This window comes from Oryctolagus cuniculus, chromosome 7, assembly GCF_964237555.1.
Source record: "Oryctolagus cuniculus chromosome 7, mOryCun1.1, whole genome shotgun sequence".
In the NCBI taxonomy this organism is placed as follows: Eukaryota; Metazoa; Chordata; class Mammalia; order Lagomorpha; family Leporidae; genus Oryctolagus; species Oryctolagus cuniculus.
Window position 1 is genome coordinate 146,322,285 of NC_091438.1, and position 142,942 is coordinate 146,465,226.

Below are 142,942 nucleotides of genomic sequence, written 5' to 3' on the forward strand. Positions count from 1 at the left end.
CTGGCGCCCCTCCCTCAGTGCATTGGAAAGTTGAGGAGGGAAGTGGGGACTAGGAAGGGCAGTGGGGGAGGGGACAGCGACGTGTAGGGGGGTCGTGTGGACCCGCCAAGGCATGCAGAGGCCAGTTCCCAGGCATCTGCACCGGTCCCAGCAAAGGAGCCGGAAGCCCGCGTGAGACGACAGTGGGGCGGGGCCCAAGTGGGCTCCTAAGACATCTCAGCACTAAAGTGACAGCTAGGGCGCTGGCCCCCAGCCTGAGGCCCGAGCGTCACTTAATGGAGCCCCTGGGGACAAGGCCTTAAGAAGTGTCCTTGCCATTGCCCTTGACCTCTGCCTGCTTCCCCCACCGCCCACAAGCTACCTGTGAAGCCCGGCTCCTGCCTCAGTTTCCCCAGCAATCCTCTGGACGCACCTGGGGCCATGGGCAGCCTCTCAGACCACAGGGTCCCCGCCTGGAGCACAGCGCTGCCACACGCGCCTGCCCGCGGCCTGAAGACACCCAGGGCCCGAGGCCGCCCGCGCCCCGCGCGCCACCCACGCCACACCATCCGTAAAGGAGACGGAGGCAGGGGACACCGCGGAAGAGAAAGTCGGCAGGGAGATGACCCGGAAGCACGCGGGAAGCATTTCCCACACCCCTGGAAGTACGCCGGAAGCACTGCACCCCAGCAGGCCGCCAGCGGTACTGCACCCCAGCAGGCCGCCAGCGGTACTGCACCCCCAGCAGGCCGCCGGCGGTAATGCACCCCAGCAGGCTGCCAGCGGTACTGCACCCCAGCAGGCCGCCGGTGGTACTGCACCCCCAGCAGGCCGCAAGCGGTGCCGCCCACCCCCCAGCGCAGCCCCTCGGTAGAGGGGGGTGTGTGTGCAGGGCTTAGACTGCAGACCCACACTTGCTGTGAACACAGTAACGCTTTCGGGGAATGATCGTTTTTTCTAACCAAATACATCCTGTATGTACTTTATCAATCACTACAGTTCACAATGCGGCCAAGACTGGTCGAGGATGAAGCCCCTGGACAGGTGGGGTTAGAGATTTGTGCCGTCATATATATTTATATGCGTAACCTGCTATGTGTTTGCTTGAGGGACAGAGCGAGGGAGCAGCAGACAAGGAGTCGCCTGTCCAGGTCCAGAGTTCACTCCGGCCAAAATCAGGAGCCAGGAGCCTCCTCCCAGTCTCCCACGTGGGTGCAGGAGCCCAAGCACTGGGCCATCCTCCACTGCTTTCCCAGGCTTGTAAGGAGGGAGCTGGATCAGAAATGGAGCAGCTGGGACTTGAACCGGCATCCTTATGGGATGCCAGCACTACAGGTGGTGGCTTAATCCACTGTGCTACCACACTGGTCTCCGACTCATCTTTCATTAGCCTCAACCTCACCTCCTCCAGGAGGCCTCCCCTGATCCCCCACCCCACCTGTGCTGGGGTTCAGGCCTCATCTTCCTCTTCAGCATAACAATGACAGTGCGCTCCAGGCACTGTGCTAAATGTGTGCTATTTTTAACTCAGCCCCTGGAGGCCTGCATTCTCCTTGTTCCCATTTTACAGATGGGAACACAGAGGAGCAAGGACAGAATCACACCCCAACCCTGACCAAAGCAGGTTGAGCTCAAGTTTCTCGCCAGCACAGGAGTTTGAACCTGACCTCAGAATTCAGTTGACTTTAGGGGGAAAAGCTGCTCATTCCCGCACTGCTGGGCTCGGGTCGCGGTCGCCCGATGCACACAGGCGTGGAGGCCGAGACAAAGACGCTTCCATGTGAGCCCGCCTCCCTTGCTGAGCTGGGCCTCCAGGACCTCCCAGAGCTGCACCCCAAGGACCCACACCACGTCCCTGGGCAGTCCTGCCCCACTGGAGGCCTCCTTGGAAGAGGAGGTGCGGCCGGGTGGGCTCCACAGTCCAGGGTGGCAGAGTCCCACCTGCCTCCGCCGGCTTCTATTTCTATTTCCGTGAAAACAGCCCCGACCCAAATCGCCGACGCCTGAAATTAGAAAAATCCGAGGTCCCCGTTATCATAAAACGGTGTTAGCGCGCGGGGCCCTCCCGGGGCGGCCTTGGTTTTCATTAGCGGGGCTGGCAGGGCGCTGAGCTCTGAAAGGAGCTTTGATTGCGGCGCTGGTGGACCGGGTCCAGGGCCGCGCGCGGGGTTTGTTTTGTTTGGGTTTTTTTTCTTTTTTTCTTCGTATAAAATGGGCCGGGCCCTTCTCTCCCTTTATATCTCCCCGAGCTGAGCCCACAGCCTCCTGACTTCTAAAGTCAACAGCCGGGGCGGCGGGAGCCCGCCTGCCCTCCACCAAGGTTTGATTGAAACCCTCGGTTTCCGTGGGGTCCGCGCCAGACCCAACAAGGAGGGCGGCCAGGCAGGGGCTGGCGTGCCCGGCCACTCCCTGCTCGACCTGCCGCCTCCCTGCCCGGAGACTCCTCCCAAAAGCCCTTTCCTGGCCTCCCACCCTCCTCCAGCCTGACCTGGCTAAGCACCCACAGCGGTGCTGCGTGTTTGAGACCAGGTCCAGAGTCCGACGGTCCGGTCATGTGGTAGTGGAAGGTAGGGCGCTAGAAGGAGGCACCAGCCAGAGTAGTCAGGAAGGGCTTCCCGGAGGTGAGTGCAGACCCGGCTTCCATGGGGGCCGCGCAGTCTCTGGAGTCTGACAACAGCGGGCCGTTCGCTGCGTGATCTCCAGGGGCGCAAGGGGGCTGAACAGCAGAGTACGGCCAGGCCCACAGAGGCGCCTCCTCCTGGTGGGGGGCAGCTCTCAGTGGGGCTTGCACTGGAGTTGCCCCCAGGCCACATGCCCAGAGGGGACGTGACCTCCCCCAGGACACACCTGCTGTCTGTCGAGGTGTGGGGGCGTCTGTGAGCTCTGGGGGCCAACACGCACCTGCTGTGCACTGAAGGCTCTGGGCCCCCTGCAGGGACTGCAAGGATCAGCCACTCACCTTTCCCTGGCAGAGTTCCGCCCCCACCCTGCCCCGCTGCCATGACCCCGGGGAGCAGGAGGCGGCAGGAACCCATGGTGGCGGGCTGGCCCCAGGACCCAGCACTGCCGCCACGTGGGATGCCTGCATCCCCTACGAGCGCCCATCTGAGTCCCCACCGCTCTGCTTTGGTCCACTCCCTGCCCAGGTACATGGGCCCCTGCTGGAGAACAGGATGGAGTGCCCGGCTCCGGGCTGCTGCCTGGCCCAGCGCTGGCTAAGGTGGGCATTTGGGGAGTGAGCCAGTAGGTGGGCGATCTCTCTCTCCCTCTCTCCCTCTCTCTCTCTCTGTTTCTTTCTCTGTCTCTGTACATGTGTCTCCTGTCTGCCTTTCAAATAAATAAATCTTAAAGAATAAAAATAAAAAGTGTGCACACTGGGGAGTGGAAGACAAGCCCCATGAAGCCGCCGGGCCCCACACTGATGAAGATCTCAGGGAAGGTGAGACCCGGGTGTGCCCACTTCGCACCTCACACCTCTGCCCTGCAGGAGGCAAGCAAAGCCCCCCGCCCCCGGCCGGCTGCGCCTCCCCCCCCCCCATGATCCAATCCCCGGGAGCCGTGAGTGTTTGGAAAATGGGTTTTTGCACATGTAAGGAGGCTGCGGATCTCAGGACAAGGAGACAACCTGGGCTTAGCCCGGCAGGCCCCGAATCCCGTGACCTTGTCGGAGACACACGGAGGACCCTGGGAGGGGATGTGGAGGGGACACACGGAGGGGAGGAATCCCAGCGCTGACCCCGGGACATTTCTGGCTACCGGGCCCCAGCCAGCCCCAGGCCCTGACCGGAAGCCCCCTAGCAACCACTCTGCCAAGCTCCCCTCAGCGAGCGGGGTCTCCTGGGACCCACCAGGCCACTGAGCACGAAGCCGCCGCGCACTGGAGACGCCGCCGTGGGCTTTGACGCTGGGGGGCGGGGGTGGGGGAGCCTACAAGCAGGTCACGTGAGACGCGACCCGCCTTACTGCACCGACACCTCGAACCCTGGAGATCTCCTCCAACTGCAGGGGAGGGGGGACTGGGGTCGGCCTCGCTGGGGCACAGGGAAACCGCGCAACCTCGCTGTCCGCCCAGGAGCCCACCGCGGGCGGCAGCATCCGGTCCCAGCTGGGAGTGCGTCCCCTGGCTGAGGATACTCCGTCCGGCTACCTGGAGAGGTGGCGGCCCGGCCTGCCGTGGGGCCAAGCCCAGCCTGCGGAAGAGGAGAGAGGGGTGGGTGCCAGGGCTGTGCGGTGGGGCCGGGGCTGCAGTGGGCGGAACGACTCCGAATGCCTCTCCTCCCTCCAGAGACCCCGCCCCCACCCCCGTCAGGAACAGGTGTGGGGAAGAGCAGAGGAGGGGGCCTGACTGGGCTCTGCCCACGCTGGCCCTCCGGGTGGGAGGCCAAGGCTCACAGGGCCTCCATGAAACAGGAGCCCCTCAGGAGAAAGAACCTTCTAGAAGCAACAGTGGCCCACCCTCCACTCAGGGACCTGTTCTCACTTTCTGACGATCAGCTCAGTATGTGTGTGACATTTATTACATGCACACGCATGCACACACACACACACACAGAATTGCACTAATATTTTACATAGCATTTTTCTTTAAAATCTTCCCTCTTTCCAGCATCCTCAGCAAATGGTGCAGAGATAACCAGATGTCCCCACGCGAAGGAGTGACGTTGCAGCCCTGCCGCGCTTCATATGCAAAAATCATGCAAAAAGGACCAAAGACCTAAGCATAAAAGCCATAAAAAGTGTAGAAGAAAACACAGCGGTAACTCTTCACGACCTTGGGTTTGGCAATGATTTCTAGATATGATGTGAGCACAAGCAGCGAAAGGGAAAATAGATAAATCGGATTTCATTGCATTAAGATCAGTGCCCCCACGGACATCACAGGGAGAGGGAGACACCAGTGGGAGGAACCTCGGGACAGATAGGGTCTGGTATCTGCAATATAAAGGACTCCCACAGATCTACAATAAAATGTAAAATAACCCAATTTTAAATGAGCAAAAGACTGAAGCATTTTTCCAAAGAAGATACGCAAAGGGCCAAAAAGCAGCAACATCAAGCAGTCACGGGGAAACTCGAATCAAAACCAGGATGAGATACCACTCCCTAGTCACCAAAATGGCTGCAATCAGCAGTAAAGGAAGAGGCAGCCTGTGGGGTAGCAGGCAAGGCCACTGCCCGCAGCCACAGCATCCCTCGTGGGCGCTGGTTCAAGTCCTGGCTGCTCCGCGCCTGATCAGGCTCCCTGCTAATGCACCTGGGAAAGCAGCGGAAGCAGACGCTGGGGCCCCTGCACCTGCGTGGGAGACCCTGAAGAAGCTCCTGGCTCCCGGCTTTGGCCTGGCCCAGCCTTGACTCTTTAGGACACTTGCAGAGTGAACCAGCGGATGGAAGACCTCTCTCTCTGTCTCTCCCTCTCTCTCTGTTAACTCTTTGAAATAAATCTTTTTTAAAAAGAAAATTAAAGCCCAACGCACCAAAATTTGTGAGGTGCAGGTAGACACGGTTTGGAGGGGACTGTGCTATGTTGAATATGCAATATCAAACAGAAGGCAGTTTTTTTTTTTTTTTTTTTTTTTTTACAATTTATTTATTTGAAAGAGCTACAGAGAGAGGGAGAGACAGACAGAGAAAGATTGTCTATCCGCTGGTTCACTCCCCAGGTGGCTGCAACAGCTGGGACTGAACCAGGCCAAATCAGGAGCTGGGAGCCTCCTCCAGCTCTCACACGTGAGTGCAGGGGCCCAAGCACATTAGCAGAGAGCTGGATTGGAAGTGGAGCAGCCAGGACTTGAACCAGTGCCCACATGGGGTGCCGGCACTGCAGGTGGTGACTTTACCAGCCCCAAACGGAAGGCAGTTTTACTATCAGTCGTCTAAGCTTCTTCCTTAGGAAACTGAAACACAAAGAACAAAGAAAGCAGAAGAGAAGAAGCAGTGAGAATTAGAGCAGAAATCAGTGAAATTGAAAGCAGGAAATTATTACAGAAGAACCAACACTATCAAAAGCAGGTCCTAGCCAACCTAGAAAGGCGAGGAAAGAAGACACAAGTTACTAACACCAGTGGTGAAACAGGGGCCGTTCCTACGGAGCACGTGGACCTTAAAAGGACAATAAAGGAGGGGCCGGTGCTGTGCGCAGCATGTTAACGCCCTGGCCTGCAGTGCCAGCATCCCAAATGGACGCCGGTTCGAGACCCGGCTGCTCCACTTCCGATCCAGCTCTCGGCTATGGCCTGGAAAAGCAGCAGAGGATGGCCCTAGTCCTTGGGCCCCTGCACCCACGTGGGAGACCCAGAAGAAGCTCCTGGCTCCTGGCTTCAGATCGGTGCAGCTCCGGCTGTTGCGGCCAATTGGGGAGTGAACCAGCAGACGGAAGACCTCTCTCTCTCTCTCTCTCTCTCTCTCTGCCTCTCCTCTCTCTGTGTAACTCTGACTTTCAAATAAATAAATAAATATTTGTTTTAAAAAAAAGGATAATAAAGGAATACTGTGAACAACTCTATACTTAGGGATTTGATAACTTAAATAAAATGGGCCAATTCCTCGAAAGACACAATCTACCAAAATCATCAAAGAAACAAATGAACTGGCTACGCCTGTACTTCATACCTTTCCAAACCAGAAGCCCCGATGGATCCCTGGTGAATTCTACCAAAGATTAATGGAAGAAATTATAGCCGTTCTGTCCAATCCCTTTCAGAGGCTGGAAGCAGAAGAAATACTTCCTAACTCATCCTGGAAAGCCAACATTATGTTAATACCAAAGCCAGACAAAAACATTGCAAGAAAGGAAAGCTTGGGGCCGGCGCTGTGGTGTAGAGGGTAAAGCTGCTGCCTGCAGTGCTGGCATCCCATATGGGCACTGGTTTGAGTCTTGGCTGCTCCACTTCCCATCCAGCTCTTGGCTAACTCACCTGGGAAAGCATCAGAGGATGGTTCAAGTCCTTGGGCCCCTGCACCCATGTGGGAGATCCAGAAGAAGCTCCTGGCTCCTGGCCCAGCTCTGGGAGTGAACCAGTGGATGAAAGACCTCTCTCCCTCTCTCTCCCTCTGCCTCTCTATAACTCCAACTTTCAAATAAATAAATAAATCTTAAAAAAAAAGGAAAGCTACAGACCAATATCTCTCATGAGCATACATGTGAAAATACTCAACAAAATATTAGTATAATGAATCCAACAACTTATAGAAGGAATGCAAGGCTGATTCAACAGCTGTGGGGATTTTTGTTTTTGTTTTGTTAAAGTCACCTTTTTTCCCCTCAAATTTATTTTCATTTTATTTGAAAGGCAGAGAGCGAGCGAGCGACAGATCTTCTATCCCCAAATGCCCACGACAGCCACGGCGGAACCAGGCCGAAGTCAGGAGCTGGAACTCAGTTAGGGTCTCCCATGTGGGTGGCAGGGATCTAAGCAGCTGAGCCGTGCCCTGCTGCCTCCCAGGGTGGCCGTTAGCAGGCAGCTGGAATTGGAAGTGGACCTGGGACTCCACCCAGGCACCCTGGTATAGAATGCAGGCACCCCACGCTGTGTCCTAGCTGCTGAGCCGGAAGCCCACGCCAGGGCTCAACATTTGAATATCAATTCATGCGACTCATCGGGTCAATAGAAGAAAAAGCAAAATCACACAATCAGACCAGTAGGTGAAGAAAAGACATTTGACAAAATCTAATACCCTTCAGCATAAAAATTCTCGGTGAACTGAGGCCACAGGGGCCGTCCTCAGCTGGAGACAGAACATTCGCACTGAGGACACTGGCTCACTCCCCAAATGTCCACACTGGCTCTTTCCCTCTAAGATCGGGACTAAGCCAAGGATGTCTCCTCCGACGGCTCCTCTCACATCACACTGGAGGGCCCTGCGGATGCGACAAAACGAGAAAAGACTGGGAAGTAAGAAATGAAACTGCCTCTGTGTACAGAAGACACGCTACCCATGCAGAACACCTAGTGGGTCAGCACCACAGCTTCTGGAATGGACCCCCAACCACAGCAGGTGTGTAGTTGTGTAGGATACAAGGTCAGTACACAACAGTCATGGCTTCCCTATATCCAGCAACGAACACACGGAATTTCTTTTTAATGTTTGCATTTATTATTTATTTATTTATTTATTTATTTATAGTTGAGAGAGAGATCTTCTATTCATTGGTTTACTTCCCAAACTCCTGCAATGGCTGGGACTAGGCCAGCTGCAGTCAGGAGCCTGGAACTTCATCCGAGTCTCCCACGTGGTGGCAGAGACCCAAGACTTGAGCCACGATCTGCTACTTCCCAGGGTGGGCGTGAGCAGGACGCTGGGTAGGGGGTGGAGGCGGGACGCAGTCCCAGGCACTCGGAGAGCAGATGCGGGCATCCCAAGCAGCTGCTCCACCTGCTTTGCCACAATGCCCGATCCAACATGTGGAGCTTGGTGGTTTTTTTATTTTTTTATTTTTATTTTTTTTATTTTTAAGGCAGAGTTACAGAGAGGCAGAGAGAGAGAAAGAGGTCTTCCATCCGCTGGTTCACTTTCCAAATGGCCACAATGGCCAGAGTAGGACCGATCCGAAGCCAGGAGCCAGGAGCTTCTTCTGGGTCTCCCACGTGGGTGCAGGGGCCGAAGGACTTGGGCCATCTTCTACTGATTTCTCAGGCCATAGCAGAGAGCTGGATCGGAAGTGGAGAAGCTGGGACTTGAACCAGCGCCTATATGAGATGCCGGCTCTGCAGGCAGCTGCTTTACCTACTATACCACTGTGTCATCCCCTGAGCCCTAAGTTTTCAAGTGTGAACCCACAATTGCTCTTTTAAAATTCTTTGAAAATCTTTTTAAAATTATTGATTGAAACCTGCAACATTAGTGCCGCGGGTGCGGAGACAGCCTCCAAGGAGGATGAACCCTGGAAGCACTGTGGTTGGTGGAGGAAGGGTCCCTGTACTGTGGGACCCTTTTACATGGGGGTCCCAGGAGGCACCTGTGGAGACAGACCCTAACCCTAACCCTAACCCTAACAGCAGGTGGGCCAGTGGCTGCAAGGGTGTGGAGAAGAGGGAGGGGTGGGGGATGACAGCTCAAAGATGCGGGTATCTGGGCAGCAAAGAGGGTGTTCTGGAATTAGTGGCAAGGGTTGTGTGGCTTCGTGAACACACGAGAAGCCGACGAGCTCACACACTGAAGGGTATTTATTTATTTATTTATTTTCGACAGGCAGAGTGGACAGTGAGAGAGAGAGAGACCAAGAGAAAGGTCTTCCTTTGCCATTGGTTCACCCCCCAATGGCCGCCGTGACTGGCGTGCTGCGGCCAGCGCACCGCGCTGATCCGATGGCAGGAGCCAGGTGCTTCTCCTGGTCTCCCATACGGGCGTAGGACACAAGGACCTGGGCCATCCTCCACTGCACTCCCGGGCCACAGCACAGGGCTGGCCTGGAAGAGGAGCAACCGGGACAGAATCCAGCGCCCTGACCGGGACTAGAACCCAGTGTGCCGGCGCCGCAAGGTGGAGGATTAGCCTAGTGAACCACGGCGCCGGCCGGGCTTTTATTTTTTTTAAAAAAATATTTATTTATGGCTGGCGCTGTTTCTCACTTGGCTAATCCTCCACCTGCAGCGCTGGCATCCTATATGGGCGCCGGTTCTAGTTCTGGTTGCCTCTCTTCCTGTCCAGCTCTCTGCTGTGGAATACTGTGAGGGAGTGCAGTGGAGGATGGCCCAAGTGCTTGGGCCCTGCACCCACATGGGAGACCAGGAGGAAGCTCCTGGCTTCAGCCTGGCACAGCCCTTGGTGTTGCAGCCATTTGGGGAGTGAACCAGCAGATGGGAGATCTCTCTCTCTCTCTCTCTCTCTCTCTCTCTCTCTCCTTCTCTCTGTCACTCTGCCTTTCAAATAAATAAATAAATCTTTAAAAAAAAATCACAATTAAGAACAAGACCAGGGTCGTCCCCAGACAGAGGCAAGCCCCTGGCAAAGCCCGTGTGAAACTGGGGAGGGGGTGCTGGGCCCTGTCCCAGCCTCACTGGAGGTTTCACAAGCACCTCAGCCCGGGGACCCAACGTGTGTGACCGTGCAGCATGGAGCAGGACTCGTGGAAGTGCCACGGCGCTCAAAGCCCACGGAAGGGCCCCCCAAAGCCATTTCCTCCGCACCGTGGAAGGCAGGGGGAAACCTAGGCTGCGGAGCGAGGAGCCGAGAGAGAAAGGGGGAAAAGGAACCGGAGGTGAAGTGGTGCTCCACACCCTCGCAGTGAGACGGGCCAGGGTGTGGGAGGGCGAGATGCCAAGTGCAGGGGAGAGGCGGAGATACAAGGAGCCTGCGCCACAGTGGACGGCAATGCGCAAGTGCTTGCATCCACACACACACGCACACACACGCACACACATGCACACATGTGCCACACGTGCACATGCACAGGGCCACACATGTAGACATGCATACGTGCTGCATACACTACACACATGCACATGCACATATACCACACACGTGCACGTGCACACATGCCACACATGCACACGCAGGCCCAGACAACTACACACAAAAGCCCCCGCACACTAGCACACATGCCCAGGTGTGTAGAAAAGGCACTGTTCTGAGCACTAAGGGTGGGGAGGAACCACGTAACCCACAGGTGAAAACCCCCAAGGCCCCCCAGAAGAGTCCTTTTGTGAGGACCCAGCATGGTCAGGGCCGCGGCAGCAGGGCACGGGCGGGTCCCCCGCCCCGGCTCACCTGCAGGGGGCACCCGGCCCTCACTTCCTGGTCCCCACAGGGCCTAGGACTTGGGCCTGGCACAAAACGGGGTTCACTCTCCCTTGCTCCCTCTCTCCCTCTCTCCCTCTCTCTTTCTCTCCTTCTCTTCCTCTCTCCCTTTCTCCCTCTCTCCCTCTCTCCCTCGCTCGCCATCTCAGCCTCACACACACACATGCTCACCAGCATTCACACTCACGCACACGGCACCCCTGAGCGCAGGGCAGGGGAGGTGCAGCTGTGGTCCCCAGAAGGGACGGGCATGATCTAGGAAGATCCTCACGCAGCCCACGCTGACCACTCCGGAAGCACGGGGGCCCCATCTCCCCACAGGCTTGCGGCCCAGTCTGCTGGACTGGTAGTCCCTGCCTCTCATCTGTGCCCCAGCCACCCCCCCGAAGCCACTGCTGGCCCTCACGCATCACGGAGCTCCCCCAGCACGGCAGCCCCCCCCCCGCCGGGAGAAGCCCCCAGCTGAGCGTCTTCGGGCTTTGCTGCCCGAACTTCAACCAAGCCTGATTTCTTTCTTTCTTTCTTTCTTTCTTTCTTTCTTTCTTTCTTAAGATTTATTTATTTATTTATTTATTTGAAAGGCAGAGTTACAGACAGAGAAGGAGAGACTGAAAGAGAGAGAGAGGTCTTCTACCTGCTGGTTCACTCCCCAAATGGCCTCAATGGCTGGGGCTAGGGCTGGGCCAAAGCCAGAATCCAGGAGCTCCATCTGGGTCTCCCACGTGGGTGCAGGGACCCAAGCACTTGGGCCATCATCTGCTGCCTCCCCAGACGCATTAGCAGGGAGCTGGATTGGAAGAGGAGCAGCCAGGACTTGAACCAATGCCCATATGGGATGCCGGCGCTGCAGGTGGCAGCTTTACCCATTGTGCCACAATGCGGCCTCCCAGGCTGGTTTCTTTCAGGTCCTCTATGTGACAACTGAGAAATAGCTGCCACGTTCTGATCCAGCCATGGCAAGGGGTTTGTTCTGGAGTGAGGTGGTACCGCGAGGTCTGGAGTGGGGAGGGCACGTTGGCCATTTCCGGCCTCCTGAGCCCCTGTCCAAACAGCGGGCCCTGCAGGAGCACGGCTTTGTGAGCAGCAGGTCCGGCCGGAAGGGAGCAGTGGCCAGGAGGAGCGGCCACAGGAGCCCATGCCCACGCAGGGTCACAGGACACTGTCCACTGTCTGGGGGACGGGCCTGTGGGGACGGACTGCAGGCATCCATGGCCCCAGGTCTGCCCCTGGCCCGGGCTCCCCTCTCCCTTCTCCTTCCCCCCTCCCCAGGGTAGGTAAGCTGCGGGCTCGTGGAGCCCCTGCCGGCAGCCACCAGCACCACCACAACCCCTGCCACCCCGCCCAGGCCCACTCTGATGGCCACAGCCAGGGGAAGGGAGCCAGCGGCAGTGCCCCCTTTCCCTGAGGGAGCCAAAGGCAAACTGTGCTCCCCAGCCCTCACCCAGCCTCCCCCCTTCCCACCCACCCCAGCTCTGCGTCTGAAGCCCAGGAGGAGGAGGAGGGGGAGATGGGGGCCTGTGCTCTCCTGAGCCCTTGTCACCGCCCCGTGACGCCACTTCTGCCTTTGGGGATGGAAAGGTCGGCCACTTGTCACCACTGGGGCTGAGGTTGAGCCGGGCCCTGGATTTCCACCTGTCCCCGCCGCCCTGAGACTCCCACCCTGGGGGGCGCATCAGGATGCTCGGACCCCACCCAGACCTGCTGCAGGCTCCCCCCTGCCCTGGGCCTGAACGGGACTCCTGGGCCCCCTGGCCCCCAGCCCCTCGCCAGGTGGGACTCACTTCCTCAGGCATGAGCCCAAGAACCAGTGGAGGGGGATGGGGTTCTGCAGATCTGTGCAGCACTGAGCAAGCAACGCAGCCTTTCTGAGCCTGAGAGAAGGGTGGGCCGTGTAAGCCGCCTCTTGGGACACCTGCATCCCATGTCAGAGTGCCTGGGATCGAGTCCCGCCTCCACTTTGGATAGAGCTTCCTGCTAACGCGCCTTAGAGGCAGCAGACGCTGGCCCAAGTGCTTGGGTCCCTGCCATCCACACAGGAGACACACATGGAGTTCCTGGATTCTGTCTCTGGCCTGGCTCAGCCCCAAATTTCAAAGGTAGAAGGGAGATCTCTCTCTATTTCTCTCCTCTTTCTGTGTGTTACTCTGTCTTTCCAATAAATTAAAATAAATAAATAGATTCATTTTAAAAATATTTATTTTATTTACTGGAAAGGCAGAGTTACAGAGAGAGACAGAGAGAGAGACAGGTCCTCCACCCAGTGGTTCACTCCCCAGATGGCCACAACAGCTGGGGTTGGGCTGGGCTGAAGCCAGGAGCCAGGAGCTTCTTCCAGGTCTCCCACTTGGCTGCAGGGGCCCAAGGACTTGGGTCATTTTCTGCTGCTTTCCCAGGCACATTAGCAGGGAGCTGGATTGGAAGTGGAGCAGCTGGAACTCGAACTGGCCCCCATATGGGATGCCAGCACTGCAGGCAGTGGCTTGACCTCCTACGCCACAACACTGGCCCCTAAATAAGTAAATTTTAAAGTGAGGCTAACCCTGGCGTTTAATTGTAGAGGCCGTGAAGGAAACATGAGCTAATTCAGCAGCAGCCAGCACAGTCTCAGTCTTGGGCCGCCGTTGCCCTGGGGGCAGTGAGCCCGCTGTTGGCCGCCACCTTGCCTGCCTCCAGGCTAGGATCTCTGCTTACCTCATTGGCCGACTACCCTTGTCACTCAGGGTTGCACAGCCCACACACTGCACAAAGTGGTGGTGCTGGAACGCAGGCCAGGGCTTGTCCTCCAGCAGCAGCCCAGCCACCCTGAGAACGCAGTGGCCGGTGTGTGGCTCCCAGTACCTCCCTGCCAGGGCCCCGCCTCCCCACCCGTGGAGGCCCACCCAGTCTTGGGCGTCTCCCTGTCACCATTGTCACTGCTGGGGTTGGCAGGCAGCGCCCAGGGAGGACAGGAAGTGGCTTCAGGGGGGTGGAAGAGAAAGGGTCTCATAGATGGGGCCTTTGAACTTGGCGTGTGATGTGTTGGTCCTGGAGCACTAGGGCAGCCTTAGGGCTGTGGGGCAGTTAGGGACAAGGCCCCGTCTCCCAGCGGTGAAATGCACCTGCACTCTACGGCCTCTGGCATCTCTCTCTATTTACCTCTCACCTGTCTAGCTATCACCTATCTCCACCTGCCTATCTCTGCATCTCTCTCGCTATCATCTATAGCGAGATGAGACTCCTACCCTACATATAGGGTATATCCTCATCATTGATCGCCCATCTATCTCCATTTCTATGGCTATCTGTCAGCTATCTGTTATCTACTCTGTATCTCTCTATCAATCATCCGTCACCTGTCTGTAACCTGATGGGTGAGACAGATGTGGCCAAGCAGTGACCATGCCCCTGTGCAGGGTGGGGTGTGATTTCGGCTCAGCGGCTGTGGCACCTTTGTGGTGTGTTTGAAGCTGTTCATATCTCAGGCGAGCACACCACGTCTGGGGAGAGAGGCCCCCTCGGGGGGTCAGCCAGGAGGGACGCTCCTGGGCAGGTCCCCAGCTCCTGTGTGTGTGTGCAGGGCCAGGTCTCCCCAGGGTGACACAGGAGAGCCACTCAGAACCCAGTGCCGGCTCCGTCTCCGTCTCCGACCCAGCCCAGGGAAGCCCAGGTCCCCGTCTGTCTGGCAGCCTCGGGGAAAACTAGAGGGAGAACGGCACAGAGGGGAGTTCCCGGCAGCAGCTGGCGGCGGGCGCCTGAGAGCTGCGCCTTGAATGTGACCATGACCGTGACCGTGGCCGTGGCCGTGGCCGTGGAGCTGTGAAGAGACGCAGGCTGCAGATCCACGGCTTCCAGAAGGGGCTGTGGGCAGCGCCCAGAGTTCCCCGCGAGACGGAATCAAACGGTCAGTCCACACCACTGCAAAATGTCTAACAGTGTCAGGCAGTGTCTTCCGGGGTACCTGATTGCTGTGTCTCTAGAGAAAGATCTGGAAGGAAGGCGGCCCCTGGACTGCTGTGGCACTTGCCGCCGGAGACACCGCCCTTTCCACAGCGAATCATCGGCGTGGACTGGAGCCTGCGTGACCTACGGTGACTGCGCCCCAGGTGCTGTGGCGACGCGGACCCTCAGCCAGCCTCTCCCGAGGCTCCCCCGCGCCTGCTCACTCCTTCAGCCCACACACGACTCAGTCCCCGCGGGGGTGGCAGCTTTCCTGGTGGGCAGAGCCGGGTCAGCTCCTGCTCAAGGCAGCGCTGGCATTTAACCCCTGGGGTCCCTCCTGCTGGTGGCCCCTCCACAGCTGTCTCCGTGGTTCCCCCCCGGCCTAGAGCTGCTGAGGCCCAGAGGCTAACGTGTGCTCTTCTCTCCTTGGAGCTAAGGAGGCTGCCACCTGTCACAGAGCCACAGCACACACACGCACAACAGCAGGCCTGGAGCTCGGCCCGAGGCCCAGAGGCAGGAAGGGCCTGGAGCCCGGATGGGGCCAGGGCCGGAGACCTGGCAGGGGGAGGGGGACAATGAGGCCGTCCTATGCCCCTTGGAGCTGCTGGCCCTGGCCTCCCCACGTGGGGAGACCGACTCCTGCAAACCTGCCTGCTTCCCCACCCCAGTCCCCGGGTATGGAGAGGTGGAGCCCACCTGGGGACCCTGCTGTGGGCGGGACCAGGTGACCCTGAGCTCACTCCGTTCCCAGCATCACCCGGCTCTGGACAGAGCTGTCACACTGCCTTAGAGCCACACCTGACAGTTCTGAGAGCAAGTGCCTGGCCTAGTGGCACAGCAGGTTAGGACACCACCTATGACACCGGCATCCCATATGAGTGCTGACTCGTGTCCCAGTTCCCACTCCAATCCAGCTCCCTGCTAATGTGCCTGGGGAAGCAGTGCAAGACGGTCCAAGTGCTTGGGCCCCTGCACCCACGTGGGAGACCCCAAAGTAGCTCCTGGCTTCACCTGGCCCAGGCTCAGCTATTGCAGCCATCTGGGGAGTGAACCAGCAGATGGAAGACCTCTCTCTGTCTCTTTCTCTCTCTCTCTCTCTCTCTCTCTCTCTCTTCCTATCTTATCTCTGTCTCTTCCTATCTCTCTGTAACTCTACCTTTCAAATAAATAAATATTTTTTAAAAATATTCTGAAGATAAGGAGTGGCTCAACACCTAGGCGGCGGCGGAGGGGTGGGCACTGGTGTGTGTGTTGGCAGGATAAGACCTGGGGCGTGAAATTGTGGGTTTTTTATTTTCTTCTTTGTACTTTCCCACCATTTCCAGATTTTTGTACAGTGAACGCATGTCATTGTTATAATTAGACAAAAGAAAAAAATCCTGTACTTTTTCTTTGCTCTCGGAGACAGCGAGCACCCGTCACAGGAAGTCGTTTAGCAGTGAGTGCAAAATGTGCAAAAGTTGTTAAACCAAGAAGAGGAAGTGGGAGAGGGAGAGAAGGGGACAAGCAGTACTTTCCGGGGGCTCCCGTGTGGCAAGTGGGGGGCCAGGAATGCTGCTGCCACTATCTCGAGTCCCCACCCCTGCCCTGGGCCCTGGGTGAAGGAACCCACTGTACCAATGGGGACGTCGAAGCACAGAGAGGGAGAGGGACCTCCCGAGTACCCTGGGCCGGAGCATGGCCAGGCTGAGACGCAAGCCTTCCCGCAGCCCAGCCCCTGCCCTGGCCAGGAGGCAGAAAGTGCACCTGCAAAACCAGTTTCACGTGCACACGCACAGGGGAGGAGAGGCGCTGGTTCCCCCCCCCCCACCGAGGCACGGGGTCCCCCAGGCGCCACGCAGGCGTGGGAACCCGCAGTGGAAGAGGCCTTGGTTGTCGCCCGTTTTCTTGATGATGGGGGTCATCTGCAAGTTCCGGGGACCCCGCTTGCCCGAGGTAGACAGAGTGACGCCGACTTGAGCTCTCATGGCGCTGGAAACTGTTACCACCCCTGCAGAAGGCATGACCACGAATGGGCTGCAGCCTCGGATGCAGGACTTCCATTCCCACTCCAGAAACATGAGGGAGGCGCCACGCGCAGCCACGTCCACGCCAGGGTCAACCACAGCGGCTGAGGGTTTCCAAGGCAGCAGTGTGAAGGGAGCAGTGGCACACAGCGGTGTGTGTGTCCTGTCTGACTTGGTGACCACAGGACCCGACGGAAGCCACCAGGCACAACTTGCGAGGAGAGGGCACGGAAGCATTGCACCTCCTGCCTCGGTCTCTTTCTCACACACCCCCCCCCCCCCCCCCGCTCCAAGAAGTCCGTCACCGCTCATGCAGAAACTCACACCATGCGTGGGAAGACCCGCGGGGAGGGCAGCAGCGGCCTCGGCCCAGCCCCGCAGGGACCCTGAGCAGAAGCAGCGGGCACCAGGGAGTGCATGCTTTGATGCCAGAACCAAGCCCAGCCAAATTCCTCGATGCTGCAGGAGTCAGGGGCTGCCTTCAGCGGGGGCCAGTGACGGCACAGGTCAGGAGGGGCCTTCTGGCTGGAGCTGGTCCCGTGGGCGTGCCTTGCCAGTCTGAGCACTGGGTTCATCCAGACTCTTGTGGATTTCAATTTGAAATGCTTGTTTTTGCTTTAAAATGTTTCCAAGTTGGGGCCGGCACTGTGGCCTGGGGGGGGGGGGGGTAAAGCTGCCACCTGCGGTGCTAGCATCCCATATGGACGACGGTTCGAATCCTGGCTGCTCTACTTCCAATCCAGCTCTCTGCTGTGGCCTGGGAAAGCAGTGGGAGATGGTCCAAGTGCTTGGGCCCCTGCACCCACCTGGGAGACCCAGAAGAAGCTCCTGGCTCCTGGCTTCGGATCAGCGCAGCTCTAGCAGTTGTGACCATCTGGGGAGTGAACCAGTGGATGGAAGACCTCTCTCTCTCTTTCTCTGTCTCTCTGCCTCTCTGTAACTCTGCCTTTGAAATAAATAAATAAATAAAGCTTTAAAAATGTTTTCAAGCTATGTTTTCATTGTCACTGTCTAAAATCCAGACTCTGGGGACGGTGTTGTGGCACAATGGGTTAAGCTGCTGCCTGCGATGCCAGCATCTGTACAACACCTGGTTCAAGTCCCCGTGGCTCCACCTCCGATCCAGCTCTCTGCTATGGCCTGGAAAGCAGTGAAGATGCCCCAAGTGCTTGGGCCTCTGTACCCATGTGCAGATCCAGGCTCTGGTGTCAGCCCGGCCCAGACCTGGTCTTCCATCCACTGGTTCACTCCCCAAATGGCCACAAAAGCTGGAGCTGGGCCGATCCTAAACCAGGAGCCAGGAGCTTCTTCCGGGTCTCCCACACAGGTGCAGGGGCCCAAGTGTTTGGGCCATCTTCTACTGCTTTCCTAGTGGAGAGCTGGATCGGAAGATGAGCAGCCAGGGCTGGAACTGGAGCCCATATGGGATGATGACGCTGCAGGAGGAGGATTAACCTACTGGTCCACAGCACCAGGCTCTAAATAAACCTTCTTATTTATTATTTTTTTCTGACAGGCAGAGTGGACAGTGAGAGAGAGAGACAGAGAGAAGGTCTTCCTTTTGCCGTTGGTTCACCCTCCAATGGCCGCTACCGCCGGCGCGCTGTGGCCGGCGCACCGCGCTGATCCGATGGCAGGAGCCAGGTGCTTCTCCTGGTCTCCCATGGGGTGCAGGGCCCAAGCACTTGGGCCATCCTCCACTGCACTCCCTGGCCACAGCAGAGAGCTGGCCTGGAAGAGGGGCAACCGGGACAGAATCTGGCGCCCTGACTGGGACTAGAACCCGGTGTGCCGGCGCCGCAGGAGGAGGATTAGCCTAGTGAGCCGTGGCGCTGGCTAAATAAACCTTTTTAAAATAAAAAAGAACATGTCAACACTTGTGGACAACCCGTGGTCGGCCAAACGGGCTGAACCAGGAAGGCGCCCACCGTGACTTCCAGCCCTGCGAAACACACAGGTGGAAGGCGGGGCGGAAAGACGAACCGTTTGCATCGGGAGGCAGGAACCCTGGGTCACTCCGAAATACTGAAGTATGTCTGGGCTGGCAGGTTAAGCCACTGCCTGTGACTCCAGCGTCCCATATGGGCTCCAGTCCAAGGTCCTGCTGCTCCACTTCCCATCCAGCTTCCTGCTAATGCACCTGGGAAAGCCGCAGAGGATGGCCCGAGTACAAGACCCAGATGGAGTTCCAGCCTCCTGGCTTCAGCCTCACCCAGCCCCCGCCTTTGGGGCTATGTGTGCAGTGAAGCAGCACATGGAAGATCTCTCTGTGTCTCTTTCTCTCTAGGTAACTCTGCCTCTCAAATAAAATAAATATTTTTTAAAAAATTAAAATAGAAGAACTGACATGCTGAAGTCTATCAGAATGCCTGGCACTGCCTTGGTCGAGAGCACGAGGAGCCGACCGCGGCGGAAGCCGCTGCGCGCGCTGCGTGAGCTGGCGGGAACAGCTTTCCTACACCGCAGTGTGGCCGCCCGGAGGGCTGCTGCCCGTGTCCCGGCCGTTCCAGTGCGGTTCCTCCAGCAGGCGGCTGGAGCTTGGGGCCTGGTGGGCAGGTGGATGGCGGCCGCAGGGGGCGGGCACACAGCTGGATCCCTGCGCCATGAAGCTGAATAAGTGCGGGGGGAGGCTGCAGGGTCCTCCCGGGACATCGCCCCCAAGTGCCCCGCACAGGTGCAGGCTCCCGGGACAGCGCAGAGAATTCCCGAACCCGCTTTCCTGAGCAGGCGCGGCGTTCGGGGTCACCTGAAGGCACGGAGCCCGCTGGCGGCCCCTCCTGCCTGCCGCCCCCTTGCTCAGAAACCTTCCGTGGCTCCCGCCTGCCGGTGACGTCACAGCACAGCCGAGGCTGTGGGTCAGGTGCCAAGGCGCGAAGCCTGTGTCGGAGACCCCCCCCCCCGCACCGAGCCCCTGCCCCGGGCGCCTCCCCGCGGCCCCCCGCCCGCGCCCCGCCACAGCCGGCGCCACGAGCCCCCTCGCCCGCGATCTTCACTCGGCGAAGGCCTTTCTCAGCTTCAAAGCCCTGACAGAAACCACAAAGGAAATGTTTCGCAGATCCGTGCCGTACAAAAATACAACACTCTGGTATGACTAAAACGTACAAGCAGAAGCAGAAGACAAACAACCGGGAAAACGCGGGCGGCTGACACCGCGAGCAGATGGCTGGAGCCTGACCCGGCCAAGGCTCCCAGCGACCGGGAAAGGAGACAAAGCTGCCCGGGGCTGGGGACCAGGGGCCGGACAGCGTGGCCGAGGGGCAGCTGGGAGGGGAGAGGAGTCATTTCTGGAAGGGACCGGGGTGCACACAGGAGGAGGGGCCACGCAGGGACCAGCCCAGCAGCTGTCTGCTAGGTGAGGGACAGAAGGTGGCCTTGGCTTAGGCACTGGGGTGTGTGAAGTGATGGGATATAGGGGCCGTGGTATAGCAGGCAAAGCTACCACCTTGCGGCGTTGGCATCCCAAGCAGGCACCGGTTCGAGCCCCGGCTGCTCCACTTCCAATCCAGCTCTCTGCTATGGCCTGGGAAAGCAGTAGAAGATGGTCCAAGTGCTTGTGCCCCTGCACCTGCGTGGAAGACCAGGAGGAAGCTCCTGGCTCCTGGCTGTTGTGGCCATTTGGGAAGTAAACCAGCAGATAGAAGATTCTCTCTCTCTCTCTTTCTCGCTCCCTCACTCCCTTCCTCTCTCTGTAACTCTGTCTTTCAAATACGTAAGTCTTTAACAAGAATTTAAGCCCTGGGCTAAGCACTGCTCCCATCATCCCTGGGGGCTTTCATTGCTGGGACAAGGGTGCTGGGACTTGTCCACCTGGTCATCCCTGATTTCTAATAAGCATCTGGGGGCTGGCGTTGTGGCACAGTGGGTTAACGCCCTGGCTTGAGGCGCCAGCATCCCATATGGGTGCCGGTTCTAGTCCCAGCTGCTCCTCTTCCGGTCCAGCTCTCTGCTGTGGCCTGGGAAAGCAGTAGAAGATGGCCCAAGTGCTTGGGCCCCTGCACCCACGTGGGAGACCTGGAAGAAGCTCCTGGCTCCTGGCTTCAGATTGGCACAGCTCCGGACGTTGCCGCCATCTGGGGAGTGAACCAGCGGACAGAAGACCTCTCTCTCTGTCTCTCTCTCTCTCTCTCTGTAACTCTTTCAAATAAATAAAATAAACCTTTCAAAAAGATCTGACAGAGCACACTGGTTTAGAATATCTAGCTGAAAGGTAACTTCAGAACATGGCAGAAACTTCCGTTAATGACACAAATTCTATTGCTGATCAAATCGACCCTGCACACCAGCATGTTGTATGCCACTTCGTTTACATTTATTTCCATTTCCAGATCCCAAATAAATAAGTCATGGGCAAGCCCAGGGTTCTCGGAGGCCTGTGGAAGTACACGGGCAGTCCCAGCAGCACTCAGCAGAACGAGGTGAAACTGGTCTTCAACAAGGGTTTCCGTGAAGGAAGGGAGCGGACGGAGCCCAGCCCTCCTCCTGCGCCTTCCCTGGCTGGGAAACCTTGGCTCTTCCAGGTCCTTGGCCCAGGTTGCAGGTCACAGGGCTGCACAGCCACCTCAGAGCCCAGGATGGGGCCCCGCCGGCTCCCCCCCACAGGCCCTGGAAGTCCCTCCCACCCAAGGAGGACCCTCTTCCCGTGGAAGTGCACTTGGTGTGTAGGAGTGGAACACTGGGACTCTGCTCACACCGCCCCCCTCAGTTCCTGCACCTCCCACCAGCAATGTCCACTGAGCTCCGAGGCCCGGCCTTGCTCCAGCCCGCCCCCCACAGGCCGGTGCTGGGATCCAACCAGACGCCAAGGTCAGGTCTGGAGCCCGATGACCTCAAATCACCCAGCTACTCCCTGCTTGAGTTCCCTATAGCTTTCCAAATGGGGCCATGGAATCCTGCCTTGGAGAGGACTGGGCACACCAAGCCCTCAGCACGCTGGGGGGCAAGGACTCGGGGTGTCGAATGAAGATGGCTCGGTATTCAAGGGAGGACATTGGAGAAAGGGTGCACAGTTGAAGCTGGAGGTCAGAAATGTGTCCCTGGCTTTCTGTTCTCCATCCAGAACGCGGGCCAGGGCCAGCCCTTCCCGATGGCGCCCACCGCTCTGAGTCTGCAGGTGGGGCAGGCAGGGCCCCTGGGGCCCGCAGCGCCTCCCCCTACAGACCAGGCCACCAAGCTGCTCTGGGCACCAGGCACCTCTGCAGGGGCTGCCCGGCCCTGTCTCCAGGTGGCACCTGCTGGCTGTCAGGGGAGCTGCCTGTGTTTGTGCTGTCTGCCTGGCGGCTCCAGGGAGCAAGGGCACCAGCACCCGCTGAGGGAGGGTGTGGAGGGTGCCAGGAGACTCCAGGGACCAACCGCAGCTGAAGCCCCCGCCCTGCTCGTCCCAACTGCCAGCCAGAGGCGTGGGTTCCTCCAGCTGCGCGGTGGCAGGAGGCCGAGCCAAGAGCGTGCACAGTGCGCGCCCCATCAGGTCCGAGACAGCTGCACCCCGCAGCCACTGACCTCAAAGCAGGGTGCCCTCCCCCCGCCCTAGGGTGCGAGTGGGGCCCCTGCCCTGGCCCCCCGCAGAGCCTCGGAGGTGTCAAGCAGCGGCTGTGCCCGGGAACGTCCGTTCGACACAGGAAGGAGGGAAGGAGGCCGGAGGTACCTTCACAACGCGGCAGTCCTGACAGATCTGATAAAGAGGAAGGAAGCCGGCGACACCGCGAATCGGAGCTGACAGCTCCGCAAACCGACCGCTTCTGCAGCTGGCCCAGCCTCGTGTGCAGAAGCGGCGCCCAGGGCGGGGAACCTGCGCCCCCTGCTGGCCATGTCAGGACGGCGCCCATCTGGCGACTTGAAAATGAGCTGCTTTAGGGACAGGGGGTGGCTAACGCCTGCTGCAGCAGCAGGTGGTAAAGACAACCTCGTGTGTGTGTGTGTGTGTGTGTGTGTGTGTGTGTGTGTGTGTAGAGCTCGTCTGTACCTCGGGACTCTACCTTCTGCTTGTTGCAGGACACCTGCCCCAGAGAACAAACAACACTTTGGCTCCAGCGGGACCTCTGCTTAGCTGGCTGCCAGTTCCCGGCTTGGGATCTGGGCAAGGTGACCCCAACAGGAAAGGCAGATGCCCTTCCAGACCAAGAGCACCATTTCCCTGTTTCTGCGCTCCCTCATTTGGGTTTTCATTTGCCAGCCAGCTGACCGTGAGTTTCTTAGGCTGAGTGGACTTCAGTTCTCTCCTTAAGATCGGGGTAATGACCTCACTCTCACAGGCTCGTTAGAATAAATGAGTGAATGTGTGCAATGTGCTTAGCACAGTGACCAGTGCATTGCAAGCAGGCAAGTGTAGGCGCCGGCATCGTGGCGCGGTAGCTTAAACCACCACCTTGGATGCTGGCATCCCGCCAAGGAGCCCTGGTTGGAGTCCTGGTTTCTCCACTTCTGTTCCAGCTCCCTGATAATGCAGCGAAGGTTGCCCCAGATACTTGGGTCCCTGCCGCTCAGATGAAGTCCTGGGCTCCTGGCTTCAGCTTGACCTGGCCCCAGTCATTGCAACCATTTGGGGAGTGAATCAACGTGTGGAAGATCTTTCTCTGTCTCTCCCTCTGTCACTCTGCCTTTCAAATAAATAAAATAAATCTTAAAAAAGAGATAAGTACATCTGTTTTATTTAAAAGTATAAATTCCAGGGGCCAGCGCTGTGGCCTAACAGATAGAGCCACCATTGCCTGCAGTGCCAGCATCCCAAATGGGTGCCGGTTCAAGTCCTGGCTGCTCCACTTCTGATCCAGCTCTCTGCTATGGCCTGGGAAGGCAGTGGAAGATGGCCCAAGTCCATGGGCCCTTGCACCCATGTGGGAGGCCTGGAAGAAGCTCCTGGCTCCTGGCTCCTGGCTCCTGGCTTTGGATCGGCCCAGCTCCTGCCGTTGTGTGGCCATTTGAAGAGTGAACCAGCAGAAGATTCTCTCTCTTGCCTCTCTGTAACTCTGCCCTTCAAATCAATCAATCTTTCTTTAAAAAAAATAAAAAGTATGAATTCTAGGGGGTGGGCCTTTGGCTCAGCAGTTCAGCTGACACTGGGGACATCCCGTGCCAGAGTGACTGTTTCTGAGTCCCGGCTCCTCTGCTTCAGATGCAGTTTCCCCAGTACTGGGGTCCCTGCCGTCCACACGGGACACCTGGACTTTTCCTGGCTCCTGCCCAGCCCTGGCTGTTTTGAACACATGGGAACTGATCCAGTAGATGGAAGATCTCTCTTTCTCTGCCTTTCAAAGTAAATGAAAACACAGAAATAAAATGAGATTTATTTATTTGAAAGGTAGAAATAGAGAGAGATCGCTCTTCCATCCATTGGTTTACTCCACAATTGGCCACAACGGCCAGAACTGGGCCGATCTGAAGCCAGGAGCTTCATCTGGGTCTCCCACATGGATGCAGGGGCCCAAGGACTTAGGCCATCTTCCACTGCTCTCCCAGGCCATAGCAGAGAGCTGGATCAGAAGTGGAGCAGCCTGGACTGGAATCAGCGCCCATAAGGGATGCCGACACTGCAGGCAGAGAGGCTCAGCCCACTACACCACAGCATCGGCCCTAGAAATAAAAATGTTTAAAAACTTCAGCTCCAATGTGAGTTGCAGGCTTGTCTGCAGTTGCTGCAAGTGATTCCCTGCTCTGGGGATTTCTTTACTTTGCACGATTGGTTTCTAGTTGAATCTCACTGTGGCCAGAGAACAAGCTGAGGCTTGCTTTACAGGCCAGCGTCCAGCTGGCTTCAGAGTTCCTAGAGAGCTTGAAAAGAAAGTCAGACGTGGCACCCCACGGAAGCCAGCGAGGTGGGGCGCTGACCTGGGTTATGCCACCCTACTCCTTGTGGTATTGGGTCTGGCTTGTCCTCTGAGCTCCCAAGCAAGCTGTCAGAAACCTCCAATTCCAAGGTCAAGTTGCCTTTTTCATCTTTAGTTCGGTTGACTTTTGCTTTATATATTTAAAGTCCTGTTATTGGTCGCCTGGGGATTTACTGTTGCTGCACCTTCCTTGTCAGAGGGCATGGTCAATGCTCCCTGCTAAGAGCCTTCTCCGAGCGCCTTTTCTGCTGTGTCCTTGCTGCAGCCTTGTGGTTCGACCTTCCCACGTCCTTGTATTTAAACTGTGTCTCCTGTAGATGGCACATGGTGTGTTTTCATGTTTTCAAAGCCAGGAGGACACTCTGGTTGGACTGTTCAGCACATCTACATCAATCACTAGTAATGCTGGGTTTATAGGTAACCGTTCGCTGCTTTCCTCACTTTTCACCCATTTTAGAGGGAAAAAAATGGACTTTTAATAGATTTGTAGAATTGAACGCCCATCTGCACTTTTGGATGCCTGCTGAGTTGAATTTTAACTCACAAGGAAAGAAAAACCCACACCACCAACTACCAATCAACAGCCAGTTCATTGATTATTCAAGACTTCAGCAATGCAAATTGCCCCAGATGCGTCATAAAGCTCCGCCTTCCAGAATGTACAGCTCAGTGGCATCAAGGACATTCACGAAGCTGTGAAACCATCGCTACTGTCTAGTTCCAGAAGTCTCTATCACCCTAAAGAGAAAGCCACCCCAGTGCGTAGTCCCCCGCCCCGCCCCGGCTGCTTTCCTAACTCTGGCAACCACCCACCCACAGCCCCCACCGACTGCCCACTCTGGACACCTGCTGCTCTGGGTGGCTTCTTTCACTGAGCAGGTTCCCACACGTGAGAGTCTGCCCCTGCTCTGCACAGCTCGGAGAGTAGCTCGGAGTAGCTCCACTACTCACCCCAGAGGGAGCGCAGCGTTCGTCCCTGCGGACATCTGGGTTGTTTCCATCTGAGGGGCTGTCAGGAATAAGGCAGCTACGAGCACCCATGCACATGATGTATGAACGTGTTCTCAACTCTGTAAAAACCCAGGAGTGCAGGTGCTGGGCTGTACGGTAGCTCTGTTGCCAAACTGGATTCCAGAGCACGGCCCCCTGCTAACACTGCCGTGAGCACCGAGAGGTCTGGCTGCTCTGTCCTCGTCTCTTCTTGATGACACCACCTGTGGGTGAAGTGCTACCTCACTGCACTGTCCTCGTGACCAGTCATGTTGAATTCTCTGTGTGTTTATTGCCCCCGAGTACCTTCTTGGGAAAAATGTCGACTAAAGACTCTTTGCCCTTTTATCTTTTTTTATAAGTTGTCACAGGGCCAGTGTTGTGGCAGATGGGTTGGGCTGCTGCCTGCAATGCCAGTATCCCATATGGGTAACTGTTGGGAGTCCCTGCTGCTCCACTTCTGATCCAGCTCCCTACTACTGTGCCTGGGAAGGAAATAAAGATGTCCCAGGAGCTTGGGCCCCTGCATACATGTTGGAGGCTCCGAAGCAGTTCCTGGCTGTTGGCTTTGGCCTGTATCTCTGTCTTTCCAATGCTACCTTTCAAATCAATAAACCAAACTTTTTAAAAAGTTGTCTTTTTATTGGGTTGTAGGCACTTATTTAATCTGCATACTGGACTCTGATCTACAGCCCATTCATTTTCAGACCAATCCCCTCATCCCTCCCAAACCCTTGCACCTGCTGCCCATCACTTCCCACATCGACTTCCAGCACCAGGCAACCACTTAGATGCTCGCTGCATGCTTTGGGCAGGCCCCTTCCTCCGGCTGCCCGCCCCCCCCTCCCCCAAGTTCTAAAGCTTGTAGATGTTATTCTGCCTCTCAGAAGCCCTAGGGTTACTTTTCAGTGTGCCACATAGCTGAAGTTCAGCAAATGCCCTGGGTGAAAATCGGCTGTGTCTTCAGGGTGTCTTAGGTTTCCAGTGTGCAGAGCCCTCGCCAGTCTGCAGCTCCAGGCCCAGACCCAGCAACTGGCTGGAGAAAACAGCCAGGCCTTCATTTCCCTCCAGGTTTGCACCTTTGAAATCCCGATGCATTTAGTCCCTATTTCTTACACAGCATTCTGTTTAAAATATGATTTTAGGTGCCAGTGCTATGGCACAGTGGGTTAAAGCCCTGAAGTGCTGGCATCCCATACGGGCACCAGTTCTAGTCCTGGCTGCTCCACTTCCGCTCCAGCTCTCTGCTTTGGCCTGGGAGAGCAGTGGAAGATGGCCCAAATCCTTGGGCCCCTGCACCTACATGGGAGACCTGGAAGAAGCTCCTGGCTTCAGATCGGCGCAGCTCCAGCCATTGTGGCCATCTGGGGAGTGAACCAGTGGATGGAAGACCTCTCTGTCTCTACCTCTCTCTTTCAAATAAATAAAAAATAAGTCTTTAAAAAAATAAATTGTTTTAGCACTTTGAATCCTTTTGTTTTCCTGGTCGTTGCTGCAGGGGTGTTTTGTTCTGCGACCCACTGTGTTCTACCCATCAATCAGCGTGAAGTCTCCGTATCTTCTCAGGCAAGTTCCCTGGACATATGCTGATGACTTATGGGCATAACTACTGCATGTGCGTTTTGGAAAGCTGTTTATCTTGTTCCCTAAAGCCCTGCAGAGACTTTGTTGGAAGATATATGTTGAATTTCTAATCATTTGAGACAGAACTGAAAATCTTATGTGCTCGGGTTCTCCAACCATGAACATGGTATACTTCTCCACTGAAGAGATTTCTGTGAGGTTTCTCAACAGCATTTTGTAGTTTTCTCCATAAAGAAAACACACATTCTTTAGGAGATCTGGCCCTATCTTTCTCTTTTAGAGATTTGACCATATAATTTATCTTTTAAAGCACTTTTAGAGTTTTAGAATAGAAAATAATTCACAAATTTCTGAGAGCTCAAAAAGGTGTACGCTGACAGTTTCCCACCTATTTCCCTCAATTTTCCTCCAGAAGTGACCAGTGTTCCCAATTTGCCTATGGCTTTTAACGGGGTTAACACGAGTGTGCAGTAATTGATTTTTGTTCCTCAACCTTGCAGCTCTACATCCAGCCAAATTCCATTATGCCTAATGATTTGTAGGTTACTTGAATTTTATTCACACTTACACACACACACACACACACACACACACACACACACCTGCAGAGAGAAGTCTTCCAGTCACATCTCTTCCACTTCTTTTTATCGTCATGGCTAGGATGTCTCTCAGAGCAGCTGTGGAGGGGGCAAGCCCATCTCACCCGCCCTCCAGGACACAGCGATGGCACTGCTGTAGGTTCTTGGTAGAAATCTTTCTCGGTTTTTGTTAAGTCTGTTCTTAAAGTTAACCTCTGGTCCTATTTTGCTAAGAATGAGCATCGTGAGAGTTTTTATCAAATTATTTTCTGTCCCTGTTAAGGCGATCACATGATTTTCCCTTTGGTCTGTGAAATGTGCTGACTCATTCACTCACAGGAAAAAAAAAAACAGTCTCAAATAAGACACTTTTAGCTCAAGTTGTTATTTATTTTCTTAAGGGGGAAACAGAATCCTTTATGATAATGAAAATATACTTTATTTTTTAATACAATAGCTGCCAGCAATATACTGGTGTTGATGTTCCAAAGACAGAAGAGGGAAAACAACAGCATTTGACAGTAAGCTTTCCTCTGCCTATTTGAGAAATTCTAAAGAAAATATTCCAATTCTGTTCAACATTAGAGGTTGGGGAGTGAAAATTTTTTTCCATGATAAAAATAAAAGTTGGTGGCTCCAACCTTGCTCATTTGTAGAGAATGGCACTTGAATGCTTTCCCCTCTCTGAAGTAAATACTGATTATAAATAACCAGTGTAAGAAATTGGTGAATTAATAAACTGGATGAAATGCGTATCAAAATGCTTATGAAAAAATAACTTGTATTTCCTCGCATTTTTACTTTGTAAATATTTTCTAAAGGAACTTCTTTAATGCACAGAAATGAAAGCTATCTACAACTCTGGAGAGACTGAAACCTTCCCAGAAGTAAAAATGCCTATGCTCTACAGCTAATGCACTTATTGTAAGGATAAACGTCGTGAATCTCTTAATCGTATACAGACTGCTCAAGGCTTTAAAGACAATTTGTGAAAGCTAAAGTTAACAAGAAATAAAATCTTAAAATTGTATTTGAATATTTAGCTGCATCTACATTTAAAAAAAGAAGTTCTATCAACTGGAAGAATACAGAGTGTCCCAACTGCTATACAAAGACAATTCAGAATCCCCTAAAAACAGTGAGCCCCTCCACGTAGACCCTGCCTCCCCGCTGAGGCCTAACCGGGCAGGGGTCAGTCCTGGGCACCTGGTTAGTTGCAGACATCAAATCCAGGCCAGTTCCAATTTGTCAGCCCACACCTTACAAGAATTGCCATGGAAACTTTTACATCCCAAACCTCTTAAGATTCTAGGTTATGATCTTTCTAGAAACACATCAGTCTTTTTAGTAGCTTTGTCCATTTGCCAATCACTCATTTGACTAACTTCCTAGATAAAGCCTTAAAGAGAAAAATAAATCTGTCTTCACCAAAATCTTAAGATTTGGCGTCCTTGGACACTCGCAGAGAGGCAGCCACACGTGACCACTGGATACACAAAAACCAAGGGTCCGAGGCAGGACCGCCGCACCCGGCTCAGGCTCTCCCGGGGGAACAAGGCACCACCGGCCACCGCCCACCGACACCACCAACGGCCCTTCTTTCAGCTGTTTCTCATACCCGAGACTCTGAGGCAGCATCTGGCAGTGCCGGGGGCCCTGTGTGCGGGCCACGGCCACGGAAGGTCTCGTGGACAACAGCACAGTGGTCCTTCCGGGACCCAGGCCGAGCCTCGGCCACGGCTCCCTGCACTGGAGCTGGAGCTCGGGATTCGCACTGAGAAAGGGAAGGGTGCTCCCCAGCCGGCCCGCCCGCCCGCCGCGGCCCTTCCTCGCGGTCTGTGGGCGCTCAGTTACTGCCGGCTCACCGCAGGCTGGGCTCCGCAGCCCCGGCTTCCAGAACCAGCACCGGCGCGGCCTCTTAAAGCAGTGAACTTACATTTCCAAACGAAAACCCGGTGAGGAAATAGCACTTCTTCCACAAGTTGGATACAAAAATGACCCAAGGCCTACCTACAGCAGTCGCGACCACAGTCTTAGGAGTAGTCTATCTTGGAAAAAAATTAATAAATACATAGTATATAGTAACTTTTATTTTCACCAAGTTCAATTTCCCTGTTAGAGCACAAATAATTCATGGCTTAGGACTTCAGTTTTAAAAAACAAAACATGCTGACCATGATTCCCCCACGTGGCTGCAGACAAATCTAACTCAAGGAAGTGCTGATTGAGATTCAGCCAGGCTGCAGAAAACACACACCGTGACGACTCCAATTTAGCCCAAAAGGGCGGCCAGCCCTCCATGCACAACCTGACGGGGACGGGACGGGACAGGACGGGACACGCGATCACCTGTGTTGAGCTTGCTGGTGCGGGGCAGAGATTACACATTTTCTCACTACAGACATTACATACACTTTAGAAACCAAATTCACTTGAGATTTTGCCAAACCCACATTACGCTCTTTGGTTAATTTCTCTAAGTGTTAATTAAGTTTTACATGGCTAATCGTTGTGCTGCCATAGCTAAACCGACTGAGCGGCAGTTTATGTAGTGTTGTTCCAAAGATCTAGCAACGAAAGGGTCTGGGTGCTTCCCTAAGCAGCAGCTTTTAACAGCAGAGAGCGAGCACGGATGTTCTGAGCGGGCAGAAGAGGCAGCGCGTACACAGCGGCTCGGGGCTCCGCGGCTCCTCCGCAAGGACAAAGCCGGGAGGTCTGGAAGTCCCACCCTGCTCCCCAGACTCTGAGCCTCTCCGCTCCAGGCAGAAGGCAGGGAAGCCCACCAAGCCGGGCAGCACGGTCTGCAGGCACTCTCCCTGACGGCCATTTCTCCTGGTGCGCCTGCAGGAGAGGCCATTTCTGATACAATAGCGACCCTTTCATATGCTCTTACTAAATATCACAGAATTCCCCCAAACACATCTCCATTCCTGGTACCACGCATTCATCACGCACCAGCTGGGGCCGCGATGTTTCATGGTTCAGGGAACCTGCATTGCAGAAGTCCTGCCAGCTCCACCCGGTGAGTGGCCCTGGCGGCGAGGGCTCCCTGCCCGAGACAGTGTGCGGCCGGCGGAGTGTCTCCAAGTCGGGGGTGAGGGGTGGGGCTTCCGAATAATACTGCTCAGGAGTGTATGCTTTAGGTAACTACTACACCTTGCCTAGCCTGGATCCTAATTTTGAATAACGGCAATGTTCATGCAAAACACAACGTCTACTTGACAGAAGAGGAGCAGTCTGTTAGGAGAAGCGTGTTCTTAGGGGGAGATCTGAAGGCATCTCTTGCGTAAGTGCTGTCTCACTTGGTAAGTCTCTTGGCGACGTCACTATATGCTATTTCCACCTCCTTGTCGCTGGGACAGGTGTTGGTGAACTCGTCCCTGCTGTACGCGTTGGTCAGGTATCTCCAGATGCCGGTCATTCCTTTGGGGATGTCAAAGTTGCGATATTTTTTGGCCACCACCTGAAAAGCCAAGAGATCTGAAGTTAACAGGTTTACCGTCCGGGTCTTGTAGACCCGACACCTCTCTGATTATTAGCTCAAATGATCAAGCTGTGACTCTTTGACACTGCTCTGTTTGGAAAGAAGTCGGTTTTAAATAACGACCCAGACTGAAGCTACATACCAGAAACTCAGAAGTGCGCTAGGCCCTGCAAAAGCCTGCCCGGGACCTCCAGAGAGAAGTGAAGTGAAATGACTGGATAAACGCATTTTACAATGCGCACACTGTTTCAGACCTCTGTTTTCCTTTTCTTAGATTGTTACTGCTCAACTATTGCTCATTTCTGTTCTAGTTAGCAAAGTGCCTGGCCCATGACCTCACATAATAAAGGCTGACCCTGACCAGAAAGAGACGGCCCACAGGGCAGAATTTGACGATGGAGTCACAGTAGCAAACTCCAATTCAAAGTTATCTACTGCAGTTTTAAATTTTTATGCAGTCAGAGAAAAAATTCTTCTTCTTTGTTTTGCCTCAACTTTTCCATTTAACTAACCCTAGCATTTTCCAACTATTGCCTAGACAGGCTTAGTAGCATTAAGCTGGCCTAGTCTGGAGGTTCCTGGTGAGTTCAGAGGAAGCAGATGCAACCCCCACAACTCCTGCACACCCACCTTGACAATGTGCAGCTTGGGCAGCAGGTTGCAGTCGGCCAAGGTCATTTCATTGCCATCAAGAAATTTACGTGTGGAGAACTTGATGTCTTCCATGCTGTTCTCGTCAATTTCATCGGGGAGCGGGGAGTTCAGGTACTCATCCAGCTTCTGCAGAGTTTTCAGGAGACCCCTCTCCAGCGCTGGGGAAAGAGAACAGCGTGGGTGCTGTAAGAAGGCGGGCGAGGGCACCTCACAGCAAAGGCACCGCTCGTTCAGTCGCTGCTCCCCAAATGCCGGCCCTACGCCAGGCACTCAGAGCTGAGACCCCCAAGGTTCCAGCTCTCCTAGAGCCTGCGCACACGGCAAAAGAGATGAGACAAATATACAAATAAGCACGAAGACTTCAGAGAGTGGGGAGAGCTTGTTTATAACTAAACGCCCCGGGAGCAGGAATTGAGCCTCGTGGTTAGGATGTCTGTGTCGAGAGGGCGGATGTTCGGTGCTTAGACGTCCACACCCCATCACAGTGCTTGGTGTGAGTCCAGCTCTGCCTCCAATACAGCTCCCTGCTAACATACACCCTGGAAGGCAGCAGGTGACGGCTCAAGTAGTTGGGTTCCTGCCTCCCACATGGGCTACCCAGATGGAGCTCCTGGCTCCTGGCTTTGCATGTGACTGGCCTGGCCCAGCCCTGGTCACTGCAGGCATTTGGAGAGTGAACCAGTAGATGAAGATGTGTCTGGCTCTGTATCTTTCTGCCTTTCAAATAAAACAATAATTTCTTTTAAAAGATGTATTTATCTGAAAGTCAGAGTCACAGAGACAGAGAAATAGAGACAGGGTTGGCGGCCCTTAGCACAGAGGGACTGGGGATGCTATTCCACCTGCTGTTTCATTCCCCAAATAACTGCGACCACTGGGGCTGGGCCAGGCCAAAGCCAGGAGCCTGGAGCCCATCTGGGATTCCCACATGGGTGATCCAAGTTCTTGGGCCATGTTGGGCTGCTTTCCCAGGCTTATTAGCAGAGAACCGGATTGGACGTAGAACATCCAGGACTCGAACCAGTGCCCATATGGGAGTTGTAGGTGGTGGCTTAACTTGCTATGCCAACACTGGCTCCAACAACAAATTTTTTTAAAAATTATACGTGTTTCTCACATGGGAGCACCTAGGTTTGATTCCAAGCTCTGGTTTCTGACTCCAGCGTCCTGATAAACAGACCCTGGGAAGCAGTGGTGAAGGCTCGGATGACTGGGTCCCTCCCACCCACATGGGAGACCTGCATTGCATCCCCAGCTCCTGGCTTTGGCTCTGGCCCTGGCCCAGCCCGGCTGATGCAGGCACCTGCAGGTGAACCAACAGATGAGAACTCTGTGGTCAACCTCTCAGACAAAGTAACTAAATGCCTCACACACAAACACGCCATCGGCCCAAGAAAGCCGATATCTAATCTGCAAAACGGGAAAGGCACACCTATTCATTCGAACCTAGGGAGGGAAATCTTGCAGACAGAGATCATCGCCTTCAACTTTCAGTCCTGCTGCCCAGCAATGTTAGGTTTATCATAGCACATGTGTTAAGAAGCACCAGCACTATGTGTGGGCAATGCACAGACAGGTGCAGACAATGCAAGCAGAAGCTGAGGTTCTTAGCACACACAGGAAGCCAGGACCTCTTAGAAACCCAGAGGTCAGATGACACAGTGCAATCTACAATACTCCAGTCAAACAGATGAAGATGCTACGACTGTCACAATTCAGGGAGAAGTGGGACAGAGCCACCCACTATGTCTCTGGGAAGTCAGGGTTGGCGGCCCTTAGCACAGAGGGCTGGGGATGCTATCAGAAAGGAAGAGGGAATAGCAGAGATCTTCGCTGATCTCTTTTCAAACGTGAGCTCCAACCCCCCTCAGAATGCATGAACTCACTCTGGCCATTACAGTACTTGGTCATGAGGTGGCACCCGGTCACACAGATCTATAAAGCTACAAGGCTGAGCAAAGCTAGGTCCTAAAGGAAAGAGGTGAAGCTGCACACGGCATGTGTGAGATATTCCACCAACAATATCATTGTGTCCGAACCCAACACATCATCTTCCAAATGGCTCCCGCCTACTCATGCCCCGGCCCCTTCATCGCAGGCCAGGCATTGGACGGCATGGCAGGTAAAGCCACCGCCTGCAGCGCCAGCATCCCATATGGACGCCGGGTGGAGTCTCGTCTGCTCCACTCCCGATCCTGCTCCCTGATAATGTGCCTGGCAAAGCAGAAGATGGCCCAAAAGCTTGGGCTCCTTGCACCCATGTAGGAGACCTGGAAGAAGCTCCTGGCTCCTGGCTTCAGGTCGGCTCAGCACCAGCCATGATGGCCATTTGGGGAGTTAATCAACGGATGGAAGATCTCTCTCTCTCTGTAACTGCCATTCAAATAAATACAATAAATCTATTTTTTTAAAAAAAAGGAAAGAAAAGGAGATCTGGATATCTTAGAATTAGACTTATTGTAAATAACTATAAACCAAATGGTGAGTTTCAGAGGCTCACAGAAAAGACAGCAAAAAAAAGTTGACTGCAGATATACATGTGAATTTGAGGCTGCAAATAAAAATATCACATCTTGAAGCAAAGATAAAGAATTTTTTAAAGAATTATTTTATTTATTTGAAAGGCAGAGTGACAAAAAAGGGAGAGACACCGAGAAAAGGATATCTTCCGTCTGCTGGTTCACGCACCCAAATGGCCAGGGCTAAGCCAGGAGCCTGGAACTCCATCCAGGTCTCGACCTACGTGGGTGGCAGGGACCAAGCACTTGGGCCATCTTCACTGCCCTCCTAGAAAGGGAGGTGCTAGACCAGAAGTGGAGCGGCCAGGACTCGAACCGGCACCCTTATTGGATGCTGGCACTGTAGGCCACGGCTTAACCCTCTGTGCCATGGTGACTGCCCCCGACTCTTGTTTTTAAGGTAAAATATTAACTTGCTTTCCTGCTTACACCATGTCTTCTTTGAAGGCAGAGTCTGTGCCTTGTGCTTCTACCGTATCCCTTAATCCTCACCAAACTGACCTAAGCACATACTAGACACCTGACCAACACTTGCCCTAACTCAACACCTTGAGAATAAAAATTTGACGTGATAAAATGTCACCCCAGTCACAGCCAGGATTAAGCCATTTCTTAGAGAAGAGATAAACAGTTCAGGGTGCTAGAACCCAGTAAAATAAAGCTAAGGAAGAACACTGCCATTGGAGCTGGGAGAGCGCAGGTATTAGTGCCATGTACAAACAAGAAACAACAGGCATAACCTCTGATTGATGACATGCGAGCTAGTAACAGTGCGTACCGTTAACGTATAAGCTTTACTCTCCCGCCAACAAAAGTCGGCAATGGGAGAAGCAGCTGGGGGAGCAAGGGGTTCAGGACGTGACAAAAGGCTGGTCGTGGAGGCACCTCAAAAAGGAGACAGTGGAATCGCAAGTTTTTTTTTTTAAGGGAAAGAGTGTATTGGGGGAAACCCGACAGACTGGAGGGAAGGGGCAAAAAAAGAAAAGAGGGAGGAGAGCGAAAGAGAGAGAGAGAGAGAGAGAGATTTCTTTAACAAGCAACTTGAAGGCTCAGTATGCTTCCCACAGAAGATAGTGGATACAAAATAAATACGTATTGGAATCCAAGGACTGTCCTCTGCTCAGGCCACAGCGAGCAGAAGCAAGGTCTACAGGGATGCCAGCCGCCTCCACTGAACGCTGTCATGTTTCACAGGCGCTTCAGTGGTACTGCAAGTTTGCAAGTTTATGATCTTGGACTTACTTTGAATGCTTTTTCCTGAAGTGCTTCTCAAATGTTTAATATGAAAATAAAATATCCAAGTTTATAAGGTTTATAATATACAATGCTTATATTTCTAGATGCAAGGCATCCATGAAAATTAAGAGGCTAGCACCACATTGCAATTCTGTTCTTTGTAATTCTGAACTTCACAAAGCACTTACAACAAAGTTAAATTGCTATATCTAATTGAAACGTGATTTTTCAGTCACGTGAGAACGTCAGAACAGCGGGCTGGCGTAGCAGGCTAAGCCACCGCCTGTGATGCTGGCATCTCATGTGGGCATTGCTTCATGACCTAGCTGCTCCATTTCCAATCCAGCTCCCTGCTAATACACCCAGGAAATCAGCAGAGGATGGCCCAAGCCTTTGGGTCCCTGCACCCGTGTGGGAGATCCATAGGAAGCTGCTGGCTCCCAGCTTCAGCCTGGCCCAGCACAGTCATTGCGGCCATTTGGGGAGTGAACCAACAGACGGAAGATCTCTCTCTCTCTCTCTAACTCTGCTTTTCAAAGAAATAAATAAAGCTTTAAAAAGGAAATATTAATGAAAACAATTATGTCGATACAATTTTTAGGTATCAACATAAGAAACAAATAAGCAAAAACAGGTAGCAAGAGGTATTAAACAGCACCATTCAATAAACACAATAAAATGTTAAAGACTAATGAATTTCAAAGGAATGTGTGAAGCCAAGGACAATGTCACTATTAACCACTAGTCGGCAGTAGTAGGCCATCAAAAACAAGCTGTCTTGTAATTATTAAGGAGTACAGCTATTCTCCAATACCCCTAGGGTAGTAACACTGATATCTCTAACAAGCTATTTCAAAAGCTCTCAAAAAAAATATAAGTACAATAGAGGCCATATAATCAGGTAAAACCATATTACAGTAAGTTCTTGTCAGTGAAAATACACCAAAATTTTAAAAATTAACAAACTCCATGGTCAGAAGTGTGGGGAAATATTTTGATGTTAGTGGGAATACAAACTAGTGTGCCGTCTTAAAGAACAATCTGGCTAGACAGAGTAGAATTCAAAATTCAGAAACCTTTTGAGCTATCTGGAATCTAACTCAGTTGGCAGCACTGTTGGTTAACGTGAAAAATTGGACACAATCTGATGTCTACCAGCAGGGCAACGGTTAAATAAAAACCCATATTACAGAATGCTAAGTAGCATTTAAAATCAGATCATTATTTTGACATGGAAGAATTTCTGTCACATAAGTGAAAAACATGCCTTCATGGTGTGATATACACATAAATACACACACAAGCTGTTAACAAAGGCACACAGAACAGAAGTGCAGACCACACTGTTGGGGAGAAGTCATGTAATGTCAGCTTAAGGAGGAACACTGAGATTTCTGTTACATTTATTTTTCTTTTAAGATTTATTTGAAAGGCAGAGTTACACACACACACACACACAGAGAGAGAGAGAGAGAGAGAAAGAGGGGGGTGGAGAGAAGGAGAGATAGAGAGGGAGGTCTTTCATCCACTGGTTTACTCTCTAAAAGGCCCCACTGGCCCAGGATGGACCAGGCCAGAGCCAGGAGCCAGGAGCTTCCTCCAGGTCTCTGATGTGTATGTAGGGGCCCAAGGACTTGGGCCATCTTCCATTGCTTTCCCAGGTTCATAAAAAGGGAGTTGGATCAGAAGCGGAACAGCCAGGACTCAAACCAGTGCTCAAATGGGATGCTGGCACTGCAGTGTTTAACCCACTGTGCCACAGCACCGACCCCCTACATTTATTTATATACTCAACTTCTTCAGTAAGTACACATTACTCTATTAATTGCATGATTTCAATAAATAAAATTCAACACAGAAAATATCAAAGGTAACATAGGTGTCTGTGTTGTTGAAAAACAATACAAATTAGAATGAAGATTATTTTAAAACACTGAACCTTTACATGTTTTCTTTTTTTAAGATTTATTCATTTGAAAGGCAGAGTTACAGAGAAGCAGAGGCAGAGGCACAGAGAGAGAAAGAGAGAGAGAGAGAGAGAGAGGTCTTTCATCTGCTGGTTCACTCTCCAATTGGCTGCAACGGAGCTGCACCGATCTGAAGCCTGGAGCCAGGAGCCAGGAGCTTCTTCTGGGTCTCCCACATGGGTGCAGGGGCCCAAGGACTTGGGCCATCTTCTACTGCTCTCCCAGGCCATAGTAGAGAGCTGGATGGTAAGTGGAGCAGCTGGGTCTCAAACTGGTGCCCACATGGGATGCCGGTGCTGCAGGTGGCAGCTTTACCTGCTATGCCACAGCGCCGGCCCCTATATGGGTTTTAATAAAGGGTAACATTGCACAAATTATGTGTAAAGGTCAGATTACACATCCGCAGAAAGTGTGGTTAAATACACAAGGCAGCTCATCATCCTTCCTCTGACTCCCAACACTTTCTAAGAGAAAGCCAGAGAGCAGGGGGACAATGAGAGAGACAGACAGAGAAAGGGGGTGGGGATGGGAAGAGCATCTTGAATAAAAAGGAACAAATCATAACTTCTGGATTCCCTGCCTCCATTTAAACAGGAATGTGAACATTATGAAATATGCCTCAGGACGTATTACGGCAGATTTCAACACCATAAATAACACTATGCTAGTTCAGTCTGGGAGCTTTAGTAAGTTATGCAAATTAATGTGTGAGACAGGTCATACCAAAGCCATCCCCATAAAAGGAATTACCTATTGCTTTCTCTTCTAAGGTTTAAAAGGTTACACGGGGCCAGCGTTAAGGTCTAGCAGGCCAAGCCTCCACCTGCAGCATCAGCATCCCATATGGATGCCAGTTCGAGACCTGGCTGCTCCACTTCCAACCCAGCTAATGCACCTGAGAAAGCAGCAGAGGATGGCAAAAGTGCTTGGACCCCTGCACCCACCTGGGAGACCTGGAAGAAACTCTGAGCTTCTGGCTTCAGCTTAGCCCAGCCCCAGCCATTGTAGCCATTTGGAGAGTAAACCAGAGGATGGAATATCTGTGTGTGTATCTCTCCTCCTAACTCTCTTTCAAATAAATAAAAATCTTAAAAAAAAGATACAAACTTTCACCCCCAATCAACCTAGACATGTTAACAAGCAAAAAAAAAAAAAAAAAAAAAAAACCTCCCCCCCTTTCCATTGTTTCCCCTTATTGTAGTCTTTTTTTTTTTTTTTTTTTTTTTTTTTTTTTTTGACAGGCAGAGTGGACAGTGAGAGAGAGAGACAGAGAGAAAGGTCTTCCTTTTGCCGTTGGTTCACCCTCCAATGGCCACCGCGGTCGGCGCGCTGCGGCCGGCGCACCGCACTGATCCGATGGCAGGAGCCAGGAGCCAGGTGCTTTTCCTGGTCTCCCATGGGGTGCAGGGCCCAAGCACCTGGGCCATCCTCCACTGCACTCCCTGGCCACAGCAGAGGGCTGGCCTGGAAGAGGAGCAACCGGGACAGAATCCGGCGCCCCGACCGGGACTAGAACCCGGTGTGCCGGCGCCGCTAGGCGGAGGATTAGCCTAGTGAGCCGCGGCGCCGGCCTTATTGTAGTCTTTAAACCTCATTTGTTCATCCTGTGCCCCAGTCTAAGCACTGGCCCTTCACTGGCCCAAAACCAGCCTCTAGGCATCTAACTCCTTACTTGGACTCTGATCCTAAAAGGATCTTAAAACTATGCAGATATACTGGATTTGGTAAAACACTTAACAGACTGGCAAAACTCAGCAAAGATCCCTTGGTTCCGATTACCAGGTAAAATGACAGACCCGCCTGTGCGTAAACTGCCACGCTGCGTAGGAGCTCTCATTCCCTAGGTGCGCTGAGGGCCCTGATCCCACCCCGCCGGTGCCGGTGGGAGACCCGCAACAGGCACAGCAGAGGAGCCCCAGGACTCCGGAGCCACCTGGAATCATGTTTCCTAAAGTCTAGCACCAGCGACAGGGCCCGCGGAGGGCCGTTGCTTGGCAACTGGAAGTCTTATTTACCAATAGGTAATTGAATAGAAAGCCTCCCAAGTTATGCACCATGTGATCCGTGGTGCTGTTTGTTCTTACTGCTGAGGACAGTAAGCGTAGGTGGCCACTTAAGACAGTAACAAATTGATAGGAAAATAAAATACAAAGTTATACTTAAGTGAGTCATTTTCTCCCTTTTTTTCTACCCACCCCCCTACCCCTGGCCCCCAAAGCAAAAGCAAACACATTCTCTTTCCCACTAAGTATCAGAAGAAATTCAACCACCCTCCAGCTCCCAAAACCCGCACGGAGAAATAAAAGCGTTTTAACGTTAAGTAAGAGAGGTCGAAGACTCGTGCAGCAAGGGCACAGGGTATAAAAGGCTGCAACAGAAAAGACACCATCTGTGGCTACAAGGGGCTCCAGCACAACCCCCTACTCAGTGCACACACTGCTGAGACGGAAACATCTGCCGGGAAAGGCCAATCACCACAGAAGATTGCTTCCGAACCCCGGCAGCTCCGGAGCACGTGAGTAGCAGACACAAGCCAGGCCCCGGCTCTAACATTTCCCTTTCCCCTTTCACTGCAGAAAAACATTTCATGCAGTGAATATTATTCCAGAAACCAAGAGCAAAAGATGTTGAGCTTTAATGCTCAATTAAAAACTGCTACAATTTAGTAATAAAAAAACAGCCCAAATAGCCTGGAAATCTGCCTACGGAAGGGAATAGTGAGTGCTTGACATTTTTTTTTAAGGTACTTATTGCTGCTTACCCAGCACTGACATTTCTTCCGTTTGGTTTTTATGGTCATTCACTGACATGAACCTCTACCCAAAAGAGCCCCACCCAATCTACCAAACTGTCTAAACCCATGATGAATTCAAGTATTTTAGCAGCCAGCTTTTTCGGTTATTATTGTTACTTTTCGATTACTGAATGGTATAGTTAAGGTTCATTGAACGGGGCCTCTTTGGAAGAGACTTTCTTTCAAAGTGAAATAACATTAGTGTCCCTTTGTAAAAACAAACAAAAACACCTGCAGCCATACTACCTAAGCAATCCATTCCATGCAATGTGACTTGAACCTAAAATTCTAGTTTTATGACCCAGACAAATTTGGAAGGCTGGTCAGTCTAGTTACCCTCTGAAAGCAACTCCAAAAAACTTGCCCTTTAAGGGTAATTAGTACCAACACCCAAAATCAACAACAGGAAAACACCCCACCCAGCTGATGTTAGGCTACTGGTATCTAACAGTAAACAAAAGATTCAGCAAGAGTTTAAATTAGGTAGATCAATCTGTCCCAAACCACCGGAACCCCACAATCCATTGTGTGATGTACCATCCTTGCATAGATTCCTTCGTTGGACTTCTCAAAAGAATATGAAACACTGCCATTCAAAAAACATTTTATTACACACAGACACATCAGGCACTTATACTATTGGCTAGACACACAGGAAAAATAGCAATTTTAGGACTTCCTCCAGTTTATTATCAAATCAACTCTGAAAGAGTTTTTAGCGCCAAGGCTCCAAATTACTGATGCCTGGCCTCAGTTCTTCATAATCACTGTCACAATTGTTCATGGCTGCTCAGTTCCCTTCTCCCCTCTCCCGCCCTTCCTCCCACAGTGGTTATTCGATTTTTTATTTATTTTCTTACCTTCATTGGCCTCTGGCCTTGAATTCTTGATATATGCAGAGAATTTGGCAAAGATGTCCATTCCAGCAGTGTTCGATTCTGGGTGTTTTGGAGAAAGCTTTAAGTACCTAAATAGAAAAGGTGGGAATGCATTATGGATCCTTCAAAGGTGCCTAAGTTCTTTTCATCAACAGACCAGTGTGCTGGCAGTTCCTCACCACCATGTAGCAGTTTTCACTCTAAGAGCTACCGTCATCACTTGTTCCCCACGCTGTTTTTCAAGAGTGTTCTCCTGTTTTTCAAGAGTGTTCTCCTCTAAGAGTTACCGTCATCACTTGTTCCCCACTCTGTTTTTCAAGTGTGTTCTCCTTAAGAAACAAAGTCAGCAGGCCTCTTGCTCACCCATTCACAGCTTTGGGAGCAGAAGGGAAGCCGCGCTCCACCTCCACCTGAGAAATCAGAGGCTGGAGGAAGAGCCACGTGCTCAGAGATGTGTGCCAGGCCAGCGGGCATCTTGGATGGACTTCTCTCAAGTACCACTATCCAAGACAACTTTCTGCGACGAGGGAAATGTTCTGTAACTTCATGGGAGCCATTAGGGGCGTGAGGCTTACGGGTTTAAACTAATCACAATGAAATGAAACGAAATCCTTCCTTCCTGGTACTGGTCACACTCGAGTGCTCAGGAGTCACTAGACAGCATAGCTCTAAAGCCCTCTCAGTAGTGACACCAGGGCTGGCACCACGGCGCTGCACGTTAAGCTGCGCCTGCAGTGCCAGCATCCCATATGGGCACCAGTTCAAGTTCTGGCTGCTCCACTTCTGATCCAGCTCCCTGCTAATGGCCTAGGAAAAGCAGCAGAAGAGGGCCCTAGTGCTTGGACCCCTTTACCCACATGGGAGACTCAGAAGAAGTACCCGGCTTCCTAGCCCTGGCCATCGTGGCCAATGGGGAGTGAACCAACTGAAAGATCTCTCTCTCTCTCTAGCTCTGCCTTCGAAATCAATCAATCAATCTGGGGCCGGCTCTGTTGGGCAGTGGGTTAAAGCCCTGGCCTTAAGTGCCGGCATCCCATATGGGCACCAGTTCGAGTCCCAGCTGCTCCTCTTCCGATCCAGCTCTCTGCTGTGGCCTGGGAAGGCAGCAGAAGATGGCCCAAGTCTTTGGGCCCCTACACCCACGTGGGAGACCCGGAAGAAGCTCCAGGCGCCTGGCTTCCGATTGGCTCAGCTCCGGCTGTTGCAGCCATCTGGAGAGTGAACCAGCGGATGGAAGACCTCTCTTTCTCTCTGTCTCTACCTCTCTCTGTAACTCTTTCAAATAAATAAAATAAATCTTTAAAAAAAAAAGTTTGAAAAAGGGACTTGGGAAAACTAAGACTGGAGAAAATGTTGTGTGAAACAAGTTACTTTAATTTATATGTTTGAAGATAGTATCTTCTCAGTTTAATGTTGGGGCCAGCGCCGTGGCGCACTAGGTTAATCCCCCACCTGCGGCGCCAGCATCCCATATGGGCACAGGTTCTAGTCCTGGTTGCTCCTCTTCTAGTCCAGCTCTCTGCTGTGGCCTGGGAAGGCAGTGGAGGATGGCCCAAGTGCTTGGGCCCTGCACCTGCATGAGAGACCAGGAAGAAGCACCTGGCTCTTGGCTTCAGATCGGCACAGCACTGACGGTGGTGGCATTTGGGGAGTGAATCAACAGAAGAAAGACCCTTCTCTCTCTCTCACTGTCTACAACTCTACCTGTCAAATAAATAAATCTTTAAAAAAAAGTGAAGGTGAGAAATTTAGTTCAGTTGCAAGCCGTGTTTCAGTTTAGTTTTCATATTCACGTTCTTTCTGTTTGCTATTTCAAACTAAGGCAGAGAAATATGGTCTAAAAATTGAGCACAGTACCATACTGGGAAGGATATAAAATATCTATGCTCAAGCTATCCCTCTCTTTGTTTCTATTTTATTATGTGAGAAGCAAAGAGACAGAGAAAGAGAACTCCCATATACTGGTTCATTCCCCAAATGCCCAAAATGGCCTGGGTGGGCCCCAGCCTAGAGCCAGGAACTCAATCCAAGTTTCCTCCATGGGTGGTGGGAACCCAGTCACTTGAGCCATCACCTCTGTCTCCCAAGGTCCACAGCAGCAGGAGGACAGAGCCATAGGGCCAGGTACTAAACCCTGGTACTGCAATATGGGAGTGGTCGTTCTAACCACTAGGCCGAATATGCCTCCCCTACCCATATTACTTCTTAATAGGTCTAGCTAGGTTCCAAATATATCTCAGTTTCTATCTTAGAGAGTTTTTTTACAAGCACAATTATTTGCTTGGAGACTTTCTCAATGAGCAATTATAGAACATTTCACCTGAATTTACAGACATAAGATGTTTTCCCTCCTAATTACACAAGACTTTTCTCTCCCTCTCTCTTTTCATCTTTCCTCCTGCCTGGGCTGACGGTTAGTCTCAGGCCCAACACCCTGGATTCTCTTGGTCATCAAAACAAGCAGCCTCCACCATCAAAGTTTCCACGCCTATCATCCAGGCCTTTCACCGACTCCGCCCACACCACACAGAAGACAGTGCAGGGACCAGCAGTGCTCTCTCCCTCGCATCTGCTTTCCTCCAGCCAACTCTCCACAATTCTTCCTCTCCCCACCGGTATTTAGGTGTCCTGACACTCTCCTAGGATGTAACCTCAGAATTCTCAAAATAACTTAACAGGAGGAAAGGCCTGAATTACAGATCGTTTATGCATTCGTTATTCATGCATACGTCCACTTATAAGCGTTGAGAACGACGTGTCAGGCAGTGTACTGTGGTGTAATGATGGACACATGCAGGCGCGCTTACGAGTCCCAACTACAGATCCACCGAGATGAACTAAGAGTGACAGGACTAGCAGCCAGGACATCCTCACTCGTGCGAAAGCAGAAGCTGTTAAAGTTCTCTATAAGGCAAAACTCAGACTTCTTGTCCCTAAGTTTAGAGTTCTTTTTTTTTTTTCCTGCTTTGTTTTCAATTACAGATCAGATTCTCTCTAAAAGTTAAACCCCAAACACCAGTATGTCTAAACTCAGTTGTCAATTTTTTGTACTCTGCCCAAACATTAGCTTTTCATTCATCCATCGTTAACTTTAGCAGTTTGATCGAGCATATTCAAGTAGTGTGAACATTCATCTTAACAATTAAGAAAAGTAAGGCATGTAACTCTTACAAGTCTATGTGGTAACGACAGAACAGATGTTAGCAGCCAGAGTGCCGGGTTTTCAGATCAGTTCTTTCTTCCGTATTGCATCGCAGACTTAACAGTAGACCAGCCACGAACACGTCTATCCTTTCAGGAAAGCTGGCGGGCACTGTCTTTTCTATGTTACTATAAGAAAGAAGGCTGGCTATACAGAACAGTAGATTACCCTCATGGGGTGGCTGCGTGGCATAGCTTGGGACACCCTCACCCCACATCAAAGCACCTGGCCTCGAGTGTCAGTCCTGCTCACGAGTCCAGCTCCTGCTAACACCTGCACCCTGGGAGGCAGCAAGTGCTTGGGTCCCTGACACCTTTGTGGGAGCCCTGGATTGAGCTCAGGGCTCCGGGTGCTGGCCTGGCCCAACCCCAGCTGCTGTGGGAAGTTAGGGAATCAAGCAGTGGATGAGATCTCTCTCTCTCTCTTTATTTAAAAGGCAGAGAGAAAGAGAAACTAAAAATAAATAATCCTCGAACTTTTCACTGCATTTCTTTTAAAGACTTAACATTTTGTGTAAAATTCTCCAAATTTATCTGGCTTCCTTCCCGTTCTATCCTTTTATCACTAAGTGAGCCAAGTATTTAGGCTTGCTTCAGTTAAAAATCAAAGTAGTTCCTTCACTCAAGCAGGAATTAAAACATACTTTCCCCAGAGAGAAAAAGAGTGTTCACTTTAAAACCCCCAGTCACACACGCCAGCAAGTATCTTGCTTTAAGCTTTCCATTAAACTTTTCTCTGAAATTTTAAGCAACTGGAGTATACAATTGCCTGTATTGATATTTGTCACGATTAAATCAGGAAGTGTTCACATAACAACACTCTGTTCTCACTATCACCGAGGGCCAGAAACACAGAAGTGCCAGCTTCCAGCCTGCCGGCTCTCCTCACTCTTCTGCCTTCCCTCCTCGCGCTATCTGGGAACAAGAACGCTCACAAGCAGCAGCAGCAAGCATCAGACTGTCCTGGGGAAAATCAGTGAGGCGGCGTGCTGTCTCAGGCCGTGCTGGACACTGCAAGAGAAAGGCTGCAGGCGCCGCTCCCGGGACAGCTCCTCTTCCCACTGGTCCTGGAGAAGCAACTCCACAGGACGAGAGCTTATGCTGAGTGACCAGTGTCTCTGGGATGGCTCGCAGAGCCCACCAAGGGAAAGGCACTCCCATCCAAACACAGTTTCAACACAGAGGAAGACAAAAGCTGATCAGAAATCAGACCTCACCTAGGTGCTTCTTTTTTTTAAGGATTCTGGGTCTGACCACCCACCTTCAGTCTCCCTTGCTCATCAGCCAAGGAAACCCTCTCTGGTTTCTCTGCTACCCTCCCTCCAAACTCGAGATGGCTCAGTAATTTTGTATTCACTAAAGCATAACCCCAACGAAAGACTTAAATTTTGCCTCTTTTACAAAAACCAAACTCCATGAAGTGAGATGGAGAGAACAGAAGAAACACAGGCTATTGTGGTCATAGCCGTCTGGTTTCCGGCATCCCAGCCCTGTCATCCTTTACTGTGAAACCTTGGACAAGTCATTAGGATTTGCCATCTTCAGTTTCTTCACATAATTTTGAGGATCAACTGAGAAAATCCGCAAAGCACAGAGCATGGCACATAATTGGCATTTGAGTGTTATGAGCAGATGCACCTGTAGCATCAAAGCAATCCCTTTATATATAAAGTGAAATTTCAAAACGTTATTTAGAAATTCTTCAAAATATCTACTACAGGGGCTGGCACTGTGGCACAGTGGGTTAAACCTCTGTGTGGAATGCCAGCATCCCATATTGGAGCACTCCTGCAAATCCTGGCTGTGTTTCTCCTCCAGCTCCCTGATAATCCTCCAGAGAAAGCAGTGGTGCTTGGGCCCCTACTACCCATCTGAGGCCCAGATGAAGCTCCTCACTGCTGGCTTCAGCCTGGCCCAGCCCTGGCGATGGCGGTCATTTGGGGAGTGAACCAGCGGATGGAAGACCTGTCTCTCCCTCTCTGATGCTCTGCCTTTCAAATAGAACCTTAAAAAACAAACAAAATATAAGCTACAACACAAAAACAAGAAACATATCCCTAGAAGGAATTTAGCACACTGTGAACACTGAAAACCGAAAGATTTCCAAGTGTTGAAACTAGAAGAAAATCACATCTCTGCTTACAGGATCTCTGTGAATATACCCAACCAAAATGGAAGTGATGTGTCCACATAAAAACAAACTGAAAATGTTTACTTTTGAGGCCAATTCAAAGTTGTGATGCTTTACAGAGCAGAATATTTTCTTGTTAGCTATTTCTCAAAATAAAAATGTATTCCTTCTAGCAAAATAACCAGATGGAATATGACATACTTAATTTTATCACTGTTGTTGACAAAGGCTGGACAATATGAGTAAACGTCCACCTAATTCAAGTGCTAGATGAGTGAATGCTACCAGCACAAGGCCTTTGAAAATTTATACATATTTGCAATGATTCATACAGCATGCATTTCAAACAATGCTTTAAAACAAAGCAGTTTCCTGCACAGAAAATGAGTGAGTCACTCCAACACTTCTCTCTAATAAACACCAACGCAGTGAGTGACACCTACATGAGCGGAAGACCTGCTCTCAATTAATACCTGAGGACAAGCTGGCAGACAGGAGAAGCTGATAGCCCTTTCGAATAAAAGGGATTAGTAGGTTCTTTCAAAAGCGAATTGCACTTAGCTGAATGCATGCTCATAATAGTCACTGGTGTGTATACAGCTTTAATTCTTATTTTACAAAAATCTCAGGTATTTTTTTTAATTTTGTATCTTCTTTTTTTAAAGATTTTTGTATTTATTAATTATTTGAAATAATTACAAAGAGGTAGAACAGAGAAAGAGAGCGAGATCTTCCATTAGCTGGTTCACTCCCTAAATGCTGCAATGGCCGGAGCTGAGCTGATCCGAAGCCAGGAGCCAGGAGCTTCTTTCAGGTCTCCTCCATGGGTGCAGGAGCCCAAGCACTTGGGCCACCCTCTGCTATGTTCTCAGGAGCATTAGCAGGGAGCTGGATCTGAAGTGGAGCAGCCAGGACTCAAACCGGCACCAATATGGGACGCGGGCACTGCAGGCCAGGGCTTTAAACTGCTGTGCCACAGCACCAGCCCCAAAATCCCAGTTTTGATTTATTGGCATTCTAATTCTATCATGGCCTGGAGGAAAGACTAAGACATAGTTTTATTAAAGTTGGTCTGGAGGTGCTTTCCTGGATATGGAAGGCAAGCGAGGGCTCCTGGGAGAGAGAGACGTTGGAGGCTCTCAGGACAGCAAGGACGGTAGAGGACGGGCTGTCAGAATTAGCATACAGAGAGATTAAGAGAGTGAAATTTTAGGCTCTGCACAAGACTGCTAACAGAGGGCAACTGTGTTCACGGCAGATGATGGCCTGCTGCAGGCAGGGGCATTGTTGCTCACGCAGCAGCCTTCCTGCCTGCACTCCCAGCGCTGCATGCTGTGCTCCAGCGCTTTCTCGGGAACCCCACAACAAACACCGTCTCTTCCAAATGCGTCTTCTGTGTGCATCTGCCAGATGGTACTTGAGGAAGGCTCAGCTCAAGTGCAGGATCTTCACTACAGCCTTTCCCAATTCCTCTCACCTTCCCACCCCACTAACACCGTGGAGCCAGCCACACCCCACCTGCTCACTGTGGGAAGCAACTGCGCCTTAGCTGTCGTGCTTTGTGGCCCTGTAACTGCATCTGAATGAGTGGACAAACACCAATCTATATGACCCAATAATCCCATTCCTGACAAGTTTATCTGGACATAGGAGGTGAAAGTCAAGTTAGCAAGAAGGGCTCGAGCCAGAGGAAAAGAAACCAATCAGATTTCAGGATAATGAGGTGGAAAAGCCTAAAATAAATCAAGAATGCCTTGAACCTATGCCAAGGTCATAGCATGATGCAAACCCATGTGTTCACAATTTAGGTAACTTCATTATAGCATATGTAGGACCTGGAGGTCAGGAACATCAAGAATTAAGAATAAAAACTCAGTCCCAGAAATAGAGAGAGAAAACAATCGAGTCCCTTGCATTGCAGCTTCAGAAAGTTACCTTAAAAATGGACTGAGGGGCTGGCATTGTAGCAGGTTAAGCCACCGCCTGCAGCACCAGCATCCCGTATGGGCACTGGTTCCAGTCCTGACTGCTCGACTTCTGATCCAGCTCCCTGCTAATGCACCTGGGAAAGCAGTGGAGGAGGGCCCAAGTGCTTGGGCCCTGCACCCATGTGGGAGACCCAGATGAAACTCCTGGATCCCTGGCTTTGGCTTGGCCCAACCCCGGCCATTGCAGTCATTTGCGGAGTGCACTAGCAGATGGAAGACCTCTCTCTACCTCTCGCTCTCTCTCTGTAACTCTACCTTTCAAATAAATCAAACAAATCATAAAAAAATAGACTCAGATCAAATCTCATCGCAGCTCACACCAAATTCAGATGGGGTTCATTTGGAACCTGTCTTTCCCTACACCTTCTCCGACCTACATGTCTCTTATTTTGAGGCCTAAAACCCACAAAAAGAGTTTGCTGACATATCTCACATGTCCCAAACTTGCTTTCATCTCCTACAATACAGCTTAGGCAGACTTCCACGTTTCTTCATATGGCTTATCGGGCCAGCCAGAAGCCAATTCTGACATCTATGTAGCATTCATTTTTAAGTAACTTAGAAGAGAGAGTTCTACTAATTCCAAACTAATTCTGTGAAAATTTAACTTAAGTATAATCAGGACAAATGTCTCTAGACAACGGGTCAATATCTCCATGCATATTTTCTTTGATACTCACTTAGGAGGACATAAGACTTCTTCAAGAAATTCCTCAATCTTATTTACATCCGTTTTGACTTCACTGTTGAAAGTTATAAACGGTGGGTGGGTCCCGGGAGCCAAGTTTTGCAGGTCTGCAGGTTTCCTGTTAGGCAAAATAGTAGTCAAAATGAGATCATCTGTTACTCTAGGAAGGCAATAATATGTGAAATTGAGTGGTTCTAAATTTCAAAGTATATAAAAACGAGCAAGAAATAGCATTTTTCCCACTGAGTGTAACAGCCAACAGTGGGACTCTAGAAAGTAGGCAACCTCCAAAGATACAAACCGCCTGTGCCCAACACCTGCCCCCGACGGGGGGCTTTTCAGTCAAAATGTGATTTGATTTTCAAGGCTGTATTTTTCAGTGGGCAGTCTCTAGATGAACAAGGCAGAGTCACACACAGAATGACAACAACACAGGAAATCTAAGTGAGGTCTCCCAGCTCCACATCGCTTCAAATAGTGAGGTAAACCTGTAACAGCAGTTACTTTTTTTTTTTTTTTAATATTTATTTATTGGGGTCGGTGCTGTGGCTTAATGTATAAAGCCGCCTCCTGCAGTGCAGACATCCCATGGGGGCACTGGTTCGAGTCATGCTGCTCTACTTCCAATCCAGCTCTCTGCTATGGCCTGGGAAAGCAGTAGAAGATGGCCCACCCAGATCCTTGGGCCCCTGTACCCACGTGGGAGACCCACAAGAGGCTCCTGGCTCCAGACTTCAGATCAGCCCAGTTCTGGCCTTTGAGGCCATCTGGGGAGTGAACCAGCAGATGCAAGATCTCTCTCTGTTTCTCTCTCTCTCTCTCTGCCTCTTTGTAACTACCTTTCAATAAATAGAAGTTTATTTATCTGAAAGGCAGAGTTACACACACACAGAAAGAGAAAGAGATAGCGAGAAAGAGAGGGAGGGAGACTGATTATCTTCCACCTGCTGGTTTCACTTCCCAAATGGGCCAATGGCCAGGGCTGGGCAAGGCCGAAGCCAGGAAGGAGCCAGGAGCTTTGTTCAGGTCTCCCATGTGGATGCAGGGGCCCAGGCACTTGGGCCATCCTCTGTTGCTTTTCTCAGGCCATCAGTGGGGAGCTGGATCAGAACTGGAGCAACCAGAACACAAAGCAGCGCCCATATGGAATGCTGGCGTCACAGGACGCCACAGCACCAGCCCCCAGCAGCAGTTACTTTAATTTTTTTTTTTTTTTAATTTTTGACAGGCAGAGTGGACAGTGAGAGAGAGAGAGACAGAGAGAAAGGTCTTCCTTTTTGCCGTTGGTTCACCCTCCAATGGCCACTGCGGCTGGCGCATCGCGTTGATCCGAAGCCAGGAGCCAGGTGCTTCTCCTAGTCTCCCATGCAGGTGCAGGGCCCAAGTACTTGGGCCATCCTCCACTGCACTCCCGGGCCACAGTAGAGAGCTGGCCTGGAAGAGGGGCAACTGGGACAGAATCCGGCGCCCCGACCGGGACTAGAACCCGGTGTGCCTGCGTCGCAAGGCGGAGGATTAGCCTAGTGAGCCGCGGCGCCAGCCAAGCAGCAGTTACTTTTTAAAGTCCTCAGCTCCTCATCAGAACTAATCCTTTTTCTCTTCTCTGCACTGGTTTCTTCCGGCCATTTCTTTTTGTTCATCATCCAGACCATGTCTTCTATGGTCCCAGAAGGGTCCAGAGTGTCCAAGACTATTGTCATTGTTAGTCATCAAGCACTCCACATATAATTTATTTTCTCCTCAATTCAGGAAGACCTTGAACAAAACCAAGCATCTAGATACCTGAACAGTTCAGGGCTCATACAAGAGGCCTTCAAAAACTTCATGGAAAACTCTTATTATGAGAAACATATCCATGGATTTCAAAAAATTTTGTGCCAAAAACAACTTTTAATCCTGCTTTAACAAACTTTTGGAATTCTTCTTATGTTTTCAAATATTAACATTTTAAAAGTAAAAAGTTAAACCAAAAAAAAAAAAACCCTGCAGAAATATAAGAAAAAAATACCTCATCAAAGCAAGGAGTGCTGATAAATTTCTGTAAAATACCCAAAAGAACACACAATACACATCCATCTCCCATGGCGCAATGGCAGTGAGCAGGGAGATGCACTTGGATCTGGTCACGTGCAATTCACAACCACTGGAAGACAATTTTCTCATTCCCTTGTCATAAACACATCCATCAACATCTCTGTCGGAAATAACATAAACCCGTCTTCTCACAAATAATTGTTTTCACGAATAGGATAGAGCTGCATAAGTGGGAAAGGAGAACTCCATGCTTTAAAATAACCCAAGGCGAGGGCAAAACAAGTCACTTTGATTACTTCTATGATCAATTATGACCACTTTTAAGCTCTCTGAACGGAGTTAGCAAGGTAGAGAAGAGCCAAAGACAATAAAAGGACAAGACTGAAGTTCCAAACTGAATGACTCTGGCATTCACCACCTATCTAAGTAAATCACACGCTCTGGGAGTGCCTGTAAAGATCACTTAATTAACGCATGTTTACGAAAGTAAACTAACAGAACCATTGAAATGAAAATTATTGTTTTCAGTATTATATACTAAAGCTTATGCTAAAGATAAGATCCATAGCTTTATTAACTTTATTTAATTAACTTTATTTAATATAGCTGATGGTTCAAAGCTGGTTATCTGAAAATTTGATTTAGATATATATGTATATTTCCAACCAACGGAAGTGAAACCAGGCAAACGCTGACAAATTTCCATTATTAACAGTGATCAGTCTGTTTCTCCTGAAAGGATATATGGTATTAAAAGCAACAAAGGTGAGCTGTGCACTGTCGCACGGAGGGTTAAGCTGCCAGTAGGGACAGCCATGTCCCTTAGCAAAGTGCTGGTTCAAGGCCTGGCCCCTATGCTTCCAATAGCAGCTTCCTGCTCAAGTGATCCTTGGGAGGCGGCAGGTGACGGCTCGAGCAAATACCACGTGAGTCCCTGCCAGCCACACAGCAGACCCAGAAGTTCCTGGTTCCAGGACTCGGCCTGGCCCAGCCCTGGCTGTTGTGGACATTTGGGGAGTGACCCAGGGAGCTGATGGAAGATCTGCCTATTCTCTGCCTTTCAGATAAATAAATAAATCTTTGGGGGAAAAAAGGGGGATGAAACTATTTTCCAGGGTTAACTGCCGAGATGAAAAGCAGCCATCCCTTGCCCTTGTTCCAAGTGAATGCGTCTGAGAGACTTAACTACCTCTGCACAGAGCAGTGGACTGAGAGAGACAGGCAAGTTGAAAGCCGTGAAGCGGCCGACTCACAAGCTCTGTACGCACAACTCTGCACCGTGCAGGCCTCACCTGGCACGCGGAGGGCTCTGGTGTGGTTTTTTGGTTTTGTTTCACCCTCACAGGCTCTCACAGATCCTTCACAGAAACTAAGCACTGCAATCAGAGAGCAGTGAAACAACGGACAAAGGCTGCGAACCGCAGGGCATCTCTGGTTTATTTCATAAAAGATCTTCAGTAAATACTCAAGTAATACTCCAGAGTCATTCAAATGCTTCCCGTAAGTGATATCTAGAAAAACCAAGGGGCGCAGGACTGTGCCTGGAATCAGGGCACAGATACATCTTTCAGTGTTTCGAGTATTTATTTTTACTTTTAGCAGTCTTTTAGATTAAATATATTACCCTGTTCTCTTCCATTTTGTTTCTAGATGAGAAAAATGAAATAAAGAAAAATAAAAACAAGAAACAAGAGCCCAAAAGGAGAAACCTCTTAAGAACTAAAACATAAGCAACATTAAGCGGCTTAATTGCAATTAAAATTTAATTCAGTACACTTGTAACAACTGGAGGAGGGTGGACCGGGGCTCTACTCCAGCCCGCCTGGCAGTAACTGAGCCTAGCCAAGCTCCAGCATACTGGAGCCGGTTCTTGAAAATGATCTCTGTAGCAAGCTGACTCCCTGATTGGGGGCGGGGCGGGGGGGGGGGGTTGGAATACCATGGTTGGAGAACTTTTAAGTTGAGCTCCTTTTTGAAGATGACGATTTTTCTTTTCTTTTTTAAAGATATTTATTTATTTACAAGGCAGAATTACAGAAAAGGAGAAGAGAGAGAGAGAGAGAGAGAGAGAGAGAGAGAGAGAGAGAGAACCACCATCTGCTGGTTATCTCCAAATAGCCACAATGGCCAGGGCTGGGCCAGGCCAAAGCCAGAAGGCCGGAGCTTCTTCCAGGTCTACCACATGGGTGGGAGGGGCCCAAACACTTGGGCCATCTTCTGCTGCTTTCCCAGGCCACTAGCAGGGAACTGGATAGGAAGTGGAGCAGCCAGGACTCGATCGAATCAGCGGCTTTTCAAAATGTGAAATTCATTCACAGACATCAAGGTGTCCCAGACACGCCCACAAAAGTAAATACCGCAGAATCCTTTCTTTGTTTCAGAACACTCACTCCTGCTTATTATTCTTCACTGGATTTGCTGTGTTCTGGCTTGACTAACACTAAAGTCACTAACTGAATGAAGTAATAAGCACAGACTCACAAGACCCCTAGTCACTAAGCATTCGCCTTGTCTATCAGTCCCAGCTCAACAAGTTAAAGGATTCAACAGATGTCGATTAAATGTGCTATACTGCTAGTCTTTTGGCTACTTTAACATCAGTTTGTGGAGCAATATTTGAAACACAGAATTGTACCCAGGAAACGATTTCAAATGCAGCTATGATTATTAACATATTTTAATAACCCAGAAGTTTCTAAATTATATATCCGGGTCAGCATCTCAGTATGCCTTTGTGTGTGTCTGCCTCAGGCTCTCTCTCTCTCACTGCTCTGTTCCCCTGGCCTGCCGGGCTTACCCAGGGCACTGAACCGCAGGGGTGGCGAACAGGTAACTTCACGGCCGCCAGTCTCTAACTCAGAACTCATGGGCATAATGAAGACAGTGAATCTTCACAGAGAGACCCGATCACTGCCAGGAGCCTGTCGGTCAGAAAGGCTCCAGGTAACAGCAGTGTGAAAACGATGAATTTTATTCAGTAACAATTTAGAAAACAGCAAAGGCATCCTGCATGGCGTCTGGACCCAAGCAACACTGAACAAATGTTAATATGTTTCTTCCCTCCTTTTGTCTGAACTGAAGTATGAAGTCAGTCACCCCAAGGAGATGAGGCAGGCTGCCCAAGACCCCAGTGACGTGTGTGACAGCACTGTGTCCACACAGAGCCAGGTCGCCCTCCTGACACTACTAAGCCACAAGATGCTCCCCACTTGATGGCACGCGTGAACATCTGCCTCCATTTTAATATTTCCACTTACCACGCTGTGTTCAAATGGCAGTTGATGTAAATCTGAAGTCTTTCTGAAGCCCAGGCACTTTATTTTTTTAATCTAAAAGTGTTTTAATGTAATTGCAGCTCGAACAAAAGACTGCAGTTCGGAAGTAACTCCCACTAGAGCATTAAGGCTACACTGGCAGGCAATGATGGCGAAGTGTTCCGGGCCTCACAAAGGGCACAGGAATGCCACCAGCACAGTCATTAACACCACTGAGACGCAAAGAAAACACGGGACACAGATGCCAGCACCAGGCACGGCCTGTTCTCATGGGCGGAATGCCACGTGACGATCATTTTTCTAGCACGCAGAGTGGGCTTCAACGGCCCTAGGGGAGCTCCACGCTCTCCATGGTTTGCTCCGAGATCAGTACTTCCCACTGAGGAACCAGGCAATTAGCCAGAAAAGACAGAAAGGGAGCACCACAGGCATCTTATCCCCAACAGATGGCTAAAATGAGTCACAACTTAATGTTTTAAATTTAAGAATATATTTGAAAGGAACATTTCACTATAGGATTCTTTATTCTTCCAAGAAGACTTTATTCTATACTTTTTTTTTTTTTTTTTATCAATGTCTACTCTCTTTGGGTACCTTTGCTTTGTAATTCTGTTCAAGACTACGTGTGTACACCCATACAAAAGATGCGGGAAAGGGCGGCGCTGTGGCATAGCTGGTTAAGCTGCCACCTGCAATGCTGGCATCCCACATGGGCACCGATTCAGATCCTGGCTACTCCACTTCTGATCCAGCTCTCTACTAAAGCACCTGGGAAACCAGCGGGGGATGGCCTAAGCGCTTGGGCCCTTGCTACCCACGTGGGAGACCCGGATGAAGCTCTAGGCTCCTAGCTTCGGCCTGGCCCAGTCCTGGCCGTTGTGGCCATTTGGGGTCTGAACCAGCAGGTGGAAGATCAATCAGTTGGTATCTCCCCCGACCCCACCTGCTCCCCACATACACCAGTAAGTCTGGCTTTCAAATAAATCAATAAATTAAAAAAAAAAAAAAAAAGATGGAAACATAAAGACCAAAACTAAAAGCAATTTTCTGAGACTAGATGCTGGAGGTGGAAAGGACTTATCATCACGTCCCATTTTTTAGATGAACTGGAGACCTAAGAATTTCTAAAGAAAACTAAAAAATATAGGCTTCAATTTTAAGTGCCCTTTAATGCCCAGTTTACACAAAGCTCAGAAAATTAACATGTATCGTCTTTGATACTGTCGATTATGAGGCACTGAATGCCGATTTCCATGTGTCACCTTCCATATATGGAATATACGCCTTACGGGAATAACGCCTTAAAAGCCTGTAAATGGAAAGACGACTTGGAAGCAGCCACCATGGGCTCTTCCTTTTCTGAACCAGATCCTCAGTAACTGGGAGGGTCCACGATCACAACCCAGCACTGTACTGCTCAGCGCAGGCCTTCTCAAAGCAAGCAGTCGACTCACTCGCTCCACACCAAAAATGGAAGAGGAGAAACTCATGTATTTTAGGACACAGCAAGGGTGTGTGCCTGGTGGCGTGGTCTATTTTTAGGAGTTATGTTGGGAAACTCCCTTTGTACATGCATGTAGGAAAAAAAAAAACAGTAATATGAGTAACTGCATAACTTGGGTCATTCTTATACAGCTCTGTCCATTAGGAACCAACATATTCCCAAGAATCTGCAGTTTGAATTCTTGCTATCCCCACAGGCATATATATATATATGGGTCTAGAAGACTTTATGACTTATGTTTGACAAATGAATTTTAAGTATGTCCACTTCCAAATATGCACTGGGAATGAGCACAGAACCAATTCTGAGGGCCGTCCAGAGGTCCTGGAGTGCACCACCCAGAAATGAGCAGCAACCACAGCTCAGATAACTGCGACGCTCACTGAGGACTGACACATCAGCTGGGCCATTCCCCAGGTGACGTAACCTGCAGTTTTCCTGGGCACTGTTCTTGATTTGATACCTTTAAAAAGGAAGTAGCAATCCATGGTGTCATTTTTATGTCAGGAGGAATACGTTTCCACTGCCGAATCCTCAATTTTCCATCCGTACACCTATTCTTACCTTTAAAAAAAATTTATTTATTTATCTGAAAGGCAGAGTTACAGAGAGGCAGAGGCAGAGAGAGAAAGAGAGAAAGAGAGAGAGAGGCCTTCCATATGCTGGTCTACTCCCCAAATGGCATCAATGGGCAGAGCTGTGCCAATCTGAAGCCAGGAGCTACTTCCAGGTCTCCCGCATGGGTGCAGGGGCCCAAGGACTTGAGCCATCTTCTGCTGCTTTCCCAAACCATAGAAGAGAGCTAGATTGGAAGAGGAACAGCCGGGAATAAAACCGGCACCCATATGGGATGCTGGCACTGGAGGCAGTTTTACTCACTATGCTACAATGCCAGCCCCTTAACCTTTGATTTAAATCTAGGAGAGGTGAGGAGAAGTCTAAAGGTTCTTCACCTCAGAGTATGTATGTATGTATGTATTTGAAAGTCTGAGTTACACAGAGAGAACGAGAGGCAGAGAGAGAGAGAGAGAGAGAGAGAGAGAGAGAGAGTGTCTTCCATCTGCTGGTTCACTCCCCAATTGGCCACAATGGCTGGAGCTGTGCCGATCCAAAGCAAGGAGCCAGGAGCTTCTTCTGGGTCTCCCATGCGGGTGAAGGAGCCCAATGACTTGGATCATTTTCTACTGCTTTCCCAGGGCATAGCAGAGAGCTGGATCAGAAGTGGAGTAGCCAGGACTCGAACCGGCGCCCATATGGGATGCCAGCACTGCAGGCAGCAGCTTTACCCGCTACGCCACAGCGCCGGCCCCACACCTCAGAGCTCTTAACCAAGGGAAACTATAAGTTCCCAAGTAAAAAGTGTTTCTTACTCACTCAACAGGGCTGTCAACTCTCTGTGCTCTAGTCTACAGAGAGAAGCTAGAAACAGCTCTTCAACTAGCCAGAACCAACACAGAACAACTGGATAATGGCTGTTATTTTACAATCACACTGAATAAATACAATTAAAATCATATTATCGAAAACTCCTGTTATTCCCTGAAAAGCTGATCAAATGAAAGAGACCACAATGGTATTCAGCCTCCTAAAACCCCATTCCTAGCCAGATCACATGAATCAGATGTTCAGCATATTTGAGGACATGACAACATCTGCTTAGAAAGCTTTCATAGTTTCATGCTGACATTGAGAGGGTCAAGACTTCACTACATCCATCGTAACTAAAACTTAACTGCTGTCATTTTTTAATGACATTTAAAGTAAACATACAGTGAGTTCCTTAAAAGACTGAGTGGTCACGGGGCTGGCACTGTGGCATAGAGGGTAAAGCCATCGCCTGCAGTGCCAGCATCCCACATGGGCACTGGTTCAAGTTCTGGCTGCTCTACTTCTGATCCAGCTCTCTGCTGTGGCCTGGGAAAGCAGTAGAAGATGGCCCAAGTCCTTGCCCCCTGCACCCATGTGGAAGACCCAGAGGAAGCCCCTGGCTCCTGACTTCGGATTGGCACAGCTCCGGCCGTTGCGGCCAACTTGTGGAGTGAACCAGCAGATGGAAGACCTTTCTCTCTACTTCTGCCTCTCTGTAACTCTGCCTTTCAAATAAACAAATACATCTTTTAAAAGATTTATGTTTATTCAAAAGGCAAAGTTACAGAGACGCATAGGCAGTGAGAAGGAGAGAGGTCTTCTATCCACTCGTTCACTTTGGAGCTGAACCTATCGGAAGCCAGGAGCTTCTTCCAGGTCTCCCCCGTGGGCGCAGGACCCAAGTACTCGGGCTATCTTCCACTGCCTTCCCAGCCCATAGCATAAAGCTGGATCAGAAGTGGAGCAGCCAGGACTTGAACTGGCACCCATATGGGATGCCAGCACTGCAGGTGGCGGCTTTACCCATTACACAATAGCACCAGCCCCATAAATAAATCTTAAAAAAAAAAAATGCAAAGACAGTGAAATAAATATTTTCCATCTGTGCTCACTGCAAATCACATCCACGACTCACCTCTTCAGGTCAACAGTTGTGACACTAAATACAACTCCTTTGAGCCAAAGAATCATGAAGAGCCTCTGGGAAAACGGGCAGTTTCCTATGCTTTCACCATCACTGCCAGCCTGGAAAACAGAATTAAACATGAAAAAAATGAGATCAAAGTGACTGATACTCAGAACAGACCTGTCTATGAACTTTAACCCAGGGCCCTGGAAGACAGGAAAAGTGGCGTTGGTGGAAGGAAGGGTGGAGATACAACTCTTGATTGCTGGGTTCCTTCAATGTGCTACTTGCTCTTAGCAATGACTAGTCTAGGACAGTGCTGTCCAAGAGAACTCTGTGCTGCAGAGATCTGCATAATCTCTGTCCCACGTGGTGGCCACTAGCAACATCTAGCCAGTGAGTACTTAAATGTGACTAGTAGCCAGCACCGTGGCATAGCGGATTAAGCCGTTGCCTGTGACACCAGCGTCCCATATGGGCACCGGTTCGAATCCCGGCTGCTGCACTTAACAATCCAGCTCCCTGCTCATGTGCCTCAGAAAGCAGCAAAAGAAGGCCAAAGTGGTTAGACCCCTGCCACCCATGTGGGAGACCCAGATGGAGCTCCTGGCTCCGCCCTGGCCCAGCCCCTGCCATCACAGCCATCGGAGTGAACATGGGTGGAACTCTGTAACTCTGCTTTTCAAATAAAGAAATAAATTTTTTTTAGAAATGTGGCTAGTTTCACTGAATTGAATTTCTTATTGTATTTATCGTTAAGTAGTTAAAATTTAAATAGTCACATGAGGCTAATGGCTGATATACTGGACAATGTTTTAATTCCTGGGAGGTACATACATGCTTCCTCAGGACAAAGTCTGTCATGGGTTTCATGAAATATAAAAATCATTTCTTGTTTCATCATACAGTATTCTTTATCAGGCAACATAAAATGAGCGCCGTGTAGGCGTGCCTACTTCCAAAGAGTCGAATAACTGCCAACCTCCCTCCCATTTAGCAAAGCATTCATCAGCAACACCCCACATCCTGCTCTACATTCCTCAGGGGCAAGGAAATAACCAAAGCTATCTTTCCAACAGGCTATTTCTAGTCATACGCAATGAACGGAGCAGCTGATTTCCCCGAACTCAAGGATGAGACCGAATTTTCCTAAAATCAGAATGGGACAAGCTTTTTCCTTCAGGTACACTCCACAGGAAAGAAGGAAACATTCTGAGACTTGCTGGGATAGGCATAGCCTCTTCTACCACAAAGTCTATAGAAAGTGCCAGAAATAACAAGTCATGGGGCCAGTGCTGTGGCATAGCAAGTAAAGCCACTGCCTGCAGTGCCGGCAGCCCATATGGGCACTGGTTCAAGACCCGGCTGCTCCACTTCCGATCCAGCTCTCTGCTGTGGCCTGAGAAAGCAGTGGAAGATGCCCCAAGTCCTTGGGCCCCTGCACCCACATGGGAGTCCAGGAGGAAGCTCCTGGCTCCTGGCTTCGGACTGGCACAGCTCTGGCCCTTGTGGCCATGTGGGGGAGTGAACCAGCGAATGAAAGATCTCATTCTCTTTCTTTCTCTTTCTCTGCCTCTCTGCAACTCTGTCTTTCAAAGAAATAAATAGGGCTGGTGCTGCGGCTCACCAGGCTAATCCTCTGCCTGCAGCGCCGGCACCCCGGGTTCTAGTCCTGGTCAGAGCACCGGATTCTGTCCTGGTTGCTCCTCTTCCAGTCCAGCTCTCTGCTGTGGCCCGGGAGTGCAGTGGAGGATGACCCAGATTCCTAGGCCATGCACCCGCATGGGAGACCAGGAGGAAGCACCTGGCTCCTGGCTTCAGATTGGCGCAGCGCGCTGGCCGTAATGGCCGCTTGGGGGGTGAACCAATGGAAAAAGGAAGACATTTCTGTCTCTCTCTCACACTGTCTAACTCTGTCAAAAAAGAAAGAAAGAAAGAGAGAGAGAGGGAGGGGGAGAGAGAGAGAGACAAAGAGAGAAAGAGAGACAGAAAGAAAGAAAGAAATCTTTATTAAAAAAAAAAAAAAGAACAAGTCATACAAAGATGCTAGTAAAAGTACTGTTATCCGCAAGTAACTCAAAAAATTCAGAAGTATTTCAGCAAAATGCTACAACCCTGAAAAGTCATTAATCACTAAACTAATGGAAAGGTGAAGCAGTTTAAAAAAAAAAAGAAAGAAAGAAAGAAAACAAAAAAAAAATGGGGACATAGACAAGACCCCCTAGGGAGGATTCTACCCTAATTAGACATCCTGGGATAGTTACAATGGAGCTTAGTTAAAGAAAGAAAAATATATTTTTTTCTTATCAGAAACAAAACATATACAGAATTTGTAGCCTGAACGAATCACATTAATTCCAAACACTGCAACTTGCACTAAAATTTAGTTACTTAAGAAGGCCTAGGCCGGCGCCACAGCTCACTAGGCTAATCCTCCGCCTGTGGCACCAGCACCCTGGGTTCTAGTCCCAGTCAGAGCACCAGATTCTGTCCTGGTTGCTCCTCTTCCAGTCCAGCTCTCTGCTGTGGCCCGGGAGTGCAGTGGAGGATGACCCAGGTCCCTGGGCCCTGCACCCGCATGGGAAACCAGGAGGAAGCACCTGGTCCCTGTCTTCGGATCGGTGCAGTGCACAGGCTGTAGCAGCCATTTGGGGAAGACCTTTCTCTCTGTCTCTCTCTCTCACTGTCTGTAACTCCACCTGTCAGGGAAAAAAAAAAAAAAAAAAAAAAAAGGAATAACCTAAGGGGTCTGGTGCTGTGGCATAGTGGATAAAGCCATCACCTGCAGTGCCGGTATCACCTGCCTGGGAGACCTGGAAGAAGTTTCTGGCTCTTGGCTTTGGATTAGCCCAACTCCGGCCGTTGCAGCCATCTGGGGACTGAACCAGCAGATGGAAGACCTCTCTCTCTCTCTGCCTCTTACTGTCTGTAACTCTGCCTTTCAAATAAATCTTTAAAAAAAATAAATAAATAAGAAGCAGTAGCAGCTAAGGAAAACATTTAAAATAATGATTCCTGGGCCTCACATCCAGATATCTTAATTCAGCAGAATTTCCTGAGCCCAGTTCAGTCCAGGAATCCTCATTTTGCTACAGGCACTGAAGGAGACCCGCACATAAGGCATCTAGGGACACATGGAAGAACATGGGTGAGGGGAGGCTGGAGTGATGCACCCTCTTCAGAGCACACAGTCAGGTGGCTCCCAGGGCTCACTCACACTACCAACCCTCCACTCACTGCAAGGAGCACTGGTAACAGGAGAGCGCTCTGACAGTTCATTTCCAGCAGCTGTGAGTGCGTACAAGGCAGTATACTACAGACAGGAAAAACTGAACACACTACCTTTCTACACAGCTTAGTGGTGAATATTTTCACTTCAGGCTGTGGTTTTAAATACCCTCTTTCATTATCACTGTTGTTTTGCTTTCGCTCCTGTTTTTCACACACTTAGCAGTAAAGACAGACAAGAAAAAGTATCCCAAATTTGAGATTTATTGAGGAAACAGTATAGATTGGTGTGCAAAGAATTAGCCTGTCTCAATAACTTGATTCCACTCGTTTAATCTACAAGATTAACTATAGCTTCCCAAACTGCTTGCCGTAGTAGTGCTAAAATAATTAAACTGATACAAAGGATGTAATAAAGATGTTACATATGGATGCCTGGCAACATATTAAACTAAAGGCAGGCCGGAGATGGACAAGCACTGGCTACAGATCAAACCACCACACCCAGGGCGTACACTTGGCACAGCAGGTACGATGCCACTTGGGCACCATCATCCCATATCAAAGTGCCCGGCTTTGAGTCCAGGCTTCTTGTTAATGCATAATGGGAAGCAACAGATGGTGGCTCAAATGGATGGATCCCTGCCACCACCCACATGGGAGACCCAGAGTTCCCTCCCAGCTCCTGGCACAGCCCCACCTGCTTCAGTCATCTGGGAAGTGAACCAGTAAATCTGAGTTCGCTCCCTCTCTCTTTCAAGTAAAGAATATACATGCATAAATAAAATTTAAGAATAAAAATTGCACCCCATAATCTCCTACAACTGTGTGCAGAGCACACCCTGGCGCATGGGCAGAAGCACCGCAGCACAGTGCCTGGTTCGCAAAGGCCTGTTAGTGGCAAATGTCCCTCCGCTTTCACAGCTGACTGCCCACCTGCTTTGCCTGGAACTTTTGGGCAAATGTTTGCAATTTACTTTTCTTTAAGTAGATCAGAAGCTTGTTACATATCTCACACTGTTAATATTACTTTCCTTCATAGACACACAAACACTCTTCAAGACAGATCTGAAAAAATGCCTCATTAACCTCTCTTCCAAAACTCATGACAAGTCCAAAAAGAAGTATGAACAAGTTTAACAGTGTTAGAAAACTGGAGGCTGGGCATTTGGCACTGTGGCTAAAACACCACTCAGGATGCCCACATTCCGTATCAGGGTGCCTGAGTTTGGGTCCCAGCTCTCTTCCAAACCAGCTTCCTGCTAACGTGTACTGTGAGAAGCAGCAGGTGACGGCTCAAATACTTAGGTCCCTGCTACCCATGTGGGAGACCAGGTGGAGCTCCAGGATCTTAGCTTCAGCCTGGCCAGCCCTGGATGTTGAAGGCATTTGGGGAATGAACCAGTGGATGAAAGAAAGGTCAATCTCTCTCCCCCTCCCTCCCACCCTTCTTCCCCACCCCACCCCCCGTTGCTCTGCCTTTCAAATAAATACAAATAAACAAAACTTCAAAAAAAAATTGGAGCACTAGTCAGTTGATGCTTAAAAAACATGTATTCATTCATTCGTGTGAAAAGGACAGTGAGAGTGAGAGAGAGAGAGAGAGAGAGAGAGAGAGAGAGAGAGAGACTCTTCCATCCACTAGCTCACTTTTCAAATGCCTACAACAGCTGGGACTAGAACACATGAAGCCAGGAGCCACGAACTCCATCCATGTCTCCTGTGTGGGTAGCAGGGACCCAAATACTTGAGACATGATCTGCTGCCTTCCAAGGTACACTGGCAAGAAGCTGGATGAGAAATAACACAGCCAGGAATCTATCAACCCAGCACCCTGATAGGGGATTCTGGCATCCCAAGCAGTAGCTTAACCCACCGCCACACAACCACCAGCCCAGATGATGCTTTTTGAAAGTGCAGTGAAATTGTTTGGAAATTTGGATTTTTAGGTCACAAGTCAAAATGTCCTTCTTTAATCAAATTTGTACTAATAAAATTTCAACAAAACTGAAGTTATATTATCAGAATTACAGGTGAGTATTAACTGCATTGAATACAACCAAAATTGACCCAGGAAGCCACTGTGGTACAGCCGAAAGCACACTACCCTGGAAACCAGGCCTTGATTCTACACCAGTTTTGTATCAATGACAAATGCATTTCCACGGCTTAATGTCATCTATCTAGCTGCCATCGTATGCTATGGATCCAACAATTTTACACCTAGAAATGTATTCTGTAGAAACACACAGATGTCCAAAGATACCAGTAAGGTGAAGGAACACTGACACACTGTAATAGCAAAACACTGAAGACCACCCAAGCCCATCAGTAAGGGAATGTTAAATTACTGACCCCCAGGGAGCAGAAGTCAAAGTCACTCATTTGGCCTTTGCTAACATGGGTGAGGTGGTGGCCACAGATTTCTTGCTCTGGTGTTTGCAGTACAACACTCACTGTCTAAGAGTTCTCCAGTCGTGCTTAGGTTCCCCTTTCCTGGTTCTCTGACTAGAGAGAACAGGATTTTGTTGGGAGTTTTTTGCTCTGCACCTGTTAGTACTCCCAGATTGCTGGCTTCTTTAGTTCCAAGCCTGGTATGTATAAGGATAAAGACCAGGAGACTCACTACCATCTATTCCATTTCTCCAGAAGCAGAAAACTCTCAAGAGTATTAACTTTAAAAAGTAAAATAAGGGCCAGCACTGTGGCACAGGTTACGCCTCTGCCTGTGGCACCAGCATCCCATATGGGCACTGGTCCATGTCCCGGCTGCTCCTCTTCAAATCCAGCTCTCTACTTCTGGCCTGGGAAAGCAGTTGAAGATGGCTTAAGTGCCTGGGCCCCTGCACCTGAATGGGAGACCTGGAAGAAGCTCTTAGCTTTGGATCAGCCCAGCTCCGGCCATTGCAGCTATTTGGGGATTGAAGTAGCAGATGGAAGATCATGCTGTCTCTCCCTCTCTCTGTCTGTAACTCTACCTTTCAAATAAATAAATCTTAAAAAAAAAAAAAAAAAAAGGTAAAATAAAAAAAAAACATGTAAAATCTAATATTCCACAGAGTGAAACATTATTTAGCAACAGAAAACAATAAAGTATTGATATACATTATAGCTTGGACAAACTCTGAAAACACACTAAAAAGACACACTGCAGAGCCAGCACGGTGGCATGGGGGTAAAGCCGCTGCCTACAGCACTGGCATCCCATATAGGCCCCAGTTCCAGGGCCAGCTGTTCCACTTCAAATCCAGCTCTCTGCTATGGCCTGGGAAAGCAGAAGATGGCCCAAGTCTTTGGACTCCTGCACCTACATGGGAGACCCAGAAGAAGCTCCCGGCTCCTGGCTGTGGATCAGCACAGCTCTGGCCATGGTGGCCATCTGGGGAGCAAACCAGCAGATGGAAGACTTCTCTCTCTCTCTCTGAAATTCTGTCTTTCAGATAAATAAATAAATCTTTAAAAAAAAAAAAAAAAAAGGTTCTGCAAAAAGTTGAAAATGTAACCAGTATGACCCAGCAATCCTACCACATTCTGCGTGCATTTCCAAAGAAAATGACACCAGCATGTCAAATAGGCACCTGCACAAAAAAAAAAAAAAAAAAAAAATAATGCACTGAAAGAAGTCAGTCATAAGAGACCACATGCTGGCCAGCACCACAGCTCACTAGGCTAATCCTCCGCCTGTGGCGCCAGCACCCGGGGTTCTAGTCCCAGTCGGAGCACCAGATTCTGTCCCGGTTGCTCCTCTTCCAGTCCAGCTCTCTGCTGTGGCCCAGGAGTGCAGTGGAGGATGGCCCAGGTCCTTGCATGGGAGACCAGGAGGAAGCACCTGGCTCCTGACTTCAGATCAGCGCAGCGTGCCAGCGGTAGCAACCATTTGGGGGTGAACCAACAGAAGGAAGACCTTTCTCTCTAACTCTGCCTTTCCAAAAAAAAGAAAAAAGACCACATGCTTTGATTCTGTTTATATGAAATGCTCAAAAAACTCAAAACCATGGAGATAGAAAGTAGGTTAATGGTTTCGTAGAGTTTAGGGGTGAGTACAGAAAGCAACTACTAATAGGTACAAAGTTTCTTTCAGGGGTGATAAAAATATTGTAAAATAGATTCATCATGGTTGCCCAACTTTGTGAATATACTAAAAACCAATGAATTGTACATTTTAAATGGGTGAACTGGGTGGACTGCATGGTATATGTAGTCTACCCAATAAAATTATTTTTAAAGAACATAGATTGGGGCCGGCGCTGTGGTGTAACAGGTAAAGCTGCCACCTGCAGTGCCGGCATCCCATATGGGAGCCGGTTTGGGTCCCAGCTGCTCCACTTCCGATCCGGCTTTCTGTTTTGGCCTAGGAGGGCACTGGAGGATGGCCCAAGTGCTTGGGCCCCTGCTCCTGTGTGTGAGACCCAGAAGAGGCTCCTGACGCCTGGCTTCAGATTGGCACAGCTCCAGTCACTGCGGCCAGCCTCTCCTTTCTCTGCGTAACTCTGACTTTCAAATACATAGATGAATCTTAAACAAACAAACAAAAAAGAATCTACGCACGTATATTATATTATAAGGATTTCCAAAGCCTTTAACAAAATTAAAAAAAAAATAAAGTATATAGATTATAAATATATACTTGCTGGAATAAGTTTTAATTTAAATTATGTAAACAGTTTCATATTATAAAAATATGCATTTACAATATTTTCTTAAATATCAGAAAATTCAAATAACCAAAGAAAAAGCTTGAATAATCCCACTGACACCACAAAGCACAAGTCTCAATATTCATTTATTTGTGTGCAGTTCTTACAAAAGGGGCATTTCTGTTTAGCTTGTTCCACTCACACACTATTCCTCACTGCTGGCCTACCCTCTCCCCTCCAATCCTCTGTGGTAATTCCTGAATTGCCTAACACTGGCATTTAATCATAAACTGCTGGATTAACTTCTACATTGCAGAACAGGGGTCAGTGCAGATGCCATAAATATCTTAATGTTTTACCAAAGCAAGGTTAAGAAACCGCTTACTTAGAAAACCTAATTTAATTAGTCCTTGTACTAGTCAGATTTTAAAACACCTAAAAAGGAGTGTTTCAGTTTTGCTCCTCTCTGTGTTTACGGGACGGGGATGAGGAATGATGATGACTGTGGAAAGAGAAAAAGAAGGGAGGCCTGAAGGTAAGCATGGCCTCCCGGTAGTTAAACTATTTCCCTCGATGCTAAACTATTTCCCTCGATGCATTTCCTTGGGGAAGGATAGAGCACTGTGTTCCTCAAAGAATGAGCTTAGCCACTTTAATGCCCACTTACACCTTTAGCATGCATTCTGTTGATCCAAATTAGTTGCCTGAATACATGGAATAGCTTCCTTCAATTTAGATTAACTTAAAAGTCACAAAACAACATGATAAATGGGCAAAGTTCCTTGGCTTCTATTACCTATTTCTTCAGAATTTTTGCCTAACACATGTTGGAACCAAGGTTTGGAGTCTAAAGGTTTATTTAATAAGCTGTTATCTTTCCACAGGGTCTGCAGAGTCTGTGGGAAATAATAAGGTCTGGAATCAGACATATCTGGGTTTGAATCACATTTTCACTACTTTATTGGCTATGTGATCTTTAGTTCAGTTGCTCAACATCTGTGAAACCAACCTGCACCAATATTGTGGAGATCAAATCACTCCGGGCACACAAAGCTCCTAGCACATGGCTAGAGTTTAATAAATGTCACTTGAATTCCACTTATTTAAAATACTTGGGCCCCAAAGTGCTTTGTATTTCAGAGGTTGGAAAATCTGCATATACATAAGGAGTTATCTTAGTAGTGGGACCCAAGTCTATACACAAAACCCATTTATGTTTCACATACACTTTATAGACAAAGCCTAAAGGTAATTTTATACTTAAAAAAAGCTTTCTTTCAAAGGCAGAAGATAGATCTTCCACTCAACTGGTGCACTCTCCAGATGGCCACAATGGTCAGGAATGGATCAACTGAAGCCCGCAGCCTGGAACTCCATCCAGGTCTCCCAGGTAGGTGAAGTGAGGGACACAAGCAGTTGGACCATCTTCCACTGCTATCTCAGGCACATTAGCTGGGAGCTGGATCAGAAGTGGAGAAGCCAGGACTTGAACTGGTGCTCATACGGAATGCTGGCATTGCAGGCTGTGGCTTAACCCACTCAGCACTATGATGCCAGTGTTTATACGATAATTTTTAAGCACCTATAATTTGACTGCAACCCATCCAGAAAGGTTGGGTGTGGAATCTTCCACTTACGGCATCACGTCAGCGCCCAGAAAGTTCAGATTCCAGAGTACTTAAGATGTTTGTATTAGTGATGCCCAACCTGTCACAAAACCCAAGGCCTAGCATAGTGCTTCAATTCAAACAGTTAGTCATTAGAACCCCTAGATTGGGGGCCAGAGCTGTGGGGCAGTAGGTTAATCCTCTGCCTGCAGTGCCAGCATCCCATATGGGCACCAGTTCTAGTCCCAGTTGCTTCTCTTCCAGTCCAGCTCTCTGCTGTGGCCTGGAAAAACAGTAGAAGATGGCCCAAGTCCTTGGGCCCCTGCACCCAAGTGGGAAGACCCAGAGGAAGCTCCTGGTTTCAGATCAGCCCAGCTCCAGCCTTTGTGGCCATTTAGGGAGCGAAGCAGTGGATGGAAGACCTTTCTCTCTGTCTCTCCCTCTCACTGTCTGCAACACTACCTCTCAAATAAATAAGAACCCCTAGGTTGCTTTATTCTTTCAGAAAACAGCAAGACAGCAGAAAGAATGTAAGTATCTTCCACATTAAGTCCCCCCAACAGACACATACTATGCCCCTATGCTGTTAAGAAACAGTCCATACAGAGTTTAAACACTCCAGTAAATGTGTTGAAGCAAAGACATCCTTTATTTAAGATGTCAAAAATCTCTGGCCATGTGAAGACTGTATCATTGTCTCCCAGCAATAACCATATTGCAGAACTATAATGTGATCAATAAAGTCAAATTATATTAATAGAAAAATTACTACATTCCCAAACTGTGACTATGTAAATAAAAGAGCCAACATCAGAAAGACTTGAGAAGCTATCATTTCCTTCTTCAGTATCCCCTACTCATGAAACTACTCTCCAGAGGACACCTGTGCCATCCAGGGAGGAATGAACTGGTTTGAAATTACACAAAGATAAGAGACTTTCCAGGCTAGATGCGACTTCAGGGCAGAGTTCCCAGGGAACATTTACCTTACTGAAGATGAACTCTCCGCTCTCCCCAAACAAGTCACACACACACTTTCACTGGGTTAATCCTCACATCTTCACAGCGTGGTGGCTGACAGCACTCACCAAAGCCTGACCCTCAGACACCCCCGCCGCTTCCTGGCCAAGTGACTTTGAAAAGGTTATGCAACCTCTCTGGGCCTGCTTTCCTCCTCTATAAAATGGGGACACCAGCGCCCACATCACTGGGCTGGGGGGAAACTGAGTGAGTCAAAAGTTGAGTGACACAAAGGGCTTTACAAGAGCACAAGGTCCTGAAGCTGAGACCGGGCAGAGGGAGTTCTTCACTGGATAACCTTTTGCACTTTTTGATATTTGTAATACAGACATGAACCTTTCATTTCAAGGAAATAAGCAATCCAAAACCTTCCCGCCCAGAACATGAAAATGGAGTAAAACACAACGCATGAAATGAACGCAGAAATGATCTGAAGAGGAAGGAAATGAACGCCCCAAAGGGGTAGAGGAGCAGGACTCCAGACCTCAGGACACATGCAAATCCGCAAGGACGTGGATCTGACGTGCAGTCACCAGGGCTCCAGATCTGATCCCCTGTGCCCGTGCTGGGGTCCAGGAATCTGAAATTCTTAGTGAGCACTTGAACCAGGTTTAATTCTGATGCACGTAGGAACATGCGTAGATCACATTTTCATAAACACTTGACACAGAGAGAAAACATGCCCCTAAAACTCAAAGCTGAAGACAAGCTTGCTTCGTGGTTAAACTCTGAACTCCTCGGCACGCCAGCCGGACTCTGCTCTTTGCAGGCCAGGAACCTGGTCACTGTTGACTGGGTCAGATTTGGTAAATAACAGACTCCCTCCCTCTGAAGGAATGCCATCCTATCTTGCCTTGAACCTGAGCATACCAGACTTCAACCAAGCTAAACTGAAGCCCCATAAGACCCAGCCAGTCGAAAACAGGAATATTCTTTTTTTTTTTGACAGGCAGAGTGGACAGTGAGAGAGAGAGACAGAGAGAAAGGTCTTGCTTTGCCGTTGGTTTGCCCTCCAATGGCCGCCACGGCTGGCACACTGCAGCCGGCGCACCGCACTGAACCAATGGCAGGAGCCAGGTGCTTCTCCTGGTCTCCCATGGGGTGCAGGGCCCAAGCACTTGGGCCATCCTCCACTGCACTCCCAGGCCACAGCAGACAGCTGGCCTGGAAGAGGGGCAACCGGGACAGAATCCGGCGCCCCGACCGGGACTAGAACCTGGTGTGCCGGCGCCGCAAGGCGGAGGATTAGCCTAGTGAGCCGCGGCGCCGGCTAGGAATATTCTTATTCTACACAAACCAGGAATAAGAGCAAAGTACCTTTTAGTGCAAAACAGGCCAACATTAACACCTCTGACGGCTTGTCTTACTACCAAGTATAACGTTATGGACAATTTTGGTGACTCATCCTTTATAGATCAAGTACCGTGGGCTGATATACCTGATTCAAAAGACGATTTACAAATGTTTATCACTATTTTACACAATCACAGACCACTTAATGTTCTGGTCACCTTTTGACAGGCCACATACACGACAGTGGTTCCCTAAGACTGTACTGGAGCTGAGAATTCCTCTCACCTGGTGACCTCCTCACCACTGCACCATCGCGGCATGCCGCATTCTTGATGTGTTTGTGGTTGCACTGGTGTAAACAGACCTACTGCACTGGCAAGCGTATAAAGTAGAGCACATGCAATTATGTACATGCACGTACCACTTTAGAATGAAAATAAGTGACTTACTGCTCTATGTATTTACAATATATACTTTATATCATAATTTCAGAATAGATTCCTTCTACTTACTAAAAAAGTTTCTCCAACAGTAAGCCACGTTACACAGGCAGTGGCCCCGTACGTGTCATGTCTATTGCATCTCTAGGCCTCATCGAGCAACTGACCTTATCACCTCAGTTGCAGTACACTCTAGGAAGTTTGCACGCTGACGGAATCTCCTAATGACACTGTTTCAGAACACATCCCATCATTCCACGCTAAATGTGCCAAATGACTGTCCTACTAAATGATATGGCTCCTCAAGGGGAAAAGGGATCTGTTGAGATGTTAGGGACCAGGACCAAATCCTGACTTGCAAAAAAGACAGGATCTTCCCCGTGGAAGCTATCTAACCAAGGGGGGAGTGACTTTAACCTCTTTGGTCTTAGTTTCCATTCTGCAAAGAGGATGTTGGAAAGGAGAGATTTACTTACTAAAGTTGATATAACTGTAATATGTGATTATATATATTTTAGGGAATACACACTGAGGTTTAAAAATACTTCCAGAGGCCGGTGCAGTAGTACAGTAGGTTAATCCTCCAACTATGGCACTGGCATCCCATATGGGTGCCGGTTCTAGTCCCGGTTGCCCCTCTTCCAGTCCAGCTCTCTGCTGTGGCCCGGGAAGGCAGTGGAGGATGGCCCAAGTGCTTGGGCCCTGCACCAGCATGAGAGACCAGGAGGAAGCGCCTGGCTCCTGGCTTCGGATCAGCACAGCTCCGGCCGTAGTGGCCATTTGGAGAGTGAATCAATGGAAGAAGACTTTTCTGTTTCTCTCTCTCGCTCTCGCTCTCTCTCACTCTCTCACTGTCTGTAACTCTACCTGTCAAATAAATAAAAAATAAAATAAAATAAAAATTTTTTTAAAGTTTAAAAAAAGGGGGGGAGCCAACATTGTGGCATAGCAGGTTAAAGCCTTTGGCTGTGATGCCGGCATCTCATATGGGCGCCCATTTCAGACCTGGCTGCTTCACTTTTGATCCAGCTCCCTGCTAATGCACCTGGGAAAGCAGTGGAAGACGGCCCAAGTCCTTGGGCCCCTGCACCCATGTAGGAGATGTGGAAAAAGATCTGGGCTCCTAGCTTCAGCTTGGTCCAGCCCTGGCCATTGTGACTATCTAGGTAATGAACCAGCAGATGAAAGATCTCTCTCTCTCTTGCTCTGTCTCTCCTCCTCTCTCTTTCATATAAGTCTTCAAAAAAAATTTTTTTAAGTTAGAAAAATTGCTTTATTCATTCACCAGTCGCGTAAGGGCCTACACTAAACATTAGCAATCCAGTGCTGAATAAGGCATGGTTCCTGCCTTTCTATTTATTTCCTATAATCTGCAAAATTTAACCTGAATAATTTTAAAAATTGAGAATATACTGAAAGTGAAAAAATTTCAACTTAAGATACAATGAAACTGAAAAAAATACCCCCGCTACCTTACAACTGAAATAATACTTAAAATTTTCCAAAAAAGGTCTTAAACATGCTCCAATAAATCAGTTTTTTGAGTTTCAGTTTTATTAGCTTACCAGTGGCTCCGTGTCTGAGTTGGTGGTCCCGTTTATAACAGTACACTTGACATTCTTTTCCTTTAGTCTAAATCAATGTAAACTTGGAGCAGGCACTGTGGCGTAGTGGGTTAAGCCACCACCTGCAGTGCCAGCATCCTATATGGGCACCAGTTGGAGTTCTGGCTGCTCTACTCCCAATCCAGCTCTCTGCTATGGCCTGGGAAAGCAGTGGAGGATCGCCCAAGTCCTTGGGCCCCTGCTCCCGCATGGAAGACCTAGAAGAAGCTCCTGGATCCTGGCTTCGGATCGGTGCAGCTCCGTTGCGGCCAACTGGGGAGTGAACCGGTGGATGGAAGAGCTCTCGCTCTCTGCTTCTCCTTCTCTCTCTGTGTAACTCTGACTTTCAAATAAATAAATAAATCTTAAAAAAAAAAAATTCAGTGTAAACTGAAAAACCATTTAAAACTATAGAAAAAAATGTCTTTTCACTTTATATTTAAATTTAAAAAAGGGGCAACAAAAAGTATAGACAAAGTTTATCATGCTTCTCTATTTGAAGCAACCTAAAATTTACCATTATAAAGTCATCAAGTTTCAAAGTAGCTATGTTATTAGAGGTTACAGCTAAAATACACAATGCAGTCAATTGCGTTACCTAAATACCATGATTGAGAGAAACAGCTGTCTTTTTAAAGTACCCTCTTCCATCCACAGTTAATCCTATAGCTGGAGAAATGATTCCCCTTCCAGTGGTTTTCAAAGGCCATCTATTTCGTAACCTTGGTAAATGACTAAATTATGATTCAATTACCTAATGCGGCTAACAGTTTAATTAAAAAAGAAAAACACACCTGCTTTAAGCATATACAACAGTCTTCAGAAATGAGGGCTCGCCAAGTTCTCCCCTGTCCTTTCCTAGGACAGCTGGAGGACCCACAGCCCTGCCCTCCTCCACACCCACTCCCTTCATCCTCCACATTAAGGACACTACAGGGAACTAAAATCACACGTCTTCTACTCAAAAAGCCATTTCCATGCCTGTCCTTCAGGTCAACCTCAAGTCTCACCTCCAGGAAGCTTTTCTAGATCACTTTAGTCCAAATCAATAACCTGTCCTCTCAACCTCTACCCAGCTTCTCAAACTCTGATGTCAATACAGGTCGGTCATCAGGGAACCTGGTAAAGCCCAGATTAGGATTCAGTAGATCTGGAGCTGCCAGGAAGGTCTTGACGTCTTACACGCTCCCAGGGAACAGCACACATTCATCACTTGTAAATTAATCATGGCTTGCTTGGGCTCTCTAAAACTAGTTACTGCATTTCACTACTTTTCATGTCTCTGCATCCTACCTCCTGAACTAGAATGAAACCACACTAAGATATCATCTTTTTCCAAATTTTCCCACAAGATCTCATCTGCTACAGATCTCATCTGCTACAGACGGTTTTCTACTTACTAGCTTTCTATTGTTTGGCTAAAAATGAAAGACTGAATCACAAAGAACGTGTTCTAGGTTCTCAGTATGATATTGGCAAGGAGACATCCGGAAAGGAGATGAGGTTGCCAGCCTCACCTGCACCATTCAACCTCCCCCAACCCAACCCCAAAACCTCTGTCCAGCGGAAAACATCTTTCAGGAAACAGCTGTCACCTGTGTGCCAAGGACCTTTTGCTCCTTATAATGTCATTACAATAAAATTCCCATGACTGGGGGCCAGCGCTGCAGCATAGGTTAAGCCTCTACCTGCAGCACCAGCATCCCATCTGGGTGCCAGTTCATGTCCTGGCTGCTCCTCTTCCGATCCAGCTCCCTGCTAATGTGCCTGGGAAAGCAGCAGAGGATGGCCCAATTGCACCCATTTGGGAGACCCAGAAAAAACTCCTGACTCCTGGCTTTGGATCAGCCCAGTCCTGGCCACTGCGGCCATTTGAGGCGTGAACCAGAGGGTGGAAGATCTCTGTCTCTCCCTCTAACTCTACCTCTCAAATAAATAAATCTTTAAAAAAAAAAAAAATCACACAGCTGACACTCCTACTACCATCATGTACCTGATGCCAGGAAGGGGAAGGGGGAAGGAAGTGGGCAGTACTCAAGCCCACCTCCCAACCCCTCCTGTTATGAGTATTCAGTTAAACCCCACCCGAGACATCACCCCTTATGCCTCCAGATCATAGACCTGAACTTTTATGAGTGCAGCTCTCTTTAGCATGTCTACTCCTTCCTCAATGTGTACTTTTGCTTTACATGCAAATAAATCTTGCTTCTCTGCTAACTTTTAAATCTATCTTGTTCTGGAATTTCTTTTTGCACAAAAAGACAGACAAGAACCTGGACCCAGCCACCTCTTCCTAATAATTTTTCTCAAAAATGTAAATTAAGGGGCCAGTGTGTAATGCAGTTTAAACTGCCACTTGTAACATGGGCATTCCATATCACAGTGTCAGTTTGAGTCCCGGCTACTCCTCTTCTGATCTAGCTTCCTGCTGATGTACCTGGGAAGGCAGCGGATGATGTCCCAAGTACTAGGGTCCCTGCCACCCCCATGGGAGTGCCACTCCCTGGCTTCTGCCTGGCCCAGCCCCAGCTACTGAAGGTGTTTGGAGAGTGAGCCAGCAGATGAAATTTCTCTCTCTCACCCTCATCCCCTCCCCCTCCCTGTGCTGCTTTGCCTTTCAAATTAACTCCTGCTTTTTGAGCAGGTACCCATTCCTCCCTCGCCCAAGGAATGCAGGAGGTGTTGGCCCTGTCCTCTAAGACTCTAAGACTCTAAGCCAGTCATGACAGTTCCATTTCCTGTAGCAGTGACTGACTTAAAGGTGCACATACGACCATTTCTAGTGGATGGGACAGTTTCCTGGGAAAAGTTTCTCCCTCTTAAGGCAAAGGCTCCGGACGAGGAATGCTCTGAATATGAAACCGTGGCTGCTGTGGCTGACTTGATAGCAGCCTGAGGCTGAAACCAACTCCAGGAGAGGACAGAGCCAAAAGGATCACAGGGAGCGACCTGGACCCTGCCCTGCTACACAGGGAGCAGCCCGCTCTCCAGGCTGCCTTCACTAGACACATTTCCTTCATGGTAAAGCCAACGCCAAGTCAGGCTCTCAGTTACTCACAACCACGGGTATCCAAACCAATACCACCATTTATCTCCAACACCAGCAGGAAGAGTGGAGATAGATATTTAAGTGTGGTAAAGAATAAACGAAAGAAAACCGGGGCTGAGGCTTCGGCCAAGCGGGAAAAGCCTCTGCCTGTGACAATGGCATCAAGATGGGCGCTGCTCCACTTCTGATCCAGCTCCTTGCTAACATTCTTGGGAAAGCATCAGAAGATGGCCCAAATGCTGGGGCCCCTGCACTCGCCCGGGAGACCCAGATGGAGCTCCTGGTCCCTGGCTTCAGCCTGGCCCAGGTCCAGACATTGTGGCCATTTGGGGAGTGAACCAGCGGATGGAAGAACTGTCTCTTCCCTCTCTATATACATTTCTGCCTTTCAAATAAATAAAATAAATCTTTAAAAAAAAAAAGGCCTTTATATAGAAGGAGAACTAACAGTCATTGCAGGGCTGTGATCTATTTATAATGAGTTCTGTTTTCTACAGGCTGACACCTGGACTAGGGAGGTTAGTGGTCGGAGCAGCACAGGCTACTTAACCTCAAACCACAGGCTCTTCCTCACTCACCTGACATCTCACACTTCCTCGCCTCAGCCTCAGCGCATGCATCAGCACTCAGTGTGCACTTCCTGAGGACCTACTATCCGCCAAGCCCTGATACTGGCATTGGCACCAGGGAAACAACTTTACATGATACAGATAAGACTTGAACTCGTGAAACTTAAGAGGTCTGTGGCAGAAAGATAATAAACACATCGAGTTAAAAATTATAACAAGCAGTGAGCGCCTAAAAGGAAACAAAGTATAGAGAGGACAAGCTGCAGCCACTTTAGATAAAATGGCCCCGAGATCTCCTGGACCCACAGCGCACGGCGGCCCTGCACTCAACTGCTGTGAGCTCAACAGAAAGAGGTACTGACCCGGCTGAATTGTGAATTAAAGAGTTTGAATTTTACACTCACAGAGGAAATCATTTATCCCATTAAATTGAGGTTTGCCAAGTACTATTGCATAGAAACACATAGACATTCAACACACTCTTTAACAGCAAGCCTGAAGCAGAATGGCTGGTGTGATGTCCTGGTTCTTCTCCATCTGTGTGAGAGCAGCCAAGTTACTTAAACTTGCTGGGCCTCAGGTTCCTTACCTACCTTCTAGAGTTATTATGAATACTAAGTGAGTTAACAGAGGAAAAGATCTTCAAATACTGGCCAGCATGTAGTAAGCATCCCATTAAAAAGTGCATGGGTTGGGTACAGCCATTGCCTGCAGTGCCAGCATCCCATATGGGCGCCGGTTCGAGACCGACCCGGCTGCTCCACTTCCGATCCAGCTCTCTGCTGTGGCCTGGGAAAGCAGTGGAAGATGGCCCAAGTCCTGGGCCCCTGCACCCAAGTAGGAGTCCAGGAGGAAGCTCCTGGCTCCTAGCTTCGGATCAGCCCAGCTCCAGTCTTTGTGGCCATTTAGGGAGTGAACCAGTGGATGGAAGACCTTTCTCTCTGTCTCTCCCTCTCTCTGTCTGTAACTCTACCTCTCAAATAAATAAAACACTTATTTATTTGAAATAAAGCAAAGCAGTCACTCAAAAACTAGCAGCTGAAATGAAGCAAGGAAGAGTGACACTGGGGAAGAGCCTACTGAGTACTTTTCTGGTTCTACTTAGCTGAAGCACAGGCAGAAGATGAAAATAAAGGCTTTAACCTGAACTAAAATCAAACCTGCAATGTCTCAGCCAGAACCTTTCTTGAAACAAAGTGTCAGTGATCAGTGACCAGGCTGCCACCGGAGAACCACAGAATCACACCGAAAACCAGCTCTACTTACTGGCGTTCACCCATCAAAACCCTAAACAGGAGAAGCCACGTCATGACTTCCTCAGGACAGGTAATAAACTGTGACTGCCAACACTGACAGCTTGGAAGCAACGCCTCTATTTTACAGAAGGGTCATTATTCTTCCTTACAAATCCTTCAATTACGACACATATTTCAGTTAGAGAAAAAAAAAATGCTGAATGACAAGAAGGGAGGGAGGAAGGGGAGGAAGAAAAGGTGACCAAGGAACAGTCCTTTGTCCTGTCTGAATCAACCTCCACAGCACACCCATAAGTATCAACCAGAATAAATCAAAATGTCATCAAAACTGTCCGTAAACAAGTTAGTAGCCAGCATTTATTAAGCGACTACGTCACACTTGAGAAGTACTCTGTGAGAGTGTTTTACATATATTACCTCCCAGGAACACTGTGAGCTTGCTGTTGTTTTCCTCACAGTTCAGACGAGGAGACAGGTTCCGGGAAGACAGGTCACCTGCTTTAAGCCACACCACTGAGGAGGGACAGAACCCTGGTTCTGAATGCTCAAGCCCATGCCATTCACCACAATGATCCAGTTTCTCGTGTCAAGGTTAAGAAGCAGCCACTGGAATCTCGGCTGCTTGGTCTCACGATTCTTAGGGCACAACCACCCCCACGCTCATATGGATGTCACTACCCAGTGAGATAAATGATCGCAGCTACAGCTAACATAACACAGGACGCACATCTCATCTTAAACTTTCTTGTAGTCATATTAAAAAGCATTTGCTGGGGCCGGTGCTGTGGCACAGTGGGTTAATGCTCTGGCCTGAAGCGCCAGCATCCCAAGGCGCCGGTTCTAGTCCTGACTGCTCCTCTTCTGATCCAGCTCTCTGCTATGGCCTGGGAAAGCAGCAGAAGATGGCCCAAGTCCTTGGGCCTCTGCACCCACGTGGGAGACCTGGAAGAAGTTCCTGGCTCCTGGCTTTGGATCGGCGCAGCTCCAGCCATTGCAGCCAACTGGGGAGTGAACCATCGGATGGAAGAACTCTGTCTCTCTGCCTCTCCTCTCTCTGTGTAACTCTGACTTGCAAGTAAATAAATAAATCTTTAGGCCAGCGCCGCGGCTCACTAGGCTAATCCTCCGCTTTGCGGCGCCGGCACACCGGGTTCTAGTCCCGGTCGGGGCGCCGAATTCTGTCCCGGTTGCCCCTCTTCCAGGCCAGCTCTCTGCTGTGGCCAGGGAGTGCAGTGGAGGACGGCCCAGGTACTTGGGCCCTGCACCCCATGGGAGACCAGGAGAAGTACCTGGCTCCTGCCATCGGATCAGCGCAGTGCGCCGGCCTAAGCGCTGGCCGCGGCGGCCATTGGAGGGTGAACCAACGGCAAAGGAAGACCTTTCTCTCTGTCTCTCTCTCTCACTGTCCACTCCGCCTGTCAAAAAAAAAAAAAAAAAAAAATCTTTAAAAAAAAAAGTGTTTGCTTCAGTAGCAGGTGGAATTAATTTAAATAATATTCTTAACCCCACTGTGTCTAAGATATTATCTCAACATCTTGCTACATTTTTCCTTTGTACTAAATCTTTAAAATTGGAGGTATATTTTATATACCTGTAATACATCTCAATTCAAACTAAACACAAGTATTCAACAACCACACACGGCTGGAGCCTACAGTGTTGGACACCACATATCCAGGGAAAAAGCCCTAGGGCAGCCAACGGAAATGTCACCAAAACCACGTGCTAACACGCACCTGACTCAGCAACTCAATATTCAAGCTTTCAGAAATTACTTATTTCAAATAAATTTTCACAAACTTGTTTGTGATTTACTGAACCACAACAGCTTACAACTGAAAACTGAGGGGGCTGTCCAGTCTAGTGGTTAAGATGCCCACAGCCCATGTCAGAGCACAGCTTCCTGCTAGTGCTGCCCTCGGAAGCAGCTGGTGACAGCTCGAGTGGCTGAGTCCCTGGCATCACGTGAGACCCCTGGACTGCATTCCCTGCTCCTGGCACTGCAGGCACTTGGGGAGTGAACCAGCAGATGGGAGCACTTGCACTCTTTCTCTCCCTCCCCACTTCAAATAATAGAAAAAGAAAATTAAAAGAATTTCCTTTAAAAAAAGGAAAGGAGTGACCGATATTGTACTGCAGTGGGTTAAGCCTGCCTACAACACAGGCATCCAGCCATGCGAGTGCTGGTGCGAGTGCTGACTGCTCAACTTCTGATCCAGTTCCTCGCTAATGCACCTGGGAAGCAGTAGAAGATGGCCTGTGTGTTTGGACCCCTACCACCCAGGTAGGAGACCCAGCTGGAGTTCCAGGCTCCTGACTTTGGCCTGGCCCAGCCTAGGCCATTGCAGCCATTTGGGGAGTGAGCCAGTAAATGGAAGATCTGTCTTTCCCTTTATCTCTGTCACTCTAACTTTCACATAAATAAGTAAATAAATCTTAAAAGAAAATGGGCTGTATCAATAGAGCTAGGTAGGCAAAGGAAGAGACAGAGAATACACATACACACCCTTGCACACACACAAAGGAAATCTAGGTTCAAAAAGCTTAGTAGCTGAGGCCATTTAGCGAAAAGACAAAAATAGTCTTACGTAACTCAACAGCTCCCGAGGTCATTGCTGAATTGTATATTGTATTCAGAATGCTGACATTAATTGGCAGTTAAAGCTAGCATTTTAAGAAATCAAGGAAGTTTCTACAATGAGAAATATTTTCATTTAAAATCAACTTGAAAATATCTACTATTTTTGCAATACTTCTAAAACTATTCTAAAAGTTAAGACTTGATTTCAAAAATAAATTTAGGAAAAAAAATTAATTTGAGGCCAAGCAGTTCCAGCAGGAACAACCCCATGCCCTGCTGCCAGCGATCGCGTCTGGACAGAACCACCAGGCGAAGGCTGGGTAGGCAGAAGCCGGCAGATGGTGGAGGGCGGCTGGCACTCAGAAGGCGGCAAGCACGTGCAGCAACTTCCCCTGCCTTGCTCCATGCAGACCCACAGCCCTGCTGGCTTAAAGACCCAAAGTCCAGAGCACCCACCATCAGCGAAAAGCGAGATAGGAACACCATTAAAAAAAAAAAAAAAAAATAGGAAGCCAGAGATGGGGGAGACCTAGGACCTACATAGAACTCACCCAAATCTCTGGCCGGTCCCTGAACCACACAGCACAGAGCAGACCCAAGGCAGACTGGCAGAACAAAGTGAAGAGAGAGTTCTGCAGGCTGAGGGCAGCTGAGCTACGCCCACTCTCCAGAGGAGCATGACGAAACCCCAACAGTCTCTAACTTGCATTTTTAATAGCCAGAACAGAATCCCAATGATGCTCACAGGAAGAAACAAGAAAACATGACCACTCCTCAAGAAAAAAATCCAGAAGACATACCCTAAAAGGACCTGGCTCCCACCGCTTACAGACAAAGATTTTAAAGCAATTATCCTAACTGTGCTCCAGGACATAAAGGAAAATCTAACAACTACACAAACACCCAAAAGAAAGAGTGTAATTCTAGAGCTAATAATAAAAATTCAAGGGACTGGCACTGTGGTATAGTAAAGCTGCCACCCACGGTGCTGGTGTCCCAAAGGGGCACCAGTTCGAGTCCTGGCTACTCACTTCCAATCCAGCTCTGCTGTGGCCTGGGAAAGCAGTAGAAGATGGCCCAAGTCCCTGGGCCCCCACAACCACATGGGAGACCCAGAAGAAACTCCTGGCTCCTGGTTTCGGATCGGCGCAGCTCCAGCTATGGCAGCCATCTGGTGAGTGAACCAGCAGATGGAAGACCTCTCTCTCTCCTTTTGCCTCTCTGTAACTCTGCCTTTCAAATAAACAAATCTTAAAAAAAAAATTTTTTTTTCAAATGTCTTTTTTAAGTTGCTAGGTTGGCTTAATAGAGAAACAGAGAACCTACTAGAGGAAAGAGAGAAAAGGCTTTGTGAACCAAGTCAGAGCAAGAAATTATTCAACTTGAAAAAATAGAAAATAAACAGTCTCAAAGACCTACGGGGAAATAACGGAGGCTGGGCCAGTGTTGTGGTGCAGTGGACTACGCTGACAGTAACACTGCGGTCCCACGAGCACTGGTTAGAGTCTCGGCTGATCCAGCTCCCTGCTAATACGCCTAGAAAAGCAGGGAAAAAACCTAATCCAGGCTCCTGGCTTCAGCTGTTGTGGCCATTTGGGAAGTAAACCAGTGGAGGGAAGATCTCTGTGTGTGTGTCTCTCTAACTCTGCCTTTCAAGTAAAGAAATAAAATCTTTTTTTTTTTTTTTTTTTTTTTTTTTTTTTTTTTTTTGACAGGCAGAGTGGACAGTGAGAGAGAGAGACAGAGAGAAAGGTCTTCCTTTGCCGTTGGTTCACCCTCCAATGGCCGCCGCTGCAGCCGGCGCACCGCGCTGATCCGATGGCAGGAGCCAGGATCCAGGTGCTTTTCCTGGTCTCCCATGGGGTGCAGGGCCCAAGCACCTGGGCCATCCTCCACTGCACTCCCTGGCCATAGCAGAGAGCTGGCCTGGAAGAGGGGCAACCGGGACAGAATCCGGCGCCCCGACCGGGACTAGAACCCGGTGTGCCGGCGCCGCAAGGTGGAGGATTAGCCTATTGAGCCACGGCGCCGGCCGAAATAAAATCTTAAATGAAACAAATAAAACAAACAAACAAAAAAAAACCATAACGAAGGCCACAAAGCATGGAACATTTTTAAATGGTGAAAGAAAAACCACCATACCAATAATTAAAGTCAACCACAAATCCTATATTCTAAAACTGTTTAGAATCTGAATGCTTGGCATTTAAATGAGCTAATTTCAGAAGCAGATTACACCAATGTGTTTATTATATTAAGCTATGGTTATACAGCATTATTTTTTAAAAACCATTCTCACTTTGGTCATATATAAAAAAGTACACCCCAAACTCTTTCACTGTCTAATCCTTGTGTTTCGTTTTGTTTTTTAGCATCTTCTAACCAAAGATAAAATGGTAATAGCCTGGGCCCTCCCCTGTTTATCAACTGAAGACAAATGCATTGGGAAATGAGAGAAACTCTCCTGCAAGTCCAAACCCAGCAGACTGCACACACGCTGTCGCAGAAATGAGGGCCACAGAGAATCCTGCGTTATCTGTGTTCTGATTACTACCCGCAGCCAGTGGATAAAGCAAATTCCCAGACCAACAGTTTTAACTAGACATTCTACCAAGAGTTCAGCAGCAGTCGAACATCCAATTTCTTTTTTTGCTAAAAAACCTAAATGTTGGGGCCAGCATTAAAGCACAACAAGGCAAGCTTCTGCTTGCAACACTGGCATCCCTATCGGAGCACCAGTTCAAGTCCCCGCTGCTCTGCTTCCAATCCAGCTCCCTAATGTGCCTGAGCAGGCAGCGGAGGATGACTCAAGCACCTGGGCTCTCATGTGGGAGACCGGATGGAGTTCCAGGCTCTGGGCTTCAGCCTAGCCCAGCCCTGGCCCCAGCCTAGCCCAACCTGGCCCTTGCAGCCATTTGGGGAGTGAACCAGCAGATGAAAGATTCTCTCTCTCTCTCTCTCCTTCTTCTCTCCCTCTTTCTCTTCCTCCCTTCTTCTCTGTCACTCTGAGTTTCAAATAAATAAATCTTAAAATATATATACATATGCATCACAGTATTATTTAAGAGCTAAACAAATTGCTTCCATTTTTGGACCTCTACATGTCTAAGAACAGTTAGTAATAATGAAGACAAAAACAGTGAAAAAATTGCTGTCAAGAAAATGCTATAGAAATTGTTTGTTTTAGTGGGGACTTTTTTTATTTTAAAGTTTTATTTAATAAATACAATTTTAATAGGTACACTTTAGGAATATAGTGTTTTTTCCCCCTATACTCACCCTCCCCCCCACAGAATGTTTTAATATAAAATATAAGTACTCAATAAACATATGAATGATTCTTGGGTATTTTATTTTGGATTATATTTAAATTTTTCATTAAAATATAATTCCTTTTAAAGTTATAACAACATACCACTATCACCTGTGAAAAGTTAATATTCAGAATTCCCATCTAGCTCATCTGAACAGGGTAAGACAGCATATTTGTTGCTGAAACTTTTTACTTACCATTTCAATGCACATGCCTTAAAAATGATAAAGATAAACTTTAACCTGGAGTAGTTCTGTGTCTGTTCTATCTTAGACCCAACAATGTCTCTCACTTTCTTATTCCGGTATTTCATATAGAAAATACAATACATTCTTTCTAGTCAAAGAATTCAGTCCTGAAATATTGTCATTTCACTGACAACTGTCCCCATTATCACTAAGAACCTTAACTGGCTACATTTACATCTGTTTTCTAGTAGACAATTTCTAATTATGAGAATTTAATTCTCTGGAACTGCCTTTGGAAACCTGGATCTCAACTTTCTGTCTGGGCGTGCACACTCAGGCCTAAGGCTGTTTTGGTACATAAAATACACGCAGACTAGACTGGACATCACCCCCAAGAAACACACCCACTTCACCAATGAGAACAGCAAGGCAGGAGCTGAACCTGGCCTTCGATTACATAAGCTAAAGAACCTAATCCTCTAAACCAATCTGTTATTAAATTTAGACCAATAGCTATACACTGAGCAGCTAGTCTTAAAACGCAAATTACATGTCTGAAGTTCAATAACTGAGTACTACTTTTATCTCTGGTGTTTTACTATGAGGTAACATGGAACACAACATCAGAAACAGATTAATCCTCTTTATTCACGTGCTTCTATCCCCGTACTACACTTAGCAATCAGTGTGCTCAAAAACAGGGACAGATGTCCAGGTCCATGGCAGGTGGCGAGAAGATGAAGACAAGGGTCCCTGTTCCCTGGCCTGGAAATCACTCCAGCCTGGGAAGAGTGGCAGAACTTGAAAATGCTCTAACTGCCTAGGACAGTAGGAGGGAACAGCTCTGCTGAGGGTCACAGAAAGATCCAGAAGCTATCTGAACCTTGGAGAACATCAGCTTCATGAACTGATTCCTCAAAACTCTAGACATATTTTAAAGTACACTTTTTACAGAGTTAGCAGTATTCCAAACTGTTTCTAAGAGGAATGTCAGGGCTGGTGCCGTGGCTCACTAGGCTAATCCTCCGCCTGCGGCGCCAGCACACCGGGTTCTAGTCCCGGTCGGGGCGCCGGATTCTGTCCCGGTTGCCCCTCTTCCAGGCCAGCTCTCTGCTGTGACCAGGGAGTGCAGTGGAGGATGGCCCAAGTACTTGGGCCCTGCACCCCATGGGAGACCAGGAGAAGCACCTGGCTCCTGCCATCGGATCAGCGTGGAACACCAGCTGCAGCTCGCTGGCCGCAGTGGCCATTGGGGGATGAACCAACGGAAAAGGAAGACCTTTCTCTGTCTCTCTCTCTCTCTCACTGTCCACTCTGTCAAAAAAAAAAAAAGAATAAGAGGAATGCCAGGAACGCGTACATGAGGCTTCTCTTCAGAAGCAGAGCGCACGGCACAGGGCCAGAACGTTCCGGGCCTGCAGAGGGCTCAAAAAGCAGCAAGGAGCTGACCACCCTCACTGTGAGTCACAGCGCTCTGCGGCTCTTAAAAGTCCTCCTTGGAGAGCAGCGTGTGCTCGGGCCACAAACAGATTTATGTCATGGTTCCATTCTACTACAATCTCTACAACCAACCAGTCAGAAGAAATTCTGCTACTGGCCACACAGAGATCTAACTTAATGGTCAAAAACTGAAGGGGGGTGGGGACTAAGTAAAACAGATCTTTGTTATATGACTCTAGCCTCGGAGTAAAAATACATGAGAAAAACTCGAGGGTAAAATCACCCCCCCCCCAAAAAAAAAAAAAAAAAACAACGCAGAATTGGTGATAAGAAAAAGACAGTCAAGAAATTAAAGAAGCCAATACATTTACAACCTCCCCTCAAGGGAGGCATAAATAAGTGTTTCTTACATAAAGCAAAATACGTGTGCTTGTTTTCAAGAAAGATTCCTTGTAACTGGCTCGATTTCATATTTTTAAGGGACAAAAGTAGGCAGGCCATAGGAGTCATCAATTTAGTAACCTTTTCAAGTGAGCCAAAAGTAGGGGGAGAAACAGGCCCAAAAGCACCAGCTGATCTCATTAGCTCTGCTTAAGGGACCTCAGAGATGTGACTTCACTCCTGGATTACAGGGCTATTTTTAGTTTATACCTAATATGGATAAAGTCTCCAACTAAGAGGCCATTTCCTCTCTCCACAAAAAGAAACTTCCTTGCTTTTTTTCTATCAACAATACAAAGTACAGGCTTCTCTGAAGGGGTAGGTTAAAAAAAAAGGAGAGGGAGGAAAGAAAAATAACTCAGAGAAATATTAACAAATTAGTATGTAACTTTCTGTTATAGTTGGACCAATTCCACATTTCTAAACTGGAAAACAATTCTAAAAATCAAAATATGTGTTGTTCAAGTTAAGTTCCTTATGATTATAAATAAACCCCTTAAAGAACTTTGTAAAACACTAATTAACCAGTTCCCAAAAAATACAAGAGGTGAGGTCATGGAAATTTTATTTTCCTTTCCAATTTCACCAAGAGAACTGAAAGCACCCAAGCTCATCTTCTGGGCTCCATGGGTGTTAGCATGTTTTTACAAAAACCCTTAAACATTATCAGAAGTTTTATTTTTTTATTTTCAGGGTGACTGAAAATAGACCATAATGAAAACAGAGCTGTTGGGTAAAAATTCAAGTTTCAAATGAATACAAATAAAGAATATAAACAAATAATAATAATAAAAAAAAAAAGCTCTTCGTGGTTAAAATTCAGGCTCTGGAACCACAAAGGCCTTGGTATAAATCCCAGTCATGTTACTCCCTGGCTCTCGCCACCCTACACAAGCAGTGACCACTCCAAATTTCATATGTAAAATCCCTATTTCAGAATTTCTGTGAGGGTTAAACAGCTAACACATATAAAGGGCTGGCATGCCGTGTCTGGCCCATTTGTAAGCACCAATGCTATCTATTTGATGATTATTAATCTGGCTTTAACGGGGAAGTAAAACTTACTGTTTAGGGCTGGCACTGTGGCATAATGGGTAAAGCTGCCACCCACAGCACTGGCACCCCATATGGGTGCCAGTTCGAGTCCCAGCTGCTCCTCTTCCGATCCAGCTCTCTGCTATGGCCTAGGAAAGCAGTAGAAGATGGCCCAAGTCCTTGGGCCCCTTCACCTGCGTGAAAGACCCAGAAGAAGCTCCTAGCTCCTGGCTTCTGACTGGCTCAGTTCCAGCCGTTTTGCCAACTGGGAAGTGAACCAGAGGATGGAAGACCTCTCTCTCTCTCTCTCTCTCTCTCTCTCTCTCTCTCTCTCTCTGCCTCTCCTTCTATGTAACTCTGACTTTCAAATAAATAAATAAGTCTTTAAAAAAAAAAAAACTTACTGTTCATTTTTATGTATCACCTTACTCTATCTTGTATAGGAAAAAAGTATGTAGTTTCAAGAAAGTCTAACATAAAATCAAGGATTTTAAAGTCACTTTATGACCCTTATATCACCTATCAATTACAGTCCCGCTAAAGTTTAAAAGCTTTGTAATTGTTCTATTGTGGTTCAAGGTAAAAAAAAGAAAAAAAAAATTAATTAATTAATTAATTTGAAAGGTAGTTACAGAGGCAGAGACAGAGAAGAGAGAGAGAGGTCTTCCATTCACTAGTTCATTCCCCAGATGGTCGCAATGGCCGAAGCTGCAATGATCCGAAGCCAGGAGCCAGGAGCTTCTTCCAGGTCTCCCATCCAGGTGCAGGGGCCAAAGCACTTGGGCCATCTTCTACTGACTTCCCATGCCACAGCAGAAAGCTGGATTGGAAGTGGAGCAGCCAGGACTTGAACCAGTGCCCATATGGGATGCCAGCACTGCAGACGGCAGCTTTACCAGTATGCCACAGTGCCGTCCCCAAAAGAAAATAATTTAAAACAACAATCTACACAGAAATAATTTAATAGTTAGAAGACTTTACCTCTGCCCTTTAAAAACTACAAAGCAGGCAGGTGCCACAGCTCACCTGGCTAATTATCTGCCTGCGGCGCCGGCACACCGGGTTCTAGTCCTGGTTGGGGCAACGGATTCTGTCCCGGTTGCTCCTCTTCCAGTCCAGCTCTCTGCTGTGGCCCGGGAGTGCAGTGGAGGATGGCCCAAGTGCTTGGGCCCTGCACCTGCATGGGAGACCAGGAGGAAGCACCTGGCTCCTGGCTTCGGATCGGCGGCCAGTAGCACCGGCCGTGTTGGCCATTTGAGGAGTGAACCAGTGAACCAATGGAAAGACTGCCTTTCTCTCTGTCTCTCTGTCTCTCTCTCACTGTCTAACTCTGCCTGTCCAAAAAAAAAAAAAAAAAAAAAAAAAAAAACTACAAAGAACAAGACATGCAAATCTATATTACCCCAGTTTCTCCTGCTACAATTAAAGAACTTAATTCCTTCCTCTTTTGACATGAAAAACATTTTTAAATACTTAAACATGTCTGTATCTCCCCTGAAGAAAGCATTAGATACCAGGTAATATATGACCAGCAAAACTTTGTAAGTGAATACAGAAAATTCAAGAAATGATGAAATTCAGTAGCACAGGAATTTAAAACTCCCAATTAAAAGTACTTCTGTATTGTGGCACAGTGGCTTAAGTCACTGCCTGTGATGCTAGAGAGACCGTCCAGGTCCCAGCTGCTCCACTTCCCATCCAGCTCTCTGCTAACATGTCTGAGAAAGCAGCGGAAGACGGTCCAAATGCTTGGGCCCCTGCACTCACTCCTGGCTTTCGGCCTGGTCCAGCCCTGACAGTCTGCAGACATCTGGGGCATAAACCAGCAGATGGCCAAGATATCTCTCTCCCTTTCCTTCTCTCTGTAACTCTGCCTTTCAAATTTTTTTTAATTAAAAAAAAAAAAAAATGAAAGTACTTCTACAGAACAAGATCCTATATATCATAAGTTATTTCTTCTTACTTACTTCTTTTACGCTTTCATGTTAAAAAAAGATGGAGGGAAAAGAAGTAGAATGGGGAGGGGAGAAAGGGAGAGGAAAAGATGGGGAAAAAAGGAAAGAAAAACACTCTTCCTAATGATGGACTCTCAGCTTTAGATGCAAGTCCAGAAAGCCACTGAGGCAGATGCATGAGACAAGAGTCCAATCTGAGTCCACGAGTTACCTGGTGTCAACAGGATCATGGTTCACTGAGGTTAATTCAGGAAGAAGTTCAAGTCTAACCCTGCATTTTTTTTTTTTTTCAAACTAAACCTGCTCTTATGATAAAAGTATGGAGAGTAGGGGTGGCCTGCAGATGCTTCTCAGTAACACCCTGCAGGCTGAAACCACCGACACTGAACTTACAAACTAACCACAGGCTAACAGTCTTAACTCTGCATTGCCCAAGACAGACTAACAATGAGCAAGTAAGACTGTCAGACTCCATTCATCTTTTTTTTTCCCCCTTTTGAAAGACAGAGACCTTCCATCCACTGGTTCATTCCTTAAATGCCCACTGTGGCCTGAGGCTGGGCCAGGACTGAAGCCAGGAGCTGGGAACGCAATCCAGGTCTCATGGTGGGTTGCAGGAACCCAATTACTGAGCCATCACCACTGCCTCCCTGCACTGGCATGAAGTCAGAGTCAGGAGCCAGAGCCAGGAACGGAACCCTGGTACTGTGCTGTAGGGCAAAACAGCCAGGCTCAATGCCCCCTCCCCAGGGGCCTTCCTTTCTGTTTGTTGTTATGATTTTTATTTATTTGAAAGACAGACTAACAGAGAGAGGGACAAAGAGATAGAGTTCTTCTGCTGGTTCACTCCCCAAATGGCCACAACATTCCGGGCTGGGCCAGGCTGGAGCCTGGAACTCCATCAGGGTCTCCCATGTGAATGGCAGGGGCCCAAGGAGCTGGCCACCTTTCTGCCTTCTGCTCTCCCAGACACATTAGCAGGCAGCTGGGTCAGAAACGTAAGTCAGGTCTCGAACCAGCACTGCAGGCAGCAGCCGCTGCACCACAATGATTCCCCCTCAAGTGCTTTCCTTAGATTAACATTCTTAATCTTTACTAAAACCCAGAGGTTGACACTCTCACCCCAACCAGTAGAGGACAGAACCAGAATTCAGACAGAGGCTACCCAGCTGCACAGTCCGTGCTCTGGAACAGTGGAACGCTAAAGATCCAGTTTCCCACCTGACAGCAAGACGGCCAACTTGAACTATTTCAGTCCCTACAGAGAACACAAATGGTAACTTCAAGTCAACAATCTTCGCCTGGCTCTGACTATACAATCTCAAATATGACAAAGGATAGAAAAACGTTAATAAACAGTACTGAGGCAGGGGCCGGTGCTGTAGCGTACTGGGTTAAGCTGCAGCCTGCAATGCCAGCATCCCATATTGGCACTGGTTCCTGTCCCGGCAAATCCACTTCTGATCCAGCTCCCTTAATGCACCTGGGAAAGCAGCAGAAGATGGCCCAAGTGCTTGGACACCTGCACCCCACATGGGAAACCTGGAAGAGGTTCTTGGCTCCTGGTTTCTGCCCAGCCTAGCCCCAGCCATTGTGGCCATTTGGGGAATGAATCAATAGATGGACGATCTCTGTCTCTCCCTCTCTGTAACTCTGCCTTTCAAATAAATAAATAAATCTTTAAAAGAAGAAAAACAATACTGAGGCAACATTATAATCTAACACAGGGGTCCCCACACTAATCCATCAGGACAGTAACTGCAAGCAAAGTCTTAATTCCAAAGGCAGTCAAGCCACATGCTCAGGGCCAAAATACAATCAGATTCTCCCTTCAGTCTTCATTTTTTTTTTAAGATCTTTATTTATTTATTTATTATAGAGGTAGAGTTACAGACAGAGAGAGGGAGGGACAGAGAGAAAGGTCTTCCATTTGCTGGATCACTCCCCAGATGGCCACAACGGCCAGAGCTGGGCTGTTCCAAAGCCAGGAGCCAGGAACTTCTTCCAGGTCTCCCACATGGGTGCAGGGGCCCAAGCACTTGGAAGAGGAACAACTGGGACTTGAACCATTGCCCATAGAGGATGCCGGTGCCACAGGTGGAGGCTTAGCTCACTATGCCACAGCACCGGTCTTTTTTTTACTTTGTAAGGAAAAAGGTAAATCAGCTCCTTGCAATCCAAACAAAAGTCACTTTAAAACATTAAATGAAGACAGCAAAAGTGAACTGGATGTAGTGATTTGCGTCCCCTCTACTTCTCTGCTTCTTGTATGAAGATTCCTGTGAATTTAACAGGCATGTGCTCTTTCCTAATCATCGGATCTTTTCTTTGTGCTTCTCCCTCCAGTCTCTTCTGGAATCAAGCCTATGCAGAGAGGAACAAACGCTTCTGCGTATCCCTTCAGCAAGTATTTTACTGAGTAACAATCAAATGAGTGAACAGGACCCTTGCAGTTACCATAGTGCCTGGCACCCAGAAAGCGCTCTGTAAATGCTTATATTCGTTTAAGCGAGTATGAAGTACTCTTCTGGGGCCAGCACCGTGGCATAGTGAGTAAAGCTGCTGCCTGCAGTGCCGGCATTCGGTTCGAGTCCTGGCTGCTCCACTTTTGATCCAGCTCTCTGCTATGGCCTGGGAAAAATAGTAGAAGATAGCCCAAGTGCTTGGGCCCCTCCGTGGGAGTCCTCCCACATGGGAGATCCAGAAGAAGCTCCTGGCTCCTGGCTTTGGATTGGCCCAGCTCCAGCCATTGCAGCCATTTGGGGAGTGAACCAGGGGATGGAAGACCTCTCTCTCTCTCTTTGCCTGTTACTCTGCCTTTCAAATAAATAAATCTTAAAAAAAAAAAAAAAAAAAAGAAAGAAATGTTATAAAAAATATTGTTAGCCAACAACTACAGTCAGGAGCAATAGGGTTAGGTCTATCAATTATACTTAAGTGCATTTACTCATTCAATAAAAAGAGATGTATTAAGTGCCTGTTAAGAAGCAGGCAATCTACTAAACTATGCAGTGAATGCGAAGATGAGTAAGCCAGGGACGGTACCCTCACGGAGCTTACTATATTGTAATAAAAACTTACCAAACTATGAACAAAGCAGACTAACAGAAGAGTCACAGGAAGGTACAGAGTACAAATCCTGGAGAACTAACAGAGGAAGAAACATTTCAATTGAGATTTAGAGGATAATGTGGGCTTCAACAAATGGAAGTGGCACAGGACGGCTGCTGCAGGCCAACAGGACAACCCGCGTGGAACAGGAAATCAGGAAGCAGTGAATCTGGCTGGAGTGCAAGACACAGAATGTGGGAGATCAATTTGCTCAATTAACTGCAGCTAGACTATGAAAGCCATGAGCCTGAATGCCAGATGATGGATTTGAACTTAATAAGAAGCCGCAAGATAGCTCTTCTCATTTAAAGGTAACGGCAGTGGAGGAACCTGTCTTGGTCAGGCTTTCACAGATCGGTGTTGGCACAAGTGGTACCTTGGGATATACAAAGATCAGGAACAAACGCTCTCCTTTAGAACTCTCGTGGCTCACGGTTTAACAAGAGCTTTCCCTTGACAAGGATTACCTTCCAGCTATCAACCTGTCTCTTCCCACGGCCAAGTTTCTTGAGAGCAGAGCTTGCTCCACTTCCTTATGTTCTATTCTGTCCCTGCCCTGTCATTGCTTCCCCAGCACCTCCAATCCCCCAAAGCTGTTAATGCCAAGGTCACCAATGACCCCCACTGATAAACCCAACAGGCATTCAACTGGACACTCGCTCCTCCTTCAAGCCCCTCCTTGCTTCTTTAGCACCCACCTCTCACTCTCTCTCCTCACTGCTGCTCCAGCCCAGTTCCTTTTTGCTCTCTTCTAGCTTTCTCTTCATGACCCAATCCCTAACTGTGACAGCCCTCAGAACTTGGTCCTCGGCATTTTTGTGACTCTACTCATCCACACAGTGACCTCATACGCCTTACATACCACATAAAAATCATGTCATCAAGTACCGAACTTCCTTACTCTGTCTAGACTTATTGTTGAACAGATCTGTACATCCAACTTCTTATTTGACATCTTGGTCATCTCAAACTCAACAAAAATTGAACACTGTCAGTTCCTCCTCCATCTCCCTAAGAAGCACCTCTGGACCAGCGGCTGTGGTTTCTCACTTTTCTCACACACTTCCTTCTTTAGAAACACCTTCCTACGGACTCTACTTCCCAGAATTTACCCCAATCTGTTCTCTTCTTTCCAACACATCCCTAGTCCAAGCCACCACCATCTTTTCTCAATTGCAATGACCTCCAAATAGTTTTCCTTGTTCCAGCCTTCGTCTCCCTTCAATCCATTTTTCACAAGCAGACAGGCTGGTCACCATAAAAGGCAACTCTGGCACAGCAGGGGAAGCCACCACTTGGGACACCCAAATTCCGTATCAGAGTGCCAGTTCCACTCCCAGCTACTGTTTCTGATCCAGCTCCCTGCTAATGCTTCCCAGAACTTGAGTTCCTGCTACCCACATGGGAGATTCAGATGGCGTGGCTGGTTTCTTTCTCTCTTGTTGCCTTTCAAACAAAATAATAATAATAAAGTTTTGAAAAAATAATTTCAGTTATTTTTTTTTAAAGTAGCTCTACCCCTGACATTCACTCATTTAAACTCTTTTGAGAACTTCCATTTTTACTAAGGATAAAATTCACATGATGGTATGGTTTGAATATGATATGGCTCCCAAACTAAGAAAGGACTCAAAACTCCAAAGTCACAGGTTAATGGTACTAAGAGGGTGGAACTTCAATCTAATCATTACGTTAAAAAAAAAAAGTGGGCCTGGTGTGGGCACTGTGGTGCAGCAGATTAATACATTGTTCTTTCTTCACCTAAGTCTCTCCCACTAGACAACAGGTTCTATGAGGTCACTCGAGTGTAACATGTCAAAAATTAAACTCTGAATCACCTCCCCATTAGAACTAGCCCTTCCCATAGCCTTTCTCACCTCAGCTAATGGCAACTCAATTATTCTACCATTCAGAATGAAAATCTCAGAATCTTTTTTTTTTTTTTTTTTGGACAGATAGAGTTATAGACAGTGAGAGAGAGAGACAGAGAGAAAGGTCTTCCTTCCGTTGGTTCACTCCCCAAATGGCCTTGGTTCACTCCCCAAATGGCTGCCATGGCTGGCACTGCGCTGATCCGAAGCCAGAAGCCAGAAGCCAGGTGCTTCCTCCCGGTCTCCCAAGCAGGTGCAGGGGCCCAAGCACTTGGGCCATCCTCCACTGCCCTCCCCGGCCACAGCAGAGAGCTGGACTGGAAGAGGAGCAACCGGGACTAGAACCGGCGCCCATATGGGATGCCGGCACCCAGGCAGAGGATTAACCAAGTGAGCCACGGGGCCGGCAGAATCATCTTTAACTTATCTTTCTCTCACATTTCACATCCAATCCATCCTGTTACCTCTATCTGAGAAATATATCCAGAACCAAGCAATTTCCCACCTTGGTCTATGCCACCATTACCTGAGAAAATCTTTTTTTTTTTTTTTTTAAGATTTATTTATTAATTGAAAGGCAAAGTTACAGAGAGGCAGAGGCAGAGAGAGACAGGTCTTCCATCTTCTGGTTCATTACCCAAATGGCTGTAATGGCTGGAGCTGGGCTGATCCAAATCCAGGAGCCAGGAGCTTCTTCCAGGTCTCCCATGTGGGTGCAGGGGCCCAAGCACTTGGCCTTTCTTCTGCTGCTTTCCCAGGCCACAGCAGAGAGCTGGATTGGAAGTGGAGCAGCCAGGACTTAAACCAGCGTCCATATGGGATGCCAGCACTGCAGGTTGCAGCTTTCTTTATCTGCTACGCCATAGCACCAGCCCCCCAAAATCTTTTAATTAATCTGCCTGCTTCTGTTCTCACCTCCCTACTTGCTATTCTCCACTGAATGTTCTGTCAAATCAAAAACAGTATCCTCAAAGATTCCATACACTCCTTATGCTATTTCATTTTCCTTGATAGCATTCAATTACCTAATGGATAATCATTTATTATTTGCCGCCTCCAACTGAATGTGACCACCATCATGATGGTGACTTCATTCACTAATATATCCAAGCACTTAGAAGAATACATGGGGTAGGAAGACCTTTCTCTCTGTCTCCTCTCTCACTGTCCACTCTGCCTGTCAAAAAAAAAAAGAAGAATACATGGGGCTCGCACTGTGGCATAGTAGGTAAAGCCTCCACCTACAGTGCTGGCTCAAGTCCTGGTTAATCTACTTCCAATCTAGCTCTATGCTAATGCACCTGGGAAAGCAACAGAAGATGGCTCAAGTGCTTGGGCCCCTGCACCTACATGAGAGACCTAGTAGAAGCTCTTGGCTCCTGGCTTCAGCCTGGTCCAACCCCGACCATTACAGCTATCTGGGGAGTGAACCAGCAGATGGAAGATTCTCTATCTCTGCCTTTCAAATACATAAATAAATCCTTAAAAAAAAAAAAAAAAAAAAAAAAAAAAAAAAAAAAACAACTCAGTATTTGTTAAATGAATGAATGGAAGGACAGATGTTGTTCTTGCAGACTGAAGAAATCAAAGTGATTTCTTTGAAAGAAGTGAAGGAAAACAAGAGTAAAAATCTTCTATGGGGCCCAGCGCTGTGGCATAGCGGGTAAGGCCACCGCCTGCAGTGCCGGCATCCCATAAGGACACAGGTTCGAGACCCGGTTACTCCACTTCCAATCCAGCTCTCTACTATGGCCTGGGAGAGCAATGGAAGATGGCCCAAGTCCTTGGGTCCCTGCACCCGTGTGGGAGACCTGGAAGAAGCTCCTGGCTCTTGGCTTCAGATCAGCGCAGCTCCACCCATTGTGGTCAATTAGAGAGTGAACCAGCAGATGGAAGATCTCTCTCTCTCTTTTTCTCTCTGTGTAACTCTGACTCTCAAATAAATAAATCGTTAAAAAAAAATCTTCTATGAAGGTAGAGAAGTAGTTATATTCAATCTAACTAGAGAATATGAGGTATATTTGTGGCTGCAATAGGGGTAAGAGTGGAAATACAAGTTGGATACTGAATTCAGATCAAGGAATTTAATTCAATAAACCTACAGACAGTAGATTCCATTTAAGATTTGAGGCAAAACGTCTCAATTTTACTTTAGATAGATCACAACTAATTAGTAAAGGAAAACATAAAATCTTTTAAACAACAGATAATAAACCAAATAATAGATTCAACAGCACAACTACTCTTCATGAGACAGAAAGTCACCATATTACGCAGGGAAAAGATGGTGTTACAAACCTGCCTTCCATCATCAACCACGGCTCACTTACTCCCTCCCGAACCGCCTGGGAGGCTGAACCAGTATTGTGAGCGCCTTGAAGACAAGGGGCCTGTTATTCCTCTCCCGCCAGCACTTAGTGCATGGAAAGTATTCCACTGACATATGCTTCTATTACAGTCCCTACACTGTGCTCGGCTCTTCCTGGGCAAGGCTGTTATCTTACACCCTCCAACTGTAAAACGGACACACCTTACCCACGACACAGACATTGCAGGGAGAAATTAATACTGAAAAATAGCCTGGACTTTTATCAAATTGGGCTTCAGTATTCACTCATCCAAGTATTCTGCTGCCATGAAAAACACTAAAATACAGAAGTTCTCATCAATATCATGAACATTTATGAAAAACAGCAAGATATTTAACAGCAATAATTATTTACATAAAGGGGGTTATGATAATTTTTACTGTGTTGTCTAAGTTATCTAGAGTAACACAGCTTTTATAACTGGAAAACACACATTTCTAAAAGAGCATGAAACATATAAGTGAACATACTATGGAGCAGGAAAGAAATAACATTTTTTTTCAAACTTAGGAGCAAGATTTAAACTAAAACAGACCAAGGTTAAATACTGCTTTGCTAAGTCATACTGCTTTGCTAAGTCATTTGGGAAAAAAAAGACCTACTTGCAACTGATGGTCCCACTGCCAATTATTACAAAATGTAAATAACGTGTGTTTAATTGATAACTAGCACAGTTTTACATGATTTAATGAAGAACTGACAAGCCTTAAACTAATTTAAACCAAAATTTTAATTCCCGAGTTAACTAAAATACACTGTAACTTAGAACATCAAATAATATAAAACTAGCCGGCGCCGTGGCTCAATAGGCTAATCCTCCACCTTGCGGCGCCGGCACACAGGGTTCTAGTCCCGGTTGGGGCGCCGGATTCTGTCCCGGTTGCCCCTCTTCCAGGCCAGCTCTCTGCTATGGCCAGGGAGTGCAGTGGAGGATGGCCCAGGTGCTTGGGCCCTGCACCCCATGGGAGACCAGGAAAAGCACCTGGCTCCTGGCTCCTGCCATCGGATCAGCGCGGTGCGCCGGCTGCAGCGGCGGCCATTGGAGGGTGATCCAACGGCAAAGGAAGACCTTTCTCTCTCTGTCTCTCTCTCTCACTGTCCACTCTGCCTGTCAAAAAAAAAAAAAATAAATAATATAAAACTATGAACTCTTCATACATCTTGTGAAAAATTTTTTTCCATCTTTGAAAAAATTTCACTACTTTTTAAAATAAATTTTAAAGTCTTGGAAAAGTTTTTTGAGGGTTTTTTATTTGAGAGGCAGAGTTAGAGAGAGAGGGAAAGACAGAGAGAAAGGTCTTCCATCCACTGGTTCACTCCCCATATGGCCACAACATCCGGAGCTGAGCTGAGCCAAAGCCAGGAGCTCCTTCTAGGTCTCCCACATGGGTGCAAGGGCCCAAGCACTTTAGCCGTTTCAACTGCTTTCCCAGGCCATAGCAGAGAGCTGGATGGGAAGTGGAGCAGCTGGGACTAGAACCAGCGCAGCAGGCAGAGGCTTAGCCTGCTGTGCCACAGCGCCGGCCTCTCACTTCACTTTAGAACCCAAAATACAATTTCTAAATAAATTTCTGAAGTCTAACCTCCTTGCTTTTTCCTGATTAGTCTGTGCAGTCTTGTCTCATAACCACCACTCTTCGAGTTTTCCTGAGTAGCAGTATAACCTAACATGGTTCACCTTTTCTTTTAATAATTGTACACTCTACTAATCTACTACCTGGTCTCTACCTCAAAAGAGTAACTGTTAGCAGAGAAAACCATGCAGGCAACCCACAAATCCTCCCAAGTTTTTTTTTTTTTTTTTTTTTTTTTGACAGGCAGAGTGGACAGTGAGAGAGAGAGACAGAGAGAAAGGTCTTCCTTTGCTGTTGGTTCACCCTCCAATGGCCGCCGCGGCTGGCGCACTGCGCTGATACGAAGGCAGGAGCCAGGTGCTTCTCCTGGTCTCCCATGGGGTGCAGGGCCCAAGCACTTGGGCCATCCTCCACTGCACTCCCTGGCCACAGCAGAGAGCTGGCCTGGAAGAGGGGCAACTGGGACAGAATCCAGCGCCCCAACCGGGACTAGAACCCGGTGTGCCGGCGCCGCAAGGCGGAGGATTAGCCTAGTGAGCCACGGCGCCGGCAACCTCCCAAGGTTTTACCCCAGCTTTCTTCTAATTGGTTTTGTATTCTCCAGTGTTTGTTCAGAATCTCTTTCCTCCTCCCACACATACATGTAAACAGCTATGCTGCACAGAGGTGAAAGGCAATACTAAGTCATAACAGATCATGACATTTTCACAACTGTGATAATGAGAACTGAATCCTTTTTTACAAGAAAGAATTATTTCACATGTCAAGTTGGAAGTAATAATTTTAAAACAAAAAAAAAGGGAGAAAAATCTGTTATGTTCCTAGCTTAGAGTTACAATGTATTTCAGCTTCAAGAAAGCAAAATATATCTACGGAAGGAAGCTTAAAAGTACACAATATACGTACCAGGAACTCTGAGGTCACTACCTGCCCTGATTCAAATACTGTCATTTGTTCAGAATACTAGCTTTAAAATTTTAAGATACTCCTACTCTGTCTTTAGGCACAATTTTCAAGTCTTATTTATCTACATAAAGTTCTCATTTTCATAAATTTATAATTAAATTAATACAGTCTCCTAGCTTCATATTCTAAATGAAAAAAAAAAAAAAAAAAAAAAAGTAGCCAAATAAGGCTATTTGATATTCCTTCTACCAAAACTTGGTACTGACCACTGAGGGACAAAAGTCAACTCCCAAAAAAGACAACAGGATTAAAAGCTCTAAGGAAATTTACAAACTGATGTTCCAAATTTAGATTTCTGGTCAGTCACGCTTGGATGGTCTCTAATCATGACCGAAGTGTGATTTTCCTTCCGAAACTCCGCTTCCAGTCCCTCTAAGTCTCTAAAACCGACAAACTCGTCCTAGCTTACTCGGCCACTTGATCAAAACCGGCACTCGCCTGAATCACGTTTCCCATCCTGCCTAACATATTCCCTTTATGGACTCAGTGACTCCCTATGTAGGAAACACCAGAACACGGAGGAAGTGAGAAAGTCTTGCTCACCATCCTCTCACTGAGTTCTCCCACCTCGGTAAGCAGCCTTCCGAACAAACCCCCACTCTCAGTGACAGCCAGGTCTCCCAAGTGCCTCCTTCCTATAGCACAGTCATACTGAGCCGGGCCTCTCCTGTGTTCAGTCCCAAGACTCACAAGCCTTCGGCCCTTCTTCATTCTGCACCCCTTTCGGAATTTTATATTCAACCACATCACCACTGTGGTCTTTGCTAAAAGAAGCATTGTTATGTCTTCAGGAAGAGCTTAATCAAAATTAGCAAGAACAGAGTTCCCACTAAACTCACATTTACTTTCATTTCTGTCTCCTGAATTATCCCTCCTGGGAACCTCAAATGAATGGCAAACGAATTAAAACCAAGGTAACACTGTCTTGACCTGAATCAGGTTTTGTTCCATTATGAGAACAAAGTTCTCCGCCATTATTTCCCACAGAAATGCTATTTCATTTGTTCTGTTTGACAAGGGGTGAGCAAAGGTTTGATGCCCGTCCTTGAAACAAAACAGAGAACACCCACTTCATACTGACACGTGGCTGAGAGTCTGCCCACCTGTGCCATCCACGCACACCCTCCCATTGCCATTGGGACGCTGGCGCAGACAACAACTCAACAAACAGAAAGTGGGGAGAATGAAGAAGGCTAGGAAACAAAAACCTCGGGTTTTAAAAATTATCCTCAACTTTTAAAGAACTTGTCCCTCTAGCACCAGACTTGAGGTATCAATTTTTACAAAAAATTATTTATGAGGAATTTAGAAATTATGTTAAAACTAACATTCTCATTCTTGGATATTCCCAATCCACTTATTCACCTCTTTTTCAAGGTCAAGTTCAGCTTTCCCCATAGCTACCAGCACAACTGAAAGTGAACCACTCTTGACTCTTTCAACATGTGCCACGTTGTATTGTTGTTTTCCTTCCAAAATTTATAAACCTTAAGATAGGAAATGTTTAATAATTTCCTACTTCTTCCATAATACCTGACTCAGTAATAGGTACTCAGTTCACACCAGCAAAATCTTTTAATTCACAATTAATCAGAACTGGAAGTAACCTCAGTGATCAACTAATCCAATTCCTTTTTTATACCTTGCTTATATGAATTATACTCTTTAAAAGGTTTTACTTATTTGAAAGAGTAAGACACTATCTTCCATCCACTGGTTCACTCTCCAAATGCAGCGAGGGCTAGGCCAGGCTGAAGCCAGGAATACAGAACTTCAACTAGGTTTCCCACACAGAACCAGCAGATGGAAGATTCTGTCTGTCTCATTCTCACTCTCTCTTTCAAATAAATCTTTAAAAATAAATAAATAAATAAATAAATAAAAAAGCAGACAGATCAGCTTCCTGAATGCCCAAAATGGCTGGGGCTGGAGCTGGGAACAAAATCAAGGTCTCCTTTGAGAGGAAGCTGGAGTTAAGAGCCAGATTTGGGAATCAAACCCAGGTATTCTGATGTGAGACATGGGCACCTTACTAGGCTAAATGCTTGCTCCTAGTATTATTTTATTTTTTAAATATTTATTTATTTGAAAGGCAGAGTTACAAAGAGACTGGAGAGATGGAAAGGGATATCTTCCATCTGCTGGCTCATTCACCAAACGGCCACAACCCATCTGGGTCTCCCACATGGGTGCAGCGGCCCAAGGACTTGGGCCATCCTCTACTGCTTTCACAGGTACAGTAGCAGAGAGCTGGATCAGAAGTGGAGCAGCCGGGACTCAAATCAGCACCCATATGGGATGTTGGTGTTGCAGGAAGAAGCTCCTGGCTCCTGGCTTTGCTTCAGCATGGCTCTGGCCATTGTGGCCAATTGGGGAGTGAACCAGCGAATGGAAGACCTCTCTCTCTCTCTCTCTCTCTCTCTTTTCTTTCTGCCTCTCCTTCTCTGTGTAATTCTTTCAAATAAATAAATATTTAAAAAATTAAAAAATCAAGTAGCCAGAACTCTAACCAGCACTCCAAAAATGGGATGGGGGCTTCGGCGGCCTAGCCTGCTATGCCACAGTGCCTGCCCCACTAATATTACTCTTTTTTTTTTTTTGACAGGCAGAGTTAGACAGTGAGAGAGAGAGACAGAGAGAAAGGTCTTCCTTCCATTGGTTCACCCCCCATATGGCCACTACGGCCGGCATGCTGCACCGATCCAAAGCCAGGAACCAGGTGCTTCCTCCTGGTCTCCCATGCGGGTGCAGGGCCCAAGCACTTGGGCCATCCTCCACTGCCTTCCCAGGCCACAGCAGAGATCTGGACTGGAGGAGGAGCAACTGGGACAGAACCAGCATCCCAACCAGGACTAGAACCCGGGGTGCGGGCATCACACGCGGAGGATTAACCTAGTGAGCCACGGCGCCAGCCTAGTATTACTCTTGAATGTAGGCTTTGTTAATAGGATTCAGGAAATTTTGTGGATCTTTGATACTACATTAAAAAAGTTTTTTCTGAGGATTCCGAACCCCGGGGTTCAGAACCACCATCCTCCAGAGCAGGCTCAGCAGTTAAGATGCCACTTGGGACGCCTGTACCCCACACGGAAGTGCTTGGACTTGAGTTCCCACTCTGCTTCCAATCGCAGCTTCTCGCTAATGTGTGCCCCACAGCAGGCGATGGCTCAAGTACTTGGACTGCTGCCACCAACACGGGAGTCCCAGATGGAGTTCCAGCTCCTGGTTTTGGCCTGACCCTGTCCTGGCAGCTGGTAGCCATTTGGGGAGAGAACCAGTGGATGGAAGATCACTGTCTCCCCCTAACTCTGCCTTTCAAATAAATAAATAAATCCCTTTTTTAAATTAGCCTGCTATAGATTTATTAAATTAAGTTCCACCTGCGGTCACTTTAACAGGGCCAAACCAAACGATTTTGTGGGCCTTATATGGCCATGGGCCAGACGTTCCCCGCAGAACTGAGAAGTGGTGACAGGTGGATTCTCTGGGCTGGGGCACTTAAGGTGTGATTCTTCCCTGTCCTCCACTTCCCACTGACTGCAACCAGGATGTCAGCCACCAGCTTTGATAACTCAAGAAGGACAACACTGTGGGGGTCCTTAAATGACTCTGAGAAGGAAAGCAACGTCTAGAACACTTTCCTGCACTGCTAGATAAGAAAGGAGGAAACTTCCATCTTTTTATTTACTTGAGAGGTAGAGTTACAGAGAGAGGGAGAGACAGAGAGAGAGGTCTTCCATCCTCGGGTCACTCCCCAAATGGCTGCAACAGCTGGATCTGGGCCGATCCAAAGTCAGGAGCTTCTTCTGGATCTCCCACATGGGTGCAGGGGCCCAAGCATTTGGGCCATCTTCTACTGCTTTCCCAGGCCATAGCAGAGAGCTGGATCAGAAGTAGAGCAGCTGGGACGTGATCCAGCGCCCATATGGGATGCCAGCGCCATAGGCGAGGGTTTAGCTTACTACGCCACGGCACCGGCCCCTGAAATTTCCACCTTGTTTGCACCATCACTTGGGGAGGACTACTCATTACAGCACCTTGAAGCACTCTAATTAATACACACAGATAATCAACGAATCCCCTCAGCAAACCCTATACAGTTATTACTGCGCATTAACTTGGTGTTAGACGTCAGGCACGGAAGCACTGAGAGCTGAGGAATCCTGCCTGACTTATTTTGAGAAGCCGGATTCAAGCCAAGCAGTCTGGCGCCACGGCCATGCACATCAGAAACCCCTGCCAAGTATCTCAAAAGCAGCAGCATTCTTACGTGTTATATCACCCCACCCCACGTTACCTTTTTATAACCGCTACTCCAATCCCAGGAGCTTAGTGACGACTGCTCACAGTGACAGCCCCAATTCTTAACAGTACCAACAAGTTTCAATTTCAGACCATAAAACCACACTTGGAGAAAAGATTCCTTCTGGGGCTGGCACTGTGGCGTAGTGGGTAAAGCCACCGCCTGCAGTGCTGGAATCCCATATGGGCACCAGTTCGAGTCCCGGCTGCTCCACTTTCCATCCAGCTCTCTGCTATGGCTAGGGAAAGTAGGTTCTTGGGCCCCTGCACCCATGTGGGAGACCAGGAAGAAGCTCCTGGCTTCAAATCGGCATGGCTCCAGCCATTGTGGCCAACTGGGGAGTGAACCAGCAGATGGAAGACCTCTCTCTCTGTCTCTGTCTCTCCTTTCTCTGGTAACTTACAAATAAATAAATAAATCTTTAATTAAAAAAAGAAAGAAAGAAAAGATTCCTTCCCACACAGGGGTCAGAAACACTCTCACTTCACAGCCAAGCTACCAGTGGAGGTCAACAAAAGCTGGGCTTACACAAGCAAATGAAAAATCCAAAAACGTGGTCTGTTCTCAACTTCTCTCATTGTCTAATGCAAGAGTTAATTTGGTTCCCCAAATTCTGCACACAGCCAAGAAGAAACATTGGTAGAAAATAAGGCAAATACACGAAAAGACTACAGCTAAATAATGGAGAAAAAGAGGTGGGTGGATAAAAATCACCTGGGGTTTTAGAGACTGGAAGCTGCAGACATGAGACAAAGGGCCTGGTGTGAGACCTGTGCCACCAGAATCCGAGTAAAGGATTCCAGTGCCCAAGCGTGGCAGGCACGTAACACTGGTAACAACCACACTTCAGACATGTGGCACTCTCAATCGCAGGCACTCTGAAGCACACAGATGGACCCTCAAAGACCTTCCTGTCTGTCTAGAAGGGGAGATCTGCCTGCAAGTATTTACATCCAAAATGACACATGGCATTTGTTTGCTGACTGTGTATTAGGCACTGTTCTGTTTATTGCACAACCACACATTTTAATTTGCTACTACAGGTTGGTCTATTAACATCCCAGCTGTGTAAATGCAGCACAGAGAGGTTTCGGGGCTGGGTCTCAGGACACTACAGCCAAACGGGCAAATCGAATCGGAAGCCTAGGCAGTGGTCAGAGGATCAGGGACTGTAAACCCTAGCTAAAGCGCTGAACTTTACCCTAACAGCTGGTGGATCCCAGCTGGAAATATATACAAGGGGACTTCAAGAAGTTCACAGAGGAACATGGTGCAGCAGCCTGCATCCTCTACTGACCAGTGCACTGGAGTCCCAGCTCCTCCGCTTCCAATCCAGCTCCCTGCTAATGCATCCTGGGAGGCAGCAGCTGATGGCTCAAGTGCTTGAGCCCCTACCACCCTCACGGAGTTCCGGGCTTCAGCCGGACCCAGCCCTGTCCGTCACAGGCATCTGGCTAGTGAACCAGCAGGTAGAAGATCATTCTCTCTGCCTTTCAAGATCAGAGGGGCCGGTGCTGTGGTGCGGCAGGTAGAGCACCACCTGCAGTGCCAGCATCCTGCGTGCGCGTGGTTCAGTCCCGGCTGCTCCACTTCCCATCCAGCGCCCTGCTAATGCTCCTGGGAAAGCAGAGGAAGCCGGCCCAAGTCTAGACAGTACCCACATGGGAGACCCAGATGCAGATCCAGGTCCCTGCCTTCAGACCTGCCCAGCTCCGACCATTGCAGCCATTTGGAGAGTGAACCAGCACAGCAAAGATCTTTCTGTGCCCTTTCCTCTAACTCTACCTTTCAAATAAAATAAATCTTTAAAAACAAACAAAATCAGATCAAAAACAAACTTTTTTTAATTCATGGAAAATGGAATTAAAAGTTAAGTTTATTTTGGCGCAAAAAAAATTGAAATCCCTACCTATGAATAGTCTTCAAAAAGTAGGTGAAATGCACATCATGAAAAAACTGTGCATTAATTTCATAATTTCTATACCAAAATACACTCTTTTTTTTATCTCTCTCTCTTTTTTTTTTTTTTTAACAGGCAGAGTGGACAGTGAGAGAGAGAGAAAGGTCTTCCTTTGCCGTTGGTTCGCCCTCCAATGGCCACCACGGCCGGCGCGCTGCGGCCGGCACACCGCGCTGATCCGATGGCAGGAGCCAGGTGCTTCTCCTGGTCTCCCATGGGGTGCAGGGCCCAAGCACCTGGGCCATCCTCCACTGCACTCCCTGGCCACAGCAGAGAGCTGGCCTGGAAGAGGGGCAACCAGGACAGAACCTGGCGCCCCAACCGGGACTAGAACCCGATGTGCTGGTGCCACAAGGCAGAGGATTAGCCTAGTGAGCCGCGGCGCTGGCATTTTATCTCTATTTTTAAACAAACTTTATGAAGTACCCTCATACACCTCAGGCCCTGCAGAGCATGAGAGAGGCTTTGTCTGCTGAGGATGGCTGCCCACTTCAAGGCTCTTCTGCTATCGGGAGGGTCTTTCCTCCTCTAGGTCAGGAACAGGAAACCTTTCTCCTGCTAAGGGCCATTTGGATATTTATAACATCATCTGTGAGCCACACAAAATTATCAACTTAAAAATGAGTTTTAGGTGTTGGGATTAAAAAAAAAAAGTCAAAAGGACAAAAATAGAGAACCACTGAAATATAAGGGATGGGGAGTTACGGAGTTCAAGGGCAGACAACGCCAGAAGCAACCCCCACGGGAAAGGAACCGAGCCCTGAACCAGTCACGCCCCTGAGAAGGACCTGGCCGCTTCTCTCCAACCTGAAGGCTCAGCCCTGGCCAGGGAGGCTCAGAACCCTGAGCTGCCTCTGCATCCCCCAGCACCACTGCCGAACTCCTCACTTCTAGACCTGCTATGTTCAAGTGCAAACAGTAGTTTTCTCCCACAAACTCCCTCTCGGCAGAATAATTAACAGTTTAACACACCACTCTGGACAAACACAGCCTCTGCCCCCACACTGCTGTCCAGATAACTATATTTACAAGGGTATTTTCCCCCATTTGCATTTCCCATACATAGGTTTTGAGAAGAAATCCAGACTACCGCTATCACTGTTAACCTTTCCTTTTTACCCCCTTTCAAACAACTACTCCGGTGCTGCCTGTGTTGAATCACCAGGCAGCAGCCAGCACTCCACCAACGAGGAAAACAAGGCTTGAAGAGAGAAAACACAAAGCGAATTGCCAGGGTAATCCACCAGCCAGTGCAGAACTGGAACTTGAACCCTGGTTCTCTGCCACCGAGCACGGGGGTTCGCAGGATGAGCTCAGGTGGTTCCAAATGGGGAAAACCCGGGAGGCGTATGCAGGTGACTCAAGTTTGGGGAACGGCGCGTGGCACACCGCTCCTTCTAACTAAAGGCTCAAGTTCCCCGGTGAGCAGGGCTTTAAGCACTATCTCTTCCTAATTCCCTTTTTTGCTTTCTTAAGGGAACACTTCACAAGTTTTTGTGGCATCCTCACAAAGGGCCACACTAGCCTGGTCTGCGTCTGTCCACGCCAGCACCTTCGTCTCCTGCACCTCCCCTGTCTCCCGGTGCCGGCTGCAGTCTCAGGGTGCTGCTGATAGAAGTTTGAGACACCGCACCGCATTCCGAATGTAACAATGAGACCACCGGAGAATACACGGAGTTGAGGGCAATCCCTCCCCTTCCTAGCGCGGAGAAAGGTGCTCATCCCCGCCCCACCCCTCCCTCTCCTAAGAGCCTCCCACATTCTCTGCACTTCCCAGCCCCGCGCCGGCCACCCAAAGTAGCCCAGACTCAGATCCTCCGGGGTTCCATTAACTGTTTCACTTCCCTGGACCCACAAGTTTCACAAGCCGCCTGCTGCAAGAAAATCCTAAAATAAACCCCATTGTCATCATCCGCAGGCCGTTTCTCCCCTCCACCTCCTGAACACACCCTTCAACGTTTTCCTTTCCCTAAAAGCTCAGGGGGAATTTAAAAAAAAAAAAAAAAGAACAGAAGAATTGATTCCAGTCCGCCGCCCACCAGGCTCTCAATGAGCCCGCTTTCCTAAGTGGCCCCAAGGCTCGCTCAGACCTCAAGGAAGTTTTTCAGCAGAGCAGCTGCACCCAGATGTTTCCCATTTCGGCCCTCCGCTGTCTCCTTTGCTACTGCGAAAAATTCCAAAGAGAAAAGGAAAAGGAACGGGGAGTCCCGGAGAGCGCTGCGGCGGTTCCAGGAGCCAAGGGGGCTTAATCCGCTCTGTCGCCCTCGTCCATTCTTCCTTCAAAACAAAAGGGCACGCGCGACCTTTCCCGGGCAGAGGCCCGAGGGGCGCAGCCAGATGTTGCATCAGACGAGCGCCGGGCGCGGGAGAGACGAGAAAACCAGATGGGGACAGGAAGCCCCAGCAGGGCGTCCGGGCTCCTCCGGGGACCCGCCAGCGCCTGCCCTCTCGGTCCTTTCTTTTTCTTTTTCTTTTTCTTTTTTTTTTAAAAGATTGCATCGAAAATTAGGAGTTTCAGTTTCACGCCAGCGGGGAGCCGACGTTCTTCCCAAAAGCGGTCCAAGAAGTTCGCGTTCCTCGCCCGAGGACCGGCTCGCGGCGGGGGCTCCCCGGCCGCGGCGGACGGGGCAGGGGGCTGGGAGCGGGGGGACGGGGCTCCCGCGCGCCCTGGGCGGGCGCCGAGGCGGAGCGGCTTGTCCCGGCCCCGCGGACGCCCCCCGACCCCCGCGTCCGCAGCTGCCCGCCCCGGCCACAGACGGCGACCGCCGCCCGGCTCCCGGGCCCTCGGAGGCGGGAAGGCGCGGGTGGCCCCGAGACAATGGGCCGGGGACGCGGGAGCCGCAGTGCCGCCCTCACCCCCGGTGCGGGCGCCGCGCGGGGGCGCCTCGGGCCGCCCCGGCCACCGCCCCCCGCGGCCGCGCGGGAGCCGGGGCCTCCGCCGGCGGGGCGGGCGCTCACCTTGACGAAGAGCTCGATGAGGGGCTCTTTGTCCTCCTCCTTCAGCCCGTTCAGCGGCATCGACAACGCCATGGCCGGCTCGGCTGCGGTTCCGCGGACGGCGGCGCGGCTGCTGCGGCTTCTGCTCCGGGGCTGCTCTGGCTGCGGACTCCCGCCGCGCTGCGCTCCCTGGACACACTCCCGGCGTCGAGCTGGCCGCGGCCTCCGCGCCTCAGCACCGCCCCACGCCCCACGAGCGACTCTGAGGCGGCCGCAGCCCCAGTCGCTTCAAGCCGCGGGGCGGGGCGCTGGGGGCGGGGTCTCGGAGTGGGGGCGGAGCTCGGGACCGGCGTCTCGGGACTCTCCCGGGGGAAAAGGGAGCGGCCGGAGCCCGAGGGGCGTGGCCTAGGCCGGGAAAGGCAGAGGGGCCTCTCCGGCGCCGGCTGAGGGACCAGTCGGGCGCCTCGAAGGAGATACGGGGCGTGCCCTGGGCTCGGGGGCGTGGCCTAGGTGGGCAGGGCGGAGCGGGGCGGAGCCGGGGCTGCGGTGGGCGCACCCGGGCCACGCCTTCCGAGGAGGCGGAGGGAGGCTCCCCAGGGCGGAGGCTGACACCGCCTCCCGCCGCAGCGCCGGCGCGTCCTCCGCAGCTGCTGCTGGGCCGGAGCCCGGTGACCTCATGCCTCGGCCCGCCTAGGGAGGCGAGCAGGCGCCTCCGCCCTCTCCCCCGCCGGAGCCTGGGGACTCATCTCCCTTCCCCGCAGCGGCCGCCTCCTCGAGCTCCCCGTGTTAGGAGGAGCTTTTTCCTGTAAAACTTTTCGGAAAGTTTTCATCGCTTGGAGATGGCTTTTTCTTCTTCCGACTGCCTTCTTCCCTTTGACCGTACGGTCGCTCTCTGGGGAGCCAGCATATTTACAAGTATTTACAAGGCCCCGCTGTGTCCCAGGCCCTGAACTAACCTCCACGGGGGCGGGGGGGGGGCGCTCTCCGGTACAACAGGACCCCCGCCCCACCCCCCAGCTCCTGAAGCTACCGAGGAGCCCCAAGCTCTGGTCCGCGCTGTTCCCCCTTCCTGGGCCGATTTCTTTCCCGCATTCACCTGGCAAACCTGAGCGCGCATCAGAATCAGCTGGGCCGCGCTCAGCCCAGCAGGACCTGACCCTGAGGTTCTCCTGGAGTGGACTGAACAGCTCAACAAGCCCCAGGACGGATCCGCAGTACGCGGCCCTCAAAGTGGGGAGGGAGGACTGCGCGGGGTTTTGAGCCCCGAGGGCGGCCGCTGTGACACCTAGAGCCAGGCTGGCGGTAGGCACCCGCCCGGGGGTTGCCGCTGGGGACCGCCCTGGGTGGACATCGCGGCCTCTGGAAACTTCCTTGTGCCCTTCCCCATTTCCCAGGCCGGGTGACTCACGACCGCCAGGGGTTTGCCTCTGCATCCCTAGTGCCAGCCTGCATGACAATGATGAACGCGTGCATGAAATACAGCGGGAGCTGCAACTTCTTCCCCCGCCAGCTCACAGGGACTCTGTGAAAGGGACCGTGGACCCCAGTGCTTAGGGTGACGCGCCGTGGAGTCAGCCTGTTGAAGTCCCCGATCTTGACATTGACAGGTCCTTCAAAACCCCTAAGCCGAGTGTCATTATCTGGAAGGGGGTGGAGCCCCAGGCTGCCCTGCCTTACCCCCCCCCAGCCCCCTATCCCCGTCCTGTGTCCTGTGCCAGTCAAGTGAGGACTGTTATCTGTGCCTGGCCTGATAAGGTCCCCGTCCACCCTGCAGGCTGGGGTGGCTCTGAATTCAGCTCCCTCCACGACCAGCTTGCTAAGAAGAAATCAGTGCTGACTGCCCCTTAGAGCCGGACAGAAACCAAAAACATCCAAGTGACCAGGTGGACTCTGGACTGGGCTCAAGGGTATTTTATTCGCAGACTCATGAACTGAACCAAAGTTCCCTCCGCCCAGCCCCCCTCCACCCTCCCTGCAAAGGAACCAAAACGGGGGGGGGGGGGGGGCAAAGCAGGCCCCATCTCACATGATCTCAGGGAACCTCAAAAGCCCCAGCCTGGCCCTAGTGACCCAAGGGCTGCTGCGGGGGCTCCTGTCTTCTGAGTGTGTTGCACAGTTTATCAAATTTGGTGTGAGTCAGCCAACATTCCCCGTGCTGCGCGTGTGGGTTGCAGGCACCTCGCTGGCCCCCCAGCGCCTGGTGTGGAGGTTGCCCAGGTCTGGAAAGGGAAGTGGACCAGGGTTTTTCCGTCTTCACTGCCTAAGCACAGATCTGAGTTGGCAGAAGCAAGCAGCATTCTCCTCCCCTGAGCCCCGAGTTAGTGTGGTCTCCAGGATGGCCCCTGCCCACTAGGAAGCCCCCAGGCATAGCCCCGCCTAGAAACCAGAGTCATGGTCACATCTAGGGTTTCCCAGTGTCCACCCCCATGTGGCTTGCAAGGATGGACAGAGGGGAGACAGGGGATTTGTGCCGGCAGGCCCCAAATGCACCTTGCATTCAAGGCTCCTTCCAGCTCTGCGCATGCCTGTTCTGCGCTCCGTCCTCGTGTTTATTTTCAGAACATGCACAGAAATCGAGAAGTCGGGTGGAGATCTGTTGTCCTGCACACACGCCCTCTGATCTCATCTCCCACCACTCTCCCCTGCTGTCCTCCACCCCAGCCACACCTGCCTCCCGGATGCTCAGTGAGTTGCCTCAGGACCTTTGCGCTTGCTCTTATCGTCTCTGGAACATTCTTCTCCCAGAATTCTAGCAACCCCCACTCTCTTGCCCCTTTTGGGTCTTTGTTCATTGCGATTTCCCCAAATACACAACGTTGCAAGGTGCCGTAGCTCATTCTGCCTCCACTCCCTCCCTCTCTGTGATGTTTAAAATCCTCAGCTATATATTTTACTTATCTGCTTATTGTCTGTCTTCATCCACTTGAGCATAAACTCCTCTGGGGAAGAGATTTTTGTGTGGCTTTGTTTATGGCTTTTATCCCCAAGGGGCAGGTCTTGGTACATAATAAAAACTTACAGGATGAGTGCATGTGCTGAGTGGGACAGCCGGTGTCCTTACCTCCGACATACACTTGGCATGCGGCTGCTCTCCCAGTCTGGGGAGCCGAGCGGTTTGAGCTTGCTTTAAGATGGCCATTTCACAAAAGGCCAAGGCTTCCAGAGGACAGGCGGCCCCTCCGGGAAGAGTCCTGAGGACAAGGTCTCTCCTGCCCCCCGCCCCCAACTCGGAAGTGCTGCGCACGCGCAGTCTCAGCCCGCTTCCTGCACCTTGGGCAGCAGACTGCCTGGGTTCAGTCCCTCCTCGGGTTTACGAGCTCACCGCAGCTGACTGCGCTTCAGTTTCTCACCTGTAAAATGCGGTTAACAACAGTACCGACTGCACAGGATCGTCGAGTTCTTCTAGGTGGGATGGTGCCTGGCCCCGGGTCAGGCCTCTGGTGACCCTAGCTGTCGCCGTGGCACCCATCTGACCGCGGTCACCGCCAGCCACCAGGCTCCCACGCTGGCTAGCTGGCTGACTTCATATCCAGTCACATTTTTCCCCTCATTGTCATTGTCCCCATTTGACAAGCAAGGAGACTGAGGGTCAGAGGGCCGCTTGTCACCGTCATTTAGCCGGGCAGACGGTGGAGCTGGGATTCAGACCCGTGGCTGTCGGGGACTCTGTTTTCCCTGCGCTGAACCCTAAGTGGGTGTGGGGAAAGATGGGCTCCTCCCCATCCTTCGAGGCTCAGCTCAAATAAAGCTTTCCTCCAAGAAGCCGCCTTGTGCCACGCACACGGGAGCGATCCTCTGTCTGCCTCCGGGTCGCGCCGCTGCCTTGGGTCCCACGTCACTCGGTGAGGCTGCGAGGGTGGCAGTTCCCACTGTGGCCTCCTTGGCAAGCCAGCTGATTCGCAGCTTGGGCAAGTCATCTCGCCCAAGGGAGTTTCCGCAGCACTGTCAAAGGAACCCACGCGTCTGACTCCTGAAGTCATGATGAGGATTAAGAGCTAATCCACAGAAAGTACTTGGTAATAAGCATTTAATAGATGTTGGCTATTATGAATACTCTTATTGCCACCTCCTTCCTTGACGAACTGAGAGATTCCGGGCGAGCCAGGACCTTGTCACGCACACGTTTACCTGAGCGAGATATTTCGCTTCCCATCTGCGCGATTTTGAGCCAGCTGTATTTTCCATGCCCATTTTTCTCATATTCGGTGAGAATAACACCAACCTCAAAGGACTCTTATGGAGCTCAAACAAGGTAATAAGTGTGAAGTACATAACACGTACCTAGCATACAGTCAGTGCTCAATAAATGTCAGTTATTATTTATGCTCTCCTATGCCTAACTCAGCGGTGGGCACATACTAGGAACCCACACAATCCAATCAGACTGCGTGAAAGAATCAATAAATTGCAAGCTTACCCTTTAATCTCCCCTCTCCCAAGTTTCATAATGTTTGTTTCACTATACCTCTCACATAATTAGGTGCTCAGTTAACCTTTGGTGATGTCAGTCAACTCAGCTATGGAAAATTCCTACTCAGCTTTGAACTTCCATTGTGTCCTCATGGTGTGGATTCGATCCAATAAAATTCTGCTAATTGTGACTTAGCCATAATTTTGGCTGAAATTTAACCTGAATGCTTTGTTTACAAAAGCACCAAGCTTTCCAGCCTCTCTGGAGGCAGCGGGCTCTCCTGGAGGAAGCCAGTCACTCAACAAACACAAGAGTTGGCGACACATTTCAGACTCTGGGAACGCAGTGGGTCCATCGGCCAAGATGTTCTTCCTGGCCACAGACTGCAGTAGCTGGACCCTGGGAAGGGGGAAGGAAGGAGGGTTTCCAGGTGTTGTTTATAACAAGGATACAGTAGAGGGAACTGAAGCTTAGGGTCCCACAGCTGCTAAGTGACAGAGCCTACGAGTAAGCCCAGATCTGGGGCGTCAGTGCTGGGCAGGGAAACGAACACACCAGATTGGAGTGCCTGATTTGAATCCCGGCTACCCCCTTTTGATCCCACTTCCTGCTAACACACATTCTGGAAGGCAGCAGATGATGGCTCAAGTGTTTGGGCCACTGCCTCACATATGGGAGACCCGGATGGAGTTCCTGGCTCTTGGCTTCAGCCTGGCCCGTCCCTGGCTGTTATGAGTATTTGGGGAGTGAACCACAAATGGAAGAGCTGTCTGTCTGCCTCTCTCTGCCCTCGTCACTCTCCCTTTCAAATAAATCAATTAAAGAGAAAAAGAGAGAGAGAGAGAGAGCTATCTCTTTGTACCTGTTGCCCTGGCCCTGGCCCCAGCCAGCTGCTGACAGTGCTGACCTAAAAGGTAATGCATTAAGGTTTTGGCACTGCGCAGGCACTCAGGAAAATCTCACCTCTTGCTTCTGCACACCCCAAAACCCATCGCTCTTTTGCCCCATGGTCCCCACGACAAAATATTTTCTAACAGTTCAAACCCCAACTCCACCGCTTGCCATCTTAGACAAATCATGTGCACTTGTGTCTTCCTTGGCCTGACTGAGGCTCCGTTTCTGTCAGGGCGGGGGGTGGCTCCTGTGTACACCAGAGGCTTGGAAGACAGGAGAGAAGGGAGCGTTCACATCGGTACAGGACCACCTCGTTCACATCCAAGAGAGCCTAATCACAAGGTGTCCACGGGCACAGGACCTACTGGAACCGTCGTCTCCACCTGCGCGCCAAAGGAAAATGACAACATCTGTTACCAACTAGATGAAAATTCATGAAAGTGACTGCGTAGAAAGGTCATCCTCCCGTAGCTCGTGGTCAACAAGTCATAAGTTACAACCTGTAGAAATTTTCCAGGCTAATTATTGAGTACAGCTGTTCCATAGCTACTTTTAGTGCCTTTATGATATGCTTGGTGATGGTGTTTATGGATTACCGGTATTTTAAAAATTTTCAAAGGAATCTTAGAAATTTGTCATCCATATTTAAAATTGGACCAGCTCAGTGTAAGACACAGAACAGCAAGGTAAAGAAGGAAACAGGATGACAGTTTATAGTTAATGGGTTAAATTTTGTTTGCAATGAGATTTAGTCTTCTTAATAATACTTCTAAATGCAAAATTGTGTATCTGTTATCATATCTGAGGATTACTTTGTTAAAAGCAAGAGTGGGGGCTGGTGCTGTGGCACAGTGGTTTAAAGCTCCAGTCTGCAAGGTGGTGATCCCATATGGGCACTGGTTCAAGTCCTGGCTGCTCTAAGTCCCAGCTGCTCCACTTCCAATCCAGCTCTCTGCTGTGGCCTGGGAAAGCAGTGGATGATGGCCCAAGTCCTTGAGTCCCTGCACCTTTGTGGAAGACCCAGAAGAAGCTGCTGGCTCCTGGCTTTGGATCAGCTCAGCTCAAACTGTTGTGGCCATCTGGGGAGTGAACCAGTGAATGGAAGACCTCTCTCTCTGGCTCTACTTCTCTCTGTAACTCTTTAAAATAAATAAAATAAATATTTAAAAAAAAAAGAAAAAGCGGGCATGTGATAGACTAAATGTTAATTGCTGTTTTATAAATGTTTAAATCATGCCAAACAAATCATGTCTGTGCCATCCAGGGTTTATTGTTAATCTTTTACTGAGTACTTAAATTGGGATAAAAGGCTTGTACTATGAACTTTTTATTAATGAATAAATGGGAAAAAGTTAGTTTTTTAAATCAGTATCTCCCTACATACAAAACTTTACCATTTATAAAAATCAACCAACATGGGACAGGCATGTGGTGCAGCGGGTTAAAGCCCTGACCTGCAGTGCCAGCATTCTATGTGGGCACCGGTTTGAGTCCCAGCTGCTCCACTTCCAATCCAGCTCTCTGCTATGGCCTGGGAAAGCAGTAGAAGATGGCCCAAGTCCTGGGGCCCCTGCACCTGCATGGAGGAACCAGAAGAAGCTCGTGGCTCCTGGCTTCAGATCAGTTCAGCTCTTCCCATTGCAGCCATTTGGGGAGTGAACCAGTGGATGGAAGATATCTCTTTCTCTCTGGCTCTCTGGCTCGCTTTCTCTCTTTCTCTTTCTCTTTCTCTCTTTCTCTCTCTCTCTCTCTCTCTCTCTCTCTCTGTCTTTATAATAAATAAAAAATTTAAAAAAAAAAACTTTAAAAAAATCAACCAACAGAGCCGGTGCTGTGGTGCAGCAGGTTAACCCACCACCTGCAAAGCCAGCATCCCATCTGAACTGCAGTTCAAGCCCCAGCTACTGCACTTCTGATCCATCTCCTTGCTAGCAAACCCGGGGAGGCAGTGGAAGATGGCCCAAGGACTTGGGCCTCTGCCACTCACATGGGAGACCTGGATGGAGCACCCGGCTCCTGGCGTCAGCCTGGCCCAGGCCCAGCTGTTGCAGCCATTTTGTAGAGTGAACCAATGGATGGAAGATCTGGCTCTCCCTCTCTCTGTAACTCTGCCTTTCAAACAAATACATAAATCATTCAAAATAAAATAAACAAATGAAAAGCAACCAGTGGGCTGGGCATTTGGCTGAGCAGCAGGGATAGCCTTGTCCCACATCTGCATACCTGGGCTCCAGACCTGGCTGGCTCCTGACTCCAGCTCCCTGCTAATGCAGACTCTGGGAGGCAGCAGCGATGCCTCAAGTGAGTTGATTCCTGCCACCCGCACGGCTGACCAGGCCTGGGCTCCTGCTCCCAGCTTCCACTATGCCCAGCCCATGCTCTTGCAGGCCTTTGGGGAATGAACCAGCAGACAGGGCTCCCTATCTATATCTCTATTTCTCAGCCTTGCAAATAAGTAAATAAATAAATAATTTTTAAAAAGCAACCCAAAATATCTAAGAAATGGAAAAAATACGTGCAAGCTCTATTTGAAAAAAAAGTTAATGCTTTTGAGAAATATATATATTCACTCACATAATCTCACAAAATCCTTGCCAGTGCTTTAATAAATGGAGAGGCATAATCTATTCCTTATTAGGAAGACTCAAAATCATCACGCTGTTAGGTCTTTTATACTGATCCAGTGTGATAGCTGTGTATCACAGCTGTGTATCTACAGATTGCCTGTGTATCTGTATGTCACTTCTGCATTGCTCTGTGGACGGACACCTTGCTGACAGTGTCTACTGGGGACGGAGGTAGAATCCGTTTGCTCACGCACTATTTTGTTTCGTCACTTTTGTCATAGGTATGTGTGTCTTACCAATCCAAACATTGGTTTAAGAAAGAAAAAACAGTGAAAGACCCTGTTGTGCGCACAGAAGCCTCAGCTTTGGGCAGTGGCTTTTCCAGTTCTGCCTTGGGAGCTGGGTGACCTCAGGCAAAGCTCCTCGTCCTCCTGTCACCCAGCTTGCGGTGGGGGTGGGGGGCGCAGAGATGAGCCCAGAGCCCACACCCCTCCCTGTGCACCTGGCTCCTCTGCAGGCATGGAGCTGCTTCCCTCCCAGGGATGCCTTGTCATTTGAAGCTGGAGGTTCCAGCTCTCTTTCTCTCTCTCTTGTGTGCGCACACACACACACACACACACACACACTGTGTTAAAACCACTGAGCCACATTGCAGACCTGCCCCCTTGGGAGGAGAAACCCTACCCGCCCGCAGACCGCCTCATCCTGGGGCAGTTACAGGTTTCAGTTTGTCACTTGGAAGCCGCTCCAGCCCGGGAGGGAACCCGGGTTGACTGGAAGCCAGGGCCTTAATTGCATTGGATCCCAGCGGAGGCCACGGAGGCCATTAGCCTCTTGCTGCAGTTCAGGAGAGGAAACACTTCCTGCCCCGCCCCCGCCCGCCCTGGCCCACCCCCCAGATAAGACACCGTATTCAGTTTCCAAGGATTGTTTTCGCCCTTCATTGGAGCAGCTTTTCACTGCTTCCCGACTGCAGCAGACATGAGAAGGGTTACGAGCAGTCGCTGCCTCTCTTGGTTCACTCTTGGCCTGCATTTTTATTGAGGCCCTACTACGTGCCGGGCACTGTTCCAGGCCCAGGACGGTCATGAAGACTGCATTCCATCTGGGAAGACAGACAATAAACAGCTACCCAAACAGTGGAAGGCGGCAGGAAACGACAGCTCCAAGGATGAACAAAGCCGGGTAGGGGGCGGGGAGGAATGCCCAGGGCCAGAGTAGGAGGCCTGTCTGGGAAGAGTTTGAGTAGAGGCCTGGAGGAAGTCCCGGTAACATCTGGACAGGCTTTGCTCTAGGCAATGGTGACAGCTCATGCAAAGGCTCTGAGGCAGGAATTCCTTGGTGTGGGATCACGGCCCCGAGAGCCCTGGTGACGTATTTGCATCGATGGCTCGAGTCCACCATTCTGACTAGTGAATGCTTCCAAATAGTAGAGGGTTTAGAAAAACTTCCTGGGGCCAGCGCTGTGGCGAAGCAGGTAAAGCTACCACCTGCAGAACTGGCCAGTTCGAGTCCCAGCTGCTCCACTTCCGATCCAGCTCTCTGCTGTGGCCTGGGAAAGCAGTAGAAGATGGCCCAAGTCCTTGGGCCCTTGCACCTGTATGGAAAGACCTGGAGGAAGCTCCTGGCTCCTGGCTTTGGATTGGCCCAGCTCCAGCTTTTGTGGCCATATGGGGAGTGAACCAGTGGATGGAAGACCTACCTTTCTCTTTTTTCTTTTAAACATTTATTTGAAAGTCAGAGTTACACAGAGAGAGGAGAGGCAAAGAGAGAGAGGTCTTCCATCTGATGGCTTTCTCCCCAGATGGCCACAATAGCCAGAGCTGCACCGATCCGAAGCCAGGAGCCAGGAGCTTCTTCCAGGTCTCCCATGCGGGTGCAGGGGCCCAAGGACCTGGGCCATCCTCTACTGCCATCCCAGGCCACAGCAGAGAGCTGAATTAGAAGAGGAGCAACTGGGACTAGAACTGGCGTCCATATGGGATGCTGGCGCTTCAGTCCAGGGCTTTAAGGCACTGCGCCACAGCGCCGGCCCCAGATCTACCTTTCTCAATCTCTCTCTCTCTCTCTCTCTCTCTCTCTCTCTCTCTCCCTCCTCCCTCCCTCCCTCTCTTTCTCCCCCCTCCCTCCCTCTACCTCTCTATAACTCTGCCTATCAAATAAATAAATAAATCTTAAAAAAATAAACAATACTTACTGCAATGTATTAAAATATGGGACAAGGTGAAACTTTTTTTAAGGATTTACTTATTTATTTGAAAGGCAGGGGTACAGGGAGAAGGAGAGACAGAGAGATTTTCCATCTGCTGGTTTACTTCCAAATGGCTGCAACAACCAGGACTAGGCCAAATCGAAGCCAGGAGCCCAGAGCTTCTTCCAGGTGTCCCATGTGGGTACAGGGGTCCAAGCACTTGAGCCATCCTCCTATGCTTTCCCAGGAGCATTAGCAGGGAGCTGGACTGGAAATGGAGCAGCTGGGACTCAAACTGGTGTCCATAAGGGATGCCGACACTGCAGGCCACGGCTTAACCCACTGTGCCACAGCGTCGGCTCCATGGTAAGACTTCTTTTTTAAAGCCACGAACCTGGAACTCCAGCCCAGTCTCTCATGTGGGTGCAGGGGCCCAAGCACTTGGGGCATCTTCCACTGCCCTCCCAGGTGCATTATTAGCAGGGAGCTGCATCGGAAGTAGAGCTTCAGGGACTTGAACTGGCGCTCATACAGGATGCCAGCTTAATCCATTGTGCCACAATGCTGGCCCCCAAGGTGAGACTTTTGAGAGCTGATTAGTCACCAGGACTCCGCCCTCATGAGTGGATTCATCCCTTCAGGGATTAATGGATTAGGGTTGATGAGTTCTCTAGAGAGTGGATCTGTTGTAAAAGCCAGTTTGGCTTTGACTCTTGTATGTGTGCTCCCTGCTCTGTGCTGCCCCAGCACTGTGTAGAGTCCCCCCGGCAGGAAGGCCCCCACCAGACACAGTGCCTTGACCTTGGACTTCCCAGTCTGCAGAACCGTGAGCTAAATACATGTGCATTCTTTATGGGTGAGCCAGTCTCGGAGGCCCGGTTACAGCTATGGAAAACAGCCGAGGACACCTGCCCGTCATCAGAAGAAGGCGGGAATGTGCGTTGTCCGTCTCCTGTGCCTCTCACGCTGCGCACGCGCTGCCCGCCCCGGGAGGCCGCGGCCTAGGGAAGGCGGTGACTTCCTGGAGATCACGCAGCGGGGGAGCCTCCGGGCTGGATTGGGCACAGCGGTTAAGCGTCTGGGCTGGGAGCCCACTTCCTGTGTTCGAGTGCTTGGGGTTGAGTCCTGGCTCTGCTCCCGGTGTCAGCTCCCTGCTAATGCAGGTCTTGGGGGACAGCAGTGACGGTTCGGGCGGCTGAGTCCCTGCCACCCATGGAGAAGACCTGGATTGGGTTCCTTGCTCCTAGCTTCAACCTGGGTAGGCTCGTCTATGTCTCTCTCTACCTCTCAAACTAAAAGAGAAGTAAATAAAACTATTTTTTAAAAAAGATGTATGTATGTATGTATGTATGTATTTATCACAGAGAGATGGGGAGGGAGGGAGGGAGAGAGAGAGAGAGAGAGAGAGAGAGAGAGAGAGGTCTTCCATCCACTGGTTCACTTCCCAAATGGCCACAACAGCCAGGACTGGGCCAAGCTGAAGCCAGGAGCTTCCTCCAGGTCTTCCACGTGGGTGCAGGGGCCCAAGTGCTTGGGCCATCTTCTGCTGCTTTCCCAGGTGCATTAACAGAGAGCTGGATAAGAAATGGAACAGCTGGCCGGCGCCACGGCTCAATAGGATAATCCTCCACCTGCGGCGCCGGCACCCCGGGTTCTAGTCCCGGTCGGGGCACCGGATTCTGTCCCGGTTGCCCCTCTTCCAGGCCAGCTCTCTGCTGTGGCCCGGGAAGGCAGTGGAGGATGGCCCAAGTGCTTGGGCCCTGCACCCCATGGGAGACCAGGAGAAGTACCTGGCTCCTGCCTTCAGATCAGCGCGGTGCGCTGGCTGCAGTGCGCCGGCTGCGACGGCCATTGGAGGGCGAACCAACGGCAAAGGAAGACCTTTCTCTCTGTCTCTCTCTCTCACTGTCCACTCTGCCTGTCAAAAAACAAAAAACAAAAAACAAAAAAACAAAAAACAAAAAAAAAAAAGAAAGAAAGAAAAAAAAGAAATGGAGCAGCCAGGACTCAAACCCGTACCCACAGGTGCTGCTGGCATTGCAGGCACCAGCTTAACCCGTTACATCACAACGTCAACCCCAGTAAAACTTTTTTTAAGAAAAAAATGAAACTCAGGCCTCTCTGTTTTCTGTCTGTCGCCCCTTTAGACAACAGGCTCCATGAGACCAGGCCTCTGTCTCTTTTCTTTACCTTTGTACGGCCAACATGTGGCCCACAGCCCCATCCAAAGACAGTGCTCAAAAAATGTTGGCTAAATGAGTGGCGATCTCTAAGCCTTGCTCTAATTCTCAGCTACCATGTTGCTGCCCTAACAACATATGGCCCATTTAGCTATTGGAATATTCAGCTGCTGTCAGAAATTAAAGTTTGCCCAAGTGAAACACAGTTCATCTATGTGATGGAATACTATACAGCCATCAAACATGGTGCTGAGTGTTGCTGCGAATGGAGCTGTTCAGGGGACAGGCGCTGACAGCGGTGGCCAGCAGATGCCGACCTTCTGTGCCTGGTGACCTCAGCTTAGCGCCCCCCACTACTTGGTTGGCCCCCTTCTCCACCCCAACCCCAGCCTAGGCCCAACACCCTGGACAAGCCTAACATAGCAGCCTGGAGAATCAGAAATCACCATCACCATCACCATCTTCCTCCTCCTCCTCCTCACTAAAGTCTACACGATCACCAGAGGTCTACTGAGCACTCCGTGTGCGTCTGTTGAATGCATTGCACACAGCCGTCTCATGCGGTACCTACAACCCAAGCTGAATGTCCCAGCCCCGTGCTGTAGAGAGGAAACTGAGCTCACAGGGATTAAGTCCCTTGCCCAACCCGAGCAGCTGGCAGGAGGCAGAGCTGGGATTGGACCCCGAGTCTATGCCAACTTCACAAGGCCCTGCCTTCTTCCCATCACCCAGGCCACGTGGGCAGTGTCCTGCGTCCAGTAGGCTTCCCCAGATGCCTCCTCTCCCATTTTCCCTTTGACCTCAGAGTATGGCTGTGACCGTTAACACGAAGAAACGGCTCTAACAGGAGAATCCACGCGGTGGTCCACCACGCAGCGGCTTCCTCCCAGCAGCAGAGCAAAGAACCCGCAATCCTCTCCAGCAGGAAAGTGATTGGAATAAGCACGTTCCCGCCCCCCCCCACACCCCTGCGCACTTGTGGGTCCTTTATTCGGTCCTTTGGGGCCTGACCAGGCAGTTCTCCGGCTCGCAGCAGGCGGCTGAGGGGACGTGAAGCTATTTGAAATTCCCAACACAGTGGTATTTCTTCAAAGCTGACAGGTGCCCTTCACGCTTCACAAGAATAATGAGTCCTCCACGCTGCAGGCAGCCGAGCCCCCACCAGGGCAGCGGGCGGAGAAGCAGCAGGGCCGATGCTGTCCCAGCCGCGGCCCACGCCCAGGCCCAGCCCGCTCACCTGCTGGTCACTCGGACGCTCCGGCTTCCTTTGTTTGCTTCCCACACGAAACAGTCGCCAGTCCCCTGGCATAAAGCCATGCTTCCGGCTGCAGTGACTGTGTTTGTACCGGGACCCCCGCTCTTCGTGCAGAACCCTGTGTCCCGCGGCCTTGTGCCCCAGGGACTGTCCATGGTAGAAGGACAACGGCCTTGGCTGAGCCAGCCACAGACACGACCAGGGGGCCGAGAGGTGAGCCCAGCACCTATCTGCTCTTCCCACCCCTTGGATTCCAGATGACGCCCTGGAAGGCGGGGTCCTTTCTCCCCCTGCACCTGCTCGTACCCTTCAGCCACGGATCCACCCACCAGTGCAGGGACTGGCAAGGCTCCTGGGCAGAGGGCAGCGTGTCCGAGTCACACGAGCCCTCTCTTGCCAACGCAGTGGGCCCTCGAAGCTTCCCTAGGGAAGCGGCCCTGCCCAGCCCCCCCCCCCCCCGCACCAGGGGAGGGTTGCAGAAGAGGATGACAAAGACAAATCAGGTCGAAGGGCACTAGCGCCAAGTCCCACTGGTCAGAAATAAACACCACGAAATCAGCAGGAACAGGATATTTACGTGACCTGAAAGTGTCCCCGCAGACTGCCTGTCACTGGCCACGGGGACAATGATCAGTTACACAGTGGGAACGCCAGCCCCAGGTGATCGAAATCAACCTTGACTTCGCTGTCTTAAGGCAGACAGATGGCAGGTGCTTCAGGGGGCGACACCCTGGGACACACACACACACACACACACACACACTGCCTCATTCGTAATGGGTAGCTGAATCTCATCAGCAGGAGATACCAGACGTACCCAGATCGAGGACCGGCCTGTGAAGTAACTGGTCTATAGTCTTCAGAAGTTCAAGGTCAAGGTCTAAAGTCTTCAGAAGTTCAAGGTCAAGAAAGGTGGTGTGGCTGCTCCAGGTTAAAGAAGAATAAAGAGACGTGACAACTAAACGCGTTGCAAATAGGACTGGATCTTGTACTAGAGGGGAGAGACTCTTACAAAGAACGTTACTGGGTCCACTGGCAGGACCAGGGTATGACTCACAGACTGAAGTACAGAATCTGGGGCAGGCCTTGGGTCATCCCACATTGGAGTGCCCGGTTCGAGTCCTGGCTCCTCTGCTTCTGATCTAGCTTTGTGCTAATGTGCACCCCAGGAGGCAGCAAACGATGGCTCAAGTGCTTGGGTCCCTGCCACGAATGTGGGAGACCTGGACTGAGCTCCGGGCTCCTGGCCCAGAGTGAACAGCGGCTGGGCGATCTCTGCAGTAAAAGGCGAGAGATTTATACAATCTAAAGCGGAACCAGAGTATTGGGAGATCTCTCTCTCTCTCTCTCTCTCTCTCTCTCTCTCTCTCCCTTACAAATAAAAACTGAACAAAACAACCCAAGCATTGGGTCAGAGTTCACTGCCCTGAATCCAGCACCGTTGGAGGAGATCCTTGTTCTTAGGACGAACGCCGGCATGTCAAGGGGTGACGGGAGCGACGATGGCAATCTGCCCAAGAAAAGAATACATGTGTGTGTTTATAGCTACGTTGACCAATCCAGTTACATATCTGACTCTGTGCACATATCTATATCTTCTCACTACACACAGGGAATAAATGCGCTATTCCCACCCCCGAAATTGGTGACTCTAGGTAAAGAGTTCTTCGTGCTCCTCTTGCGACTTTCCTGCCTGCTGGAAACGACTCCAGATGAAATGTAAGCCCCCGGAGGTTTGGAGGGAGGAGCAGCCGGCTGCTCAGCCGCAACCCAAGGAGTTCCCCCTTCCCGCCCGAGCAAACGAGGAGGCAGGGGTCGCCCGCGGCTTCTCCCTGCGTGAGGCTTTCTGTGTGCTCATCGCCGGGAAACCACGGCAGCTCTCTGCCAGCCTCCTGCGGGGGCCACCCTGCCGTGGCTGGCGCCGGGGCTGGACCGCCCAGGCAGGTCAGCCTGGGATCAGCCCCACGCACCCGCCGCGGCCCGTGCTGGAAACCAGAGGAGGCAGTGCGGCGCCCGCCCTCCCTGCAGCAGCCCACCCCACCGCCTCCAGGGGGCCTGGGGATCCCCTGCACCTCCAGCCATCTTTGCCGTTTCCTGCAGTTTGAAGACCACTGTCAAGAGCTCCCTGTTCCATTTTGGGTGTGAGAGCTGCTGCCTACGTATCACTTCCTGGGTGGACGTTGCGACGCGAGGCTTCAGCTGCTGCTGGGGACACCAGCACCCCATACCCGAGCGCCAGCTCAAGACCCGGCTACTTGGCTTCTGTCCAGCTCCCTGCTAATGCACCAGGGACGCGGCAGATGATGGCTTAAGCACTTGGGCCCCTGCCACCCATGGGGGAGACCCAGTAGGAGCTCCTGGCTCCTGGTTTTGGCCTTGCTCAGCCTCTGCTATGGCAGCTATTTGGGGAGTCACTCAGTTGCAACAGTGTTTCTCTCTCTCTCTCTCTCTCTCTCTTACAAATAAATTTTTTGTAAGGCAGAGCCACAGAGAAAGAGAGAATCTTCCATCCACTGGTTCACTCCTCAAATGGCCAAAATGGCCAAGGCCTGGAACTCCATCTGGGAGTCTCACGTGGGTGCAGGGGCCCACGTACATAAGCCATCGCCCACCGCCTTCCCAGGTGCATCAGCAGTAGCTGGATCAGAAGCAGAGCAGCCAGGACTTGAACCCGGGCTCTCATATGGGATGCCAGCGTTGCGAGTGGCAGCTTAACGCACTGCACCATGATCTGAGCCCCCAGGCTACTTCTTTGAAAGGTCAAGGGGCACCGCAGCCAAGGCCCTTGCGTGCCAGTTCAGGGAGTCTAGGTCGGACGCTGCTGGCTAAGTCAAGCACGAAGGACCAGAGCAGCCTCTTCCCCTCCCTGAGCCTCAGTTTCCTCCTCTGATAAATGGGGTTGGGGGTGACACACTACCCCCCCCCCGACGCCCTGACACTGCCGGATGCACGCCCAACACTCCACGAGCGCTAGTCACTGCCACACCTCACCTTGGCCAGGCCGTGCTGTCACATCTCGCCTCCCAGACTGCGCTGGCCGATTAAGAACACCACGACTGAAAAGCCTGGGGACTGTGGACCTTGGGAAAACAGACGTAACCTCCAGTGCTACGAAAGCCCAGAACGGGGGCAACTCCCTTGGCCTGTCCTGCAGGAGAGTGGAGGAGTTAGGAGGATTCCTGCTAGCAGAGATGTCGAACACGGATACCAGCGGAGCACCTGGGGGTGCCAGGTGCATCCGGGTCCCGTGGCCGCCCCCGGTGAATAAAATGCTGTCTGCTCCCCTAGTACGTCCGTCGCAGGCCACACGTGCTATGATGAAAACCAGATAAACTGTGTAAGGGGACAGAGCGTTTACCCATCTGTGAAATGGGAGTACGCAGGGCTGGAACCTCAGCCCTGGCGCCGGGGTTGGTGCCCGGCAGCACAGCCGCGCTGGCCAGGGCAGAGGTTAGAGTCGGAACTTCACCGGATAGAATTTAAAAGGGGGGGGTGGGGAATTCAAAAAAGAAGCAGCTTCACATGCTTTGCAATGTGTGCTCATTTGAATGGATTGCTCCGTTTATTTAGCAAGAAAACTTGGAAGAATAATAATAGGTTCTAGGCCCTGAAGGTAGATTGGGTGCTGGGACCCAGCCAAAGGGTTCAAGACGCTTGATCAGGCCCAGTGGGGAGCAGACCAACACTCCAGAGGCTGCCTGCCCACGGCCGCAGCTTCTGCACGGCTTATCCTGTGTGTCCCCGCCTCCAGACACGAAGCCCAGAGTGTTATCTACATTGAGCTCTCTGTCATCGTCACAGCTCTGAGCTCAGCACCATTATACAGATGAAGCAACTGAGGCACATAGAGGTTAGCCAGCACCCAGCGCTGGACAGCGGGGGCGAAAGCAGCACAGCTGGGCGAAGCGCTGGGTGTGATGAGAGCCCAGGAGAGGCCCCTGAGGTGACTGATCATGGAGGGCTTCCTGGAGGAGGGTCCATCGAACGCGAGGTGTGCAGGGTGAGTAGATATTAGCTGGGCAGATGGAAGAGCAGGACGGTTCAGGGACCAGCTCATGCAAAGGCTCAAGGTGGGAGAAGCAGACCCGGCCGGGGTCTGAGATGGGGGAGTAGGGAGAAGGAAGCTGGACAGGAGGCCCTCCGCCAGCCGGGGAGGGTCTGTGCGGCCTCTCTGGTGGGCGTGGGGATGAGCTGCCTGCCCCAGCTGGGGTCCCCCGTAGGGTGTGGGGAGGAAGCACTGATGTGAACCCCAGTAGAGGCAAGTCCACATGGGACAGGCAGGGGCCACGTGGGACAGGCAGGGGCCACGTGGGACAGGCAGGGCCATCTTCATGGTTTCCCTCCTGAGATGCCAGGTACCTGCTTGAGTGCAAGCAGCCTCTGGGTTTGGAGACTCCCCGGGGCAGCCGGCCTGGGCCTTGCCTTCCAGGGTAGAGCCAAGGTGTCTCCAAGAAGGATGGCGCTTAAAGGGACAGAGCTGCGAACAGCAGGAGCGACCCCAGGGAAAGACCTCGGGGCAGCCTGAGGAGACCTGGTCTGGTTATTCCTCTTCACAGCAAGAACAAAAAAGACCTTTGCAGGGATTACGCAAGGCTCCAGCGAGATAACTGTCAATGTTTCCAGCAGTCCCGGCCTTCGGCGCCCCTCCCCCAGTGGGCAAGCTGAATCATTTCCAGGGTGGCCTGCAGAGACCTCTGTGCTTATAGCCATAGCTCGATGCAGACAGAGCCCATGGCAGGATCCTAATAAGGCATCTGATGATTCTTTTGCTTTGAGTGGGAGTCCATTAGGCTCCTTGTAGGGACATTTTTTTGGGGAAAAAAAAAGTGGAAAAGCAGAACAAAAAGCCAAGCTGTCAAGGCAGTCGCTGCTTTCAACCCAGGTCTGTGTTTTCCTAAGAAAGGCAAATCCTCTTGGCGCAACGCACTGGGAAGTAGCTTTGTGTTCCGGACCCCGGGCCACCCACACGACGTCAAGAATTACTGCTCAAGTCCTGTAGAGCAACAGCCCCCTTGCCTACCCTCACCCCTGCCTCAGTTTCCCCACCTCTTCCCTGTCTCCCAGGCTGATCAGGAGGCTGGGCTGCCCGGGTGGCCACCTCCCCGTCCACCATAGACACACCCCGCCTTCCCTTTGACACCCGCAGCTGCGGGTCCCCCTGTGAGGCTGCGGCCAGCTGCAGTGACTCATGGCATGACTCACTGGCCTGCTGGGACTCTCCCTCTTCACTCCAAGGCCCTCCCCACCCCCACCCCCACCCCCCATGCATGGGGGCTCTGCAAAGGGTGGCAGAGGGCGTGTGGAGAGCACCAGCTGTGGGGCCAACCAGATGCATGGCCCAGTTCTGACCTTGTCTGCCATGTGACCCTCTCTGACCTCCCCGTCCCCATCTGTAAAATGGGGGTGTAACAGTTCCCCTCTAGATAGCGCCGACCCCTGTGCAGTGGCTCGGTCACGGTCACTGCTACTATTGTCCTCTCGGCCCCGGGTGGTGGCAGGAGCCAGTGGAGCTTGCTGCGGGCCTCTGTCTCCACACTCCCCACCCCCAGGCCACTCTGCCTGCCCCGTGGAGCTCACAGGCCTCTCCATGCACCATGCCCTCTGACCCTCCTCCCAGGCTTTTCTGGCTGGATAACTCCTTCTCATATTTCAGGAATCAGAGGGAAGCCTCCAGGGACCTCCCGCAAACACACCTCCACCCTCAGTCCAAATAAACCGCTTCCTCCCCAGGATCTGGCTGCCCTGGACGCTATGCGGTGCATTGTATTGAAGTTACATGTGCGGCCCAGGGGTTTCCCCGCAGGCCCCCCCGGGCGTAGGGGTCAGCAGCCCTTTCCAGTCGTGCCCATAGCCCCCCACCCCGGGCCTTCCCAACAGAACCCTCCTCCCCAGGCCCCTGCTTCTGGGAAAATCCACTCCGTCTTGCTTCCTGCTGGATCCAGAGGAGTCTAAAGCAGTCTTCCTCTTGCTTGGGCCTGTGACCAGGGATAGTCCGGGTGGGGGGGGGACCACAGGACTCAGCCTGCCCAGTCGGAAGGAGTCTGGCTTAGGGAGCTGGCTTCTTCTCCCCGCTGGGGAGAAGCTTGGACACCTGGTCCCCTCGGTGTTCCTGGCAGCCATCTTGCTATCAACAGGTAGGTGCCTTTGGGCAGAAACCAGCAGCGAGGGCGGCAGAGTAGGAGACGGGAAGTCCTCAAGTCCTGACACCATCACTGAACCACTGAGCCCGTCAACGCCAGGTTGCCAGGGCCAGGAGCCAGGGAAATCATAAATTCTCTCGGTAATTATCCAACTGAGTCTGGTAGTCACATCTCCACCGAGCTCCCATTTCAGGAATGGAGAGCTTTCCACGCGCCGAGCACTGTCCTGAGAGCTTCAGGTGCACCCATCCGTTGAACACACCTACAGTGGAAAGGGGTGGGGGGGGCGCGGCTCATGGCGCATTGTCTAGGCGAGACCCCCTGGGTCTCCCCGTCTTTGCTGCTTAACCCCACTTTGCCTCAGTCTCCGCAGCTGGAAATAACGCCTACGTGGGAGGGTTACAATAGAACATGTCAAGTTTGTGTGTGGTAGTGAGGCCCTATTGCTTTCCGTCTCCATCCTGCTGGTCCCATTGTCTCTACACAGGCCCCCGTGTCCCCTTGGGTCATCCCCAGGTCATGGGCAGAGGAACTGGCATGATGACTTCACTTTACTCCCCATCAGATTGGCCACACTGAGGTTTCCGCGGACAGAAGGGACAGACAGACGTTGGAGGCGGGAGTCACTTGGGCTTCCATGGGAACGCCATACAGAGGCCTTGAACCTTTGATCTCCTCATCTCCGGGGTTTGCTTTTGGCAGAAACCAGGCTTGGAACGGCCCTCAGCGAATGGCAGGTGCAGGAGAGGATTGATCGGGAGTCCAGGGCCGCGGTACGTTGATGTCAGATCCTTCAGTTTGTCCTGTAACAGGCAACGATCTGTCCACCCACTCCCCCAAGGTCTGCAACAGCTGAGGCCGGAGCATGCTGAACCTGTTGCCCACAGCGGTGTGGATGCATTAGCAGAAAGCTGAATGGCAACAGAGTGGCCTGAACTTGAACCAGCAGACTTGCGGGATACGGGCATCCTAAGAACGAGTGTGCAGTGGGGCTGGAGCACAAGGCCCCTACAAGGAGCTGGGTGCATCTCTGACCCAGCCCGAGAGGTGGACCGCCCATGCTTCACAAGGAATCGAGGATTAGATGACTTTGGGAAAATGTCTTACCTTTGTAGCCCTCTTGGAAAAAACAATAAAAATATTCAGATAGCATAAGTGACTTAGATCAGCACAAAGCAGGAGCTGGAAAAGATACCAGGTTTTGCTGTTATTCCCATTTTACAGATGAGGAAACTGAGACTCAGAGCATCTATAACACGTCTGGCCTAAGGCAGCACAGGCAGTGAGCGTGCCAAACCACAGGGTCTAACTCTAACGTGCTGCCTTAGGGACAGGTGTTCCGCCTGGCGATTAAGATGCCACTTGGGATGTGCACATCCCGTATCCGAGGGCCTGGGTTCGAGTCTAGGTTCCACGCTCAATTCCAGCTTCCTGCGAATGCACACCCTGGGAGGCCACAAGCAATAGCTCGAGTGGTTGGGTCCCTGACACCCACATGGGAGCCCCGACTTGCGTTCTGGTCCCCCTGCTTCAGCCTGGTCCAGACCAGCTAGTGTGGGTGTCTGGGGAGTGAGCCAGTGGGCGGGAGACCTGCTCATCTCTCTGTCTCTGAAATCTGTAAAATGGGTAAGTAAGAAAGCAAGTCTGCTGCCTTAACCACGTGCCTCATACCCCCAGTGTGAGAGGTGGGGGAAGTGCAGGGCAGGCCACCTGACTGGCCAGCCTCCCGGCGGTGCCTCCAGCAAATTCCCAGTCCCCAGAGGCCTGTGGAATCCCATGTGCTGTCCACACCCCTCACTGCTAGGACAAGGAGCACTCCCACCCCCACCGTCGCCCGGCCCCCAGGGTGTGGCAGATGGCCCGGAAGAAGTGTGACGACAGCTCCAGTTCCAGCATCAAACATCCCAGCTAACGTGCCCACCCAGGGAGGTGCCCGCGGTGCTGGGGCGCCACGTCTCGGCTCGCACCCTTCCTCAGGCACTCGGGTCTCCAGCAGCCCTGGCCCTGGCCCATTTTCTTGCCCAGGGCCTTGGCTCCAGCCCTGCAGGCAGCAACCAGTGCAGGGCAGCGTCTTTCACCCCGAGGGTGCCAGCAGCGCCTTGGCCATGCAGCGCCCCTCCTCTGCCTGGACGAGTGCCGTGGCCGTGGCCATGGCCGTGGGTGGGCGGATCCCAGGCTGTGGCTCCAGGGCCCGGTCTTGTAGCGAGGGTCTGAGGAAGGCAGGACAGCTCCAGTTCCCCCTCGCCCTTCCCGCTGCCCGCTGAGTCACCGTGGGAGGCAGCCCCCCCTGCCTTTTCCCGTCCTCGGCTCGAGCTTGGGCTCCGGAAGAGCAGCAGGATGTGAGCTGCGCCCAGGCCCTCTCTGGACTTGGCGGAGTGGCGGGTGTTGGCAGGCTGTGCCCTGGAGCCTGGGCCCATGGCTCAGCGCCCCACAGCCCGCAGCCCGAGCAGTCTGTCCCAGGAGCTGAGCCGTGCACACAGGGGACAGCTGGGCACTCTGGGTGTACCCCAACTCTTGAATAGAGGGGCAGGGTGGTGGAAGTCAGAGGCTGACCCCCATCGCATACCTTTAATCTGCCCCAGTTGCCGCCCTCATCTGTAAAACTTAATGGGGGGTAGTGATTGTCATTGCCCCCCAGGAGTGACAAGGGCTGAATGCATTTCTCCCCGCAGAGCCCCCGGAGCAGTGCCTGGCCCAGACACCAGGCCTGTGTGTCTTACAGGAAGCACAGGAATTCAGTAAACATTGACGAAGGGCCTGCCGCTGCCCGGTCCAGGCCAGGTGCTGGGGACAGACCTGGCACTGCCCTGCTGGGTGGAGCAGAGCTGGGGAAACTTAGCAAACGGGCCCCAGGGCCCCGCACAGAGAAGTCTAAATGAAGACTGAGGTGTGGGGAGGGGAGGGAGCTGATGGAGAGCTCGCAGCTGGAGGGTGGCAACAAGCGTGGGCCCTTGCATGTGCCAGGCACACCACTGTCGGGTCACAGTTTTGTCAGCGACCCCAGGTTACAAGCGAAGAGCGGAGCACAGAGTGGCTGAGTGACTTGCTTGAGGTCACACTGCTGTACCCGAGGCAGCGGGATGAGCGAGCAGCACACTGAGACTCAGCACCACTACCGATGCTGCAAACTCTATCATCTTCTTCCTCCCCACGCCCCCAGATGAAGTGGCTACCAACTTCTTAGATGCATTTATTTTATTTGAAAGGCAGAGTTAGAGAGTTAGCACTCTTCCCTCCACTGGTTCTCTCCCCAGATGGCCACAACGCCTGGGGCTGGGCTGGACTGACACCAGGAGCCAGGGGCTTCATCCAGGTCCCCCACATGGGTGGCAGGGACCCAGGGACTTGAGCCATCTTGTTCCACTTTCCCAGGCCATAGCAGAGAGCTGGATTGGAAGTGGAGCAGCCAGGACTCGAACTGGCACCCATACGGGATGCTGGCATCGTAGGCAGCAAGTTAACCTACTACACCACAACGCTGGCCTTTGAAAGGAGTCCCATTGGGGCCCGCATTTCAAAGATAAAGGAAGTGAGGCCCAGGGAGGCTGTGTGCTTGCCCACGCTCTCTTGGGTCAGCCGTGGCCGAGCTGGGTTCTCCCAGCCCTGGGACTCCTGGGTCCCAGGCCTCTGAATTCCCAGCTGGCTCTTCTTGGCCCGGCCCAGCCGTCCCTGTGCTGCCGTTTCTGGCGTGTGCGTGCACAGATTGCAAAGTCACTGACCCACAGTCTGGACAAATGAGCATTGTGAGCAGAGTCCTGCCAAGCAACCAGGGCCAAGTGGACACGTCCTGGACTAGCCACAGGCCCCTCCCTCCAGCCTGACCCCGAAATCCAGGATTCTCTGGGTAGGCTGGACTCCAGGGCTGGACTCTGGGCTCTGCACTCACAAGATATGAAGGTGGAACTATAGCAGAGCTGCGGGTACACAGGGCTCTAAGATCCCCGTTCTGGACGGTGCAGGACAGCTGAGTGGGAAGATCACTGACCCTAGAGCCAGGCTGCCTAGGCTCCAAGCCCAGCTCTGCCGCCAGCTCTGTGCCCTCCACGGCCTGGGGCCACACTCACCCTCTCTGCCCCCTAGGAGGGCAGTGCAGTTCCCACAGCACAGGGTGGATAAATGCTCAGCACATAACAGACCCGTGCATTTGTCATTTTAGAGAAACTGGGGCGTGAGGAAGTGAAGGGATGTGCCCCTCACACCCGTGCCATGTGCAAGAGCCAGGCCTTGAACTCGAGTCTGTCCAAGTTCCAAGCGGTCTTCCCTGCATGCCCCAGGGTACGGAGCGCCTCGAAGGATGAGTGGGAAGTTGAGGGGGAAAGAGCTGGATTGCTGGCTGGGGCAGAGGAAGCCGCTTTGCACTGAGACAGGATCGGGCTGCAGCTCAAGGATTGCTTCCAGGGCAGGGCACCCTCCCCACCGTGCCCGGCTGCTCTGGGGCCTGCCCAGGGTGACAGCAATTCTGGGCATGTGACAGGAATCCCCCCGGGCCAGGCCAGATATCAGACATTGAGAAAAAAACAGTCACACGTAGAAAGTCAGCAGCCCAGTGGGAGATGGATGTGCCGACGAACCCCCAACAGCCAAACAAGGATGCCGGCCAGCGTGCACAGCCGCGGCGTCGATGCTCCCCGGGAAGCAGCTGCGGAAGGCGTGGGAACAGGGCCCTCACAAGCTGGACCAGGTGCAAGAGGGGAAAGTGGGTACGCCCCAGGCGGAAGGCCCGCGGGAGCAGGGAGGGTCACAGGGCAGTGGGGTGTCTGGGCAAGTTCTGCACGATAGGGCTGCAGAGGTGGGTCAAGGTCAGGGTGGGAGGGCCTCTGTACTGGTCCAAACTCCTGAGTCAGGGTGGGCATTTGGCACAATGATTAAGACACATGGGCACTTGTTCCAGTCCCAGCTGCTCCACTTCCAGTCCTGCGCCCTGCTGTGGCCTGGGAAAGCAGCAGAAGATGGCCCAAGTGCTTGGGCCCCTGCACCCACGTGGGAGACCCAGATGCAGGTCCAGGCTCCTGGTTTCGGCCTGGTCCAGCCCTGTCTATCACAACCATTCAGAGAGTGAACCAGCGGATGGGAGACCTATGTGTATATGTGCGTGGTGTGTGTGTGTGTGTGTGTGTGTAACTCTGCCTTTCAAATAAATAAATTTTTTAAAAGGGTAGGGGTGTGGCGCTGTGGCATACCGGGTAAAGCAGTGGCCTGCAGTGCCAGTATCCCATGTGGATGCCAGTTCAAGTCCCAGCTGCTCCACTTACGATCCAGCTCTCTGCTGTGGCCTGGGAAAGCAGCAGCAGATGGCCCAAGTCTGTGAACCCCTGCACTCCCGTGGGAGACCCAGAAGAAGCTCCTGGCTCCTGGCTTCGGATTGGCACAACTCTGACTGTTGCAGCCATTTGGGGAGTGAACCAGCGGTTGGAAGACCTCTCTCTCTCTCTTCCTCTCTACCTCTGCAACTCTTTCAAATAAATAAATGAATCTTAAAGGGAGGGTGGGGGGCTAGCGTTGTGGTATAGGTAAAGCCACTGCCTACAATGCCGGCATCCCATATGGGCCCCAGTTTCTGTCCTGGGTGCTCCACTTCTGATCCAGCTCCTAGGTAACAGCCTGGGAAAGTAGTGGAAGAAGCCCAAGTACTGGGGCCCCTGCCACCCACGTGGGAGACCAGAAGAAGTGCCTGGCTCCTGGCTACAGCCTGGCCCATCCCTGGCTGTTGTGGCCATTTAGGGAGAGAACCAGCAGATGGAAGAGCTCTCTCTCTGTCTCTCTCTCTCTCCTTGTGTCTCTCTGCATTTCAAATAAATAAATACAGATTTTTTAAAAAGAACTCTTGGGTTGCAAGAGTCAGAAAGCTGAATTCTAAGAGACTTAGAGGAAAAAGAAATTTCCTCAAGAAGCTGAAAAATTCAGGTTATCTGCTCAGGCACAGCTGGCCCTGGGGCTCAGACAATGCCACCAAGATTTGGCTGTGCCACCTCTCGGCTTCTCCTTATCCTTTCCAAGCAACCAGAGCTCTGGCCAACAAACTACTAGTTCCAAGCCCGGTGGAAAAAACTCCAGTCTCCAAATGTCTAGACACAGGTTTGGGGATGAGACTTCATTGGACAAATCGAGGTCATGTGATTAGTCCTAAGCCAATCGCTGAGCGGCGGGAGTGAACATGGAGCATCTAATTGGCCAGATTGAGGGTCACAAGTCTATCTTGAGGCCTGAGCCCCGCCCCAACCACGTGGCCTGAGAATGGGTGGGGCTGGTTTCCCAGGGTAAAGAGAGCCGGGGCTCAGACAGACAAGGAATGGCCACTGGGCGGGCAAGGCAGCGTGGACACCCTGCGGCCATGGGCATCTGGGCAGTGGGGAGCCAGCCAGGCCCTGAGCCATTGGGCTGGAGCTGGGCTTTGGAGTGGAGAAGAGTGGATGCGGACAGAGAGGCCTGAGAGACCCCGGAGGCCCAGGCGAGAGCCGTGGCCACGCGGGAGACGCAGGCCCGCCGGCTGGGCTGGCCGGTCGTTACTGGAAGGGCAGTTTCGAGAACCGAGAGCTCGTCACCCTCTGGCTCTGGGCCTGCAGATGCCAGCACTGCGTGGGCCATCCCCGCCCCCGATGCCCCATGACTAACACTTTCCCTCCCTCTGCCCGCAGCCTACCGCTCCTGGGGCCCGGGGAAGCCCACTGCCCCGCGGCCAGCCGTGGGAGGGGAAGGTGCTGGGGGCTGAGCGCCTATCCCAATCCCGGACTTGCAGCCCCTTCCTCCATTTCTGACACCCCCCCCCCACCATGGCCCCTGGGGCGGGAACATCACCCCAGGGGCTGCAGGCAGGCCAGCTCCTCTGCTGTGAATGGGGCCATTGTGAGGTCCCCCTGAGAGCTGGCAGCCACCACCGGCTCCGCCTAGGGCCGCCTGCAGGGGCGGGGGGGGGGGGGCCCAGGGGGCCATGGCTGCTCCAGGGGGCTTCGGGGACCTGAGAATGCCGCCCTGAGTTTCCACCTGCCTTGGGTCCCAGGCAGGAGGCTGGGGACAGGGCTCACCCACGGAACCCTCGGCACTTTGGGGCAAGAAGGACTTGCCAGGCAGGCCCTGGCATAACCAGGGCTTTCACCAAACTGAAAGCTGTAATGTGCCGGAAGGGGCCAGAACCCTGCCATCCCTGGCCCGGCCAGTCCCGAAGGAGAGAGGTGGGACGCTGGGGGCGGCGGGGAAAGGTTATGAGGTTTGGAGGTGGGCGGGGGTAAAGGGAGGAGCCTGGGACCTGCCACTTCACCACGGAGCCGTCCAGCCTGAGCCTGCTGTGATGGTGTCATCGTACTTAGCTGCTCGTCACTGAGGACTTTCTGAGTATTTGGGCACAATGCCAAGAACTACCTCATTTAGTCTTCCTAACAGTCATACAAGGCAAATATCCCCCAGGGCTGTCATGTAGTGTTGCCCAGGTTGTTCACTGCACAAAGTGGGGCAGGAGGTGTGAGTGGTAAAATGCGCCAGTGCTCTACTCACAGCCGTGTCCCTGTGGGTCCCCACGGCTGAGAAAGTCCTCGTGCCCTCGGGTTACAGCTGAGAGGAGTGAGGATTCGAGGAGGTGAAATGCCTTGTCCAAAGTCCGGCAGTTACTAAGGTACAGATCTGGGACTGGAAGCTCACAGCTGCTGACTTCGGAACATCTGAGTGACCCCCAGGCCCCGACGGCCAGGCCTATGCCCGAGCAGGCAGTTCTGCTCCGGTCCCAACTGCCAGCGGAAGCCGAGGCAGGCAGGCTGCAGACGCGACTCGCAGAGCGGGAGCCGTGCCTCAGTCTTCCCGCCTGCAGAGTGGGTGCTTCAATGAGCGCTCTTCAAGAGGCAGGCACGTGCAGGGAGGGGTCTAGGGCTGGCAGGGCCTGAAACCCCACCCCCGGGCCCAGCACACCTCCTGCTGCCAGAAGCAGAGGGAGCGCGCGTGGCAGCCCCAGCACCTGAGCCCCGCGACGTGATGGGCAGGCGTGGGGCCGCGTAGGGGCGCAGGGCTAAGCTGCTGCCTGTGCCGCCGGCATCCCATGAAGGCGCTGGTCCATACGGGTGCCCGGCTGCTCCACTTCCCATCCAGCGCTCTCTATGTGCCTGGGAAAGCCACAGAGAAGAGCTTGGGGCCTTGCACCCTCATGGAAGACCTGGGTGAGGCTCCTGGCTCCGGCCTGGCCCAGCCCTGGCCATTGCGGCCATCTGGGGAGTGAACCGGAAGGTGGAAGACCTCTCTCTCTCTCCACCCCCCCTTCCGTATTTGTAAACTCTGACTTTCAAATATATAACTAAATCAAGAAAACGAAAAAGGAAGGGCACTCCTGCCGGGCTCCCAGGGGTGGCCTAGATCACGCGAGGGCCGTGTGGTGCAGGCCGCAGGCTGTCCTGGGGCACGTGACACACGGGGGCAGCGCGGGTCGCCCGTCCCGGAGAGGAGCAGCGTGCGCAATGCCGGGGTCTGGGCCCCGTCCCCGGGGGCGTCCCTGTCTCCACAAGGCCCACTCAGGGCCCCAAGGTGTCTACACCCCTCCGAGGGATTCCCGGCACTCAGAGGCATTCCCGGCACCCATTGCGCAACCTGAAGGGATGCAGGGGGCGTGCTGGAATTTCAGGCATCCGTGAGGACGCCACTGGGCGGGGCTTTGCGCCGTCACCGCCAGCGGGGCAACACCCACTTCGTTTAGGAGACTTGAGTGGGGAGGGGGCGGCCGCACACCCCCAGCCCCGGCTGCGAGAGGCCTAAGAGGCCTGGTCACCCGCACCGTGTCACTCCTGGGGGGCTCCACTCGTGTCCTCGTGGGCCCTTACGGGCCTCAGGTCCCCGCCACGGCTCAGCGTCCACGCCTGCCACACGGGGATGGGCTCACTGCAGAGCTCGCCCCGCGAGATCTTTCTGAGCTTCGAATTGGGACAACTCACGAGAGAAGCCTGGTGGCGGGGAGTGTGTGTGTGTGTGTGTGTGCGCCCACCCGCGCTTCCGGCCCAGGTGCTAAAGAAAGATGAGGGACGGGGCAGGCCTCGCGGGACAGGGCCCGTGTGGGTCCTCTCGATGCTGGGTGTCCAGGGCAGCACGGGGCCGGCACGGCCAGGGGGCCCAGAGACTGCCAGCTGAGCGCTGTGTGAGCCAGCTGCCGTCACCCTAACACAGTCCCCGAGGCAGCCTAACCTGACAAAGGAAACACTTCTGGTCCTCTGCCTGGGCGTTCTTGCTGGCACCAGACATCACAAAGCAAGAGACAGGGAGTGCAGGGGCCAGCGCCTGTGGTGTAGCGGGTAAAGCCACCGCCTGAAGCGCCGGCATCCCATATGGGCGCTGGTTTGAGTCCCGGCTGCTCCTCTTCCGATTCAGCTCTCTGCTATGGCCTGGGAAAGCAGTAGAAGATGGCCCAAGATGAGAGACCCGGAAGAAGCTCCTGGCTCCTGGCTTCGGATCCAGCACAGCTCTGGCCGTTGTGGCCAATTGGGGAGTGAACCAGCAGATGGAAGACCTCTCTCCTTCTCTCGCACTCTCTCTCTGCCTCTATCTGTCTTAGGGTCTCTAAAGAAGTTACCAGAACTTAGACATGGGGTCTCCACCCTAATCCAATCTCACCACTTTCCAAGACCCCACCTGTAGGCCCCCGAATTGGAATGTTCACTGTCTTGGCACCGCTGACGTGAGACTCCCTGCAGGGATACCAACCCTGTGGCGACAGACAACATGTAGCTGGCCTGCCGCTCTCCATGTATGCACTCCTAATCTTCACAACGACACAGCTACCGTCATCATCATCCCCATTTTAGAGACAAGGAAACTAAGGCAGAGAGAAATTAAGTCATTCGCCCAAGGCCATGCAATGAGTAGGAAGCAGGGCTGGCCTCCAGGGCCGTGCTCCTGAATGACCAAGTGACTGACAGAGTGAATGAATGAGGCTATGACTGAATTAGGTTTGGGGTTCAGATTCACCAAACCTTTGTTTTGGGGGCATGGGCTGAAGCCTCCCCCAAGAACTTCTCTTTTTAAATTAGTCTGTCATTGGCATTGTGGTGTAGCAGGTAAAGCTGCTGCCTACAATACTGGCAGCCCATATGGGCACTGGTTCGAGTCCCAGCTGCTCCACTTCTGATCCAGTTCCCTGCTGATGGCCTGGGAAAGCAGTAGAAAATGGCCCAAGTCCTTGGGCCCCTGCACCCGCGTGGGAGACCCAAAAGATGCTCCTGGCTCCTGGCTTTGGCTTGGCCCAGCCCAGGGCACTATGGCTATTTGAGGAATGAACCAGTGGATGAAAGATCAATATCTCTCTCTCTCCCTCCCTCCCTCCCTCTGTGTGTGTGTGTGTGTGTAACTCTGCCTTTCAAATAAATATATGTTTAAAAAATAAATAAATATTTTAAAAAATAAGTGAGTGAATCTACCAGCAGTCTGCAGTATTTAGACTTTCTGCAGGGCAGGTGTGTGGCACAGTGGTGAGGTCACAACTTGGGATGCCCACATCCCATGTAAGAGTGCCTGGTTTCAGTTCCATTCTTCCACTTCTGATCCAGCTTCCTGCTAAAGCGTCCTGGGAGGGAGGCAGTGTGGACAGCTCAAGTACTCGGGTCCCTGCCACCCACATGGAAAACCGGGATGGAGGTCCTGGCTCCTGGCTTTGGAGCTGTCCAGCCCCTGGCTGTCGTGGGCATTTGGGATGGAAGATATCTCTCTCTCTCTCTCCTTGCTTTTCAAGTACAATGAGGAAAACAATTTCTTTAAAGAAACCATTTTGCACGCACAGCAGCATGTCCTCAGTGGGGTGTCCTCCTCTTCCTCCAAATCTGTCCGCATCTTCTCTACCCAATCACAGCTCGCGCTGTCACTGGGAAGTTTTCCCAGCTAGAAATTCCCGAGGCATCCCTGAGGCCTCTCTCTCTCTCTCCGGCCCGAAGGGTTTCTGGACTGCTCCTCCAGGTCACAGCAGAAACTTGGACGCCACGGCTGGGACACCCCCTCTGCTGCAGGGTTGCATGAACTGTGGCACCAGCATGGCAGCCTGCAGCGAGGGGCTGCACGGCCATGCCCTGCCCTAAGGCTGCTGCTAAAGTAATCTAGTAGAACATAGTGGCTGGCCGGTGCTGCGGCTCACTAGGCTAATCCTCCGCCTTGTGGCACCGGCACTGCCTTGTGGCACCGGATTCTTTCCCGGTTGCCCCTCTTCCAGGCCAGCTCTCTGCTGTGGCCCGGGAAGGCAGTGGAGGATGGCCCAAGTGCTTGGGCCCTGCACCCCACGGGAGACCAGGAGAAGCACCTGGCTCCTGCCTTCAGATCAGCGCAGTGCGCCGGCCGCAGCCCGCCAGCCGTGACGGCCATTGGAGGGTGAACCAACGGCAAAAGGAAGACCTTTCTCTCTGTCTCTCTCTCTTTATTTATTTAAAAGGCAGAGTCATAGACAGAGAGAGGGAGAGACAGAGAGAAAGGTCTTCCATCTGACTGTTAGGAAACTGGCGCAGTTGTAGCCAGGTGGCCGCATGGCCCGGCTACCTGAGCCAGGCTCCACCCCCATCCTAATGAGATTCGCTGCTCCTGCTTCCCTGCCCTCCCTCAGGCAAAGTTTTAAAAGGGCCTGTTCCTGAACACATACTCTCTTGACTCTTCTCTCTCGGTTCCTCTCTCTAGCCTTCTCCTCTGGGCTCTTGGCTCTCTCTCTCAGCTCCTCTCTGCTCTCTTCTCTCCTTGCTAGCTCCTCTCCTCTCTGTTTCTCTTATACTCTCTTTCTCTTTTTCCTTCACCGCCCCTTCACTCCAGTCTGTAGGGTGTTCCCCAATAAACCCTTTCCCTTACTCCGGTGTCCAGTGTGTTTTGCGACGGCTAACATTAATATATAACATTGATGGTTCACTCCACAAATGGCCACAACAGCTGGAGCTAAGCCCATCTGAAGCCAGGAGCCAGGAGCTTCATCCGGGTCTCCCATGTGGGTGCAGGGGCCCAAGGACTTGGGATATCTTCCACTGCTATCCCAGGCTATAGCAGAGAGCTGGATCAGAAGTGGAGCCAGGGGCCAGTGCTATGGCGTAGCAGGTAAAGCCGCTGCCTGCAGTGCCAGCATCCCATATGGGTGCCGGTTCAAGACCTGGCTGCACAACTTTCGATCTAGCTCTCTGCTATGGCCTGAGAAAGCAGTAGAGGATGACCCAAGTCCCTGGGCCCCTGTATCTGCATGGAAGACCCAGAGGAAGCTCCTGGCTCCTGATCAGTGCAGCTCCAGCCGTTATGGCCTTTTGGGGAGTGAACCAGTGGATGGACAACTCTCTTTCTCTCTGTGTAACTCTTTCAAATAAATGAATAAATCTTTAGAGGTGGAGCCAGGACTAGAGCCAGCGCTCTGATACAGGATGCCAGTGTTAACACGGGCCTCTCACTCACATTCCAGCTGTTGACAAGGTTGTCGGCCGGAACACCTACACACGGCCTCTGAACATACCTGGGCACAGCACGGCAGCTCGATTCCAGGAAAGTGGCCCAAGAAACTGGAAATGGAGCCTCTCTCCCTAGATTGATTTTATTTATTTGAAAGGCAGAGTTACATGGAGAGGGAGGGAGGGACAGAGAGACAGAGCAAGGTCTTCCATCTGCTGGTTCACTCCGCAAATGGCCACAACGGCTGGGGCTGGGCAGGCTGAAGCCAGGCGCTTCATTCAGGTCTCCCAGTTTCTTAAGACCTCCACTGGATACTACTGGTCCAGCACTGGGAAGACATACACAACCCCACATCTCAACTGGAGATGCACACAGAAACGCAGGGCAGGCCTTCCGAACCATCACCCCCCAGCCCTGTGGGGACTTGAGAGGAGGGCATCCTTTTAAAAAAAAACCTGATGTACTGGGGCCAGCACTGTGCAGTAGCAGGTAAAGCCACGGCACTGGGCATCCCATACGGGCGCCAGTTCAACATCGGGCTGTGCCACTTCTGATACAGCTTTCTGTGCCTGAGAAAGCAATGGAAGATGGCCCAAGGGCTTGGGACCCTGCTCCCACGCGGAAGACCTGGATGAAGATCCTGACTCCTGGCTTCAGCCTGGTCCAGCCCTGTTGGTTACAACCATCTGCGGAATGAACCAGAAGATGGAAGACCTCTCTCTCTCTCTCTGCCTCTGCCTCTCCCTCTCTGTAACTCTTCAAATAAATAAATAAATTTCTTTTAAAAATGGAGAGAAATCGATTTTCCATCCACTGGTTCACTCTGCAAATGCCTGCAGCAGCCAGGCTGGGCTGAGAACTCCATTGGAGTCTCCCACATGGGTGCAGGAGCCCAAGGACTTGGGCCATCTCCCACTGCTTTCCCAGGCCATAGCAGAGAGCTGGATTGGAAGTGGAGCAGTCAGGACTCGAACCAGAGCCCACAGGGGATGCTGGCACTGCAGGTGGGGCCTTAACCTACTGCGCCACGATGCCAGCCCCAAGCCTTTACTATTCTAAGGGATGTTAACTGGCTTTCTCCAAAATGTTTGGCAACTGGTCCATTCTCTCTCCCGCTGCCTCTCTCTGCCTCTCTCTTCTCCTATTTTAGGGTGTGCTCTTAACCTCTGTCTGTGGGAAACGCTTGTCTTGCCAACCCTCAACTGACACATGAGGAAACTGAGTCCCAAGAGGTGGGGGGGCAGGGGGTGGGGGTAGAGCCCACACAAGGGAGATGCTCAGCTGACCACCCTCCTTTTAAGATTTAGTTATTTGGCCGGCGCCACGGCTCACTAGGGTAATCCTCCGCCTGCAGCGCCCACACACCGGGTTCTAGTCCCGGTTGGGGTGCCAGATTCTGTCCCGGTTGCCCTTCTTCTATGGCCCAGGAAGGCAGTGGAGGATGGCCCAAGTGCTTGGGCCCTGCACCCCCATGGGAGACCAGGAGAAGCACCTGGCTCCTGGCTTCGGATCAGCGTGATGCGCCAGCCGCAGTGGCCATTGGAGAGTGAACCAACAGCAAAAGGAAGACCTTTCTCTCTGCCTCTCTCTCTCTCACTGTCCACTCTGCCTGTCAAAAAAAAAAAAAAAAAAAATTTAGTTCTTTAAAGGGCCATCACTGTGTCGCAGCTGGTTAAAGCCCTAGCCTGAAACACCAGTATCCCATCCGGACGCCGGTTCGAGCCCTGGCTGCTCCACTTCTGATCCAGCTTTCTGCTATGGCCAGGGAAAGCAGCTGAGGATGGCCCAACTGCTTGGGCCCTTGCACCCCACGTGGGAGACCCAAAAAAACTCCTGGCTTCGGATGGGCGCAGCTATGGCCATTGCGGCCATTTGGGGAGTGAACCAGCGGATGGAGGACCTCTCTTCTCTGTCTCTACATCTCTAACTCTGCCTTTCAAATAAATAAAATAGTTTGGTTTTTTTTTTTTAAAAGATGTATTTATTTGAAAGGCAGAGTGACCGAGAGAGAGAGAGAGAGAGAGAGAGAGAGAGAGATCTTCCATTCACCGTTCACTCCCCAAATGCCTACAACAGCCACGGCCGGGCCAGGCTGGAGCCCGGAGCCCAGCCTCCCCCTCTCCACGCTTTCACAGGCGCATCTCCCAGCTGAGTGTGAAATGCAGGCCTCCTCTCTCTGGTAGGCAGCTCAGCCTTGCGGGCCTGCCGATGGCTTCAAGTGCGAGCTGAGCCCCAGCAGGCCAGGCACGGGCGTGCATGCAGCGCTTGCCGTGTGGCAGGGGCTGGCGTGCACCCTGCAAGGAGACACACACACACACACACACACCGCGAAACTGAAAGAGGGGAAGGCCCGCCCAGGCCCGCGTGGGCGCTCCCCGGCTGAAATTAGCAGAGCTGAGTCCAAAATGAGCAATTAGCAGGAAAAAGGTGGAGAAACGCAAGGAAGGAGAAGAATAAGCTCCGTAAACAATGAACAAAGGCCTGGGGTGGGGGTAGCTGCTCAGGGAACTGGCCCAGGTCCACAGAAACTCATGGTGAGCAAAGCAAACATTTGCAAACACCACAGCCAAAAATGGCCCCGCTGGCTGCCCAGGGATGGGCGGGCCTCTGAGCCTCAGGCTGCTGTTCGATAGGTTGGCTGACAGCCAATGGGCAGCTGGAGGGAACGCTCTGGCCAACAGGGGCAACGCTGACAAGTGGTACGAGGGCGAGCCAATCAGGTCCGCTCTTTTATGAGGGTTGTCGTCTCGGGCTGTAAAAATTGTTTATAGCCGCCCAAGAAGCGAAATGGGCGCCTTGGCCGAAGCTTGCGTAACTGCTGCAGCCGCAGACATGAGCAAGCGAGCAAGGGCTGGGTCAGGAGAAGGGATGACTGAGAGCCCTCCGACGAGAATGAGTAACGAGGGACAATGGTGACGCTGTGCTTGTGTGGGGAGCGAGCGCTCCATCGGGGAGAGAGTCACGGCCGTGTGTCTGGGAAGACGGGTTGGGAAGGAGTCGCTGCCAGGGCCCGGCAGGCCTCATTTCCTCCCGCCGCCCCACCCACACCGGGCTCCCGGGGAAGTGGGCAGCGGCAACACCAGTTGGCCCGGCAGGTTCACTCTCCCGAGGATGCGTGACAGGCGCCTCGGCCTGGCCCAGTCTCTGGCGGTTGCTTGCGGTGGAATGACCCAGAAAGCCAGGCCTGAAGCAGCCAGGGGTCCTGCAAAAGCTCGGAGGAGAGGGCCGGGGGAGCGTGCAGACCAGGGGGGCACGGACGATGGCGGGCGTCTCTGCCCCTTTGGGAGCCCAGCACAAGGGTCCTGACAGCAACACCCCTACCCGCACCCCTGATTTATCCTAAGCTGGCTGAGTGGGTTCGCCACGTGAAGCCCATGTGTGGGTCTGCGTTTTGGGGAAATGGGTTAAATGCTGTGCCCTGGGGTTGGGATTTGCCATTGCACATGGGAGGGCCTGGGTTCGATTCCTGGCTCCAGCTCCTAATTCCTGCTTTCTGCTGAGCTGGGAGGCAGCAAGGAGCCCTCCGTTGTGTCTGACCCCCAGCTTCAGCCTGGCCCGGCCCCAGCCCCAGCCCCAGCCCCAGCCATTACAGCCGCGTGCCCCGACTGCAGATCCCCGCTTGCCGGGAGGGGTCGGAGGAGTGACCTTTCTTTGCCTGCTGGGCAGTGTTGAGTGCCCCTCCCCCAAAACCGCGGCCGTTCAGTGAGTCAGCCTGCCATTCCACAGATGGTCATC

General features: G+C 50.8%; 1 protein-coding gene and 1 long non-coding RNA gene across 2 annotated transcripts; both read right to left on the reverse strand.

Annotated features, from left to right (window-relative positions):
• Window positions 1-27,981: 27,981 nt before the first annotated feature.
• On the reverse strand, window positions 27,982-107,554 carry CLIC4 (chloride intracellular channel 4). Its single transcript, XM_051856667.2, has 6 exons — window positions 107,228-107,554; window positions 58,469-58,578; window positions 49,145-49,270; window positions 41,127-41,233; window positions 31,727-31,908; window positions 27,982-31,075 (listed from the first exon to the last, which is right to left on the reverse strand). Exons 1-6 carry the CDS (start codon window positions 107,297-107,299, stop codon window positions 30,911-30,913), a joined length of 762 nt encoding a protein of 253 aa, XP_051712627.1. The 5' UTR covers window positions 107,300-107,554; the 3' UTR covers window positions 27,982-30,910.
• A 2,615-nt stretch (window positions 107,555-110,169) lies between these two features.
• LOC138850711 (uncharacterized) lies at window positions 110,170-120,978 on the reverse strand. The gene is made up of 2 exons (XR_011390837.1): window positions 120,687-120,978; window positions 110,170-112,894 (listed from the first exon to the last, which is right to left on the reverse strand). It is a non-coding gene; the product is annotated as an uncharacterized lncRNA (long non-coding RNA).
• Between the last annotated feature and the right edge of the window lie 21,964 nt (window positions 120,979-142,942).

Bases quoted from the DNA above. Each gene is read 5' to 3' on its own strand.
- CLIC4 (XM_051856667.2), bottom strand. From the start codon at position 107,299: ATGGCGTTGTCGATGCCGCTGAACGGGCTGAAGGAGGAGGACAAAGAG. The intron at 41,234-49,144 runs GTGAGTATCAAA...TTTTCTATTTAG, and splicing joins GAAGTCTTATGTCCTCCTAA to GTACTTAAAGCTTTCTCCAA. The intron at 31,076-31,726 runs GTGGGTGTGCAG...TTGGCTTTTCAG, and splicing joins CCAAGCTGCACATTGTCAAG to GTGGTGGCCAAAAAATATCG.